This window comes from Arachis ipaensis, chromosome B08 (assembly GCF_000816755.2).
Source record: "Arachis ipaensis cultivar K30076 chromosome B08, Araip1.1, whole genome shotgun sequence".
NCBI classification, from domain to species: Eukaryota; Viridiplantae; Streptophyta; class Magnoliopsida; order Fabales; family Fabaceae; genus Arachis; species Arachis ipaensis.
In genome coordinates this window covers 21,265,831-21,385,243 of record NC_029792.2, presented here as the reverse complement: position 1 = coordinate 21,385,243, position 119,413 = coordinate 21,265,831, and the positions used below count along the sequence as shown (strand labels likewise).

General features: G+C 36.5%; 12 protein-coding genes and 1 long non-coding RNA gene across 19 annotated transcripts; 3 read left to right on the top strand and 10 right to left on the bottom strand.

The window, feature by feature from the left end:
- Positions 2,534-3,303, top strand: LOC107610721 (aquaporin-1-like). Its single transcript, XM_016312728.1, has 3 exons — positions 2,534-2,842; positions 2,920-2,979; positions 3,199-3,303. Exons 1-3 carry the CDS (start codon positions 2,534-2,536, stop codon positions 3,301-3,303), a joined length of 474 nt encoding a protein of 157 aa, XP_016168214.1.
- LOC107613705 (AUGMIN subunit 4-like) lies at positions 12,031-18,724 on the bottom strand. Of its 2 annotated transcripts, XM_016315815.2 has the most exons (12): positions 18,347-18,724; positions 17,992-18,134; positions 16,133-16,474; positions 15,911-16,010; positions 15,742-15,790; positions 15,014-15,107; positions 14,491-14,562; positions 14,347-14,405; positions 13,049-13,117; positions 12,914-12,965; positions 12,603-12,680; positions 12,031-12,381 (listed from the first exon to the last, which is right to left on the bottom strand). In XM_016315815.2, exons 1-12 carry the CDS (start codon positions 18,498-18,500, stop codon positions 12,304-12,306), a joined length of 1,290 nt encoding a protein of 429 aa, XP_016171301.1. In that variant the 5' UTR covers positions 18,501-18,724; the 3' UTR covers positions 12,031-12,303. The 2 variants fall into 2 exon arrangements, with proteins under 2 accessions (XP_016171301.1, XP_020964766.1); XM_021109107.1 differs by lacking the exon at positions 18,347-18,724 and having other exon boundaries at positions 17,992-18,189.
- On the bottom strand, positions 29,708-30,609 carry LOC110265261. Its single transcript, XM_021108174.1, has 2 exons — positions 30,423-30,609; positions 29,708-30,340 (listed from the first exon to the last, which is right to left on the bottom strand). Exons 1-2 carry the CDS (start codon positions 30,607-30,609, stop codon positions 29,871-29,873), a joined length of 657 nt encoding a protein of 218 aa, XP_020963833.1. The 3' UTR covers positions 29,708-29,870.
- On the top strand, positions 36,541-42,261 carry LOC110265426. The gene is made up of 4 exons (XM_021108394.1): positions 36,541-36,886; positions 37,013-37,640; positions 37,740-37,837; positions 42,027-42,261. The coding sequence occupies exons 1-2, from the start codon at positions 36,735-36,737 to the stop codon at positions 37,569-37,571; spliced, it is 711 nt and encodes a 236-aa protein (XP_020964053.1). The 5' UTR covers positions 36,541-36,734; the 3' UTR covers positions 37,572-37,640; positions 37,740-37,837; positions 42,027-42,261.
- On the bottom strand, positions 45,761-47,851 carry LOC107610720 (protein FAR1-RELATED SEQUENCE 5-like). Its single transcript, XM_016312727.1, has 4 exons — positions 47,804-47,851; positions 47,700-47,714; positions 47,519-47,570; positions 45,761-47,133 (listed from the first exon to the last, which is right to left on the bottom strand). Exons 1-4 carry the CDS (start codon positions 47,849-47,851, stop codon positions 45,761-45,763), a joined length of 1,488 nt encoding a protein of 495 aa, XP_016168213.1.
- LOC107612408 lies at positions 51,815-52,762 on the bottom strand. Its single transcript, XM_016314127.2, has 2 exons — positions 52,530-52,762; positions 51,815-52,447 (listed from the first exon to the last, which is right to left on the bottom strand). The coding sequence occupies exons 1-2, from the start codon at positions 52,714-52,716 to the stop codon at positions 51,978-51,980; spliced, it is 657 nt and encodes a 218-aa protein (XP_016169613.2). The 5' UTR covers positions 52,717-52,762; the 3' UTR covers positions 51,815-51,977.
- On the bottom strand, positions 56,619-57,411 carry LOC107610719 (protein FAR1-RELATED SEQUENCE 3-like). Its single transcript, XM_016312726.1, has 2 exons — positions 56,839-57,411; positions 56,619-56,678 (listed from the first exon to the last, which is right to left on the bottom strand). Exons 1-2 carry the CDS (start codon positions 57,409-57,411, stop codon positions 56,619-56,621), a joined length of 633 nt encoding a protein of 210 aa, XP_016168212.1.
- LOC107610718 (protein FAR1-RELATED SEQUENCE 5-like) lies at positions 57,451-58,611 on the bottom strand. Its single transcript, XM_016312725.1, has one exon. The coding sequence runs from the start codon at positions 58,609-58,611 to the stop codon at positions 57,451-57,453; it is 1,161 nt and encodes a 386-aa protein (XP_016168211.1).
- On the bottom strand, positions 63,504-64,472 carry LOC110265425. Its single transcript, XM_021108392.1, has 2 exons — positions 64,165-64,472; positions 63,504-64,082 (listed from the first exon to the last, which is right to left on the bottom strand). The coding sequence occupies exons 1-2, from the start codon at positions 64,349-64,351 to the stop codon at positions 63,649-63,651; spliced, it is 621 nt and encodes a 206-aa protein (XP_020964051.1). The 5' UTR covers positions 64,352-64,472; the 3' UTR covers positions 63,504-63,648.
- On the top strand, positions 68,926-74,866 carry LOC110265807. The gene is made up of 10 exons (XM_021109100.1): positions 68,926-69,331; positions 69,456-70,083; positions 70,183-70,280; positions 71,772-71,856; positions 71,948-72,022; positions 73,014-73,103; positions 73,195-73,329; positions 73,891-74,012; positions 74,159-74,228; positions 74,363-74,866. The coding sequence occupies exons 2-10, from the start codon at positions 69,595-69,597 to the stop codon at positions 74,498-74,500; spliced, it is 1,302 nt and encodes a 433-aa protein (XP_020964759.1). The 5' UTR covers positions 68,926-69,331; positions 69,456-69,594; the 3' UTR covers positions 74,501-74,866.
- LOC107612098 lies at positions 75,393-94,773 on the bottom strand. Of its 5 annotated transcripts, none has more exons than XM_021109105.1 (8): positions 94,454-94,562; positions 92,461-92,703; positions 92,036-92,168; positions 81,404-81,466; positions 81,266-81,325; positions 80,937-80,979; positions 79,983-80,027; positions 75,393-75,673 (listed from the first exon to the last, which is right to left on the bottom strand). In XM_021109105.1, exons 3-8 carry the CDS (start codon positions 92,145-92,147, stop codon positions 75,586-75,588), a joined length of 411 nt encoding a protein of 136 aa, XP_020964764.1. In that variant the 5' UTR covers positions 92,148-92,168; positions 92,461-92,703; positions 94,454-94,562; the 3' UTR covers positions 75,393-75,585. The 5 variants fall into 5 exon arrangements, with proteins under 5 accessions (XP_020964764.1, XP_020964763.1, XP_020964762.1 ...); XM_021109104.1 differs by lacking the exon at positions 75,393-75,673 and adding an exon at positions 79,060-79,474 and having other exon boundaries at positions 92,461-92,660; positions 94,454-94,567; XM_021109103.1 differs by lacking the exon at positions 75,393-75,673 and adding an exon at positions 79,060-79,474 and having other exon boundaries at positions 92,461-92,665; positions 94,454-94,565.
- Positions 75,680-79,002, bottom strand: LOC110265806 (protein FAR1-RELATED SEQUENCE 5-like). 2 transcript variants are annotated; one of them, XM_021109098.1, is made up of 2 exons: positions 78,822-79,002; positions 75,680-78,158 (listed from the first exon to the last, which is right to left on the bottom strand). In XM_021109098.1, the coding sequence occupies exon 2, from the start codon at positions 77,232-77,234 to the stop codon at positions 75,819-75,821; it is 1,416 nt and encodes a 471-aa protein (XP_020964757.1). In that variant the 5' UTR covers positions 77,235-78,158; positions 78,822-79,002; the 3' UTR covers positions 75,680-75,818. Both variants share the same exon structure in this region, with proteins under 2 accessions (XP_020964757.1, XP_020964758.1).
- Positions 109,875-113,121, bottom strand: LOC110265424. Its single transcript, XR_002351573.1, has 3 exons — positions 112,707-113,121; positions 112,610-112,676; positions 109,875-109,978 (listed from the first exon to the last, which is right to left on the bottom strand). It is a non-coding gene; the product is annotated as an uncharacterized LOC110265424 (long non-coding RNA).

Sequence of the window (119,413 nt, the reverse complement as noted above, 5' to 3'; positions counted from 1 at the left end):
TGTGTGAAATTATCTTTTCATTATTTTAAATATTATAATAAATAATTATATGTACATTTTTAGTTTTTATCAATATGTATAAATAGTTTTAATTTAAAATTTTAAATATTTCTAACAAATTTAAGTAAGTCGAGTGATTAGCTTAGTTGTCCGCTTAAGTAAGCGTCGAAAATTTAAATTTCGTCTTGAATGTGTAACAACTCATTGATCAATTGCAAATCCTAAATAGAACTCAAATTAATTCTTAACTTGTTATTTATCCTGGGAATGAAGTTGTTCCGAGAATTACCTGAAACGTTGATTTGAGTCTGAACGTGAGGTCAATACTCCTTATGAGATAGCGTCCGACTTATTCTTGCGACGAGGTGTTTGCCGTCCGAGTTCCTCGTGAAGAGGTGAGGAATGGTACCTGCAAGATGTAACAGCCCAGACCACCCGCTAGTACGATATTGTCCGCTTTGGCACACAAGACCTCACGGTTTTGCCTTTGACGATAGGGATGATAGCCGATGCCCCCCACACTCACTCGTCAAAACGCGTCATGCTAGCGAGAGGTATCCACACCTTTATAAGGCATGCTTCGTTCCCCTCCCCAACCGATGTGGGACCTTACACAAGAGACTTCGATACTTAAGTTAACAAGGGTTTTAGGCAGGATTTTAGTAGAATAGAACGTGTGTATACTTGAAGGGGTGTCAGTGTATTTATAGTAGAGTTTGATGACCACCTTTTTTAAAGTAGTTCCACCTTTAATTGATAGATAACCGTTTCTTTTATCTTTAGGAGTTTGTTGGGATCTATCTTTCAGGAGAGATAGAGATAGTAGGAGAGATTTGGGGAGACAGTTACGTATTTGGATAAGTAACGCGGTTTTTTTTTTGTTGTTGCCCATGGTATCCCCCAAACCCGACAGGTCAAGGACTAATCCGTCGCGGATCTGAGCTTCATTTAAGGGTCTACCGCTGGCCAATAGGTTGTTGCATGCACAATGCGGGATTCGAAACCTCGACACTTGCTTAAGCGGATGAGTGAGCTGACCACTCGACCAACCCAAGTTGGTTAGTAACGCTGGTTTTTGTCGCCATGTCCGACCTCTTTAAAGAGGTTGGGTAAATGGTAGAGGCCATCCTTTTTTGGGTGGGCCTTTTTGTTCTTGTTGAGATTGACTCTATGTTTTGGGTTAGGATATGAACAAAAATAAAAAAAATATCTATACCTAAATTTTATTATATTTTTGTCTCTACTACTAAATATTTTTAGATCTACATATAAAAAATTACCAATATAAAATATATGTTAAAATATTTTTGAAAGAGAGAGAAACAACTAACAATTGGTGGAAGCATATAATTACATCACTTAATAATTGAATTAAACTAATGTAACTAGCCACAGTAGCAAGTAGCTATAGAAGCTAGCTAGCTATATATAAAAGAATAAGGTTCATGAAGATTATTTGAAACCAGATTAGATATAGAGAAAAAATTTATACACTAGCAAAATTTATTATTTTTAGTTAATATTTTTAAATATTATTGAATAATTAGTAATAAAAAATAATAAATAATTTTATTGATGCTATAATATTTCTCTTAGATATAATTATATAGGAAGCTTTTTATCTATTTCAGTGTACTTTTTAGAATATGACTATTTTATTGTTTGTAACCAACCAGATTTAATATAGAAAAATACAAATGATCTAGATTTAAGAAAAGAAAATTTTGTGGACATTCACAAAAAAAATTATATGGTAGGCATGCAACCGTTACATTTTTTGGACAGTTTAATTGATTTGAAAATGTCTTTTTTGTCCAAATTAGCGTCAAGCTAATTTGAGTAGATATATTTAAAATTGTATCATTGGGCAAGTTAGACTGATGATTTTGTTGTAAGATTTCTATTCTTTTATAAAAAATGAGCTTACATATTAAAGTATGAGTATTAAATTTATTGTGCTAAATTTTTAAGAATAATATAGAATTTGACAATAAATTAATTTTATCTAATATTCATTAATTAAAGAAATAAATTTATTAAAATCTTTTTTAATAAATTAATTAATGATAAATCTTAGAAAAAAAAACTAATCTTATCATTTTTGTTAACTAAATTATGATATAAGATAGTAGTATGGATGGTTTCATGAGCAGGACTTATTAAGAATAACTTAGAAATTAACAATAGATAAATAATAAGGGTTGATAGAAAAAATAAATAATGAATTATGTGCATCGTTAACATTATTGGTGAAAAATATTTATTAAAAAAATAAAATATTAAGTCTTTAATTAACATCTTTAAGTGAAAGATATATGAAAGCTTAATTTGGTAAAAGGGTTAAGTACGATTTTGGTCTCTAAGGCATGGGTTAAAAATTTATTTTTTCTCCAGCCTTTTTTTCACTATAAAATGTTTCCAAAGATTTAACTTAGTTTAAAATCGTCATTTTTACTAAAATTTTAATTTTTATTACCAAATTACCCCTAATTAAAAAAATAGGGTTAATCATGCTAGGAGAGGTGGGTTTTTAATGGAAGAAGAGGGAAAAGGGAAGGTGGGAAAGGGGAAGGGAATCCGTCGTCGCTGCTCCTCGATGTCGACGCTAGCAGATCCGGGAGGGTGGACGTCGTGTGCTACTCGCTACTCGCTGTTTCTACTTCTCCTTCTCGCTTGGTCGCCGGTCATTGCTGCTCCTCGCCGGTCGCCGCTGTTTTCAATCAGATTTGCTATCTTCTTGGTCTACTTGACAACCATTCCTATCACTGGAACTAGGATTAACCCAGCTAGGAGTCTTGGTGTTGCCATAATCTTCAACAGAGACCATGCATGGAATGATCAAGTATGTCTTTTTTGTCTTTGGCTTTTTTTTCTCACTCATTTCTTTCTGAATTTCATATGTCCTTTTCTTCATTGTAGTGGATTTTATGGGTTGGACATTTCATTAGAGCTGCTCTTGCTACCGTGTATCACCAAATAGTCATTCGATTTTTCTTCTGTTTATGTTTCTGATTACATTGATTTTGCTTCTGATTACATTTGGCATTTCTTTGTGTTTCTGCTTCTGTTTATGCTTCTGATATCATTGATTTTGTTTTTGATTTTATTATTGTTGCTGCTGGTGTTGTTGTTGTTCTTCTGCTTCTAGTTGTTGTTGTTGTTTCATTATTACTGTTGCTTCTGCTTTATTTCTGGTAGATTTTGGGGAAGGAGGGAAAGGGGAAGGAAATTCGGGTTGATTTTGAAGAAGAAGGGAAAGGGGAATGGTATTTTAATCCGAAGGACGATTTAAAACTAAGTTAAACCTTTTGAACTATTTTGTAGCGAAAAAAAGGTCAGGGACGAAATAAATTTTCAGCCCCTACCTTAGAGACCAAAATCGTACTTAACCCTTGATAAAACTTCTACTTTTTAAAAAGTGTAGCATTTATGTTTGGTAAATCAAATTAAAAATTATTTTTAATAAACACAAGTAACAACAATTACGTTTGGTAAAATAGCTTTTAAAATTTAAAAGTACTATAAAAGACATAAATTTAAACGTTAAATTTGGAAATTAGTTAATATATGAGGTTATATTAAACTTTTAAATTTTAAAAAATACAAGCCAATTTTGAAAAGCTTATTAAGAGGGAGTAATGGAATCCAAGTAGCAGAGTTGAAAGAGAGCAAGAAAATCCAAGTAGTAGAGTTGATGTTAGCTGTGACGATAGACGAGAACCCAGTAACAAAACTGCTGATAATAACAGGGAATTGCACACACACAAAAGCACGTGCAGCAAAAAGGAGTTAGTTAGAACTGACTTGCTAGATCAGTAGAGTTTGTTAGAGGCAGATCAACAAGGTTTGTTAGAAGAAGAGCCAATTAGCTCTTCCAGAAATCTCTATTAAAATCACTTTATATATTACAAACTTAGTATCACTTCAAGTGTAATCATCTAATAATCATTCTGAAAAATCTCAACACACTTTTTAACTCTCTCTTCTCCTTCTTCTCCTTCTTTTACCTGTTTCGTGTTTTTCTTCTCAAGAAATCTGATACCTCACAAAGCTCCATTTTAGTTGCTTTTGAAATTATTTCGATCTTTTAAAAACTGCAAATATAAGCACATACTCTTTTTGATTTACCAAACACAAAATGAAGAATTTTGTGCTTTTAAAAAGTACAAACACTTCTTCAAAAAGCTTTACTAAACCAAACTATAGTCAAATTAAAAAAAAAAAACTAGAATTATAGACTCTCAAATTTTGTAAAGCCATAATAAATTATTTTTTATATATATAAGAAACCATTTAATAAATAAATTTAAAATTAATATTAAATTTATTNNNATAAAAATATCATTTTTGGCTTTCTAGAATAAATTCTCATATATGGGTTAATTAGCCGTTAATTAACCGGGTCTTACAAAAGAAGTCATTATATGTCAGGCAAATATGATTGTCTTTTTAGTTCATCTATACTTATTAAAGAGAAATAATATTAATATTAAATATATTGAATAACCTAAAGAAAAAAAATAAAATAATGCTATACATCTAAGTATTTTTGTTAACTAAGTATAACCAAATTAGTCTAACATAACAAATATCAGTTATAGCTAGTATTATTTCAAATTTTATTGTTTAACTTGGTTAGACTTGGTTCATAAAAAGACTTGGATGTGTAGCATTACTCATAAATGGAGCAGTTGTATTTGGATACACAGCTAGGTGCAACTTAACTCACTACACATTATCATCCTCATGGATTTTAGGTCCATGTGGTTTGTATTTTCATTTATTGTTTTCGTTTTCGGTGTGTTTTCTTGTTTTTCACTTTGTACTTCAAAAAGATCTTGAAAATAAGAAACATAGTTTGTCAAGTTTCCTATTCACTGTTATGAAATCTCCAAATCCCCAATCTAATGAAGATGCTAACATTTAATTTTAAATTGTGAATTTACTCTTGCTAGACATGCATTAAATGAAAATGGAATTGATTAGATCAACATTTTGTCCTACCTCTGTATTATATATGATGTGATATATCATAAATCTTGCATGTTTTTCCGTCCTAAATTCCTGTCATTAATCTGATATTAATGAAATCGTGATTATTAAAAACTTGATTCAACTGTGTGAAAACTGATCTTTTTCAATAGAAAAATACGTTTTTCTAACGAAATAACCGGAGAACATTTGATCACCTTAAAAGTTCTTTCGAAACTTGTGAGCAGGTAATGGACTATCAGTCTCTCCCACACTTCTGCAGAAAAGAAGGTTCCGGATCCTCGAAACACCGCGTAGCAGGAGACACTGAAAATTGCTTCTCCTTCGACAGCAACTTCCACCAACATCTCTACAACTTCATCAAGCAGCAAGCCGTCGTCATGCAAACCATATCACCAATCAGACAGGGATCCTTCTATGTTGACTTACCCGAGCCAGACCCCGAAGTAAATTGTAGCAACATAATGTTATCATATTTGCAAATATTCAATTTAAGTCTTTATAAATTTAATAATGTGTCATTTATCATGTATGAGATAAGATTAAAGTTTATAATTTTAATTTTTTTTCAATTAAAATCAATGTGTCAATTATATAAATCATAACTTCTCAAATTAAAAAATAATATATAAAATAGATACATAATTATTTAATAAATTTGTTATTGGTGAATTTTTATACGTTTAGCTCAAACTACTGCAAGTAATTTTATTTTTAAGCATTTTGTAAACAAAATTCTTTTTTTTTTCAATGAGATTTCACAAACAATATAACTCATAATAAATAAAGAAATAAAATTTTTGCACATGGCTTTCATGTGCAGCAGTGCAAGTTTCTTTAAGGTTCAAGCTACTTATGTTATCTTTTTATCTTTTTACTTTATGATTGAAGGGTTATTTTCGTCTTTTTATAAATAGTTACAAGACAAAAAAAATCAACGTGCAACTTAATCGTACATGGAACATTAAAGTTTTAATAAAGTAAATGAAACACCTTAAAACTTTTCAATCATATTTCCAAAAGAGCAATGTTAGTGAATCAAAAGGGTATTAGTAAAAAATCAGCCAAATATCTTTGGGTGGATTCAAAATCTGTACGAATTAATATATATGGATGTTTCTTCTACTAAGTATCAAAATGTTTCTTTTTCATACTAAATGGATGTTCTTTTATATATTTTTCGAATTTTTTTGTATTACAAATGTGAATGTCTTTATTTCTTTAAGAATTTCATATTTTTTTAAATTTTATAGATATTTAATTATTTTTGTTAAAATATAATTAGATGTTTCTTTTGTTAAGTATTAGGATGTTTTTTTTTTAAATTAAACGAATATTTTTTTTTATAATCCCTCTCATGGCTATCCTCCCTACGATGATGAGAAGCACGGGGCTTGTAGCCATAGTCATCATATGCATAATCATCACGGTCATGTCCTCCAAACCTGGCAGGTCTATCATATCCTCGATCACCATAGTTTTCAATGCTGCCATAACCATCTCGAAACTTATCATATTCTGGGAACGTGTCGATATCGGCTTCCCTGTAGGCATCAATCTGATTATACGGCTCATGATCAACAGAAGATCTTGAGACAATCATGTCCCATATTATACCATAATGAAGCATTTCTATCTATAAAGTATAAAATAATATACATTACATATACAAATTTGTCCAAGATTTTATATTACTGTAGTGATGATAAGCAACAAGCAGTTGCACTCACCGATAATTTGGCTCATAGACCGCACCATAACCCTCAAGAGCCTGTGGATTCAAGAAAATAAGATATGTCAGCAACAAATAATCAATCATGAGAGGAGTGTTAGGCAAATCCAGTCCTTATCCTCACTGCCCCAACAGCTAGCTTTCTTTCATGGAGCTTTCAACTGCTTCGAACGCGTTCTTGCGAGTGACGCCGCGGTTGAGGGCGTCCCGGAGAGTATAGAAGTCGCCGGCGCTCCCAGCAACATTGGTGAGAGAAAGAGGTCTGTGTGTGATTGTTGGAGGTGGGTAGGTTAATGTGAGAGAGAAGAGGAAGGCTTTTATAAGTTTTAATTAGGTTTACTTAATTAATTTTAATTTTTTTAAATTTTGAATTCATAAATTTAAAATTAATTATTAATATAAATTAATGTGATTTTGTTTAGTTTTTGGTTGGTAATCTCTCGGTTTCATATACTTTTTCTATATTTGAAGACCTACTAATAGACCTTGATCATGCTACATAGATTATATGAGAAAGTTGAACAAAAAGAAAAAGGAGGGTTTTGAATAAACAATAAAATGACATTATTGCCCTCACTTCCTTTAATTAATACTTACATTATGCTAGTGATGAGATTAACTTATGGCGGTGATTGCTTTGTGTGCTGTTAAACGCACTCTTGTCCTCTTCCTAAGAATTGGCAAGTGATCTACATTTACAAACAAATTGTCATTAAAAAAAAGTCCAATTAGTGAAAGCAACATAGATTTTTCTCTCATTAATTCTGTATAAGGTTAAGCAAAAGAAAGGGGTTAATACAACTCTGATTGCCTTTCTTAAGCTCTAGTTTTGATGACTCACCAGTCACCCCTTTTGTTCTGTTTAAGTGTATCTTTCCGATATGATAGTGATATGCAATTACAAAGTACAATGCATGGAATTTTAGGGCATTAATTGCATGATATAGAGGATATATATGCAAGAAAGTGAAGCTTCATTTCTCTCCTAACAAAATATAAAGTTAATCAACCAAATCATCACATCCTATTATCCAGAGTCAACAAGATTAGCTGAAAAAGTTTAGGGTTGATATCAACCGTATATAGCGCACAAGTGTTTTTTACTCATATTGGATTTTTTTAATAAATAAAATAAATTATTTATTAACCAATATAATAAAAAGGTACGTGTATTTTTACTATTTTTATCAATGACAACGGGATAAGTAATAAAACTGAAAAAGATAAATATTTAAACTAAGATATATTGGTAAATAACAAATTTTATTTATTTTTTAAAATTTTTTATTATTGTTTTACCGATTTTTAGTAAATCGAAATTGTTTAATATCTAAATTTTGGGAGCAAAATTTACTCTTCTTTACGAGTATCAATTTTCGAAAGTGCATCAAAAATTCTTTAAATCGATTAAAATAACAAAAAAAATCTGAAAATGAAAGCAAATAAATTTGAAAGTGTTATGCACCGATTAACAATATAGCCAACTTGAAGCTTTAGCTCGGGATACCGCTATGCTCGGCCTCGAGGATTCGTCACTTCTTAACCAGCTAGAACGTTGGAGGGAGGACATGCACAAAACACTCGGACGATTAAGTCAGTAGAGTTTTTGAAAATATAAAGGTAAAAACTTAAAAGTGAACTTTTTTCTATTCTTGCTTTTCTGTGCTTTCAATCTCTTAGGGGTGGAAAAAAAACAGGCGATCTGCCAGGAGTCTGTAATCTGGCTTGTATTTAGTCTGATCTGTTATAAAAGAGGCACAAATTTAGGCTCTTTTAAAAGCCTTAATATGTTAATAGACCAAACACAGACTCAATAATTAGTCTTATTGACCTGTCAGGCCTGTTAAAATATAATTAAATATATAAATAATTTTTTATTATTAACAAAATTATGAGATATTTTAAATTTATTATATTTTATTATAAATTAGTATATGTTCCCGTATCTTGCACGGGATAATACATAAAATTATATAAAAAATTTTTATTAAAATTTAAATAAAAAATATCTATAATTATTATTATTATTATAAATATTTTACAACTTAAAAATATTAAAAATAATTAATATTTGTTTTAATCAATTTGGATTGGGTGTGAATGGTCATCTCATTTATCCGTTTAAGCAAGTATTTAGAGTTCGAATCTCGCCTTGTGTGTATAACAATCCATTAGTTAGCGACAGACCCTTAATAAATAGAGCATTAATATGTGGTGGATTAGTCATCGACTTGCCAAGTTAGGAAATCCGTAGAAAAAAATTGTATTTGTCTTTAAAATAGATTAATTTTCCATTAATGACAATATTTATGGACTTTTGTTTTGTTGAAATTTACTTGGGACAGTTTTATTTGTTGGTATCATATTCATTCTTGAAGTCAAAACAATATGATCAGCATTGTTACTTGTTAAAACTTCATATTTTATGAAATGATTTCTAAATTTTCAAATTCATAAACTTATGTCATTACAAAAGTTATTAGATTGATCGATTAATATTTCTTGGTAACATAGTGTACCGAAACACCATCGTTGAATATTAGTTAGTGCAAAGAGAAACCAATAACAACTTTTATTATTCAATATATAATTTATTCTATTAAAAAATAAATTAATATTTTCTAAACTTGTAAATACATTTTTTCTAATTTTTTACACTATTTTATTTGACAATATTTACCATGAAAAAATAACAAATGACCATACTATTTTATAATATATATATATAATGTACAAAATAATTTCTTATCTTGAAATTAATTTTGGTTAGTGAGATAAAATTTAAAATATTTTTTTTATTTTCTTACTCAAATTTAAATTTAAATTTAGAATTGATTAACTCATTTTTTTAATTTCAATAAAAAAATAAATTGGTTCGATACAAAATATTGAGCATTTAATAATTTCAATTATTTAAATTTTAATTACCAAAAATTGAATTAAAAATTAATTTATTAAATGTTAAGATAAAAAATTAAAATTGTTCAATAAATTATATAAATAGTCATGACAGAAAAAAAATTATATATTATATATAATAATCATTGATATATATAGTGTCATGTATATATTAAATTCTCTATTTTAATTATGTGAGTGATTATTGTTATTTTCACTTTTTTGTTATATTAGAAAATAATATTTAAAACTAAAAAAGAGATAGTTAATTTTTTAAAATATTTAGTATAGTATTTGCTATAACAATGACTTAAAATATTAATCTAAGATATATTTGGGCCTAGTAAGACCTCAATGCAAGCAAGATCAACTAAAATCCATTGTTAGGATCCCAAATCCGACTTAGGTTCATTACCTTAAATGCCCAACGTAGATGAAGTCCACGCATCCTCTCTTAAATCGGCTCAGATTGGATCTCGTTGCTAGTTAGATATGGTAATGAGTACTTAGGGAAACGTGAGAAGCCCACTTTCCATCCCTCACTCTTATTTAAAAAAAATGATCCGTTCCTTCTCTGTCATTGCAAGTTCTTGTTTAATTACTCTTTAGGGAACGCAGATCTCCTCGAGTATCTACGAATATTCTTTGAAAATTTTTGAAAAAAATTAACACAAAAATACATAATATAATAATCATAAAATAATCGATTCAATATAATTCAACACAATTTATAACATATTCGTTATGAAAAATAACATTTCAAAAGGAGAAAACATAAAAATATATTTCAACATAATAACATAACATAATTTTTTGGAACGATACTGAGCGACGTAGTGACGGACTTGAGAGGCAGAGAAAGTGAGTTAGAGAGAGAGGATCGAGACTGAGAATGAATCTGAAAGAAAAAGAAAGAATTTGAATTAGAGGCAGAAATTAGGGTTACTAAATTCAAGAAATGAATTTATGTATATATAAATTATGATAAATTAATAATTTTATATTTGCGTATATTTAATATGTTCTATGGGGCAGGTACTTATGTCCATGTCCCCATTAGGGTGACAAACAGAAAAGCCCGCCCTGTCTTGCCAAAAGCCCGCCATCTGGGGGCTGGCCTGCCCCGCCTTGCTTAGTAAGGCGGTCCTGAAAATATCTCAATTGCCTATTTTATTCATAAATTTATTATTTTAATGACTAATAAATTAATCAAATTAATTAATGACTAATAACTTGTATTTAATGCGTTAAAAGAAATAAATCGAGAAACACTCTCAGAAACATGCCACGTCAGCTCCATTATTAAGTGTTAAAAATTCTTATAAATATTAAATATGACATATTACATATAAATATTTTTGTTAAAAAATGATTTTTATTTTAAATAATATTTTTATTTTTGTAAAAAAAAATATCAAGCCTTTTAACAGGTTTTAAACCAGGTCAAGCTGAACAATAGGCTAGACCTAATACTTTATAAAGTGCCTATAGTAGGCTGCAGGTCAGACTCAAGCCAATTAATTACATGACAGGCCAGGCCTGTTAAGAGTAAAGCCTGGCCTGACCTGACCTGTTTCCACCCCTACAATCTCTTGTCCCTTAGTTAGTGGTTGTCCCTTTTTTATAGATGATTGGCACAGTGATGTTGAGTAACGGCCTCGCTAGTTTGCGTTTGTTTTGCTTACGGAGATATCTCCTGATTTTGAATTTATTCCAAGATTGTTGTTTGCAAATAATTCAATTCCGAGATTCTTGGTTGTAGTGGTTAAATCTAAGTTTTACCGGATATAGTCCAGAAAGTAAAATGAATGGAATTGAAATGAATAACATTAAATTTAAATAAAGTATTAATCTGCCTTCGATAAGATCGAAAAACTTTTAAAATCAAATACAAAATATTGAATCTTAGAAGAAAACTGAAAAAATAAATTTGCTGAAAAGATAAATTTGCAGGAAAGATAAATATGACAAGAATTTTAAAGGAAATTTAAAATACATGGAAAGAACCCTACAAAAAAAAAAAAAACTCTTAACAGATTCAGAAATTCGCTAAGAATACGAGTGTACGAGAGTGTTTTCTAATACGAGATTCCAACCCTTATTTCTTCAAATCTTACCTATTTATAACTGTGTAACCAATGTCCAATGACAATATTGTGTATATGTTCATTCTCCTAACAATCATGTTTTTATCTTTCTGAAGTTTTAGTTGCCATCGGCATTATGACATACATGAAGTATATAACATAACTAGCTGGTAAACAACTAAAAGCAGCAAAATGTTTAACGGGCTTCAATTTCGTTGTAACAAAGATTAATCTTTTAAGGTTTTAGCATGTCTAAAGACTTCGGGAAACTGCTAGTAAAAGTACCAGTAAAGAACATTTACAAAAATGTTTTGCAATCTATTTAATTTGAGGTAATGGATTAATATAATCTCAATATTAAAGTACAAAAGTTATGTTTCCCCTTTCTACAAAAATTGAGAATCATTCCTGGGAAATGTTTAAAGCACACAACTTGAAAATTGCACAAAATCTTGAGAAGATGTAAGACATCATTCTAAATCATCGGTGACAAGTAACAATCACTGCAGAGTCATATAACCAAACAATATACACTTTTTACCATTTACAGAAATCAAACCAACCACTGTTAAGAGGCCAAATGAATAAAAACTCCTAACTGGTGGTGTTATCTGGTAAACGTTTCAGATCCATTTCAACTTGGTGGATTGTCCATTGCATATTCTCCAATTTCTGCACACCACCAATCAGACAATTTAAACAAGATCATCGCTAAGGAGTATTGATATGAATTTTAGCTCCTGCTTTCTCAGAGTTTCAATTTTGTTCAACAGATGTATATTTCTCCTACAATTTCTTATTGCTGTCCCAAATTTTGTGAGGTTGATATATATGTATATATATCTAAAAAATGTAAATATAAAATATCATAAATTTTCAGCAAAATAAATCACCTTTACGATGTCATGATACTGCCTTGCAATGTTGTCAAAGTGAGGATCAACACCTTGGTATTCACGCAAGCGAGTTACCTGGTACAATTGCCAGAATACCAACCAACACAAATATGATGAACAACCACAACAATGGAGGAAAAGACAATCCATAAGAGTCATGAACATAATAATACTATATGACTACCATTTAGCTGCAATCACATTCCGAAACCATTTAAAAGGTATAATTAAAATGAGACCACAAGCTAGGTGTTTAATTTCCAAATTTTTCAACCATGGAACTGGAGACATAGGGAGTAGGAACATACTGCTTTATTATATGCAATCGATGCTTCTTCAGTTGCCTCAACAAGATATTTCCTGAGATAAAAAATGGATAAAAGATAGTTGATTAATACTATATCAAGAACTGCTTATGAACTTACAGATGTCATCAGTTGTACCTTATCTTATGAAGCGCGGGTATAGAGTCCTTTGTATAAGTTTCAAGCAGGAGAATATGTTCCAGAACCCTGATATGCAATGGCAAATATATCTTTTATTAAACAAACAACTTTCTACCAATAATAAAAAAAATAAAGTTTAATTTACTCTGGAAAACCTCTCCAGTTCACTTAATTTTCAGTTAGACGGGTATCAATTAAACATTTCTAATCAAGCCCGTATACTGTACAAATGTTTTTCATCAAGTACTTTTAGATTAAAAATAGTCGTATACCTGCACTCTGCGAAATTTTTTACAGTATTGGGTCTTGATGACAATACTTTTTAAACTAGAGGGACCTGGTTCAGAAATGTTTGTAATATAAAAACATGATATAAATATTTATCTATAGGTATTTAATTGAAAAATTTAAGGAAAATAGAGATTTGATTATAAACTTTAAAATACAATAACCTATTTCAAAATTGGCTGAAATTATAAAGACCTTCAAAGTAATTGAACCAAAAAATAATATGGAATACAAGGCAAACCAGCTATTCTGTCAATTGCAATTTATGTCATTTTTAACTTTTGATGTTTCGAAATATCTGTTCATGTACAATATTTAGGTAACATTAATTTTTGAGAAATGTTAGGTGACCATTATTTATTTATTTTGTCTTATATTTGAACCACTAAAAGTGTTAGCTCCTTAGCATTCCCATTATTTTTTTTCATCCATTCATAACTCTTGTTCAACAACATGCACAAATTCTGTTGCGGTTGAACAGCACAGAAGAAGAAGGTTCAAGGCACATTGAGGCACAATGGTGACCGGCACAAAATGCAACCACCTGGTTTGGCTGTGTAGATGACGGCGATCACAGGGTCATCATCCAGGAAAAACACAATGAAAAGAGCCATTCATGGTGGACACTAGTGGAAACACAATGAATAGTTGCAGAACAGCAAGGTGCGGTGATGGGAGCACAGGGTGGACAAGAGGCTACCAGAATAGTCACAGCAGGGGAAGCACCAAAAAGAATGTTGGAGAAGTCATCAAAGAAATAATGTGGTGAATAGCCAATCATGGAATTTTAAAAAGAGACCGAATAAGGAAATTTTACAGATGAAGACTAGGAAAAGCTGAATTTCAAATGACCCCTACCAAGAAAATAGAGTTGCAACTTGTCTTTTTACCAAATGACTCACTTCTGTGATTTTCTATTATCATCTTATCATTTCAAACCAAACCCTCAAAGCAAATTGATATTGGATAATCATGACATCATAAAGGGCGTATTTCAAAAAACAAACCTCAATTTTGCACTCATGGTCTCACATCTTTTACAGAGCCACGTCTTCTGCAGCTCATCCTACAAATACATTGTCACATTGGGAAAAATCAAGATACAGCCTTAACTATCAAATCATGGATTTTATCATATTATAGTCACTCACATGTTTATGCTGATGATCCAACTTCAAATCCTTAACAAGTTTGATAAGCACTCCAAGTATCTGCTCTAAGACCTGATAGAGAATAAGGTTGTTAGAACTGGTATCCAATTAGTACGGTAGAGAAATGAAAGAAAATCCACTGTATAGTGTACAACTCTAAGAAAACTTGAGAATTTCTCCTCCCCCAAAACACGCCTATTCACCAGACATAATCCCTCTCCACCTAATGAACTTCCTTCAATTCAACCCCAACTACTAACTAACTTTCCGCTCAAACTGAGTGATAAATCAATGGGCTCATGTCAGTTGAAACCCACATCCTCCCCTTTTTTCCTACTTGGCCCTAACAATTTTTTTCAATATGTAATCATCATGAGCATTCTGCCAAAAAGCAAATCTTAAACACTCATTCACTCTCCCTCCCTCCCTCTATAATGCGTGTGTGCACACAGATTCAGTAGAGCTATGGAAAATGCATCTGTCTGCAAGAAAGATGGTGGTTGTAATAAATGCATGTGTGTACATTATAATATTCAGCAAATTTCCTATCTGCAGAATATAGATCATCTCGCAGTGCAGCTTCTTCTCTTTCAATCTCCTCAATCAACAGCTTGACCCTGGAAAAAGAAGTGATATGAAGAGCATGAAGTCATAATCATGGATATGTACAGTATGGAACTTACATATACTGAATCATGCAATCAACATATTAATGCTATGTTACTCACTTTATATTAGAAATTTCATTCAAAGCTTGAATGTTTCTGGTTAGCATAAGACATAAGTAATGGCAAATATAGCTGTGATCACCTAGAAACCTAAATGAAACAGAATATTTTTAAAGGGAATAAAAATCCTCTATATTTGTAGTGCTAGAGAAACCAAGACTTGCATAAGATTGATACCTGTTACTCAGACCAACAGAAGTAAAACAAATATTGAGTATTGATAATTTCATTAACACAATACAATCATTACATAAAACGTGATTGATATCTAACTTCGTACAACTTCTTTAACAAGTATCCAGACATGACTTTGCGGGCCATTGTATAATGTCGAGGTCGACTGCCTATAAAAAAACCTAGCATGTCCTAACTCTGATGACATATGATTCAAACAAGGGTTTAGATATACTTGTAGGTCCAATATATAACAAAATTGCTTTATTCCATAAAAATGTTCTTTGGGTAAAAATCAATACAGCTTGCCAACTACTAAAAGAATTAAGGTAATTTCATGAGATCAGACCTTTCTGGAAGCCGAGAACTTGAACTTTGAATTCCTGATGATGAAGAATCTGAGTGAAGAGAAAAGGAAATCAGCTGGCAAAAAAATCACATGCCAAACCACAAAAAAAAAAATTATCAATTAACCTCAAATCCCTATATAAGATCAGTAATATGCTGGTCAAACTTACCATTGTCATCTAAAACAAAGGCATTGGACAATTTATCACATTTCAGTTTCAAGTGGGCCTCTATCTCACGTGAGAGTGACATGTGATATTCTGTCATATCCTAGAAAGTGTGTTTCATATGTCAATAAGGAAAACATAACCAAGTGAATCACATCAAAATATAACCTATCATAGAAAGTCCTTGCTTAGAAGCTGATTTTCATATTTTGCTAAATAGCATACCACAGATAATGGTGTTTGTTGATGTTGAGTTTGCCGCAAATAAGCAGGTGTAATACCAAGAAAACGATTAGGTACACCACCAACTGCAGCTTCCACTGAATCCATAGCAGATACGGAAGAATTAATCCCAGTAACTGAACTGTTTGGAGTAGCATAATTAATCAAAGTTGTGCTTGAGTTGTTCGTGGTGCTGGTGTTGGTACTGTCAAGGGAGCTTCGAGACATTACACTCAATTTTTCAATATCCTCAGTATGGACTTCTCCATCTTTGGAGATAAGAGGTAGCCTCAACCTTTGGGCTGCTTCAGCCACAACCAATTGATGCTCCAAAGTCTCATAAACCTGATACAGATGGATATGTAACTTTTTTGTTAAGTCAATGAAACATATTCTATCATAACATGACAGAAAAATATACAAATGTTTCTATAAGAGCTAAAAAAGTCAAGGTTCAATTTGGTCTCTGAAAATGGGCACTCTTTATTTTAGTACTTTAAATAAATCAATTATTGAATCTCTAACATTCCGCAAGTCATTTCAATCCCTGTTTGGTCAACCATCACAATTTTGTTTGAGTAACAAGTTAACATATCATGTAATGTTGACCAATGGTGTGGCATACACCACATCATCAATCAACACTACATGGAAAGCTATGTGACATGCTGACATGTCCTTTGATGTGACACCTCAGCAAAATATGACTGTTGACTAATCATATACTGGCCAAGGACTAAAATGATCGATGAAATATAACTTCAGTACCAAATAGTTAATTTTGAAATTTCAAAGACTAAAATGAAGCATACTTGTAATGTTAAGGTTCAAAGATATATTCTTAGGACTATTAAAGCCAACTACCAAAGAAGCACATCTTTACCATTGCCAAGCAAATATTAATCCACAAGAAACACATTATTTAAGCTAATTCCTCTGCTAACAATAATGAATAGTATCAATAAGCAGAAGATAGACCCACATCTCATTTACAAAAATTCAAAATATTAGACTCAGGCTTTATTTGCTAAACAAACTGAATCAAGTAAAAGACTACCAAATGAAGCTCCCGAAGAGGTGGTATATCTATTATATCTATTATATATAATGGGGATATGGGAGAGACTTCATGCATGACTTTTCCTAAAATACCCTTCATTTTATATAATCTATAGGAAAGAATTTTTTTGGTTACACAATACCTCTTGATTAGAGTGTAAGCCACTCACCATCTTAACTAATTCCACATTTGTTACTTTTACACACATTTAAAATATAAGTGGGTAGTGTCTATTAATACAATAGTTTATTGTAACTCTACATTCCAATTTCCAACAAAGAACATTGGTAACTTAACTAACGCCTGAAGACACCTTCCACCTCTAATAAATTCAAGAGTGATTTTCAATCTTACATAAATGTGCCATTGCAAATGGGATAAGGGATAAATAGCTACCAGTTGTTCCAAAATCCCCCATCTTCTGTTTAATTATATTGAGAGCTTAGACTTTATAGCACCTATTTCCTCATTTACTTGTGAAAGAACCTCTTAGAATAGAGCTAGGTAATTTCATGAAGAACTCAATAGTATCTTTTGTTATCAATTTCATAATACCTAAATTAAAATCACAGTATCTTAATTATACTGATGTTCAAATATCAACCCCTGTAGCCTATCATTTAAGTTATGATAAGGAAGGAGACAATTCATGTAACAAACGATTCCCATAAGGAACAATTTGGTAGAGTGCAACCGTTCTCTCCGTATACATAATGTAAATATTACAGGACCAAAATTGACAGAGTTACAATTCTAATAGTTGTTTCGAAATTAAACTAGCTTTCCAGGATAATAACTCAACCTGAGGGGAGTTCCTTAACCCAAGCTGAGGATAAAGACCGCCAGTATCTCGAAGTCCACCAAGGCTAGACATTGAAATGGCTTGCTGATACTCTTCCACCATAGCAATGGCCTCAGAATATATTGCCTGAAAGTGTAACCAACACACGGTATCAGAACCACATATCAGTAAACCCCAATGCATCCTCTCATGCTAACTTTTCTCATGATTATGACCATCTCTTGTGGAAAAAGAGACAAGACAACCCTTCCAAGAGTTTGTGGATCACACCATCCAAACATTTAGACCCAAGTCAAAATTGGTTTTAGAAAAAATCTCAATAGCCAGAATTGTTTGCGAAAAATCAAGCACAGGAGCAACATAGCACGAGAGAGAGATACGAGTTGGAGATCGTTGTAAAGGGGCTTGGAGATGAGAGATCCATCAGGAGCCAAGCAATGGCGCTCCAGCTGATCAACGACCTGTGTCACATCAGCAGGGAGGTTCTGGCCGTGGAGCCCCTTCACCATTGATGAGTTCAAAACGGTGACGTTTTGGTGGAATGGTTGGAACTTGGAAGGCGACTGCTCTTGTTCAGATTCAGTCAGTTACTATCACTGTTGTTGAAGAGCTTCTGAATTTGGAGTTCAAACGTGAGATTCAACGGCAATTCAACTTGATCAATTTTTTAAATTTAAAAACTAAAGTATCAATCTTTCAAGTCACTAAAATTCCCTCCTTAGTTGTTGTTTCATAGTTATCAGAACCGAACCGGTAATTGACCCGATCATATGACTGGGTCACTGGGTTACTGGTTTAACCGGTGGGTCACTAATTTACCCGGTTGACCCGGTCATAATTAAATAAAAATATAAAATTATAAAAATAAAAATAAAACAAAAAAATTAAATACATGTTTTCAAAAAAATATATTTATCATTAATCAAATATCAATTCTTAGATAATATTTATGGTGCAAAAATAGATAATAAATTAGTCACTACTATAAAATATTTTTTCAATTTAAATGAACGAGAGAAAATAAAAGATAAAAAAATCAATATTAATATATCAATATATTTATATATTAGGTATTGTTATTTGTTTGGTATCCATGCCAATTCATGTTTAAAAGAATAAAAAAAATTCATTTATGATTATTATATATTTAATTTTTGTCATAAGAATTATAAAGGTGCTTGATGGCGTAGCGGCAGGAGCGAGGGTCTGCATACTCATCACTCCAAGTTTGAATCTTCCATGTCGCGTTTTTTGGAAATTGATGTGGACGGGAGCTCCTACTGTGGTTCAGCGGCGCGCATGTGTACCGTGGACCCGCACGGGTTTGATGCGGTCTGAAGTTCGAATCGGCCGGTTTTCAACAGATTTGACCACCGTTGACCAGTTCAATTACATATTCGGTTCAACTCACTAACCGAACCGACCAGACCACCGGTTTACTGGTTTTTCGGTCAAACCGACCGATCCGGTCCGGTTCTGATAACTATGTGTTGTTTTGTTCCAAAAAGAAAATGAGAAGAAAGAAAATGAAAAAAAAGAGAATGAAAAAAAAAGGAGGAAAAAACAAAGATAATAAGTTTAAAGCATGCTAAATAACATTATATCAATATCCTATAAAATATGAATTAATTATGCTATGTACCGCGTTTAAGCCAAAATTGATCATCAATTAGGTACTATATATAAAAATATATATTTGACATTTCATAATTTTTTTATTATATTACTATAAATAAATTTAATTATTCATCTAATATAAACTAAAATGTTCTATATTATGGTGACTACTATAAATCCTTTTTAGATATCACATTTTTCATATTGTTTTTAATAAGGATGCGAAAACCGAACCGATCATCAAACTAATAAAATAACCGGTTCAATGTCAATGGTCCAACTAAAATCAAACGGAAGTTGAGCGAGTTCAATTCAATATACAATAAAATTATTAAAAATACAATATACAATTTCAAAACTGACCGTATTTTATCATTAAAAATAAAAATTTATTAACTTCTAAGTTCTACTTAAATAATAATCGGCAACCATTCTCAGAACAAACCCTCAGAATTCAAAATAGAAGAGTCAGAGATTCCAAAAACAAACAAAACTAAGCAATGAATCCAAACTCAGCAATCACACCACCAACAACTCCAACACAGAACACAACAAACAAAAAACAGCAACTCACCCCAACCCAAAATACAACAAACAGAAAAGAACAGTAAAATTAACAAAATAAGCAAAACATAAATTAAAACAAACATAGATTTCAGCAGTGATTACTCATAACCATAAATATTATTCGGTTATTCCAGGTTCTAGAATCATTTAAAAACAGAAACTCAAAATCATAAAAATTAACAAAAGAAAGAAAAAAATTGAAAATGCAGAGCTACCGGCACCGACGGAGTAACCAAACTGACGGCGACGGAGACACGAAACAGGCGGCGAGGAAGGAACGAAACTCAACTGCCGGCGAGGGAGGAACGGCAAGACAGAGACGAGGATCGAGCAAACTGACCAGCACGGTGGGAATCAAACTGACCACGCTTCGATCAGCAAGTCCACGACAACGATGTAGAGAAGACGTCCACGAGCTTCGACCTGCAGGTCCAGAGGAGACGACGTCGAGGAGAAGATGATCGACGGCCAAGAGCTTCTCGAGCTGACCCTCAGTCTTTTTAGAGATTTTTCTATTATTTTTAAAAAAATAATTTTTATATTTTATTTTAAAATTTATAAATTTGATGAAATATTTTTTTGAGTAAAGGACATTTTTGTCCTTGACTTTTTTTTTTGCGGACATTTTCGTCCTCAAGCAATGGAAAATACATTAAAGCCCCTGACCCTTGAAAAACGTGGACATTTATGTCATTCCGTTGAATTCATCCGTTTGCACTGGACGGAAAAGGCTGAGCTAGCAGAGGTGGCGCTGAGGTAGCACGTAACGGAGGCCAGGTGGCATGGAGCATTTCGTAACAGGACGTATAAGTCCCTGGAGACAGAGCATTTCGTAACAGGACGTATAAGTCCCTGGAGACGAAAACGACGCCGTTTCGTCTCCTCCCCCATCTGCCATTTTCTTCTTCCTTCGTCCCTTTTCCCTTCCATTCTTCTCCCTCAGCCCCTGCCTCCATCACCGCCGCACAGCCGCGCCTCCGTCAGCCACCATCAACGCCGGCGACCTCCTCCTTCTTCTCTTTTCGCGTCTTCTTCCCTTTCTCACTCCCTTACTCCCATTAGTCTCTCTCTCTCTCTCTCTCTTGCCAGCCTTCACCAAAGGTCAATTTGTCAAAAAAATTCCATGTGTCGAGGGATAACACTGGAGGGTCCAGACAGAGAATATAAAAATAAAGCTGAAGCAAAATATATACCTTCAAAAGTAGTTATAGTTCTCTATCACTATCTAGTTGTTGTGCTTGTGCATTTGTTGCTGCCTTATCAGCTTCTTCCAAAACAAAGTTCTTCAATGAATCAACATCCCTTGAACCTGGCAATTCAAAAAACATGTAAACTTAAAATTCGATCTATTAATGCTCCCTCAAACGTTGGTTAACACATGGGGTGAGAGTGCAATGGGGAATAGATAATACAAGCATCCAGCAAGTAAAACAAATAAATAATTAAGTGGATAAATCAGTTAATAATTGATGGTGAAAAAAGCCATGATGTTTTTCATTGAGTTAAAGAATACCTTTCTTCATTCATGGCTGCTTAGATAATTAGATAAAGCAGTAAAGAATCACACATAAATTATATCCAATAATCCAAGACCATTCAAAAATATTTTCCTCCATTCACGCACTTGTGTCTTGACAGTGTTGATACTTAATTAACTGTCAAATGCAATTCAGAATTTTACAAGAACAAAATATATCAATCATTGAACTCATAAATGTAGAAGCAGAGTGCAGAGTAGACTCAAACATAGCATGAGATTTTAAGAAACATGCGACACTACATTATAAGCATATGCCACAAAGCTCCTTTGATGATCACTGCAATCCACTTCCCCAATCTCTATTTCATCAGTTCCTTCAATTGCTTTTCCCAAATCATCCCACAACGTCCCCAAGTTCTTACTGTAATAATAAGCATCATCATTTTACAGCTTAGAAATCACTCTTTGCTCAACAATATAAAAGCAGTTAAGAGAATGAATGAATCAATTACCAATGCTTGCACCAGGGAACTCAGAACTTGACAAACCACGCAGTGTCCTTCTCCTTGATCTATGAAGGGGAAAAGTCAAAAACATTCCATGTGAATCTCATTGAAATTTTCACTCCCCATCAGAAGAAAAGCAACATCCCAAATGTCAATTTCAACAGTTTTCTCGCAAAACAAACAAAAACAACATGGGAAAAAAAGGGAAAAAGAGTTCACCTTTACAATTATGCAAATTGAGGACCCTCAAGCATATGAAACCATTGGCAATGACGTCGAGGTCGGAATCGGTGACGCCGGGATAGAACGACCGCGAAACGGACTGGGCAAGGTCCAATTCGAGTAAGCATGTGAAACCATCGCCAGGATCAAACGAAGCTCGTCGTCAGTGAGAGTGTCATTTATGCAAAGGTTCGAGGGTCCCGATCCGACACTGTTCATTATTGTTGGTGCGGAGGAAAACCCTAACCCCTCGAGATTTGAGACTAATTTTTGCAGAGAGTCGGCGGCGCTACAGTAGTGGGTCACCGAGAAGGTTGTCGCGGACGAACGGTGGGTGGAAGGAGGGTGAGGAGAGAGAGACTAATGGGAGTAAGGGAGTGAGAAAGGGAAGAGGACGCGAAAAGAAAGGAAGGAGGAAGTCGCCGGCGTTGATGGTGGTTGACGGAGGCGTGGCTGTGCGGCGGTGATGGAGGCAGGGGCTGAGGAAGAAGAATGGAAGGGAAAAGGGACGAAGGAAGAAGAAAAGGGCAGATGGGGGAGGAGACGAAACGACGTCGTTTTCGTCTCGAGGGACTTATACGTCCTGTTACGAAATGCTCCGTCTCCAGGGACTTATACGTCCTGTTACAAAATGTTCCATGCCACCTGGCCTCCGTTATGTGTCACCTCTGCCAGCTCAGCCTTTTCCGTCCAGTGCAAACGGTTGAATTCAATGGAAGGACATAAATGTCCACGTTTTTCAAGGGTCAGGGGCTTTAATGTATTTTTCATTGTTTGAGGACGAAAATGTTCGCGAAAAAAAAAGTCAGGGATGAAAATGTCCTTTACTCTATTTTTTTTTTCAAAGATAGATATTAAGCTTAATAACCCCTGACTTATGGCAGAGAGAAGATGAGACCTTTATCAATTGATGACAACGAGCCTTATCTTAGACAGCGGCTCAAATCGAAGGTAGACAAAAGATCCTTTTCATTGCTGCGCTGTGTTGGAGCATTTGAAAAGCGAGGAATATGTGTGTCTTTGAGAAGCTAATAAGCCCAGCGCCGGAGATAGTGCAAGAAGTCAGCAGTCTAGTGCGTGAACTAAATAGCCATACCTAATGAATGCTAATAATTTCTCTTTATTCTTATTTTACTCTTTCTTAAGCTATTTGTCTTCTAATCACATTTGGTGATGATTTATAACAACAACAACAAAGCCTTGTCCCACTAAGTGGGGTCGACTACATGAATCAAACGACGTCATTGTACTCTGTCATATATCATGTCTACAGAGAGACCGTTTACATGTAGATCTCGTTTGTTTATAGAGAGACCGTTTACATGTAGATCTCGTTTGACCACCTCATGGATGGTCTTCTTAGATTCTCCTCTGCTTTTTGCCCTTTATCCATCTTCCATCTCATCCACCCTCCTAACTGGATGTTCTTCTCACATGTCCAAACCACCTAAGACGCGATTCAACAATCTTTTCTACAATAAATGCTACTCCAACTCTCTCCTTTAATTATTTATAAATATTATTAAATTTATTTATTTTTTAAACAATATTTAATTTGACAAAGGATGATTGATTTTTCTTCTTTGTGATATCTTGAGCACTCATTTATGATGGAAGAAATTACGAAGCTTTTAACGTACTGGGATACCCAGTAAGTAAGAACTTCCACAAAAATATTTTTAACTTAAAGTGGCAGATTGGTTTCTTTCTCATCACATGAGAGTATGTTTCAATTGCTCCATGAAAAAAGTCATAAGCTATTCTATATCCTAAAGTCGTATCATATTGTTTCTTACTATTCATTGTCCATATTCACACATTTTTTTGCGGTCAGGGAAATAGTAATTTGAACAATTTACTATAATAAATAAACTGGCATCTAATTTTATTAGATTATATAAAGTGCAAAACGGATATTAAAATGTATTTTTTTTATAATTTATATAAATCGCGATAGAGGTTCAGTAGTTTACGAATACACGTAATCTACTACGGGCGGATTACATTCGAAACCAAACTGTACATAATCTGCTATAGAGTGTCGCAATTTGTGTGTAAATTGCAAACGTGTATAGACCGCTACGCCCCCTACAATGATTTATGATGATATGCAAAATGGCTAAAAACAGCTACAAGGGTCTTGCGGTTTCTGTGTATATGTGTTTTTTGCTCCCAATTGAACATTTTTTCAACTGCGATTTCTGTGTATATGTGTTTTTTTTTCTTCCAGTTGAACATTTTTTCAACCTGAACCTTTAACTTTAGCATAGTTTTCACCAGAGTTTCAGTGCTTCACCCATGTCTGATCATATTGAATTTTCCTACTTAAACAATAATAAGTTTGGATGTTTCACAAAAAGAGAGAAGGGAATTGCTAAGAATAGGTTTAGATTTTATTTTTTATTTTTATTTTTTAAAAATAATTTTTATTTTCAAAATTATATTTTTATTAAATGTACATTTTTAGTTATTTAATTTTTTATTAAGTTAACAATTTATTTTTATATAATATCAAATATGAAATACATTTGTTGAATTTATAGTCAATTTAATTCTAAAATTTATAGTTCTAAAATTTAGAATTGAACAAGTATATTTGTTAAATTTTTTTATTTAGTACCGAGTACGTACTACCTAAATAAAAAGAGTTATGATGAATAATAGATTAACTTACTAGTCTTATTTTTTAATGGTTGATCTATATAAATGCAATTAATTATTTTAAGATTGTAATTTATTTCATATTTGATATTATATAAAAATAAATTGTTATTAAACTTGAAGGAAAAATCAGGATCATCATTGAGATTCCCTTAATCAAAATGGAGAGAACTTAGCCAATGAAATAAGCCCATAGTTAGAAAAGGTATAGTCTAGAATAAAAATAAATAAATAAACAGAACATCCCAGGATCCCAACCTATGTTGCTCCATACATAAAAAAAAAAAGCAAACCAAAATTTCATCAAATAATTCATACTCCACACTAAAGCATAAACCGCTAGACCCTGTAGCGGTTTATGCACGTTTGCAAATCACACATAAACTGCGACACCCCTACTGCGGATTATGTGATGCTTTGCTTCGAACGCAAACTGCGACACTCCTGTAGCGGATTACGTGCATTCGTAAATTGCGAGACTCCTGTCGCGATTTACATAGTTTATGAAAAAAATACATTTCGGTATCTATTTTGCAAAATATATATATTTTGATAAATTTAGAGGTCAGTTTATTTATTATGGTAAATTGCGCTAGTAATTATTCTGTTCGCGGCCTCATATAGCACTCGTCCTCCTTCATTCTAGTACCTATCTTGATGCAACAAATGGCAAACTCAAAATATACCAAACTTAGGGTTTACAATGGGTGGAACCATGAATGGATAAGCATCTGATAGCCAAGGGTCGTGATAAACTTTTTACCCTTCTTTACTATCTTTCTCCCATCCAAAATTCTCTTCTAAGCCCATGAATGAGACTGACCTGCAATATGCCAACAATGTTTTTCAAGAAGAGCTAGATTCTTAGTTTTTATTTTCTTTTGTCATACAATCACACACACACTTACACTCATGCACATACTCTAACATACTCTACTTAAGAGTTCTCAATCTACTGTCTCCATTAAGACTCGAACCTGGAGATGCAGTTTATGAAGCTTACATATTTGCCATTAACCTCAGACCATAGATTCATAGTTCTTAGATTTTTAATACCAAGACCACCTTGTATTTTTTCCTACTCATTTTGTCTCCTACTTGTCTCAGCTGATCCAAATCATTTTCCTTTCATTTTTTGTTTAACCACACCAAAATTGCATCATTAGTCGATGAAGTTCAGCAAAGAGAATTTGGAAACTTAAAACATAGCCTCACCAATAACTTACCGGACTTATCTACTATATAAAGAGTGTAATTTTCACTTTCAAAACTAAAGTTTTTTTCTGACCTTGATGAAATTAAAAATAATTTTTTTTGACCTTTTATTCGAAGGAAGGCCAATGTATTTGTCCTAGACGCCAACATGTTGGATATTTAGTTCAGCAACCAACTAATTTTATATATGTTATGGAGTATTAGAACTAAAAAACAACTGATTTGTTCAGATTAATTTTTTGGTCATTCATAGACTCATAATCTAATAAAACAACCAACAGATTGATACAATTCTGTTGGAAAGCCTTGCCAAAAAGTATAGAATGAATAACAAAGAAGAGATAGCTAATAGTTGGACACTAATAGTTGATATGAAAACCTTGAATCAATTTGTTCAGCTCTGTCTTAACAGATACCCTTATTTGATTTACATAACCAAATGGTTGTCCTTTCACCATGACAGAAAATAATATAATTGTTACAAGTTTTTTAACTAAACCAATCCATCTCTAAAGGCCAGTTTATCCATAATAAACCACAAACATTGTAACTAAACTTTACTCATATTTAGCTTAATAAACCATCATAAGCTTTACTCATATTTAGCTTAATTGCCATATCATATGAACTTCCATTCTACAATATAGATATGAGTCTCTAGGAAACACAAAGCTTAAGTAGCTTCTAGATCAATTACAATTCTACTGGTTATGCAGGAGATTGAAATCAACTGCATTATATATATATGGGCAACTCTGTGGTGACAATGTATTAGGTGACCAAGAGTGACCAAGAATGACTTTTGGTTGACCTTCCAATAACCTTGAGACACGTGAGTTATTGGAATGAGTTGCTAAACGGGTTGTCAAAGCAAGTTTAAAGTTGAGCACGGTTATTATTTTGGGTTTACCGTTAGGGCATTTAAGTAATTTTAAGATAAAAAAGAATGGGTTGAGATGGACTGCAGAGAAACAATCAGCCAAAAACCGAAAAGGATGGGCCGTTGGGATGTTCACCATTAAATAAAAAACAAAGCTGAATGAAATAAATGGTAGAGAGCAAAACCCGCAGAGTTCGACCCATTCCCAACAGACCCATACTTCCGACTTGGATCCCACCCACTCCAACGTAGACCTTCTTCCTCCAATAGTAACATATAAAAGTTCCACGAACGTTGAAGAAGATGATGTTCTTTGTGGACTCTCTATACACTGTCGTGGAATCCTCGTCAGAACATATTTTGTTGCTGCCTCTGTGTCATAGTTGTCGAAACTGAACTGATCATCGAACCGGTTAGACTTCTAGAATTATTATTTTTAATTATATTCTTTCATTGGATGGCATACTATTATTTTTTAGACCTTGTCTTTGGTGGAGATGGTATTTTTCATACCTCGATGGATCTAGTGGAAAGATGAAAATTCAATAGCTAGGATTGTATCCTTACAACAAGTGTTAGAAATTCTATGTTTAACCCAAAGTTTAATGAATTTGCAGACCGGTTCAGTATAGTTTAGTTGGACCAATTATTTAAAGACTGGTTTTTTTTTTTTACAAAAAATGAATTGTTTTTTACCAATTATATTTTTTTTTGTAACATGGACTTAAAATAATGTAACATAACTCCATACTCTGAAAAAATTGCCTGAATTACTACCTATATCTTAATGATCAAACACTACATATTTTAGTGAAACACATATTCTCATGTACAACTTCAGCTTTCATATTGACATATGATTTTTTTTCCTGCAAAAATTTGAAGAAAATAAAAAGGAGTTTATAGTAAATCCCAAGTGATTTAATTTATCATTTCTAATAGGAACAATAGTACATATTATAAAAAAATTAGAATAATAAACAATACACAAAAATTACAATGATAAATTTTACAATATCAAACAAAAAATATTCTATAATTGTTTTAATATTCTCAATATTTTTTTATTTAGTATTATTTTGGAAGATAACATTTTATTCTCAAAAACCATAGTGTCTTGGTTGAATAGAATCAGTGCATTAGGTAACGGAATTCCTAAAAAGTTATATACCAACACAATCCACAAAATACTACTCTGATTAATAAAAAAAATAATAGCAAAATTGATCAGCTTCCAGCTTCGTCGCGACATCGGATCTGCAGTATTGTGACTAGGTCAATTGAGATGACCTCGAACACCCCAACACATTCGGGCTTGAAGTCAGGGTAGTTCGTGTTCCCATCTTCCTCTGGCTGTAAAATTTCACCGATTTGTTTATGTGAATTGCCTCCCAGCACATCAATTGCAGGTACATTTGATTCCACATCCTTAATCCAACTCATCATCTTGTTATGAACTTCAAGCTAAGGGAGACAATCTTCTTGCTGCTTAGTACCCTTATCGAATCCTCTGTCTCCTCCATATCTCCATTAGATTTCAAGTACTGAAAAACGGCTGCAAAGAATTCCGATAGTGGCCTCCACCTACACCCCCACTTCGTAATGGAACATTCTCAGAGACTTGGACGTTGCGACTAGATCTAGAGAGGTGATGAACAGCGGTGGCGATGGCAATGACGACGGCGAGGCGAGGTCTCTCTCCTCTATGAATCTCTCTGTTTTGCTCTTCTCTTACATCTCCTCAACCAGCAGCACTGAGTCCACGCCAACTTGCCGGGAAAGACGACGCAGCGATGAGACCAAGGGGATCCCCTCCAGCATGACGCGACATTGGTGCTTTCTTGTAATAAAAAATTTTATACTTTTTTTTTCAAATTCCTCTCAACTGTAATTCTGCTTTATTTGTGAACCAATTTATGTATTTTTTATTATTTGAATTTATAACCTGGTTCTTCAGGGTTCAGATTATTCTTTTCCCAACAAAAAAACCTCCTTATTTTCTAATACGTTTGCACAGATATGATTTTTAAAAAAGAATAATATTAAATCATATTTTCTTATCTATGAGAACATTATACTTTAATATATTATAAATTAACACTGCACAATCAATAGAAAATAAAAATATATATATTTCATTTTGTGTTATTATTTCTAATGGTGTAAGATCATACTTTATACTCTAAAATAAAATCTAAAATTTAGAGAATTTAAATCCATTAATATCGCATGCAAACTTTTTTAACCTGCCTTATTTAGACGACAAGCCTGTTTGTCGATTTAAAAATATAAACGCCATGTATGCCAATCCTTCAAAATCTAATTTAATACGTAACATTGTTATTTCACTAACAAAATTAATTATAAAAAAATTTTGGTTTTCGTAAACTTCATTTTATTTCTTTACTTTTTAAATTTAAATTTGTAATTTTTTGCCATTTTATAAAACAATAATACTGGCATGTAGGTACCTTTTATCTTTTTAATTAATATTGAAATGGATATGTAAAAAGATCACAAACTATGATAAATAGTTTCCAATTTAAAGGCAACGTAAAAGTGCAGAATAATGTTCGATCGCGTAGTACACCAAAGTGCAGCATCTAAATTGGTGCCATAGCAAAATAAAAAGCATTGTTCCTAATGGCTTAAGGTTCTCCTATTTCTAAAGGTAACTTGATATCGGTTGTGAAAAAGACGTCGTTGAGGCCTACGAAGACGTAGGGATCGTCTACTCTGAGACAGACTCGAAACTTGATGACATGTACTCAAGGTGATTCAGGCGGCGATAATTCCTGAATGATGAAGCCATGTCGCGATAATGTGCACGGAGTCGTTCAAGCGCGTTGCGGGTCTCGTAGTGGACAAGTTTCTCCTCCTCTAACAAGTCATCGTTGAAGTCATCAACGACCATCGAATGCAACTCCAACACCTTTCTCATCAAGGCCGCTGCAGCATCTTCGCGTGCAAGATGTTCGTCCGTTGAGTATCTACCGACCGCACTGCAAAAGGAATACTCCGAGTCGGTTGGAACGACAACCAGGAATCTGTGAACAGTTCCCCTGATGGTGGATTCGTAGGTTTGCTTGTGGTACACAGGCGGAGGTTCGTGCAGACTAGTACACACTTGCCGGAGTGAGGTTTGGCGGCTCTTGTAAAGAGCCACATGGCTCCAATCACGATCCGGAACGAATTCGACTCCTGCAAAGAAACATGTGGTCAAACACGTATTGCATGTGCGAAATGGGGATGTTCAAGTAGGTGGAGGATGACGGACACGTACCGTGGTCGTGGCGGTTGACGAGGGTCAAGTGGTGAAGGACATCGTTCTGGTTGAATGACCATGGATTAGCACGAATGCTTGAGCCAGATCGTCGCCGCGCTGATCGCACTGCACAAATTAGTGCCCGGATGTGCTTCATAGATGCAACTTCATCAGCGGTGGCGGCAGGGTTGATCGGGTGCGACATGGCTGTCGGGTTGGAGAGACAACGTGAGTTTGAAGGCCCTTATGTGTGTTCTATACGAGGCAGCGTGAAGACAAGAAAATGTCTGGATACAAGTATAAATAGGCAAGAGATCCATCCCCTTCACCACATAAAATGGGCCCCACTTACTATGTTCATTTGCAGAAAGAGTGGAGACCTATTGGCCAGAAAAACCATTATGGAGTTTCGGTAGGTGCATCATAAGAAATGTGAATTAGCTTAGAATACTATGCTTGTGTGTAATTTTTGTTAGCCACGGCCACGGTATACATTTTAAATAGTATAAGTTAACTACAATAAAGAATTATTGAACTACAAATTTTGTACCATGTTTAAAACTCATTACACATGAACATAGGATAGAGTTTAAACTATAATCTAATTAAGCATAACAGAAAAAAAAAATACAATACTTGTTTTGGCTCTGGTACTTCATTTTGGCTCTGTAATACATTACTTGTTTTATCCTTTTTCTGATTTCTTAATTAAAGTCATTAGATGGACAACGCGAACTAGAGTTATGAACAATATTACAGTTAATTCGTCTTAACCTTGTTCAACTTAGTAAGATAAATTATTCATGTGAACCAGCTTTAGGAACAGTTTTGAGTAATAATTAGCGAAACTAAAAATCTATAATATTATTTATTGTTGTCAAAATTTTGAAAAAAAATTATCTTTCTAATAATTTTTTATTAGCAATTAACTCTTTTTTAAACGCTAATTCAAAGCAAAAGTTTTATTAAGAGTAATTTAGTTGTATGTGATTAGAAATAAATTGATTAATTACATACTGTAAAGAATTATTATTATTAACAAATAAAAATAAAATTCAGTCTAAATTAAAAATAAAGTTTGTTTAAAAATAAAATTACAGTATAGACGGTTTATTTTTTTTAAATGACTGTTTCACATATAACATTCATAAATACACTTTCTTTAGTGTTTATTATTTCATCAAATTGCATTGAGTGTCCATCATGAATAATTTTATATTGTATATATAATTTTAATATCTTATATTAATTTTAAATTTATAAGTTTTCTATTCCATGTAAAACAGTGATAACGAGTAGAAATAGTATCATTTATATAAGTATTTAAATTAAAAAATGTCAACTTAAAAGTATAATTTAAAATTTAAAATAAGTTAAATAATATTTATACAGAATTGCATCATGATTCATTTAGTCTTTAATTATTGATGTATATATAATATTTTTAATAAAAATATGAGTGCTAACAGTACAAGAATATCAAAAGAGAAAGTCTAGGGGGCTAGCACTTTTTGTTGAAATCTGGCCAGCACTTAACCATCAAAAGAAAAATGATTAATCCTACACCATTAGATATCATCTCACACCATTAAAAATATTAATGATGGCTAATTGATGGCTAAACATCACAAATTCTGCTGGCCTCCTAGTACTCCTCATATCAAAAATCTCTAAAATAAGGAGTACACAAAATACCAAAAATTTATAATAGTAACAACTCAATAGTATTAAAAACTCTAATTTGAGTTACCTAAGTAGAAAATCAAACTAAATAAATTAAAACTTTAAAAATCAGTTTGAAGCTCAAATATAAATCCAAAATAGAACTTTAACTTCTGTAGTTATTAGTTTAATTGAAAATAAAATAAAACCAAAATTTAAAAAAAATTCTATCAATACATTACAAATTCAAAATTTCTGTACCAAAATTAACTAGGTCTTCTCTTTAAGTTAAAAATTTAATAAAATAGTGATTTTAATTATATCGACCAATGTCCTAATTAATTACTTTTCTGTCTTAAAAAGATTGTACATGAAAAGAATTTAATTAATTTGTGCAATTTAAAAAATAATTATTCGACTAAAAGGAAAGAAACTGCTTGTTAAGAATTTTTTAAAATGTCATTAATATTAGACATATTGTGTTACATTATATCCAGTTATAAAAATTTTATTTTTTGTATGTGATTAGAAATAAATTGATTAATTACATACTGTAAAGAATTATTATTATTAACAAATAAAAATAAAATTCAGTCTAAATTAAAAATAAAGTTTGTTTAAAAATAAAATTACAGTATAGACGGTTTATTTTTTTTAAATGACTGTTTCACATATAACATTCATAAATACACTTTCTTTAGTGTTTATTATTTCATCAAATTGCATTGAGTGTCCATCATGAACAATTTTATATTGTATATATAATTTTAATATCTTATATTAATTTTAAATTTATAAGTTTTCTATTCCATGTAAAACAGTGATAACGAGTAGAAATAGTATCATTTATATAAGTATTTAAATTAAAAAATGTCAACTTAAAAGTATAATTTAAAATTTAAAATAAGTTAAATAATATTTATACAGAATTGCATCATGATTCATTTAGTCTTTAATTATTGATGTATATATAATATTTTTAATAAAAATATGAGTGCTAACAGTACAAGAATATCAAAAGAGAAAGTCTAGGGGGCTAGCACTTTTTGTTGAAATCTGGCCAGCACTTAACCATCAAAAGGAAAATGATTAATCCTACACCATTAGATATCATCTCACACCATTAAAAATATTAATGATGGCTAAACGTCACAAATTCTGCTGGCCTCCTAGTACTCCTCATATCAAAAATCTCTAAAATAAGGAGTACACAAAATACCAAAAATTTATAATTGTAACAACTCAATAGTATTAAAAACTCTAATTTGAGTTATGGATACCTAAGTAGAAAATCAAACTAAATAAATTAAAACTTTAAAAATCAGTTTGAAGCTCAAATATAAATCCAAAATAGAACTTTAACTTCTGTAGTTATTAGTTTAATTGAAAATAAAATAAAACCAAAATTTAAAAAAAATTCTATCAATACATTACAAATTCAAAATTTCTGTACCAAAATTAACTAGGTCTTCTCTTTAAGTTAAAAATTTAATAAAATAGTGATTTTAATTATATCGACCAATGTCCTAATTAAATACTTTTCTGTCTTAAAAAGATTGTACATGAAAAGAATTTAATTAATTTGTGCAATTTAAAAAATAATTATTCGACTAAAAGGAAAGAAACTGCTTGTTAAGAATTTTTTAAAATGTCATTAATATTAGACATATTGTGTTACATTATATCCAGTTATAAAAATTTTATTTTTTTTATTCTTATATTAAAAATAAAACAAATTTATATTGCTAAATTTTAATCTTTAAAATACAAATTATATAGTAATTATTTTATATATTAGACGAACATAAATTAATTATTTACTTAGTCATAAAAAATTTTAAGAGGTGCGAACATGTGAGTATATAGAGCAATGCTAGGGGGCCAGTAACTTTTGTGATTAGTAGCCATCAATGATAATTTAATGGTGTGAGATTTGTGTCAGATTTCATCCAATGGCTCACCTTTCTCTACTGGTTATATGCTGGCCAAAATTCAATAAAATTGCTGACCCCCTAGACTTTTCCATATATTTATGTTGATGAGTGCGTTTTAAAAAAAATGTAATAGTTAATTTATTACTTTTTGAAAATTTGTCCAAATTAAATAATTTTTAATTCTTTTGAATAAAAAATCTTTTAAAAAATTAAATAATATGCAGTGATAAACAGGGAATACATTATACAAAAACTAATTATATCTCAATATAAAAACATCTTCGATGAAAGATTAAATACGCGTCTATATTTAAGTGAATCACTTATAATTATTCAAATATCTATTGTGTAAATAGCTTTCTACATTTGGAGGTTCACAAGAATGCGCGCACCTTAAGACTTAAATATAAAACAACAATTGAGTCTAGTTCTTTGAAAATGCTATCACTACTATGTTTCTGAATATTAATAGATACAACAACGCATCAAACCTTATAATTTCTTACTGACTTTATGTCTAGTTTTTGGATGTAGTCTATATTTTGTAGTTGGTTTAGTAATTATTTAAATATAATTCTTTTCCTTAATTATCATATACAAAAGAAAAATTTTTAAAATCTAGTAGGGGTAAGCATATGTCGGCAACAACTCCAATCTAAAGTAAACGTGAAGGCTAAATGAGTGAATCACACAAAATTTACACGCAAATCGAAGTAGTTTTTAAAAAAAATAACAAAAGTTATGAATAATTTAAATGTAAACAAAAAATGGGTAACAAAAATAAAATATGTCCCTAACAGTGAGTAAAAAATATCTAACTCAGAATGGCATCAAACAAAAGAAGTTGACACTTAATTTTATACTTTGGCAACTAGGAAAAATCAAATACGATGTGGTCAATTGAAAATTACATGCCATAGTCAGATGAAGTACACTGCAATAACCAAGTCGAATAGAAATCGATAAAAAAAATGGTTGAATATGGGAGTGTAGAACAAAGTACACATGAGGTAATGCACGGAATCATAGACCTGTCCACCAATCCCAGGAATCATGCAAGTCAAGAAGAAGGCGCGAGCGCAAACGCTGTTTTAACCGGGTCGGACCATGTCTCTGGTTTAGCAATGCGGGATGTTGGTTAACGAATTCTTCATCTATTCACATCCTTTGGTTAATAACCCACTGCGAATCCCTCAAACCTTCTCTTCACGTTTTCACACCTTTATTGGCTTGTCCATGGAGGGTGACTCCTGTTAAAAAGACCAGCATCATCGCCCAAAGTAAATACACATACTTATTCTCCACAGTGAGTGATTATTTCTCGAGCTAAGGAGGATCTATCTAGGGAATATATTCTTCGCCAGTTGCTGTCCAGTAAAAGGTATTCCCCTGACTCTTCTAATGTTGTCTCTGTCGTCCCTTCAGTGACAATATCACTCAACTTTATATAAAGCATTCACACCGTTGGAGGCAAACGCGGCCATGTGTCGTTTGCAAGAGATTGAGAACTATAATTCGTTAGTTTACATAGCTTGTTATCCACCGTTTTTATCCAACCCAAGGCATCTTTTATCGGTTTACGACAGTGTGAACCATGAGAGTTGTGGGCTATGCGAAAAGAACTACTTTCCTATTGAGACAATTATTTAACTAATTCATGTTGTAAGAATGAAATAGTTTCTCTGCTAGTCCGTTAGCTAACATTAAAAGCAAGCAACGTAGCTCATTTCATTAAAAAGGGCTATCCTTGTGTACTCAATATTCAGGACCCTTCAGCCAGTGTTCTTATTTATTATCCTAGTATATCGGGAAAGCTGCTGTCCTTTTTGCTGCAATAACACCTAATGCTTTTATGATTTGTCAACTTCCAGTGGGGGTATTCATAGCGACTGCAAGTAGACAAATTTTAAGCTGTGAACCACAACAGAGAAACACTGTGCACTTTAACGTTGAACACGGGTCCCAAAATAATTTAACAATGTTACTCCTTATAGATGGTTGCCATTTGTTTTAAACAAAAACATTTTATTAGTCCAGAAATTCAGCACTCGATATGTTATTGCCAATTGTTTTTCCATGATTTTCATTATTACCATGTTATACTCTAAATTATGCTTTCGTTGCTGTGTTCAACTTAGTTACCTTTTCCTAGCTACCTCATTTGTCTCGATGTGGTTGTTTCATGTTTCTTATTTTTTTGGGGTTTCGGGAACCACAAACGGGATGATGACCAAAAACCACTCAGTGCCATTGCATGACTAAGCAATGTAAGCCATTTCAAACTTATTGTTCCTATTATTTTTTGTCCCCATAGTCCAACAAAAAAAGTGTCCAGATATTGGAAAAAAGAAAAAACAATTCGACCCAAAGACCTTTACTTCAAAGGCTCGAACCAACAAAAAAATTTGGTTAAAAAATTCCTAAAAGAAATTTAACCCAGCCCATAAAAGGACATAAAAGAAGAGTGGGTTTAAAAGGCTTTGTGCGCCTTCCATTGGGCAGTACTCAAAACTTTCACCCAATGCAAGAATGAGGTATCATGGTATTCACATCATGTTAACTGAATTAGGGTTCATGCAAATTAGTGGGTGACTTTGATCCCGCACCTAAATATAGTGACCTTTGCCTGACCTCCACTAGCATACGAACCCACGAGTTGGTCACCTAATTAACGGCACCCAACTCCTTCTGCTAGAATGCTGAGGAAAATGGTTGTCTGCAGGTTAACGGTAAAATGGAGAAGGAGATGGAGTTACTTGATGGGCCGGTGGAGGTTTCCTCCGACGATGACGAAATTCAAGAATGGCCTGCATCAAAGCCTTTGAACAGCAGCCCACTCCTCAAAACCATCTTAAGTCATACCCAAACCCCACCGGAGTCGCAGAGGTAATTATGTTCTAGTTCATTTGGTTTTGAGACTTTTTTCGACTATTGGAGCTCATGTTGGAGTTGTGTAAACACAATTTCATTCTCGACCGCAAATTCATTAAACAAACAATTGTCTTTGTGTAGGAAAGAAAACAGCCACGGGGTTCGACAGGTAGGTGACACCTTAAATGTGGCTTCTCAAGTTGTGAAGATCCAACAACAGATAGATGACCTAAAGGCTATAATCGCAAAACAAGGGCAATTCAATGACGATGTGCTCGAAATGCTCCAGCAAGCCATGAGTGGGAAGGACGGTTCACCAATGGTTGGTAGCAACTCCTCGTACATCATTTGGTCTAAGAATAAGGGGACGACTACAACGGAACCCCTGAACAAGCCGGACACCACAGGGCTAAGAACTTACAAACGGTGTAAGACCAGGACCAAGAACAACAGGAATGATGACCCGGATTATGATCCAAAGTTGAATCATATCACCAACTCAGACGATGGATCGTTCAAGTTCAGCCGAGGCAAGGGCAAAAAAAAGGTGTCATTCAAGACTGCTATGCCGAAGTCCGGTCCTAGGGGGAGGCGTAATCTGTTTCCGGCTTCGATGAGTTCACGTGGATGTCACGAACCCAAAATCTCGTATGTCACGAACACGACCGTTAAGATTGCTCGAGCAAGGAACCTTCAATAGAAGTTCATGCTGCATCGAAACCTGGATAGCAGTTTCATGGCGGGAGACATTGGTAAAACAATACCCAAGGTTTGTTCCTTTAACATTGTGGTGGTAATTGAATTTATTCTATTTGATGTCAACTGTTTCTATTTCTGAATGAATTTAAATCCTGCTATCATTTTTCAGGGTATGCCGGTCTCGTTTCAACCTACACTCGACATGGAGATAGAAGGCTTACACTTGGCCATCGCCGCCTACATCTTTAACACAAAACTGGATCAAGAGTGAGTTTTACATATCCACACTTGTATACTGGTGCACGAATTGTGACTCTCTTACAATTTCGCACATATGACCAGCAAGTGCACTGGGTCGTCCAAGTAATACCTTACGTGAGTAAGGGTTGAATCCCACAGAGATTGTTGGTTTGAAGCAATCTATGGTTATCTTGTAAATCTTAGTCAGGAAGTCAATTATGTTTATCAGTTGAATTGCAAATAAACAATAGAGCATGGATTAAGGGTTACTTGTTATGCAGTAATGGAGAATGGACTTGTAGCTTTTTGCCTCTTGAATTGTTTTGGCATCTCACTTTATCCATTGAAGCTCAGAGTGATTGGCATCTATAGGAACTTAGAATTCAGATAATGTTATTGATTCTCTTATTTCAGTGTGATGATTCTTGAACACAGCTTCTTTATGAGTCTTGGCCGTGGCCCTAAGCACTTTGTTTTCCAGTATTACCACCGGATACATAAATGCCACAGACACATAATTGGGTGAACCTTTTCAGATTGTGACTCAGCTTTGCTAAAGTCCCCAATTAGAGGTGTCCAGAGTTCTTAAGCACACTCTTCTTTTTGCTTTGGACCTTGACTTTAACCGCTCAGTCTCAAGTTTTCACTTGACACCTTCACGCCACAAGCACATGGTTAGGGACAGCTTGGTTTAGCCGCTTAGGCCAGGATTTCATTCCTTTAGGCCCTCCTATCCACTGATGCTCAAAGCCTTGGGATCCCTTTTAATTGCCCTTGCCTTTTGGTTTTAAGGGTTATTGGCTTTTTCTGCTTGCTCTCTCTCTTTTTTTTTTTTTGCTGCTTTTTCTTGCTTCAAGAATCATTTTTATGATTTTTCAGATTATCAATAACATGTCTCATATTCATCGTTCTTTCAAGAGCCAACATATTTAACAGTCTTAAACAACAAATTCAAAAGACATATGCACTGTTCAAGCATTCATTCAGAAGACAGAAAGCATTGCCACCACATTTAACCAATTAGAATTTGTTTTATTAAAAACTCGAAATTTTATTACCTCTTATTCAAAAGATCTACTACTTTATTTTTGGGACGCCCTTGGTGTTGGTGGTCCACCTGGCTCTAGGGATACATATGTCCTCTAGAATCTTATCCAGGCCAATGTCTGCTCTCATCATCTTCCTGTTGAAGGAGTCTGGATCATCCTCTAACTGAGGTAGCTTTAATATCTCTCTGATCTTGTCAGGGGTGGTATGAACAATCTTTCCCCTGACCATGGTCCGAAATTCGTAGCAGGCAGTTCCAGATAGTCTTTGCTTGTCAGTCTGCCACATATTAGCATAGAACTCCTGGACCATGTTCCTTCCTACTTTCGTTTCAGGATTAGCTAGGACTTCCCAGTTCCTGATTCGAATTTGCTCCTGGATCTCCGGATATTCGTCTTCTTTCAGATCGAATCTAACTTCCGGGATCACTGATCTCAGACCCATTACTTTAAGATAATGGTCTGAATGTTCTTTAGATAAGAACTTCCCTTGATTCCAAAGTGGTTTTGGAACGCTCTCTTTCTTGCCTCTAGGAGTGTATTGTTTCCCTTTGGGAGCCATGATCTTAGTAGTGATCTCGGATAAACACACCAAACTTAGAGGTTTGCTTGTCCTCAAGCAAAATAAAAGAAAGGAGAGGGATAGAAGGAGATTGAGTAGCACTTGTTGATGAAGGAGGGGGGAGGCCGAACCCAATTTAAAGGGGTGGGGGGTGGTTTTTTTCGAAAAATTGGAAGAGATAAGATAAAAAGATTGAGTTGAAAAAGATAAGATAGAAGATAGAGTTTAATTTTGAAAAGATATGATAGATTTTTGAAAAAGATAACTCTGAATTTTGAAAAAGATAATATGGATATTTGAAAAAGATATGGATTAGTTGAAAAGATTTTTGAGTGAAAAAGATAGATTTGTTTTTAGAAAAGATTTTGAAAAGAGTTGGATTGAATTTGGAAAGATGGATTTTTAGAAATTAAGGATTTTAGAAATCAGGGTTCTTGATATGTTCATGTAAAAATCATGCATTGAAGCATAAAATTTGAAATTAAAATGGAAATACGTGTTGGATTACTGGGGCCTGAGTCTAGAGTTAAACAACAGGACCTTCTGTCCTGGTTCAAAGATTCTAGATGACAGCTTTCTGTCATGCCATTTTTTTGATTTTTCTTTATAAAGCTTGGCATTTTCGAAAGCTGTGAGTCTGAATTCCTCTAGCTCATTTAGCTGGAGCAATCATTTTTCTCCTGCTAATTTGGCATCAAAGTTTAGGAATCTGGTTGCCCAGTAGGCCTTATGTTCCAGTTCCACGGGAAAGTGGCATGCCTTACCATACACGAGTTGGTATGGAGAGGTTCCTATAGGGGTCTTGAATGCTGTTCTGTAAGCCCACAGAGCATCATCCAAGCTCCTTGCCCAATCCTTTCTACGGGTATTTACTGTCCGTTCCAGGATTCTCTTTAATTCTCTGTTCGAGACTTCAGCTTGCCCATTGGTTTGTCTTTCGAAAATTTTAGGAAAGATTATTTTTGAAAACACCAAACTTAAGATTTGGCACAGGATTTAATAGAAAAATTATTTTTTTTTTGAAAAAGGGTAAAGTCCAGAAATATGAATTTTTCCTAAAAACTAATAAAAATAGACTAAAAACTAACTAAAACATACTCTAAACTATATGAAATTATCCCCAAAAAGCGTATAAAATATCCGCTCATCATATACATGATGGCACTAGAAATTGCAATTATATAAATAGGTTCAAATAACATGGAAACTAATCACTTGACTTGGCCACGGGAGATAAAATTGAATCTGTCAAGTATTTTTAAAAAGGTAATATATCCAATTTAATCCCTGTTCTAAACATTTTCCCATCAAAAGTGGTTCTTGTTGGAGGACAAAACACGTATTTAGTAGTTTACTCATTAACTTTGATATGATTAACGAATTCAGGGAGATGCTTGTTTCAAATCCACACTGTGCGATGACACGGAAGGCACTGAGGACATTAGAACCGGGAAAGCAAATAGTGGATGACGTATGTGACACATCCATATCTGCTATCTGGTTTTGGCAGCAAGATCTCTTCTTGATGACATTTTTTTAACGCAGGTGCTGATTCTGCTGGCAAGGATGCTTGCGTTTGACTCGACCAGGCTGCAATGGTATCTTCCAACGGCATTTGTGGTTATTTTCCAAACCCTATAATCTGGTTTACATTGATCAACTGCGATAGGGGATAAACAGGAAAGTAGCGAATGCCCATGATACATGAGATGCGACGGATAATTACACCGCTTGAAAAGTTTGAATAATTTTTTCATTAAGAAGACAATTAAATGTTTCATTTTTTATATATATTACTAAATAATCAGGTCCAATTTCAGTCTTACACAATGATGAAATTGACACTTTATAATATAAATAATTAATTTTTTTACTTGATGTCGTTAATACTAAAGAAGCTAGAACTAACTTCATTAGAAGAAACATGAATAAATATCCGTATATTTGAATGTTACTTTTCATTTTAACTGTTCTCTATCGTTAGTTAATATAGCTAGATTTCCAAATTTAAATTACTCATGGATCTGATTATTCAATAATAATCAACCATGTAATGAAAAATGTACAGAAATATAATTACAAAATAACATGCAAAATAATCGAAGGCCTAAAATATATAAAATTCAATAATAAATCTTTAATTGAGTCGAAAGAATTTAAAGAATGAAGTTAAGTAGGTTTTCTTGGAAATAACAGAGTTAAGAAAGAACAAGTGAAGAGGATTAGAATTTCAGAGAGCATTAAAAAAAACATGACTTTTAATACTTAAATTTAAATTACTGACTTAATTTTTTATTTTAATTTTGGATTATCTTTTTATTCTAATTATTTAGTTATTATTATAATCAACATGATATTGTTATAAAATAGTTAGATATTTTCTCTGTACATTATGGAAACAGAGGTTGATTAAAAAAAATTATATCGGCGTCAAACTTATTTATTGAGTGTGGGCGAATAAATTTTTATCCCATGTACTACATATGCCGCTATAACATTTTAAAGGGGGCACTTGTCCCCCACAATCTCCGAAGTTGATCCGTCCCTGTACACGTGGTTTTTAATTAACCGAAACTCTGACTGGCGATGTAATATTTTTTATTTGTAGCAAATAGCGACTGGGCGAGGACCTATACCTGAAGCAACCATTTCTGCTATACGCAAGGACTTCATGGGCTCGCTGACGAAGTGCTGAAGGTACGTAAACATGATTAAATTTCTGCCTGCTGCCTACATGACCATCGTACATGACTGATTACACACTTTGTCTCTGGTAATTTTGTGGTAGATTTACTGCCCTATGTGGTGCGATAACCATTGGTTTCTCGTTATTATTGACCTCTCACGAAAGCAACTGGTGTATCTTGACTCGCTGCGGTCCCCAACAGCCAGGTCAAAGAGCCGTCACCAGATCCGAAAATTGGTAATGTTCTTATTCCGTAAGGTCTAAATAGCCTAACTGCGTAGTAATGACAATGAACGATTTTTTGAAAAAAGCATATGTCCCCATTTCTATACTGCATGACCTTAACATGTAACTGTAGATCAAGTTGCATTAGTGTCGACAAAACTACTAGCCATGGGGTGTTGAATTAAAGGCCTCCACCTGTCGAATCCTGGTGTCTTCCTTTAATATCCACATCAAATGTACAGCTATTAGTTGAAAAAAATGGGTGACTTATATTGTAGAATACTAACCATTCCAATTTGTTTAAAAAATCCAAAAGTCATGATTAAATCAACTTTGCAGTCTTAATTTACGGTTGGAGTAACTAGATCTTCCTCTACCTAGGTAATAAAATCACATGCAGAAACAGTTCACATGTTGAAATTCAAAATTAAGGTTGCTGTGTTTGCGATAAGTGTATGTTGCAATAGTTTAATTCCGGACCATTTGGTTATAGTTATTTATTTAAAATTCCCAACCTAATTCTTGCATTAAACTAGACATAATTAACACAAATGAACTATTATTGTTACACAGGCAATATTTCTGGATGACCTCTTGGATGACCGTGCTTGGTATGCTAATGCAGATATTGACAAAATAGAATGCAGTGAGTTTGACATAAAGGAGCCTGAAGTTGCCCAACAACTTCCTGAAAGGTGAATTATTTAGATGTAGAACAAAGTAAAATTTATATTTAATGGTTGCAACTATTACGTTACTTCAATTGGTTAAAACAAATTGAAATCTGATTGGGTGACTTGATTTGTCTTGTTATCAAACACGGGGCCAATAACCCGAATAGCAATGATTGTGGCGTATTTGTTGCGCAGTGGATGATTATGTACCACTTGTTCTATGACTACGATATCGAGGTATCATCTGCACTTACCTTACATGCAACTATAATGAATTACCTCACTTCCCAATGAGCTTGTATAAAATATCGTCAAACGTAAAGCTACACTACTGCGTAACCTAACCCACAACGCGCTTGTGATTATTATAGGCATTTCATTTTGTGACTGATTATGGCAGGATGTGCCTTGCAATCGACATGGTTTTAAAGTATCACAATGATAACAGAATGGAAACCGTTGAAGCAGCTCTAAATTACTGGAGGAGTTTCACAATTGCTCCATGGTAGCAATCCGAAAGGCGTACTTTGCCGCTGAATCTGTTTCTTTGGTTTGAGGCATACAAACTTTTGTTCCGTTCAAGGACTTTTTAGTTGTGCTATTTTGTAAGGTCATTTGTGTAACCAATATGTAAGTGAAAACTGATCTATTTGTGCTGCAGCACATGTGATCTTTAACATGTTATGTGGATTTGATTCTACCGGACATATATATTTTGAATGGCGTGTAGGCTTTAATTTACAACATTGTTGGCATAGCCTTTAATAATGGTTAGAGAATACAGATTGAGTGACATACTTTTGTTGGTGTGCCTTCAGAAATGGTTGCCCGATAACTTTGGCGTATACTTGTGTACAATGACTATAACTTTTAGATGAAGTTTCTTACTGTCATTACCAGCACCTTTTATGTTCACAGATTCAACCATTTAAATTGTCAACACAAAGCATTCATGCATGGCAAATTGTTAATAATATAGGTCCACTCACCAACAACGTTGCAATTGATGGAATATATTTTTTCCACTCCCCAACAACGTTGCAGTTAATGGAATATATTTTTTCAAGTGTGACCTAATGCATCTCCTTTTGTTGGTGATTTGATATTGATGAAAAGTTAGATTGCACAAATGCCTAATGTTAAGTAATGATTTCTTTTAGTTACAATTCTAGCCTTATTTTAATGGCCAACAGTTTAGACATGCTCAAAAAAAGAAATTCAAAACTTGGAACTACATAAGTAAGTGAATGACATAAGTTACTGCGTCGCTTAAAAATTCTTCACAGTAACAAAAGATAAGAAAAAAAAAACCTGCCTTAATAATGGCGAAAATCAAAATGAAGGAGCCATGATAGGAATAGAACAAACTACTTGCACTCAACACCAAAAGTAATGCCTCAAAAAGGTCTCATTTATGGGACAACCATCACATAATAACCAATGTTTACATCACATTAACCTACCAAAAAAACCAACTAAATTGACAGCACAACTAGAATCATTTACATTGAACAACCAAGGTACAACTATGTAAATTTTTCCTAACCACCTAAAGACTTCAATCACATGCAGTCATGACCATGAACCTACTTTCGTCGTGACCTCTTTCCGGAAGTATAAACTGGCCTACAGCCGGATCCACCACCCTGCAAACAAATAAATCGCTTGTGCAATCAAATGGTATAGTTCAAAACATTAATGCACTAGAACTATCATGACATAAGTAATAAGTATAGATGTCAAGAATTACCACATCAAGCGCATACGGATCACCAGAATACCAGGAATTAATCAACAAATACATACCTCATCAACAACATCGTCATCCATGGCAGTGCAATTTCTTCTGTCGTGGCCTAATCCGAGGCACCGCCTACAACGCCTCCCGTTATTCGCATTTGTGCTACCCCGAGGTGCACCCTTGGACCTGATAACCTTTGGGTCGAGAATGTGAGTTTCATCCGCTCCTACTTGAACACGACTGCTCCTTTGCCCTATGCCACCTAGAGATTCAAACTCCCTCGACATTCTGGCTACCTCTGTCATGGCAGTGTTGTATGTTTCCATGCATTGCGCGGCTGTAAAATACAGTGACAGGCAGGCACTCCACAATGCACCGTATCTAACACAAAATCCATCCGTGGGATTGACTGAGGCATGCTGACTACTACTATCGGCGACCTTGGCATCTTTGCACCCCCTGCGCAGGACCAATCGGCTCGGCAATTCTTCTTTCTCTAGCTCTTTCAGGACACAAAATATATGGCAGCAAGGTATCCCTAATCTCTCCCACAACTTACAAGAACATTCATACTTATCACAACTTATATCCACGAAAACCGAGTATACATGATGGGGCTTTCGATACTTTCAGAACATGAACTTCTCCATGCCACCGATACTGTCCCTGTGCAACACTAACAATGCCCCAACTCCCTCAATCTGTTTTTGCACCTCATAGAATATTTTCCTCATGTAGAACTTGCTCACAGATCTTTCCAATGCTTCAAGACCCGTTGTCAACACCGGATTTGAGTAAAGAGTCTTGTAATCTGCAATGAACTCGTTATTCCAGTAATCTTTAACTACTCGATCCAGGTTCTCGACCAGCTCAAGTAAGCAATTCCCAGACTTGATAAATTTCTTAAGTGATGAATTAATACCCTCGCACTGAGAAGTGGTTCGTATGCCGGCATAAAACTTCTCACACAAATAAGCATTTTCCCACATCTCTCTCTTTTCGTATGTCTTTGCGACCTAATCGTTGTCCTCTAAACCGAATGACGTGATCATGTCTACCCAATATCTGTCAAATTCTTCCATATCAAAGTGACCATACACAGCAGTCTTAAACGCAGCACAAAAATCTTTGTCTTTAATATTAACAACTGCATTTTGAGCAAGATGCCAGGTGCATAGTCTATGTGTCGCACTAGGGAATTCACATCTAATGGCTTCTCGCATGGATTCATCGCCATCTGTGACAACGACTTTCGGCTCCTTGTGCCTCATTACCTCCAAGAAGCTACTTAACAACCATTTGTAGGACGGAATCTTCTCGTCCTCTAGCAAATCAAACCCAAAAATAATTGTCTGTCTATGATGGTTGGTGCCAGAAAAGATCACAAGAGGTCTGTTATATAAGTTTTTTCTGTACGTTGAGTCAAATGCTAACACATCACCAAAGCATTCATAGTCATGCTGCATGTTACCATATGACCAAAATAGGTGCCCAAGGTGCTTCTCAGCGTAATAAGAGTACTGTACAACTGCCATCGGATCCAACTCAGCCTTGCCCTTCAAATAGCTTATTGCTGCGGCTGTATCTCCCTCGACAATCCTTGATTGCCTAACTCCATCCATATAATTATACAAGTCCTTACTAATGAAGTTAAGATTCCGATATCCACCACACATGTGGGCAAAGAAGCCCATTATTTGAGTTGTTTTGAACCCAGCTTCATGCATGCTATGTATATGCGCTTTGTCCCCTTCTAGGATCTTCCTATGTGGAGCCATGACATTAGTGAACTCCTGGGGCACCAATTCGTGATTATGTTCCTCGACCAATGTTTTCGTCCGCCATTTCCTACAACTTTTGTCCAGAAACACCACAAGCTTGGCATTGCAATTCGTTCTCGTCTCCGGTTTATGAGTCCTTTTTCTATCAACTCGCTCGTAATGCTTCTTTTCACGCAGCCCTTGCCGATTGCAGAGGAAAAACTTCCTAACAATATTCCCCTCCTCGTCTTTAATAGAATCTCCCTTTCGCACTGCAAAGCTAATTCCCTTTGCATACGCGACATAGCTTGCATACGCATCTCCAATCCCATTAAATTCTGCAGATAACAACACGGAAGCAATCACAGGGTCTGGACAACTGAATTGTTTACCCATGACATTCTCGGAGTTTGCAGGATCCTCTGCAGCAGCATGCATATAGCTTCCACCACCATCCCTACCGTCGTATTCACTGTCGGAATGGCCACTATCCCCTTCCTTAGTCAGCGGTTCCTCCAACCCGTTCAAGTCATCCCCATCTCCCGAATTGGTGCTCCAACCATCAGTCCAATGACCTGACAACTCTGACGTGCTGCCATCATCCAAATCTGACTCACTATCAGACTTCCCTGGATTTAAAAAAAAATATCCATCGAGGAACAAAGCATGTCGTACACATTGTCACTTATGGAATTAACTTAAATGGAGAAAATTGCTACTTAAATTAGCATTAAGCGAAGTCCATAGTCGTCAGTCAATAGTTTATCACAGTGTATGGTCTAAATAAATTGGTTGACTCATTAGTTTCTAACATTACAAAGATAATTTCTTAATTTTTGGGTTAAGGTTGACCAGAAGAGAATTGCTAAAAGAATATATCAAATTCAGTTTAACCAAAATCATTTATACTAAACGCACATAGTTTTGTTTTCAAAAGCATAAGTTTGGTCATTTGATTTTACAGCATCGGGACCTCAAGACCATGACAACGGTTAAATATTCTATTAAGTTTACTGTTCTTGGTAAAGTCATAAGGATCTGCTTTTGTTCCAATCACAAGCAGCCCCTAATAAACAATTTTTTTCGGTTGTCGATTACAGGGTTCATCTTGTTCCTAAGCATCATAATAGAGGTATTAACTTACTTTCAGAAATTCAATTTAAGCAACTCTGTGCATTTTTTTGGGAAACAAAACCAGTATATCCAATGCCTAATACAACAAATTAACAACCATCTCAACAAATTCAGCATAATTGCATATTCCTCCGATATAGAACAAAGCTAAAAAATTATACTCACCAATGTAAGAGCGCAGAATAGGAACGAATAGGAGCCAAATTTCACCATTTCCGAAGAGCAACGACACAACCCAGCAGACACAAGGGACACCAGCGAGTCAGAGATCCAGAACCAGCCTCCAGAGTTCAAGGGTTCCACCCTTGAGAGAGATCGAATGGGCACTTCAAAGGAGACAGAGGAGAGGCAACGATGGCGCGAACCCTACCGTTCCACTATTCTTCTGCTCTTCCTTGCTGAATCGCCGACATAGATTCCAATCGCCTCTTTGGGGATGGCATGCAGCCACCTCCCGCAACAGTTTGCACAGCTTCAAGATGAACCCTAACTTCTCTAACTTTCTTGAAGGTCTGCTCATTCATTTCTAAAATTTGGGATATTTTTTAATTTTTCTTTTTGATTTCTATTTCAATTCCCCTTGTTTCAAGTATTTTCAAATTCGAATAAATGACTCTCACAAACTACAATTACTAATCCATTACATTTTTCCTACTTACCGGTGTTTACTCACATTTACCGTGGCTCATTAACCAAACCAATTATTTCTATGGTCAAACTCATTTGTGAGTTAGTCAACATTCATTCCATGTGTCACGCTTCAATTGGCTACATATTTATTAGCCACCTTGTCCACCCAAATACCTTGGCCACCACAAAAGTCACCTATGGGCAACTCTGTGGTGACAATGTATTAGGTGACCAAGAGTGACCAAGAATGACTTTTGGTTGACCTTCCAATAACCTTGAGACACGTGGGTTATTGGAATGAGTTGCTGAACGGGTTGTCAAAGCAAGTTTAAAGTTGAGCACGGTTATTATTTTGGGTTTACTGTTAGGGCATTTAAGTAATTTTAAGATAAAAAAGAATGGGTTAAGATGGACCGCAGAGAAACAATCAGCCAAAAACCGAAAAGAATGGGCCGTTGGGATGTTCACCATTAAATAAAAAACAAAGCTGAATGAAATAAATAGTAGAGAGCAAAAACCTAGATTCAGTTGGAAGAAGTCCGGAAAAAATGAAACTCAATTGTTATTATTATTATTATTATTATTATTATTATTATTATTATTATTATTATTTTGAAATTTATATTCAATTTTATTATTATTGTTATAACTTAACAATTAAAATGTAAAACATAATTTTTTCTCTCGTTAAAATTTAGATGGCATATTGTTTTCAACTTAATAAACTCCTTTGCTCCGTTATCTCGTTTACTTTACGATTTATTATAGATTTATTTACTTAAAATAATTCTTTTGTGTTAGAAAAAAATTATTTGCCAATTATTTTTATCAGATGACATAAAGTCATTTTAAGTAATTTATATTAATCGTGTATCCTTTTGATGATTTGGAGAAAAAAAAAGCATTCACATTGTAGATAATTAAAGTGAAGACTAAATTTTTTAATGCAAGAATTAAAATTATAAAATATAATTATTTATTGTCCTATTTTTTATACATTCTGAAAATAGAAAAACGAAAAAACAATTAAAATTATAAAGAAAATTAGACTTTTATTTTTTTCGAGAAGATAAAATAGTTGAAATACATGAAGCAATCTAATTTATTAGTTTAATGACTGACTTGTCTTTTTTTTAGATTTGGGTTAAGGTTCACAAAAGCAGACCAAACCCGCAGAGTTCGACCCATTCCCAACAGACCCATACTTCCGACTTGGATCCCACCCACTCCAACGTAGACCTTCTTCCTCCAATAGTAACATATAAAAGTTCCACGAACGTTGAAGAAGATGATGTTCTTTGTGGACTCTCTACACGCTGTCGTGGAATCCTCGTCAGAACATATTTCGTTGCTGCCTCTGTGTCATAGTTGTCGAAACTGAACTGATCATCGAACCGGTTAGACTTCTAGAATTATTATTTTTAATTATATTCTTTCATTGGATGGCATACTATTATTTTTTAGACCTTGTCTTTGGTGGAGATGGTATTTTTCATACCTTGATGGATCTAGTGGAAAGATGCAAATTCAATAGCTAGGATTGTATCCTTACAACAAGTGATAGAAATTCTATGTTTGACCCAAAGTTTAATGAATTTGCAGACCGGTTCAGTATAGTTTGGTTGGACCAATTATTTAAAGACTGTTTTTTTTACAAAAAATAAATTGTTTTTTACGAATTATATTTTTTTTGTAACATGGACTTAAAATAATGTAACATAACTCCATACTCTGAAAAAATTTCCTGAATTACTACCCATATCTTAATGATCAAACACTACATATTTCAGTGAAACACATATTCTCCTGTACAACTTCAACTTTCATATTGACATATGATTTTTCTTTCCTGCAAAAATTTGAAGAAAATGAAAAGGAGTTTATAGTAAATCCCAAGTGAGTTAATTTATCATTTCTAATAGGAACAATAATACATATTATAAAAAAATTAGAATAATAAACAATACACAAAAATTACAATGATAAATTTTACAATATCAAACAAAAAATATTCTATAATTGTTTTAATATTTTCAATATTTTTTTATTTAGTATTATTTTGGAAGTTAACATTTTATTCTCAAAAACCATAGTGTCTTGGTTGAATAGAATCAGTGCATTAGGTAACGGAATTCCTAAAAAGTTATATACCAACACAATCCACAAAATACTACTCTGATTAATAAAAAAATAATAGCAAGATTGATCAGCTTCCAGCTTCGTCGCGACATCGGATCTGCAGTATTGTGACTGGGTCAATTGAGATGACCTCGAACACCCCAAGACATTCGGGCTTGAAGTCAGGGTAGTTCGTGTTCCCATCTTCCTCTTGCTGTAAAATTTCACCGATTTGTTTATTTGAATTGCCTCCCAGCACATCAATTGCAGGTACATTTGATTCCACATCCTTAATCCAACTCATCATCTTGTTATGAACTTCAAGCCAAGGGAGACAATCTTCTTGCTGCTTAGTACCCTTATCGAATCCTCTGTCTCCTCCATATCTCCATTAGATTTCAAGTACTAAAAAACGGCTGCAAAGAATTCCGATAGTGGCCTCCACCTACACCCCCACTTCGTAATGGAACATTCTCAGAGACTTGGATGTTGCGACTAGATTTGGAGAGGCGATGAACAGCGGTGGCGACGGCAACGACGACGGCGAGGCGAGGTCTCTCTCCTCTATGAATCTCTCTGTTTTGATCTTCTCTTAGATCTCCTCAACCAGCAGCACTGAGTCCACGCCAACTTGCCGGGGAAGACGACACAGCGATGAGACCAAGGGGATCCCCTCCAGCTTGACGCGGCATTGGTACTTTCTTGTAATAAAAAATTTTATACTTTTTTTTCAAATTCCTCTCAACTGTAATTCTACTTTATTTGTGAACCAATTTATGTATTTTTTATTATTTGAATTTATAACCTGGTTCTTCAGGGTTCAGATTATTCTTTTCCCAACAAAAAAACCTCCTTATTTTCTAATACGTTTGCACAGATATGATTTTTAAAAAAGAATAATATTAAATCATATTTTCTTATCTATGAGAACATTATACTTTAATATATTATAAATTAACACTGCACAATCAATAGAAAATAAAAATATATATATTTCATTTTGTGTTATTATTTCTAATGGTGTAAGATCATACTTTATACTCTAAAATAAAATCTAAAATTTAGAGAATTTAAATCCATTAATATCGCATGCAAACTTTTTTAACCTGCCTTATTTAGACGACAAGCCTGTTTGTCGATTTAAAAATATAAACGCCATGTATGCCAATCCTTCAAAATCTAATTTAATACGTAACATTGTTATTTCACTAACAAAATTAATTATAAAAAAATTTTGGTTTTCGTAAACTTCATTTTATTTCTTTACTTTTTAAATTTAAATTTGTAATTTTTTGCCATTTTATAAAACAATAATACTGGCATGTAGGTACCTTTTATCTTTTTAATTAATATTGAAATGGATATGTAAAAAGATCACAAACTATGATAAATAGTTTCCAATTTAAAGGCAACGTAAAAGTGCAGAATAATGTTCGATCGCGTAGTACACCAAAGTGCAGCATCTAAATTGGTGCCATAGCAAAATAAAAAGCATTGTTCCTAATGGCTTAAGGTTCTCCTATTTCTAAAGGTAACTTGATATCGGTTGTGAAAAAGACGTCGTTGAGGCCTACGAAGACGTAGGGATCGTCTACTCTGAGACAGACTCGAAACTTGATGACATGTACTCAAGGTGATTCAGGCGGCGATAATTCCTGAATGATGAAGCCATGTCGCGATAATGTGCACGGAGTCGTTCAAGCGCGTTGCGGGTCTCGTAGTGGACAAGTTTCTCCTCCTCTAACAAGTCATCGTTGAAGTCATCAACGACCATCGAATGCAACTCCAACACCTTTCTCATCAAGGCCGCTGCAGCATCTTCGCGCGCAAGATGTTCGTCCGTTGAGTATCTACCAGCCGCACTGCAAGAGGAATACTCCGAGTCGGTTGGAATGACAACCAGGAATCTGTGAACAGTTCCCCTGGTGGTGGATTCGTAGGTCTGCTTGTGGTACACAGGCGGAGGTTCGTGTAGACTAGTACACACTTGCCGGAGTGAGGTTTGGCGGCTCTTGTAAAGAGCCACATGGCTCCAATCACGATCCGGAACGAATTCGACTCCTGCAAAGAAACATGTGGTCAAACACGTATTGCATGTGCGAAATGGGTATGTTCTAGTAGGTGGAGGATGACGGACAGGTACCGTGGTCGTGGCGGTCGGCGAGGGTCAACTGGCGAAGGACATCGTTCTGGTTGAATGACCATGGATTAGCACGAATGCTTGAGCCAGATCGTCGCCGCGCTGATTGCGCTGCACGAATTAGTGCCCGGATGTGCTCCATAGATGCAACTTCATCAGCGGTGACGGCAGGGTTGATCGGGTGCGACATGGCTGTCGGGTTGGAGAGACAACGTGAGTTTGAAGGCCCTTATGTGTGTTCTATACGATGCAGTGTGAAGACAAGAAAATGTCTGGATACAAGTATAAATAGGCAAGAGATCCATCCCCTTCACCACATAAAATGGGCCCCACTTACTATGTTTATTTGCAGAAAGAGTGGAGACCTATTGGCCAGAAAAACCATTATGGAGTTTCGGTAGGTGCATCATAAGAAATGTGAATTAGCTTAGAATACTATGCTTGTGTGTAATTTTTGTTAGCCACGGCCACTGTATACATTTTAAATAGTATAAGTTAAATACAATGAAGAATTATTGAACTACAAATTTTGTACCATGTTTAAAACTCATTACACATGAACATAGGATAGAGTTTAAACTATAATCTAATTAAGCATAACAGAAAAAAAATACAATACTTGTTTTGGCTCTGGTACTTCATTTTGGCTCTGTAATACATTACTTGTTTGATCCTTTTTCTGATTTCTTAATTAAAGTCATTAGATGGACAACGCGAACTAGAGTTAGGAACAATATTACAGTTAATTCGTCTTAACCTTGTTCAACTTAGTAAGATAAATTATTCATGTGAACCAGCTTTAGGAACAGTTTTGAGTAATGATTAGCGAAACTAAAAATCTATAATATTATTTATTGTTGTCAAAATTTTGAAAAAAAATTATCTTTCTTATAATTTTTTATTAGCAATTAACTCTTTTTTAAACGCTAATTCAAAGCAAAAGTTTTATTAAGAGTAATTTAGTTGTATGTGATTAGAAATAAATTGATTAATTACATACTGTAAATAATTATTATTATTAACAAATAAAAATAAAATTCAGTCTAAATTAAAAATAAAGTTTGTTTAAAAATAAAATTACAGTATAAACGGTTTATTTTTTTTAAATGACTGTTTCACATATAACATTCATAAATACACTTTCTTTAGTGTTTACTATTTCATCAAATTGCATTGAGTGTCCATCATGAACAAATTTTATTTTTTTTATTCTTATATTAAAAATAAAACAAATTTATATTACTAAATTTTAATCTTTAAAATACAAATTATATAGTAATTATTTTATATATTAGACGAACATAAATTAATTATTTACTTATTCGTAAAAGATTTTAAGAGGTGCAAACTTGTGAGTATATAGAGCAATGCTAGGGGGCCAGCAACTTTTGTGATTAGTAGCCATCAATCTCCGAAGTTGATCCGTCCCTGTACACGTGGTTTTTAATTAACTGAAACTCTGACTGGCGATGTAATATTTTTTATTTGTAGCAAATAGCGACTGGGCGAGGACCTATACCTGAAGCAACCATTTCTGCTATACGCAAGAATTTTATGGGCTACGCTGACGAAGTGCTGAAGGTACTTAAACATGATTAAATTTCTGCCTGCTGCCTACATGACCATCGTACATGACTAATTACACACTTTGTCTCCGGTAATTTTGTGGTAGATTTACTGCCCTATGTGGTATGATAACCATAGGTTTCTCGTTATTGTTGACCTCTCACGAAAGCAACTGGTGTATCTTGACTCGTTGCGGTCCCCAACAGCCAGGTCAAAGAGACGTCGCCAGATCCGAAAATTGGTAATGTTCTTATTCCGTAAGGTCTAAATAGCCTAACTGCGTAGTAATGACAATGAACGATTTTTTGAAAAAAGCGTATGTCCCCATTTCTATACTGCATGACCTTAACATGTAACTGTATATCAAGTTGCATTAGTGTCGACAAAACTACTAGCCATGGGGTGTTGAATTAAAGGCCTCCACCTATCGAATCCTGGTGTCTTCCTTTAATATCCACATCAAATGTACTGCTATGAGTTGAAAAGAATGGGTGACTTATATTGTAGAATACTAACCATTCCAATTTGTTTAAAAAATCCAAAAGTCATGATTAAATCAACTTTGCAGTCTTAATTTACCGTTGGAGTAACTGGATCTTCCTCTACCTTGGTAATAAAATCACATGCAAAAACAGTTCACATGTTGAAATTCAAAATTAAGGTTGCTGTGTTTGCGATAAGTGTATGTTGCGATAGTTTAATTTCGGACCATTTGGTTATAGTTATTTATTTAAAATTCCCAACCTAATTCTTGCATTAAACTAGACATAATTAACACAAATGAACTATTATTGTTACACAGGCAATATTTCTGGATGACCTCTTGGATGACCGTGCTTGGTATGCTAATGCAAATACTGACAAAATAGAATGCAGTGAGTTTGACATAAAGGAGCCTGAAGTTGCCCAACAACTTCTTGAAAGGTGAATTATTTAGACGTAGAACAAAGTAAAATTTATATTTAATGGTTGCAACTATTACGTTACTTCAATTGGTTAAAAAAAAATTGAAATCTGATTGGGTGACTTGATTTGTCTTGTTATCAAACACGGGGCCAATAACCCGAATAGCAATGATTGTGGCGTATTTGTTGCATAGTGGATGATCATGTACCACTTGTTCTATGACTACAATATCGAGGTATCATCTGCACTTACCTTACATGCAACTATAATGAATTACCTCACTTCCCAATGAGCTTGTATGAAATATCGTCAAATGTAAAGCTGCACTACTGCGTATCCTAACCCATAACGCGCTTGTGATTATTATAGGCATTTCAGTTTGAGCCTGATTATAGAAGGATGCGCCTTGCAATCGACATGGTTTTAAAGTATCACAATGATAACAGAATGGAAACCGTTGAAGCAGCTCTAAATTACTGGAGGAGTTTCACAATTGCTCCATGGTAGCAATCTGGAAGGCGTACTTTGCCGCTGAATCTGTTTCTTTGGTTTGAGGCATACAAACTTTTGTTCCGTTCAAGGACTTTTTAGTTGTGCTATTTTGTAAGGTCATTTGTGTAACCAATATGTAAGTGAAAACTGATCTGTTTGTGCTGCAGCACATGTGATATTTAACATGTTATGTGGATTTGATGCTACCGGACATATATATTTTGAATGGCGTGTAGGCTTTAATTTACAACATTGTTGGCATAGCCTTTAGTAATGGTTAGAGAATACAGATTGAGTGGCATACTTTTGTTGGTGTGCCTTCAGAAATGGATGCCCGATAACTTTGGTGTATACTTTTGTACAATGACTATAACTTTTAGATGAAGTTTCTTACTGTCATTAGCAGCACCTTTTATGTTCATAGATTCAACCATTTAAACTGTCAACACAAAGCATTCATGCATGGCAAATTGTTAATAATACAGGTCCACTCACCAACAACGTTGCAATTGATGGAATATATTTTTTCCACTCCCCAACAACGTTGCAGTTAATGGAATATATTTTTTCAAGCGTGACCTGATGCATCTCCTTTTGTTGGTAATTTGATATTGATGAAAAGTTATATCCTTTTATTGGTGATTTGATATTGATGAAAAGTTAGATTGCACAAATGCCTAATGTTAAGTAATGATTTCTTTTAGTTACAATTCTAGCCTTATTTTAATGGCCAACAGTTTAGACATGCTCAAAAAAAGAAATTCAAAACTTGGAACTACATAAGTAAGTGAATGACATAAGTTACTGCGTGGCTTAAAAATTCTTCACAGTAACAAAGGATAAGAAAAAAAACCTGCCTTAATAATAGCTAAAATCAAAATGAAGGAGCCATGACAGGAATAGAACAAACTACTTGCACTCAACACCCAAAGTAATGCCTCAAAAAGGTCTCATTCATGGGACAACCATCACATAATAACCAATGTTTACATCACATTAACCTACCAAAAAAACCAACTAAATTGATAGCACAACTAGAATCATTTATATTGAACAACCAAGGTACAACTATGTAAATTTTTCCTAACCACCTAAAGACTTCAATCACATGCAGTCCTGACCATGAACCTACTTTCGTCGTGACCTCTTTCCGGAAGTATAAACTGGCCTACAACCGGATCCACCATCCTGCAAACAAATAAATCGCTTGTGCAATCAAATGGTATAGTTCAAAACATTAATGCACTAGAACTATCATGACATAAGTAACAAGTATAAATGTCAAGAAGTACCACATCAAGCGAATACGGATCACCAGAATACCAGGAATTAATCAACAAATACATACCTCATCAACAACATCGTCATCCATGGCAGTGCAATTTCTTCTGTCGTGGCCAAATCTGAGGCACCGCCTACAACGCCTCCCATTATTCGCATTTGTGCTCCCCCGAGGTGCACCCTTGGACCTGATAATCTTTGGGTCGAGAATGTGAGTTTCATCCGCTCCTACTTGAACACGACTGCTCCTTTGTCCTATGCCACCTAGAGATTCAAACTCCCTCGACATTCTGGCCACCTCTGTTATGGTAGTGTTGTATGTTTCCGTGCATTGCGCGGCTGTAAAACATAGTGACAGGCAAGCACTCCACAATGCACTGTATCTAACACGAAATCCATCTGTGGGACTGACTGAGGCATGCTGACTACTACTATCGGCGACCTTGGCATCTTTGCACCACCTGCGCAGGACCAATCGGCTCAGCAATTCTTCTTTCTCTAGCTCTTTCAGGACACAAAATATATGGCAGCAAGGTATCTCTAATCTCTCCCACAACTTACAAGAACATTCATACTTATCACAACTTCTATCCACGAAAACCGAGTATACATGATAGGGCTTTTGATACTTTCGGAACATGAACTTCTCCGTGCCACCGATACTGTCCCTGTGCAACACCTACAATGGCCCAACTCCCTCAATCTGTTTTTGCACCTCATAGAATATTTCCCTCGTGTAGAACTTGCTCACAGATCTTTCCAATGCTTCAAGACCCATTGTCAACACCGGATTTGAGTAAAGAGTCTTGTAATCTGCAATGAACTCGTTATTCCGGTAATCTTTAACTACTCGATCCAGGTTCTTGACCAACTCAAGTAAGCAATTCCCAGACTTGATAAATTTCTTAAGTGATGAATTAATACCCTCGCACCGAGAAATGGTTCCAATGCCGGCACAAAACTTCTCACACAAATAAGCATTTGCCCACATCTCTCTCTTTTCGTATGTCTTTGCGACCCAATCGTTGTCCTCTAAACCGAATGACGTGATCATGTCCACCCAATATCTGTCAAACTCTTCCATATCAAAATGACTATACACAGTAGTCTTAAACGCAGCACAAAAATCTTTGTCTTTAATATTAACAACTGCATTTCGAGCAAGATGCCAGGTGCATAGTCTATGTGTTGCACTAGGGAATTCACATCTAATGGCCTCTCGCATGGATTCATCGCCATCTGTGACAACGAATTTCTGCTCCTTTTGCCTCATTACCTCCAAGAAGCTACTTAAGAACCATTTGTAGGGCGGAATCTTCTCGTCCTCTAGCAAACCAAACCCAAAAATAATTGTCTGTCTATGATGGTTGGTGCCAGAAAAGATCACAAGAGGTCTGTTATATAAGTTTTTTCTGTACGTTGAGTCAAATGCTAACACATCACCAAAGCATTCATAGTCATGCTGCATGTTACCATCTGACCAAAATAAGTGCCCAAGGTGCTTCTCAGCGCAATAAGAATACTGCACAACTGCCATCGGATCCAACTCAGCCTTGCCCTTCAAGTAGTTTATTGCTGCGGCTGCATCTCCCTCGACAATCCTTGATTGCCTAACTCCATGCATATAATTATACAAGTCCTTACTAATGAAGTTAAGATTCCGATATCCACCACACATGTGGGCAAAGAAGCCCATTATTTGGGTTGTTTTGAACCCAGCATCATGCATGCTATGTATATGCACTTTGTGCCCTTCTGGGATCTTCCTATGTGGAGCCATGACATTAGTGAACTCTTGGGGTGCCAATTCGTGATTATGTTCCTCGACCAATGTTTTCATCCCCCATTTCCTACAACTTTTGTCCAGAAACACCACAATCTTGGCATTGCAATTCGTTCTCGTCTCCGGTTTATGAGTCCTTTTTCTATCAACTCGCTCGTAATGCTTCTTTTCACGCAGCCCTTGCTGATTACTGTAGAAAAACTTCCCAATAATATTCCCCTCCTCGTCTTTAGTAGAATCTCCCTTTCACACTGCAAAGCCAATTCCCTTTGCATACGCGACATAGCTTGCATACGCATCTCCAATCCCATTAAATTCTGCAGATAACAACACGGAAGCAATCACTGGATCTGGACAGCTGAATTGTTTACCCATGACATTCTCGGAGTTTGCATGATCCTCTGCAGCAGCATGCATATAGCTTCCACCACCATCCCTGCCGTCGTATTCACTGTCGGAATGGCCACTATCCCCTTCCTCAGTCAGCGGTTCCTCCAACTCATTCAAGTCATTCCCCATCTCCCGAATCGGTGCTCCAACCATCAGTCCAATGACCTGACAACTCTGACGTGCTGCCATCATCCAAATCCGACTCACTATCAAACATCCCTGGATTTAAAAAAAATATCCATTGAGGAACAAAGCATGTCGTACACATTGTCGCTTATGGAATTAACTTAAATGGAGAAAATTGCTACTTAAATTAGCATTAAGCGAAGTCCATAGTTGTCAGTCAATAGTTTATCACAGTGTATGGTCTAAATAAATTGGTTGACTCATTGGTTTCTAACATTACAAATATAATTTCTTAATTTTTGGGTTAAGGTTGACCAGAAGAGAATTGCTAAAAGAATATATCAAATTCAGTTTAAAAAAAAATCAATTATACTAAACGCACATAGTTTTGTTTTCAAAAGCATAAGTTTGGTCATTTGATTTTACAGCATCGGGACCTCAAGACCATGACAACGGTTAAATATTCTATTTAAGTTTACTGTTCTTGGTAAAGTCATAAGGATCTGCTTTTGTTCCAATCACAAGCAGCCCCTAATAAACAATTTTTTCGGCGGTCGATTACAGGGTTCATCTTGTTCCTAAGCATCATAATAGAGGTATTAACTTACTTTTAGAAATTCAATTTAAGCAACTCTGTGCATTTTTTTGGGAAACAAAACCATTATATCCAATACCTAACACAACAGATTAACAACCATCTCAACAATTTCAGCATAATTGCATATTCCTCCGATATAGAACAAAGCTCATTCAATTCTAAAATTTGGGATATTTTTTAATTTTTCTTTTTGATTTCTATTTCAATTCTCCCTGTTTCAAGTATTTTGATATTCAAATAAATGACCCTCACAAACTACAATTACTAATCCATTACATTTCCTACTTACCGGTGTTTACTCACATTTACCGTGGCTCATTAACCAAACTAATTATTTCTATGGTCAAACTCATTTGTGAGTTAGTCAACATTCATTCCATGTGTCACGCTTCAATTGGCTACATATTTATTAGCCACCTTATCCACCCAAATACCTTGGCCACCACAGAAGTCACCTATGGACAACTCTGTGGTGACAATGTATTAGGTGGCCAAGAGTGACCAAGAATGACTTTTGGTTGACCTTCCAATAACCTTGAGACACGTGGGTTATTGGAATGAGTTGTTGAACGGGTTGTCAAAACAAGTTTAAAGTTGAGCACGGTTATTATGTTGGGTTTACCGTTAGGGCATTTAAGTAATTTTAAGATAAAAAAGAATGGGTTGAGATGGACCGCAGAGAAACAATCAGCCAAAAATCGAAAAGGATTGGCCGTTGGGATGTTCACCATTAAATAAAAAACAAAGCTGAATGAAATAAATAGTAGAGAGCAAAAACCTAGATTCAGTTGGAAGAAGTCCGGAAAAAATGAAACTCAATTGTTATTGTTATTATTATTATTATTTTGAAATTTATATTCAATTTTATTATTATTGTTATAAATTAACAATTAAAATGTAAAACATAATTTTTTCTCTCGTTAAAATTTAGATGGCATATTGTTTTCAACTTAATAAACTCCTTTGCTCCGTTATCTCATTTAATTTACGATTTATTATAGATTTATTTACTTAAAATAATTCTTTTGTGTTAGAAAAAAATTATTTGCCTATTATTTTTATCAGATGACATAAAGTTATTTTAAGTAATTTATATTAATTGTGTATCCTTTTGATGATTTGGAGAAAAAAAAAAGCATTCACATTGTAGATAATTAAAGTGAAGACTAAATTTTTTAATGCAAGAATTAAAATTATAAAATATAATTATTTATTGTCCTATTTTTTATACATTCTGAAAATAGAAAAACGAAAAAACAATTAAAATTATAAAGAAAATTAGACTTTTATTTTTTTCGAGAAGATAAAATAGTTGAAATACATGAAGCAATCTAATTTATTAGTTTAATGACTGACTTGTCTTTTTTTTAGATTTGGGTTAAGGTTCACAAAAGCAGACCAAACCCGCAGAATTCGACCCATTCCCAATAGACCCATACTTCTGACTTGGATCCCACCCACTCCAACGTAGACCTTCTTCCTCCAATAGTAACATATAAAAGTTCCAAGAACGTTGAAGAAGATGATGTTCTTTGTGGACTCTCTACACGCTGCGTGGAATCCTCGTCAGAACATATTTCGTTGCTGCCTCTGTGTCATAGTTGTCGAAACTGAACTGATCATCGAACCGGTTAGACTTCTAGAATTATTATTTTTAATTATATTCTTTCATTGGATGACATACTATTATTTTTTAGACCTTGTCTTTGGTGGAGATGGTATTTTTCATACCTTGATGGATCTAGTGGAAAGATGCAAATTCAATAGCTAGGATTGTATCCTTACAACAAGTGTTAGAAATTTTATGTTTGATCCAAAGTTTAATGAATTTGCAGACCGGTTCAGTATAGTTTGGTTGGACCAATTATTTAAAGACGGGTTTTTTTTACAAAAAATGAATTGTTTTTTACCGATTATATTTTTTTGTAACATGGACTTAAAATAATGTAACATAACTCCATACTCTGAAAAAATTGCCTGAATTACTACCCATATCTTAATGATCAAACACTACATATTTCAGTGAAACACATATTCTCCTGTACAACTTCAGCTTTCATATTGACATATGATTTTTTTTTCCTGCAAAAATTTGAAGAAAATGAAAAGGAGTTTATAGTAAATCCCAAGTGATTTAATTTATCATTTCTAATAAGAACAATAATACATATTATAAAAACATTAGAATAGTAAACAATACACAAAAATTACAATGATAAATTTTACAATATCAAACAAAAAATATTCTATAATTGTTTTAATATTCTCAATATTTTTTTATTTAGTATTATTTTGGAAGATAACATTTTATTCTCAAAAACCATAGTGTCTTGGTTGAATAGGATCAGTGCATCAGGTAACGGAATTCCTAAAAAGTTATATACCAACACAATCCACAAAATATTACTCTGATTAATAAAAAAATAATAGCAAGATTGATCAGCTTCCAGCCTCGTCGCGACATCGGATCTACAGTATTGTGACTGGGTCAATTGAGATGACCTCGAACACCCCAACACATTCGGGCTTGAAGTCAGGGTAGTTCGTGTTCCCATCTTCTTCTGGCTGTAAAATTTCACCAATTTGTTTATGTGAATCGCCTCCCAGCACATCAATTGCAAGTACATTTGATTCCACATCCTTAATCCAACTCATCATCTTGTTATGAACTTCAAGCTAAGGGAGACAATCTTCTTGCTGCTTAGTACCCTTATCGAATCCTCTGTCTCCTCCATATCTCCATTAGATTTCAAGTACTGAAAAACGGCTGCAAAGAATTCCGATAGTGGCCTCCACCTACACCCCCACTTCGTAATGGAACATTCTCAGAGACTTGGACATTGCGACTAGATCTGGAGAGGCGATGAACAGCGGTGGCGACGGCAACGACGACGGCGAGGCGAGGTCTCTCTCCTCTATGAATCTCTCTGTTTTGCTCTTCTCTTAGATCTCCTCAACTAGTAGCACTGAGTCCATGCCAACTTGTTGGGGAAGACGACGCAGCGATGAGACCAAGGGGATCCCCTCCAGCATGACGTGGCATTGGTGCTTTCTTGTAATAAAAAATTTTATACTTTATTTTCAAATTCCTCTCAAATGTAATTCTGCTTTATTTGTGAACCAATTTATGTATTTTTTATTATTTGAATTTATAACCTGGTTCTTCAGGGTTCAGATTATTCTTTTCCCAGCAAAAAAACCTCCTTATTTTCTAATACGTTTGCACAGATATGATTTTTAATAAAGAATAATATTAAATCATATTTTCTTATCTATGAGAACATTATACTTTAATATATTATAAATTAACACTGCACAATTCAATAGAAAATAAAAGTATATATATTTCATTTTGTGTTATTATTTCTAATGGTGTAAGATCATACTTTATACTCTAAAATAAAATCTAAAATTTAGAGAATTCAAATCCATTAATATCGCATGCAAACTTTTTTAACCTGCCTTATTTAGATGACAAGCCTGTTTGTCGATTTAAAAATATAAACCCCATGTATGCCAATCCTTCAAAATCTAATTTAATACGTAACATTGTTACTTCACTAACAAAATTAATTATAAAAAATATTTTGGTTTTCGTAAACTTCATTTTATTTCTTTACTTTTTAAATTTAAATTTGTAATTTTTAGCCATTTTATAAAACAATAATACTGACATGTAGGTACCTTTTATCTTTTTAATTAATATTGAAATGGATATGTAAAAAGATCACAAACTATGATAAATAGTTTCCAATTTAAAGGCAACGTAAAAGTGCAGAATAATGTTCGATCGCGTAGTACACCAAAGTACAGCATCTAAATTGGTGCCATAGCAAAATAAAAAGCATTGTTCCTAATGGCTTAAGGTTCTCCTATTTCTAAAGGTAACTTGATATTGGTTGTGAAAAAGACGTCGTTGAGGCCTACGAAGACGTAGGGATCGTCTACTCCGAGACAGACTTGGAACTTGATGACATGTACTAAGGGTGATTCAGGCGGCGATACTTCCTGAATGATGAAGCCATGTCGCGATAACGTGCACGGAGTCGTTCAAGCGCGTTGCAGGTCTCGTAGTGGACAAGTTTCTCCTCCTCTAACAAATCGTGGTTGAAGTCATCAACGACCATCGAATGCAACTCCAACACCTTTCTCATCAAGGCCGCTGTAGCATCTTCGCGCGCAAGATGTTCGTCCGTTGAGTATCTACCGGCCGCACTGCAAGAGGAATACTCTGAGTCGGTTGGAACGACAACTAGAAATCTGTGAACAGTTCCCCTGGTGGTGGATTCGTAGGTCTGCTTGTGGTACACAGGTGGAGGTTCGTGCAGACTAGTACACACTGGCCGGAGTGAGGTTTGGCGGCTCTTGTAAAGAGCCACATGGCTCCAATCACGATCCGGAACGAATTCGACTCCTGCAAAGAAACATGTGGTCAAACAAGTATTGCATGTGCGAGATGGGGATGTTCAAGTAGGTGGAGGATGACGGGCACGTACCGTGGTCGTGGCGGTCGGCGAGGGTCAACTGGCGAAGGACATCGTTCAGGTTGAATGACCATGGATTAGCACGAATGCTTGAGCCAGATCGTCGCCGCGCTGATTGCGCTACACAAATTAGTGCCCGGATGTGCTCCATAGATGCAACTTCATCAGCGATGGCGGCAGGGTTGATCGGGTGCGACATGGCTATCGGGTTGGAGAGACAACATGAGTTTGAAGGCCCTTATGTGTGTTCTATACGAGGCAGCGTGAAGACAAGAAAATGTCTGGATACAAGTATAAATAGGCAAGAGATCCATCCCCTTCACCACATAAAATGGGCCCTACTTACTATGTTCATTTGCAGAAAGAGTGGAGACCTATTGGCCAGAAAATCCATTATGGAGTTTCGGTAGGTGCATCATAAGAAATGTGAATTAGCTTAGAATACTATGGTTGTGTGTAATTTTTGTTAGCCACGGCCACTGTATACATTTTAAATAGTATAAGTTAACTACAATAAAGAATTATTGAACTACAAATTTTGTACTATGTTTAAAACTCATTACACATGAACATAGGATAAAGTTTAAACTATAATCTAATTAAGCATAACAGAAAAAAAAATACAATACTTGTTTTGTCTCTGGTACTTCATTTTGGCTCTGTAATACATTACTTGTTTGATCCTTTTTCTGATTTCTTAATTAAAGTCATTAGATGGACAGCGCGAACTAGAGTTAGGAACAATATTACAGTTAATTCGTGTTAACCTTGTTCAACTTAGTAAGATAAATTATTCATGTGAACCAGCTTTAGGAACAGTTTTGAGTAATAATTAGCGAAACTAAAAATCTATAATATTATTTATTGTTGTCAAAATTTTGAAAAAAAATTATCTTTCTAATAATTTTTTATTAGCAATTAACTCTTTTTTAAACGCTAATTCAAAGCAAAAGTTTTATTAAGAGTAATTTAGTTGTATGTGATTAGAAATAAATTGATTAATTACATACTGTAAAGAATTATTATTATTAACAAATAAAAATAAAATTCAGTCTAAATTAAAAATAAAGGTTGTTTAAAAATAAAATTACAGTATAAACGGTTTATTTTTTTTAAATGACTGTTTCACATATAACATTCATAAATACACTTTCTTTAGTGTTTATTATTTCATCAAATTGCATTGAGTGTCCATCATGAACAATTTTATATTGTATATATAATTTTAATATCTTATATTAATTTTAAATTTATAAGTTTTCTATTCCATGTAAAACAGTGATAACGAGTAGAAATAGTATCATTTATATAAGTATTTAAATTAAAAAGTGTCAACTTAAAAGTATAATTTAAAATTTAAAATAAGTTAAATAATATTTATACAGAATTGCATCATGATTCATTTAGTCTTTAATTATTGATGTATACATAATATTTTTAATAAAAATATGAGTGCTAACAGTACAAGAATATCAAAAGAGAAAGTCTAGGGGGCTAGCACTTTTGTTGAAATCTGGCCAGCACTTAACCATCAAAAGGAAAATGATTAATCCTACACCATTAGATATCATCTCACACCATTAAAAATATTAATGATGGCTAATTGATGGCTAAACATCACAAATTTTGCTGGCCTCCTAGTACTCCTCATATCAAAAATCTCTAAAATAAGGAGTACACAAAATACCAAAAATTTATAATAGTAACAACTCAATAGTATTAAAAACTCTAATTTGAGTTATGGATACCTAAGTAGAAAATCAAACTAAATAAATTAAAACTTTAAAAATCAGTTTGAAGCTCAAATATAAATCCAAAATAGAACTTTAACTTCTGTAGTTATTAGTTTAATTGAAAATAAAATAAAACCAAAATTTAAAAAAAAATCTATCAATACATTACGAATTCAAAATTTCTGTACCAAAATTAACTAGGTCTTCTCTTTAAGTTAAAAATTTAATAAAATAGTGACTTTAATTATATCGACCAATATCCTAATTAATTACTTTTTTGTCTTAAAAAGATTGTACATGAAAAGAATTTAATTAATTTGTGCAATTTAAAAAAATAATTATTCGACTAAAAGGAAAGAAACTGCTTGTTAAGAATTTTTTTAAATGTCATTAATATTAAACATATTGTGTTTGATTATATCCAGTTATAAAAATTTTATTTTTTTAATTCTTATATTAAAAATAAAACAAATTTATATTGCTAAATTTTAATCTTTAAAATACAAATTATATAGTAATTATTTTATATATTAGAAGAACATAAATTAATTATTTACTTATTCGTAAAAAATTTTAAGAGGTGCGAACTTGTGAGTATATAGAGCAATGCTAGAGGGCCAACAATTTTGGTGATTTGTAGCCATCAAATAGCCATCAATGATTATGTTGATGAGTGTGTTTTAAAAAAATGTAACAGTTAATTTATTACTTTTTGAAAATTTGTCCAAATTAAATAATTTTTAATTCTTTTGAATAAAAAATCTTTTAAAAAATTAAATAATATGCAGTGATAAACAGGGAATACATTATACAAAAACTAATTATATCTCAATATAAAAACATCTTCGATGAAAGATTAAATACGCGTCTATATTTAAGTGAATCACTTATAATTATTCAAATATCTATTGTGTAAATAGCTTTCTACATTTGGAGGTTCACAAGAATGTGTGCACCTTAAGACTTAAATATAAGACAACAATTGAGTGTAGTTCTTTGAAAATGCTATCACTACTATGTTTCTGAATATTAATGGATACAACAACGCATCAAACCTTATAATTTCTTACTGACTTTATGTCCAGTTTTTGGATGTAGTCTATATTTTGTAGTTGGTTTAGTAATTATTTAAATATAATTCTTTTCCTTAATTATCATATACAAAAGAAAAAATGTTAAAATATGATAGGGGTAAGCATATGTCGGCAACAACTCCAATCTAAAGTAAACGTGAAGACTAAATGAGTGAATCACACAAAATTTACACGCAAATCGAAGCAATTTTTAAAAAAATAACAAAAGTTATGAATAATTTAAATGTAAACAAAAAATGGGTAACAAAAATAAAATGTCCCTAACAGTGAGTAAAAAATATCTAACTCAGAATGGCATCAAACAAAAGAAGTTGACACTTAATTTTATACTTTGGCAACTAGGAAAAATCAAATACGATGTGGTCAATTGAAAATTACATGCCATAGTCAGATGAAGTACACTGCAATAACCGAGTCGAACAGTAATCAATAAAAAAATGGTTAAATATGGGAGTGTAGAACAAAGTACACATGAGGTAATGCACGGAATCATAGACCTGTCCACCAATCCCAGGAATCATGCAAGTCAAGAAGAAGGCGCGAGCGCAAACGCTGTTTTAACCGGGTCGGACCATGTCTCTGGTTTAGGAATGCGGGATGTTGGTTAACGAATTCTTCATCTATTCACATCCTTTGGTTAATAACCCACTGCGAATCACTCAAACCTTCTCTTCACGTTTTCACACCTTTATTGGCTTGTCCATGGAGGGTGACTCCTGTTAAAGAGACCAGCATCGTCGTCCAAAGTAAATACACATACTTATTCTCCACAATGAGTGATTCTTTCTCGGGCTAAGGAGGATCTATCCAGGGAATATATTCTTCGCCAGTTGTTGTCTAGTAAAAGGTATTCCCCTGACTCTTCTAATGTTGTCTCTGTCGTCCCTTCAGTGACAACATCACTCAACTTTATATAAAGCATTCACACCGTTGGAGGCAAACGTTGCCATGTGTCTTTTGCAAGAGATTGAGAACTATAATTCGTTAGTTTACATAGCTTGTTATCCACTGTTTTTATCTAACCCAAGGCATCTTTTATCGGTTTACGACAGTGTGAACCATGAGAGTTGTGGGCTATGCGAAAGGAACTGCTTTCCTATTGAGACAATTATTTAGCTAATTCATGTTGTAAGAATGAAATAGTTTCTCTGCTAGTCCGTTAGCTAACATTAAAAGTAAGCAACGTAGCACATTTCATTAAAAAAGGGCTATCCTTGTGTACTCAATATTCAGGACCCTTCAGCCAGTGTTCTTATTTATTATCCTAGTATATCGGGAAAGCTGCTGTCCTTTTTGTTGCAATAACACCTAATGCTTTTATGATTTGTCAACTTCCAGTGGGGGTATTCATAGCGACTGCAAGTAGACAAATTTTAAGCTGTGAACCACAACAGAGAAACATTGTGCACTTTAACGTTGAACACGGGTCCCCAAATAATTTAACAATATTACTCCTTAGAGATGGTTGCCATTTGTTTTAAACAAAAACATTTTATTAGTCCAGAAATTCAGCACTCGATATGTTATTGCCAATTGTTTTTCCATGATTTTCATTATTACCATGTTATACTCTAAATTATGCTTTCGTTGCTGTGTTCAACTTAGTTACCTTTTCCTAGCTACCTCATTTGTCTCGATGTGGTTGTTTCATGTTTCTTAGCTTTTTGGGTTTCGGGAACCACAAACGGGATGATGACCAAAAACCACCCAGCGCCATTGCATGACTAAGCAATATAAGCCATTTCAAACTTATTGTTCCTATTATTTTTTGTCCCCATAGTCCAACAAAAAAAGTGTCCAGATACTGGAAAAAAGAAAAAACAATTCGACCCAAAGATCTTTACTTCAAAGGCTCGAACCAAAAAAAAAATTTGGTTAAAAAATTCCTAAAAGAAATTTAACCCAGCATATAAAAGGACATAAAAGAAGAGTGGATTTAAAAGGCTTTGTGCGCCTTCCATTGGGCAGTACTCAAAACTTCCACCCAATGCAAGAATGAGGTATCACGGTGTTCACATCATGTTAACTGAATTAGGGTTCATGCAAATCAGTGGGTGACTTTGATCCCGCACCTAAATATAGTGACCTTCGCCTGACCTCCACTAGCACACGAACCCACGAGTTGGTCACCCAATTAACGGCACCCAATTCCTTCTGCTAGAATGCTGAGGAAATTGGTTGTCTGCAGGTTAACGGTAAAATGGAGAAGGAGATGGAGTTACTTGATGGGCCGGTGGAGGTTTCCTCCGACGATGACAAAATTCAAGAATGGCCTGCATCAAAGCCTTTAAACAGCAGCCCACTCCTCAAAACCATCTTAAGTCATACCCAAACCCCACCGGAGTCGCAGAGGTAATTATGTTCTAGTTCATTTGGTTTTGAGACTTTTTTCGACTATTGTAGCTCATGTTGGAGTTGTGTAAACACAATTTCATTCTCGACCGCAAATTCATTAAACAAACAATTGTCTGTGTAGGAAAGAAAACAGCCACGGGGTTTGACAGGTAGGTGACACCTTAAATGTGGCTTCTCAAGTTGTGAAGATCCAACAACAGATAGATGACCTGAAGGCTATAATCGCAAAACAAGGGCAATTCAATGACGATGTGCTTGAAATGCTCCAGCAAGCCATGAGTGGGAAGGACGGTTTACCAATGGTTGGTAGCAACTCCCCGTACATCATTTGGTCTAGGAACAGGGGGACGACTACAACGGAACCCCTGAACAAGCCGGACACCACAGGGCTAAGAACTTACAAACAACGTAAGACCAGGACCAAGAACAATAGGAATGATGACCCGGATTATGATCCAAAGCTGAATCATATCACCAACTCAGACGATGGGTCGTTCAAGTTCAGCCGAGGCAAGGGCAAAAAAAAGGTCTCATTCAAGACTGCTATGCCGAAGTCCAGTCCTAGGGGGAGGCGTAATCTGTTTCCGGCTTCGATGAGTTCACGTGGATGTCACGGACCCAAAAGCTCGTATGTCATGAACACGACCGTTAAGATTGCTCGAGCAAGGAACCTTCAACAGAAGTTCATGCTGCATCGGAACCTGGATAGCAGTTTCATGGCGGGAGACATTGGTAAAACAATACCCAAGGTTTGTTCCTTTAACATTGAGGTGGTAGTTGAATTTATTCTATTTGATGTCAATCGTTTCTGTTTCTGAATGAATTTAAATCCTGCTATCATTTTTCAGGGTATGCCGGTCTCGTTTCAACCTACACTCGACATGGAGATAGAAGGCTTACACTTGGCCATCGCCGCCTACATCTTTAACACAAAACTGGATCAAGAGTGAGTTTTACATATCCACACTTGTATACATGATGGCACTAGAAACTGCAATTATATAAATAGGTTCAAATAACGTGGAAACTAATCACTTGACTTGGCCACGGGAGATAAAATTGAATCTGTCAAGTATTTTTAAAAAGGCAATATATCCAATTTAATCCCTGTTCCAAACATTTTCCCATCAAAAGTGGTTCCTGTTGGAGGACAAAACACGTATTTAGTGCGTGTTTGGATTACAGTTTGCAAACGGGAGTTTGCATAAAATTGATTTTGTAAAATTGATTTTGATGAAAAGTAAGTTTGAATTAACGTGATTTATATTTGGCCATCTTTATATCGAAATTGATTATAGTAAAATAAATGTTGTTTGGATTATACTACTCAAAATCACTTTTAGATGAAAAATTACCAAAAAAGACATCAATTTAAATAATTTTTTTATATAATTTTTGATAATAAATATAGTATATAATAATTACAATTAAAAATTTTATAAAATCAGAATAAAAAATAAAAAAATTAATACAAAACAAAAATAGAGTACATCAAAGAATAAAAAAAAATTGATACAGATAAGAAATAATTAAAATTTCATAAAACCAACAACATATATCATATGAACAAAAAAAATACAATAAAAAGTAAATAAAATTCATATGAATAAAATCAAATAAAAAAATAAAAAAATTTCATAGACAACATAAATACAATACAGTAAAGGATAGAAAAAAAAAGAATTCATATGAACAAAAAATAATAAAAATATCATAAAATTAATAAAATATTTAAAAATTAGAACACAATAAAAAAATCAACAACATTTGTCATATGAATAAAAAAATACAATAAAATAAATAAAAATCACATGAACAAAGCAAACAAAAATAAAAAAATTTTCATAAAAAATATACATATAAAAAATAGTATAGTAAATGATAAAAAAACTCATATAACAACATAACATGAGAAATTAGAATACTACACAAATAATATAAAAATATTTATCCTATAAATATAAAATACAATAAAAAATATAAAAATTAAAATATGAAAGTGAATACTAAAAATAATAAAAAAATTAAAATATTCACTTTGCTAGTGATTGAAACAAATTTGAACCATTTTGATGAAAAAAATTGGAACTAAGAACAAGTAGGAGAAAATATAGAGAACTGTGATGGTAATAGTTACTAGTATCCTTTGTATAGAAGAAAATGAAGGATAGGATTAGTGAAAAAGAAATAAAATTTCCACCTAATTTTCTAAGATAATCAGCCACCGTGAACGTGAAACGCAGAAGCTACAAATTTTAGCTTCTCCTGAACGTACGTTTAAAGGCAGAATCACTTCTGCGTTCAGAAGGATAAAAGTTGCCAAACATAAAAGTGAAACTTTCAAGAGACTCAAACGTGCTTCTTTCCTCCTCAACGCGTTTGCCAAACACACCCTTAGTAGTTTACTCGTTAACTTTGATATGATTAACGAATTCAGGGAGATGCTTGTTTCGAATCCACACTGTGCGATGACACAGAAGGCACTGAGGACATTAGAACCGGGAAAGCAAATAGTGGATGACGTATGTGACACATCCATATCTGTCTAAAGTTTGTGCCTGCTATCTGGTTTTGGCAGCATGATCTCTTCTTGATGACATTTTTTTAACGCAGGTGTTGATTCTGCTGGCAAGGATGCTTGCGTTTGACTCGACCAGGCTGCAGTGGTATCTTCCAACGACATTTGTGGTTATTTTCCGAACCCTATAATCTGGTTTACATTGATCAACTGCAATAGGGGATAAACAGGAAAGTAGCGAATGCCCGTGATACATGAGATGCGACGGATAATTACACCGCTTGAAAAGTTTGAATAATTCTTTCATTAAGAAGACAATTAAATGTTTCATTTTTTTATATATATTACTAAATAATCAGGTCCAATTTCATGTCTTACACGACGATGAAATTGACTCTTTATAATATAAATAATTAATTTTTTTACTTGATGTCGTTAATACTAAAAAAGCTAGAACTAACTTCAATAGAAGAAACATGAATAAATATCCGTATATTTGAATGTTACTTTTCATTTTAACTGTTCTCTATCGTTAGTTAATATAGCTAGATTTCCAAATTTAAATTACTCATGGATCTGATTATTCAATAATAATCAACCATGTAATGACAAAATGTACAGAAATATAATTACAAAATAACATGCAAAATAATCGAAGGCCTAAAATATATAAAATTCAATAATAAATCTTTAATTGAGTCGAAAGAATTTAAAGAATGAAGTTAAGTAGGTTTTCTTGGAAATAACAGAGTTAAGAAAGAACAAGTGAAGAGGATTAGAATTTCAGAGAGCATTAAAAAAAACATGACTTTTAATACTTAAATTTAAATTACTGACTTAATTTTTTATTTTAATTTTGTATTATCTTTTTATTCTGATTATTTAGTTATTATTATAATCAACATGATATTGTTATAAAATAGTTAGATATTTTCTCTGTACATTATGGAAACAGAGGTTGATTAAAAAAAATTATATCGGCGTCAAACTTATTTATTGAGTGTGGGCGAATAAATTTTTATCCCATGTACTACATGTGCCGCTATAACATTTTAAAGGGGGCACTTGTCCCCCACAATCTCCAAAGTTGATCCGTCCCTGTACACGTGGTTTTTAATTAACCGAAACTCTGACTGGCGATGTAATATTTTTTATTTGTAGCAAATAGCGACTGGGCGAGGACCTATACCTGAAGCAACCATTTCTGCTATACGCAAGGACTTCATGGGCTACGCTGACGATGTGCTGAAGGTACGCAAACATGATTAAATTTCTGCCTGCTGCCTACATGACTATCGTACATGACTGATTACACACTTTGTCTCCGGTAATTTTGTGGTAGATTTACTGCCCTATGTGGTGCGATAACCATTGGTTTCTCGTTATTGTTGACCTCTCACAAAAGCAACTGGTGTATCTTGGCTCGCTGCGGTCCCCAACAGCCAGGTCAAAGAGACGTCGCCAGATCCAAAAATTGGTAATGTTCTTATTCCGTAAGGTCTAAATAGCCTAACTGCGTAGTAATGACAATGAACGATTTTTTGAAAAAAGCATATGTCCCCATTTCTATACTGCATGACCTTAACATGTAACTGTAGATCAAGTTGCATTAGTGTCGACAAAACTACTAGCCATGGGGTGTTGAATTAAAGGCCTCCAACTGTCGAATCCTGGTGTCTTCCTTTAATATCCACATCAAATGTACTGCTATGAGTTGAAAAGAATGGGTGACTTATATTGTAGAATACTAACCATTCCAATTTGTTTAAAAAATCCAAAAGTCATGATTAAATCAACTTTGCAGTCTTAATTTACGGTTGGAGTAACTGGATCTTCCTCTACCTAGGTAATAAAATCACATGCAGAAACAGTTCACATGTTGAAATTCAAAATTAAGGTTGCTGTGTTTGCGATAAGTGTATGTTGCGATAGTTTAATCCCGGACCATTTGGTTATAGTTATTTATTTAAAATTCCCAACCTAATTCTTGCATTAAACTAGACATAATTAACACAAATGAACTATTATTGTTACACAGGCAATATTTCTGGATGACCTCTTGGATGACTGTGCTTGGTATGCTAATGCAGATACTGACAAAATAGAATGCAATGAGTTTGACATAAAGGAGCCTGAAGTTGCCCAACAACTTCCTGAAAGGTGAATTATTTAGACGTAGAACAAAGTAAAATTTATATTTAATGGTTGCAACTATTACGTTACTTCAATTGGTTAAAACAAATTGAAATCTGATTGGGTGACTTGATTTGTCTTGTTATCAAACACGGGGCCAATAACCCGAATAGCAATGATTGTGGCGTATTTGTTGCGCAGTGGATGATCATGTACCACTTGTTCTATGACTACGATATCGAGGTATCATCTGCACTTACCTTACATGCAACTATAATGAATTACCTCACTTCCCAATGAGCTTGTATGAAATATCGTCAAATGTAAAGCTGCACTATTGCGTATCCTAACCCACAACGCGCTTGTGATTATTATAGGCATTTCAGTTTGTGACTGATTATAGAAGGATGCGCCTTGCAATCGACATGGTTTTAAAGTATCACAATGATAACAGAATGGAAACCGTTGAAGCAGCTCTAAATTACTGGAGGAGTTTCACAATTGCTCCATGGTAGCAATCCGGAAGGCGTACTTTGCCACTGAATCTGTTTCTTTTGTTTGAGGCATACAAACTTTTGTTCCGTTCAAGGACTTTTTAGTTGTGCTATTTTGTAAGGTCATTTGTGTAACCAATATGTAAGTGAAAACTGATCTGTTTGTGCTACAGCACATGTGATCTTTAACATGTTATGTGGATTTGATGCTACCGGACATATATATTTTGAATGGTGTGTAGGCTTTAATTTACAACATTATTGGCATAGCCTTTAGTAATGGTTAGAGAATACAGATTGAGTGGCATACTTTTGTTGGTGTGCCTTCAGAAATGGTTGCCCGATAACTTTGGTGTATACTTGTGTACAATGACTATAACTTTTAGATGAAGTTTCTTACTGTCATTAGCAGCACCTTTTATGTTCACAGATTCAACCATTTAAACTGTCAGCACAAAGCATTCATGCATGGCAAATTGTTAATAATACAGGTCCACTCACCAACAATGTTGCAATTGATGGAATTTATTTTTTCCACTCCCCAACAACGTTGCAGTTAATGGAATATATTTTTCCAAGCGTGACCTGATGCATCTCATTTTGTTGGTGATTTGATATTGATGAAAAGTTATATCCTTTTATTGGTGATTTGATGTTGATGAAAAGTTAGATTGCACAAATGCCTAATGTTAAGTAATGATTTCTTTTAGTTACAATTCTAGCCTTATTTAAATGGCCAACAGTTTAGACATGCTCAAAAAAAGAAATTCAAAACTTGGAACTACATAAGTAAGTGAATGACATAAGTTACTGCGTGGCTTAAAAATTCTTCACAATAACAAAAGATAAGAAAAAAAACCTGCCTTAATAATGGCTAAAATCAAAATGAAGGAGCTATGACAGGAATAGAACAAACTACTTGCACTCAACACCAAAAGTAATGCCTCAAAAAGGTCTCATTCATGGGACAACCATCACATAATAACCAATGTTTACATCACATTAACCTACCAAAAAAACCAACTAAATTGACAGCACAACTAGAATCATTTACATTGAACAACCAAGGTACAACTATGTAAATTTTTCCTAACCACCTAAAGACTTCAATCACATGCAGTCATGACCATGAACCTACTTTCGTTGTGACCTCTTTCCGGAAGTATAAACTGGCCTACAGCCGGATCCACCACCCTGCAAACAAAAAAATCGCTTGTGCAATCAAATGGTATAGTTCAAAACATTAATGCACTAGAACTATCATGACATAAGTAACAAGTATAAATGTCAAGAATTACCACATCAAGCGCATACGGATCACCAGAATACCAGGAATTAATCAACAAATACATACCTCATCAACAACATCGTCATCCATGGCAGTGCAATTTCTTCTGTCGTGGCCTAATCCGAGGCACCGCCTACAGTGCCTCCCGTTATTCGCATTTGTGCTCCCCCGAGGTGCACCCTTGGACCTGATAACCTTTGGGTCGAGAATGTGAGTTTCATCCGCTCCTACTTGAACACGACTGCTCCTTTGCCCTATGTCACCTAGAGATTCAAACTCCCTCGACATTCTGGCTACCTCTGTCATGGCAGTGTTGTATGTTTCCGTGCATTGCGCGGCTGTAAAACACAGTGACAGGCAGGCACTCCACAATGCACCATATCTAACACGAAATCCATCCGTGGGATTGACTGAGGCATGCTGACTACTACTATCGGCGACCTTGGCATCTTTGCACCACCTGCGCAGGACCAATCGGCTCGGCAATTCTTCTTTCTCTAGCTCTTTCAAGACACAAAATATATGGCAGCAAGGTATCCCTAATCTCTCCCATAACTTACAAGAACATTCATACTTATCACAACTTCTATCCACGAAAACCGAGTCTACATGATGGGGCTTTCGATACTTTCGGAACATGAACTTCTCCGTGCCACCGATACTGTCCCTGTGCAACACTAACAATGGCCCAACTCCCTCAATCTGTTTTTGCACCTCATAGAATATTTCCCTCGTGTAGAACTTGCTCACAGATCTTTCCAATGCTTCAAGACCCGTTGTCAACACCGGATTTGAGTAAAGAGTCTTGTAATCTGCAATGAACTCGTTATTCCGGTAATCTTTAACTACTCGATCCAGGTTCTCAACTAACTCAAGTAAGCAATTCCCAGACTTGATAAATTTCATAAGTGATGAATTAATACCCTCGCACCGAGAAGTGGTTCGTATGCCGGCACAAAACTTCTCACACAAATAAGCATTTGCCCACATCTCTCTCTTTTCGTATGTCTTTGCGACCCAATCGTTGTCCTCTAAACCGAATGATGTGATCATGTCCACCCAATATCTGTCAAACTCTTCCATATCAAAGTGACCATACACAGCAGTCTTAAACGCAGCACAAAAATCTTTGTCTTTAATATTAACAACTGCATTTCGAGCAAGATGCCAGGTGCATAGTCTATGTGTCGCACTAGGGAATTCACCTCTAATGGCCTCTCGCATGGATTCATCGCCATCTGTGACAACGACTTTCGGCTCCTTGTGCCTCATTACCTCCAAGAAGCTACTTAACAACCATTTGTAGGAAGGAATCTTCTCGTCCTCTAGCAAACCGAACCCAAAAATAATTGTCTGTCTATGATGGTTGGTGCCAGAAAAGATCACAAGAGGTCTGTTATATAAGTTTTTTCTGTACGTTGAGTCAAATGCTAACACATCATCAAAGCATTCATAGTCATGCTGCATGTTACCATCTGACTAAAATAGGTGCCCAAGGTGCTTCTCAACGCAATAAGAGTACTGCACAACTGCCATCGGATCCAACTCAGCCTTGCCCTTCAAGTAGCTTATTGCTGCGGCTGCACCTCCCTCGACAATCCTTGATTGCCTAACTCCATCCATATAATTATACAAGTCCTTAATAATGAAGTTAAGATTCCGATATCCACCACACATGTGGGCAAAGAAGCCCATTATTTGAGTTGTTTTGAACCCAGCATCATGCATGCTATGTATATGCGCTTTGTGCCCTTCAGGGATCTTCCTATGTGGAGCCATGACATTAGTGAACTCTTGGGGTGCCAATTCGTGATTATGTTCCTCGACCAATGTTTTCGTCCGCCATTTCCTACAACTTTTTTCTAGAAACATCACAAGCTTGGCATTGCAATTCGTTCTCGTCTCCGGTTTATGAGTCCTTTTTCTATCAACTCGCTCGTAATGCTTCTTTTCACGCAGCCCTTGCCGATTGCAGTAGAAAAACTTCCTAACAATATTCCCCTCCTTGTCTTTAATAGAATCTCCCTTTCGCACTGCAAAGCCAATTCCCTTTGCATACGCGACATAGCTTGCATACGCATCTTCAATCCCATTAAATTCTGCAGATAACAACACGAAAGCAATCACAGGGTCTGGACAACTGAATTGTTTACCCATGACATTCTCGGAGTTTGCATGATCCTCTGCAGCAGCATGCATATAGCTTCCACCACCATCCCTGCCGTCGTATTCACTGTCGGAATGGCCACTATCCCCTTCCTCAGTCAGCGGTTCCTCCAACCCGTTCAAGTCATTCCCCATCTCCCGAATCGGTGCTCCAACCATTAGTCCAATGACCTGACAACTCTGACGTGCTGCCATCATCCAAATCCGACTCACTATCAGACATCCCTGGATTTAAAAAAAATCCATTGAGGAACAAAGCATGTTGTACACGTCGCTTATGGAATTAACTTAAATGGAGAAAATTGCAACTTAAATTAGCATTAAGCGAAGTCCATAGTCGTCAGTCAATAGTTTATCACAGTGTATGGTCTAAATAAATTGGTTGACTCATTGGTTTCTAACATTACAAAGATAATTTCTTAATTTTTGGGTTAAGGTTGACCAGAAGAGAATTGCTAAAAGAATATATCAAATTCAGTTTAACCAAAATCATTTATACTAAACGCACATAGTTTTGTTTTCAAAAGCATAAGTTTGGTTATTTGATTTTACAGCATCGGGACCTCAAGACCATGACAACGGTTAAATATTTTATTAAGTTTACTATTCTTGGTAAAGCCATAAGGATCTGCTTTTGTTCCAATCACAATCAGCCCCTAATAAACAATTTTTTCGGCGGTCGATTACAGGGTTCATCTTGTTCCTAAGCATCATAATAGAGGTATTAACTTACTTTTAAAAATTCAATTTAAGCAACTCTGTGCATTTTTTGGGAAACAAAACCAGTATATCCAATGCCTAACACAACAGATTAACAACCATCTCAACAAATTCAGCATAATTGCATATTCCTCCGATATAGAACAAAGCTAAAAAAATTATACTCACCAATGTAAGAGCACAGAATAGGAACGAACAGGAGCCAAATTTCACCGTTTCCGAAGAGCAACGACGCAACCCAGCAGACACAAGGGACACCAGGCGAGTCAGAGATCCAGAACCAGCCTCCATAGTTCAAGGGTTCCACCCTTGAGAGAGATCGAAGGGGCACTTCAAAGGAGACAGAGGAGAAGAGAGAGAGAGAGAGAGAGAGAGAGAGAGAGAGAGAGAGAGAGAGAGAGAGAGAGAGAGAGATTAAACTTTTTATGAATCCAAATCCTCGATGCTTAGACAGAACTTACAGTCATACAAAGATAAGTTATCTATCCTCTGATAACATACGAGTCTATCAAGTTCAGATATGCCTTTCTCATTGTAACTAACTGCAGCTATGCCTCGAACCTTAACTATATGGTGGATCCAAATCTATCATTTAAAAGATAAATAGCTAAATGAAAAGCAATAGGTCATGATTTCTACAATCGAGGTAAAAAAGGTTGAAAAATGAGAGTTGAATGCGATCCTGAGCTCAAATGAAATGCAGGAGACTTAACCGAAAAGCTGTGATCCAAATGCATGTTTGGTCCTTTGATTTTAGAGCTTCCCACATCATAAATCCATAGTGCACCATTGTTTTGGCTGTACCCTCATGTTGGCTTGTTCTGGTGTTCACATTTGTTGAATTGATGTTTATGAATGACCAAGGAAATACTACAATTTTGTACTTTGTACGGGAAAAATTGTCAAAAAATTTTTGGCAAGAAAATAAACCAAGCATGTAATTTCTAAAAAACATAGCATGAGGCTAACACACAAGAATGTTGATGTCAAAAAGGCTCCTCTTTATTGTAACAAAAACTCAAGTTGGCGGTTGCCAGGTTCCGGGCCTAAAAGTTGCACCAGATCCTGTTGACTCTGAGGACCTAAACAATATATTAAGGAGCAAATAAGAAAGTTCAGAAATTATATATCATAACCCAAAAGCTTGGGAAATGATTACTTTAAGAAATTCAACATGTTTGAATAATTGTATTTATAGCATAGATTTGTATCAATTAGCTGAGTTATGATTTTTATATAGATCTCCAAATGAAAATGTGATTTACAGAATTTTGGCTCATTTTAATGTTAATTGACTTGGAATATCCAGTCATGTTGCTGTGAACTTACTTAGGTTCCACTTTTTCTTTCTCAGTTTTGTTCTCTTGAGTGAACCTGCAAAAAGAGTATGTAATTACTATATGTTGAATGGTTACTTCTAAAGTATTTTATATGAAAAAAAAAAAATAAAAGCATTACTTAATAACAAATACGATATGGAAATTGGAGAAAATAAGCTAGGAAAAGATTGCACCCAAAGGGTGTAATGTATGCAACGTAATCTGATAAAGTCATCCGCAAATTCTACAGCTTAAACCGTGACCTTCAGGTCACACAAAATGAAGAACATCTAAAGAAGAATGAAGTACCTTGTATAGAAGATGAAATTTCTAGAGTACAGCATCAGCGATGCACTCTCTTTTTCTTTTTTTGGTAAACATCAGAGATGCACTCTAGCCGCTAGGACTAGGTATGTATAGTAATTAATTTTACTCCTTAGAGAAGCTAAACCAAAATACAGCCATTGGAACATGGGCTGGACCAGGTTTAGCTAAACCCAAACCCAGACCCAGACCCAGTCCCCGACCCGACCCCATTTCTTGGATGGGTCTTTTCAAGACCTAAACTTCATCCCAGTCCAAAAAAATAGACCCAAAAAGGACCAGGACAAATGGATATAATTTTAGACATTACACATAGTAAAGTAATGGAATATCAAAAGTTAGAGATAAAATTCAATAGATATTATACAATATTTGTACCAAAATAAATTATTACAATGGAAAAATAATATTATATAATATAAAAAAATATTAGTTGAAGTATATAAGGTTAACAATTTATCACTAATTTCACCAAGCCCGAAGCATGACTTGAACCCAGCCTAAAAGCAACACAAGTTGAAAATTCGAAAATAAGAACTCAGCAAAAAACAAGACTGCAGACACAACATGACAAAGCATGTGCATTTTCAATTTCAAATAGATATTTGTCTATTGATCCATCAATTCCAAAAAGACTCACCTCAAGCTACCCCTTGCCCAAGATGATTCTTCAGTCTCACTACCTATAATGCAATTATGTCAAATTGTATTAATGGGAGAGCTGGTTTATTAATACATAGTAATTGTACGAAACCTCAATGCTGGATGGCAAAGCCTAAAAATCAGTAAATCATTTGCAGAGAGTGATAAAAATTTATTGGCTTCTTTTATGGAAAAAAAAAAAATTCATCTATTATTCTGCTTTGAGGTCAGAAAAGTTTAAGTACTTGAGATAAAAAGGTGAGCTTCAAAAAAATAAAAAATAAAAAAGAATCAAATAATTTAAGAAGAAAAGCAATGTATGATGACCTTCTGAGCCAACTGGAATTTGCCGGATAAAACTTTTCAAGTCTGGACCAGCAACTTTTCCTGCATCAAACTTCAATTAATCAATAAATCAAGAAGTAGAAGAAAATTTGGAATATAACAAAATTTTAAGCATCTAACCAGGGCTGACACGTTTGCCTGTACTTCCTTCTTTGGCCCTCCTTTCCTCTTCTCTCTTTAGAACTTAAAGAAAAAGAAACACACAAATAAAAGAAGAAAGTGTTGGGGACTGTAGACCTAGACTTTTACGAAAAAGTTATTGTTTTGTTACACTTATTAGCTAACGTGAAAATATAAGTTACACACACGAACAACATTTTGTCTAACACGTTCACGCCTTGCTTCCAATTCCATCATTTCCTGAGAGGAATAAGAAAGTGTTATCAAGCGCTACTGCAATAGTATAAGTTGTTCTGCCAAAAAGCCTGTTCATAAAAGTTTCACTTCTCAGTAAACAATACAAGCCATTATTTAGTTTAAGATTTTGTTATTCCATTACAAAGTTACAAATAGGAGTAACCAACTCATGGATTAGTTTTGGTTGAAAATATTGATGAACAACTATCTCTTATTTATTCATCCCTTTATAATCCTAACCCCATTTAAACCTCAAACAAAAAACAACCACCCTCACCAAAAAAGTAGAAAGCCTTGGCCAAGAAAAAACCACCGAAAAAAAGAAGACAAATCAAACATATTTCCATTCCTTTAAACAATTTATTAGAACTACATTCATGTTAAAGAATTAGGATATAAACCAAGTGGTTACCATGTAAGAATGATTTTTAATATGACTTTGTTAATTATAAATTTAATGTACACATAATTTGATCGAACAGCTACAATCACATTCTCATATAAAAGTACTGTTTCGTCCCGGCCCAGTTGGCACAATACCCCGACCCGGGCGGTCGGCCTAACAAGGCCGTCGGACCCGAACTGGGAAACCAACCCAGACACCTATTCCCCAGCAGCCAGCCACATGACAGCTGGGACAAGGAAGCTTCCTGGAAGGTGGGTCTGTCCTTGTGGGACCCACTCTACTGACAGGGTATATATGAGGAGGGCCCTACCCCTCCCCCACGGTACGTGACAATCCCTTTACTTTTACTGCCATCTGTATGGTCTCTGACTTGGGCGTCGGAGTCCTTTTTACAGGTGGTTCCCTCTTTCCAGCATAGCTGCTCACGAGGTCGTGAGGTCCCGCTTTCCACTCTCCCATACCATAGTCCGAGAGATCCATCCGTTCACCATCAATGTAGACCAGGCTCCCACCATCACTCACCCTCTTCGTCCATCCGATCCGTTTGATATCTGAGTCACCGAACATTTGGCGCCGTCTGTAGAGACCTGGCGTGAATGAATTTCCTATTAAGTCCTATGGAAGGCAATGATGGAGGCGAGCCACGTAGGGAGGAAGTGGTTCCCTGAACCAGAGGGGTAGCCTCCTTGGCTTCCTCTCGTGAGTGCACAAGATCCCCCCCTCGGTGAGGAGAGCCTCCCTCCCACTCCCGGGAAAGGCGTCCCTTCAGAGGGACGGGGAGCGACTATCCGCAGATAATGTAGGAGTTGCGCCATAGGGTGCAGAACCTGGAACGAGAGCTAGTGGGCAGAGAGAAATCAAAGGGAGAAGCCATGGGGAAAGTAGAGAAGTGCCGAGGAGACGACAAGACCCTATAAGCTACACCCGGCCTCCGACGAAACAAACTGAGGAGGAAAACAGAGAGGATAGCAGAGAGAGACCAAGGAGAAAGCCACGATGCCCTGTGATCATGGGGGCAACCCCTTTCCACCACTCCATTATCGAGGTCCGGCTTCTGAAGCATTTCGATAAGCCAACGGACATGAGATATGACGGCACCCAAGATCCTCAAGAACATCTAATGGCCTTTGAGGCCAGGATAAATCTGGAAGGTGTGGGTGATGAAGTGAGGTGTCGAGCCTTCTCCGTGACCTTAGCAGGGCTGGCAATCCGCTGGTTCAACGCTCTCTCCCAAGGCTTCGTGACAACTTTTGCAGACATAACCCGCGCCTTCTTGGCTCAGTTTACCATGCGTATTGCTAAAGCTAAGCACCCGATCAACTTGTTAGGGGTAACACAGAGAAGCGGGGAACCGACCAGGAAGTACCTGGATAGGTTCAATGATGAATGCTTGGAGATTAACGGCTTAACCGACTCAGTGGCCAGTTTATGCTTGACGAACGGGTTGCTGAACGAGGATTACAAGAAGCACCTTACCACCAAACCCGTGTGCACGATGCAAGAAATCCAAAATGAGGCTAGGGAGTATATCAATGACGAAGAGGTTAGCCAAGTCGTAGCAGCCAACAAGCGGCAGTCCGCCTATAACCCTTGCCATCATCCCGATAACGGGAAAAGGTCGAAGGAGCACTCCAAAGATGGAGGGCCAGCTAAAGGCCTTCAAGCCGTTCCCCCGGGTAGGGAAGTTTACTAACTACACTCCCTTGACAGCCCCGGTCGTCGAGGTGTACCAGCAAATAGCTGACAAAGGCATTCTGTCGAAGCTCCGACAACCTAAAGATAGAACTGGAAGGAACAAAAACATCTACTGCAACTACCACAAAGACTTCGGCCACAAGACCCAATATTGTTTCGATTTGAAGGATGCTTTGGAGCAGGCGATTCAAGAAGGTAAGCTGGCAGAGTTCTCTCACCTCATAAGAGAACCCTGGAGGCGGGATCGTGACCAATCTAGTGACGACAAGAGCCGCGCCGTGAGACCAAGGCAAGAGCCCGAGGAGGATAATGAGCGCGGCCTCACCATTGTGAATGTTGTAGTCGGGAGAGACGTTAGCACCCAGGTTGAAGTCGGCATGTAGGAAAGATGCCAAAGTCTTGGTTGTGTCATCGTCTAGCCCCGCGCCTCCCTCCAGGAGAGTCAATATCATTCGGACCAGAGGACCAATGGTTCGACGACTTGCTGGAGAACCCTTCTATGGTGATCACAGCAAGGGTGGGAACTAGTCTGGTCAGGCGAATCCTCGTAGATACCGGAGCCGATTAAAACATCATGTTCCGTAATGTGTTTGATGCTCTGGGCCTCCGAGACACCGACCTGAGAACCCACCAACACGGTGTGGTTGGCTTAAGCGATAACTTTATCAAGCCTGATGGAATAGTCTCCCTCCCAGCCTCCATAGGAAGAGGTCGAGGGAAGAGGTCGGTAATGGCGGAGTTCGTTGTTCTAAGGGACTCCACGGCCTACAACCTCATCTTGGGAAGGAAAACCATCAACGAGATCGGAGTAGTGATTTGTACCAAACTACTGATGAAATTTGTTGTTAATGATGGGTCGGTCAGATCCATCTGGGGAGATTTGGAAATGGCGGTCGCATGCGACAACGCCAGTCTCTCCCTAAGAAAAAAGTCCAAAGAGGCATCCGGGGTCTTCCTAGCTGATCTAGATGCCAGGATCGGCGACTCGGAAGAAAAGTTCACCTTCGTGAACAGAAACCTCCCTCATGACTTGAAAGAACAACTGGTGGAAATGATTCGAGCAAACGGCGATCTGTTTGCTTGGACACCAGCCGACATGCTGGGAATTGACCTCCAATTCATGCCACACAACCTTGCCGTGAAGGCAGAAGCTAAACCGGTGGCACAGAGAAGGAGGAAAATGTCCCAGGAAAAGGCTGACGAGGTGGCCAGGCAAACAGCCAACTTGCTAGAAGCAGGGTTCATCCGAGAACTGGACTACTCGACCTGGCTGTCGAACATAGTCCTAGTCAATAAAGCCAATGGAAAGTGGAGAATGTGCGTGGACTATTCCGATCTTAACAAGGCATGCCCCAAGGATTCCTTCCCCTCCCTAATATTGATGCTCTTGTAGACGCGGCCGCGGGGTATCGGTTTCTGAGTTTCATGGACGCATATTCTGGCTACAACCAGATACCGATGCACTGGCCAAACGAGGAGAAAACGGCGTTCATAATGCCAGGGGGTACATACTGCTATAAGGTGATGCCTTTCGGGGACCTGTCCAAGGACAACTGGGAAGGGGCCAGGAGGTCGATCCCCCATTGGCTAAAAGGCTAGGAGGCCATTTGCAGGCTGAGTTCGGATGCCGGCGCCTTCTGGAAATTTGTGTTTTCTTGGCACTTTTTGCATCTCCTGACGAATTCTTGGGCGTCAGCCATCATCGTGGGCCAATAGTAACCGGCTCTGACGAGCTCCCGAACCAAAGCCTTCCCCCCTATGTGATGGCCGCAACAACCCTCGTGGACCTCCCTGAGGACGTAGTCTATCTGGTCGGGTCGTAGGCACTTCAATAGGTGTTGACTCAGCCCTCTCTGAAACAGTTGGCCTTGCACTATTGTGTATTTGGCTGCCTCCTTTCTCAATTCCTTTGCCTTCTTGTGGTCGTCAGGGAGTTTGCCACTTCCCAAGAATTCGGTGACGGGGGCGACCCACGACGGATCGACGTCTACACGGGTTGCACAGGGCGATTGTTGGTTCTTTTACCAAGCCTTGAATTAAGGAACGGTTTCTCGTTCCCGGTTTTGTGCTGGCCAGTTTAGATAGGAGGTCGGCGCACGTGTTCCTTTCCCTTGAGACATGCTGTACCACGACTTCTTCAAAGTCCTTGCTCAAGTTCTTAACCTTTTCCAGGTATTTTTGTAGTAAGGGGTCCTTGGCCTGATACATCCCGTTGATCTGGAATGTGACGACCTGAGAGTCACTGTTCACTTCTACCCTTGTCACCCCCACTTCCTTTGACAGTAGCAGGCCGCTGATAAGGGCTTCGTATTCCGCCTGGTTATTGGAGACCAAGAACTCAAACTTGATGGTTTGTTCGTACACTATTCCTAATGGGCTCTCGAGAATTATCCCTCCTCCTCCAGACGTTTGGTTGGAGGCTCCGTCAACGTGGAGCTTCCACCGTGTTCCCGGAGCTTCGTGAGGGTCCCCCGTGAGGCCTGGGCTTTGATCGCATGTCTCGGCTTGTACTGCAAGTCGTACTGGGATAGCTCAATTGCCCAGGTCATCATCCGTCCCGCCAGATCGGGTTTTTGCAAGACTCGACGTATTGCTTGATCCATCCTGACGACAATACGATGACTTTGGAAATACTGACGTAACCTTCTGGATGAGGTTAGCAGCGCATACGCCAACTTCTCCAACTTACTGTATCTCAGCTCCGCTCTTTGGAGTGTTTTGCTAACAAAATACACTGGCTGTTGGGCCCTCCCTTCTTCCCGTATCAAGACGGCCACCAAGGCCTCATCGGTTACGGCTAGGTACAGATACAATGCTTCGAAGTCCTTGGGTTTCCCGAGAACAAGAGGTGCCGACAGTATTCTCTTGAAATGGTGGAAAGCCTCCTCACATGCTGGGTCCATTCAAACGCAATCCCTTTTTTCATCAGGTTGAAGAATGGGAGTGCCTTTGTTGCCGACGCACCGAGAAAACGCAACAGGACAGTAAGCCTTCCGGCTAACCTTTGTATGTCCTAGACACACCCCGGGCTATTCATCTGGAGGATTGCTTCACATTTCTCTGGGTTGGCTTCCACTCCTCTTTGGTTTATCATGAAGCCCAAGAACTCCCCGACTTCCATGGCGAAGGCGCACTTGAGAGGGTTAAGCCTCATGTTGTGCCGCCAAAGAGATGCAAACACGGTCTTTAGATCACTGATGAGGTCTTCGGCCCGGGTGGTCTTCACCAAGATCTCGTCAACGTACACTTCTACCGTCTTGCCGATAAGCTCGCTAAGTACCTTGTTCATCAGCCTTTGATATGTAGCTCCTACGTTTTTCAGTCCGAAAGGCATCACCTTGTAGCAGTATGTACCCCTAGCGTTATAAATGTCGTTTTCTCCTCGTCTGGCCGGTGCATCGGTATCTGGTTGTACCCAGAGTATGCGTCCATGAAACTCAGAAACCGATACCCCGCGGCCGCGTCTACAAGAGCATCAATATTAGGGAGGGCGAAGGAATCCTTGGGGCATGCCTTATTAAGATTGGAATAGTTCACGCACATTCTCCACCTTCCATTGGCTTTCTTAACTAGGACTACGTTTGACAGCCAGGTCGAGTAGTCCAGTTCTCGGATGAACCCTGCTTCTAGCAAGCTGGCCGTTTGCCTGGCCACCTCGTCAGCCCTTTCCTGGGAGATTTACCTCCTTCTTTATAACACTGGTTTAGCTTCTGCCTTCACGGCAAGGTGGTGGGACATAAATTGGGGGTCAATTCCCGGCATGTCGGCTAGTGTCCAAGCGAACAGATCGCCGTTTGCTTGAATCATTTCCACCAGTGGTTCTTTTAAGTCATGAGGGAGATTTCTGTTTACGAATGTGAACTTTTCTTCTAAGTCGCCAACCCTGAACTTCTCGAGATCTCCTTCAGGTTCTGGCCTGGGCTTGTCGTCGACCCTGGCGTCTAGATCAGCTAGGAAGACCCGGGATGCCTCTTTGGACTTTTTTCTTAGGGAGAGACTGGCGTTGTCGCATGCGACCGCCGTTTCCAAATCTCTCCTGATGGATCCGACCGACCCATCATCAGCAACAAATTTCATCATCAGTAGTTTGGTACAAATCACTGCTCCAAACTCGATGGTTTTCCTTCCCAATATGAGGTTGGAGGCCGTGGAGTCCCTTAGAACAATGAACTCCGCCATTACCGACCTCTTCCCTCGACCTCCTCCTATGGAGACTGGTAGAGAGACTATTCTATCAGGTTTGATAAAGTTATCGCCTAAGCCGACCACACCGTGTTGATGGGTTCTCGGGTCGATGTCTCGGAGGCCTAGAGCATCAAACATGTTACGAAACATGATGTTCGAATTAGCTCCGGTGTCTACAAGAATTTGCCTGACCAGACCAGTTCCCACCCTTGCTGTGATCACCATAGGAGGGTTCTCCAGCAAGTCGTCGAACCATTGGTCCTCTGGTCCGAATGATATTGACGGGACTCTCCTGGAGGAAGGCACGGGGCTAGACAATGACACAGTCAAGACTTTGGCATCTTTCCTACATGCTGACTTCAACCTAGGAGCAACGTCTCTCCCGACTACAACGTTCACAATAGTAAGGCCGCACTCATTGTCCTCCTCGGGCTCTTGCCTTGGTCTCACGGCACGGCTCCTGTCGTCACCAGATCGGTCACAATCCCGCCTCCTGGGTTCTCTTATGAGGTGTGAGAACTCTGCCAGCTTACCTTCCCGAATCGCCTGCTCCAAAGCATCTTTCAAATTTAAACAATCTTGGGTCTTATGGCCGAAGCCCTTGTGGTAGTCATAGTAGAGGTTTTTGTTCCCTCCAGTTCTATCCTTGAGTTGTCGGGGCTTCAACAGGATCCCTTTGTCGGCTATTTGCTGGTACACGTCGACGATCGGGGCTGTCAAGGGAGTGTAGTTAGTAAACTTCCCTACCCGGGAGAACGGCTTGAAGGCTTTAGCTGGCCCTCCGTCCTTGGAGTGCTCCTTCGACCTTTCCCAGTTACCGGGATGACGGGAAGGGTTATAGGAAGACTGCCGGTTATAGGCGGACTGCCGGTTGTTGGCTGCCACGACTTGGCTAACCTCTTCGTCATTGATATACTCCCTAGCCACATTTTTTATTTCTTGCATCGTCAACACGGGCTTGGTGGTAAGGTGCTTCCTGAAATCCTCATTCAGCAACTCGTTCGTCAAGCATAAACTGGCCACTGAATTGGTTAGGCCATCAATCTCCAAGCATTCATCATTGAACCTATCTAGGTACTTCCTGGTCGGTTCCCCGCTTCTCTGCGTTACCCCTATCAAGTTGATCGGGTGCTTAGCTTTAGCAATACGCGTGGTAAACTGAGCCAAGAAGGCGCGGGTTATGTCCGCAAAAATTGTCACAGAGCCTTGGGGGAGAGCGTTGAACTAGCGGATTGCCGACCCTGCTAAAGTCATGGGGAAGGCTCGACACCTCACTTCATCACCCACACCTTCCAGATTCATCCTGGCCTCAAAGGCCGTTAGATGTTCTTGAGGATCTTGGGTGCTGTCATATCTCATGTCCGTCGGCTTATCGAAATGCTTCGGAAGCCGGACCTCGAGAATGGAGTGGTGGAAAGGGGTTACCCCATGATCACAGGGCGTCGTGGCGTTCTCCTTGGTCTCTCTCTGCTATCCTCTCGGTTTTCCTTCTCAGTGCGTCTCGCCGGAGGCCGGGGGGTATAGATTATAGGGTCTTGCCGCCTCCTCGGCACCTCTCTACTTTCCCCTTGGCTTTCTGGATCGGACCGGTAGTACGGTGTGCCCCTAGAGCGGTCTCTTCGGAGGCTTCTCCCTCTGGTTTCCCTCCTCCTTTGAAGGGATGAGGAACGATGTTGTCTCGGGGCAGGCTAATAGTGCTCTCTACCCGCTAGCTCCCGTTCCAGGTTCTGCACCCTGTAGCGCAGCTCCTGCATTATCCGCGGATAGTCGCTCCCCGTCCCTCCGAAGGGACGCCTTTCACGGGAGCGGGAGGAAGGCTCTCCTCGCCGAGGGGGGGTCTCGTGTGCTCACGAGAAGAAGCCAAGGAGGCTACCCCACTGGTTCGGGGAACCACTTCCTCCCTACGTGGCTCGCCTCCATCATCTCCTTCCATAGGACCTAATAGGAAATCCATTCACGCCAGGTCCCCACAGACGGCGCTAAATGTTCGGTGACTCGGGTATCAAACGGATCGGATGGACAAAGAGGGTGAGTGACGGTGGGAGCCTGGTCTACGTTGATGGTGAACAGATGGATCTCTCGGGCTACGGTATAGGAGAGTAGAAAACGGGACCTCACGACCTCACAAGCAGTTGTGCTGGAGAGGGGGAGCCACCTGCAAAAAGGACTCCAACGCCCAAGTCAGATACCGTACAGATGGCAGTAAAAGTAAAGGGATTGTCACGTAACGTGGGGGAGGGATAAGGCCCTCCCCATATATACTCTGTCAGTAGGGTGAGTCCCACAAGGGCAGATCCACCTTCCAGGAAGCTTCCTTGTCCCAGCTGTCATGTGGCTGGCTGCTGGGGAATAGGTGTCCGGGTCGATTTCCCGGTTCGGGTCTGACGGCCTTGTTAGGCCGACCGCCCGGGTCGAGGCATTGTGCCAACTGGGCCGGGCCGAATCACAGCTTAATTAAGCTCTTTTTAAAAAAATAGCTTAAACAATAAATACTTATATTAAAAGTAGTTTATAAATAAGTTATTTTGTGTTTGATTTTCTAGTTCTAAAAGTGCTTATTTTAAAAGAAATGTGATAAAAAGTTTTTTTATTATGAGAGAAGTTTTTTTTTTTAACTTCTCTATAAGCACTTAAATAACTTCTTAAAAAACTACAATTTGATTTTGAAAATTGCACCAAACATTAATACTAATACTTTTCATAAATCAAAAGCTAAAAAAAAAAGTAACTTTTGCAGCTTCTCAAACGGCCCTTTGTCCAATAAAAGCGAATATTGCCATACTTCCAAGGTTGTTAGGAGCGGACGCTACCAAAGAAACCACCCTAAAACATATATATAGTTACATTGGTAGCTAAATGGCTATGGCGCTTTCCTTTAACACCTCACTATCTATGGCATCAACTTATCAAGAATAAGTATGGTTTGGACAGGACTGGTTAGGATGCAAATGCTGCTACCCATACTACTCATTCTAGCCCTTGGAAGTTCATTTCTCAAGGTTATACTATTTTTAAACCCTAGCTTTCTTTGAATGTAGGTGATAGTTCTTGTTTTAACTTATCACTTATGGGAAGACCACTGAATAGAAGATACCTCTCTTAAGAGTTTCTACATCTCTATTAACTATCTTCCTTGAATAACTCCCCTATCCAGGCCTTCTACACCAGACGAGGTTCTTTCTTCACATGGGACTTCCAATTCTTCCATAACCTAAATCATAAGGAATCCTCTGAACTTATGATCCTCTTAAGTCTCCTTGATAATTTTTCTTTATATTCCAACCCCGACAAAAGGTCATGGTCTCTTTATTCCCTTGGTAGTTTTAGTTGTAAATCATTCATCTCTAATGCATTCCTAAAATAAAACCTCTTCCCATATTGACAAAACCTATTTGGAAGTCCAAAGCTCCCTCTAAAGTCAAATATTCAATATGGATAGATATGCTTAACAGAATTAACACCAATGGCATGTTTAGGGTTTAGGTTCAAAGGCCACATAGGTTGTCTCCCCTAATGTGTCTTATTTTTTGGAAAACTCAGAATCAAGTTCACATCTGCTTTTGCATTTTCGCATGTGATTTTGTTGAACAATTTGTTTGCCATCTTTGATGAATATTGGGTGGTCCCTGCAACCTTAGATGAATTCCTCTTAACTAGGTTTTTATTGGTTTCAGAAGTATGAAAAGAGGCAAAATCATTGTGGCACTGTGCAATATACGCTACTATTTGGAGTATTTGGTTGGAGCACAATGCACACACCTACAATGACAAATTTTCTAACAAGCAAGTTTTGTGGCATAGATGTTTGGCATCTATTTGGTGTAACTCTTTAAGGAGGACTTTCCGTCCTAGACATATTGAGAGACTGAAACTTATTCTTTATAGATAATTCTTATTGTTTTTTATCTATTACAGAAGACCTCTTATCCTCTAAATTGTATTCTTCTTCTCTCCACCTTAATGAAATTCTTCTTTTACCACAAAATAAATAAATAATAGCACAGTCCATTATCACCCATATAATCTATAAAAATAAATAATAACATCATTCAATATTAAAACCAGAATAATTGCAGCATATGCATAAGGAGAAAGAGAGAAACGCTTACTGATACCATCAACCTCTTCCATTTTGGTGAAGTATTTGTTTCCAGTTTTATCCACTCCCATCATATTTCGATTGCTCAGCAACCCAGAAATCTTTCCCAGAACCCTCCGCATTTTGTTTATTTTTGCCGTTTCCTTTTCAAAGAAAAACAGTCGAAACATGTTACAGAGTTGGATTGGAGATTGCAAACTTCAAAAACTTTACAATATGATACTCCATTACTACCTTCATTCCACAATATTAGACTTTTTAAGGTTATACACTATGATAAATAAAATGATCGAATGTTCTAAATTTCCTAAAAAGAAAATATATACGTGACTAAAATACTAAGTGGAAAGATGAATTCACATATCATATTAAATTCCAGAAAAGAAAATCAATCTAACTGCGGAACTACAATGGAACAGTAGAAAAAGCACTAACCACAGAGGGTGGGGAAGTGGAATCGGTGGTTGAAATCAATGATGAGATGAGCAGGCAGCCACTGTTGTCGCTGGTTATGGGTTGTGGATGTGGAGTGGCTGCCGCTGTTGGCTGGTGTTGTCGCCACTATAGTGTTGAAATCGCCACCGTCGTTGGGATGTTGCTGGCGGGTACAGTTTGAGGAGATGGTGGGTGCAGTGCTGCGCTGCGGTGGGTTAGAACTTAGGCGATTGGTGAGGAAAGCTAAAATGTAATAAAACAATACAAAATTAACAGAAATACCAAGGTTCGAAAAACTGAACCAATCATCGAACAGCTCTAACTATTGGTTCACTGATTTATTGATTCAACCGATTCAACCATGCTTCAATCGGAATAACTATTTTATAATAAAATAATAAATAAAATATAAATAAACACATTAAAACATAATTATAGTCTAATATAAATTTTAAAATAGCATCCAAATTAAAAGTACTACATCAACAACAATATTATAATCTCATAGTTGGAAGCACAAGAACCACGTTCAATCTTCTTGATGCTGTAATTTTTGTTTGGCTAATTTTTTTCTCTAAACGCGAACATGATTCTGAATTTGAACTCTCGTTCACAAGAAGCAACAAATTGTAGCTTTTGTATTTAGCTTTTACGTTCACTTGATAAATTAAAAAATTAATTGACATTTTACCAATTTTGCCATGCAATCTCATTTACAATAAAAGATACAAAAACAATCATCAAAATTCTTGAATTTTTTTTTTCATGGCTATGATTTACAAACAAATATTTTTAATATTATTATTAATACTCTTTATTAAGTTTTAATTTTTTATCAATTTTTTATTTATTTTTCTTGTTAATAGTATGAATATTTTGTTTAGAGTTTTTTTTATGTTCACTTATGTATATTATTGTATTTTTTTAATAGAATTTTTAGTATTTATTGTTCATATAAATTTTTTTAATCATTTTTATTAATACGTACTATTTTATAGAACTTTATTTTTTTATTTGACTTTATATATTTTTTATTATATGTTCTTAAATTAGTATATATTTTATTTATTATTGTTGATTTTTATAATATAAATTTCATTAGAAAGATATAATTAAATACAAAAAGAATACTAAAGAAGAGTACTAACAAATTATAACAAAAAGAATACTAAATTTTAACACATAAATTTAAATTTTTTTCCAAAAGAAATTATAGTCAAAGAGTACTAAAATAATATAATTTTGAATGATATAAATTTATGTCTTTTTTTAGTAATTGTTATCTAAACGTAATTTTGAATGATGTAATCCAAACAATATTCATTTTATTATAATCCATTTTGATACAAAATTACCAAATATAAATCACTTTATCACTAACTCACGCTTTATTAAAATCAAATTTGTAAAATCAATTTTATACAATCAAACTCTAATCCAAACACACACTCAAAAGTTAAATAACAAAAAAACCACACATAAAATGCCAACATCAAAGTTTGTCATCAATCATCAAAATATGCAAAATCTTGCTGCAGATTTGCTTCGTCGAGTTTGGACAAGAAGAATCACCAATCAAGTGATGCCCCCCACCACCACTTTGATAAAAAAAAAATACCAATCACAAACCATTTAATCTCATATGAAGTTTAGTTAACGGCAACCCAATGAACAATTTATCAAATCAAGGACAGGAAAACACAATAAAGACAATTTATCAAATTAACAAGTTATCAAAAGGTCAAGAACAGTAGAACAATCTAACAATCAAAAGACTAAGAACAGCACCAAAAAAATAATTTATCAAATTAACAAGTTAATAAGATCAATTAAAACTGAAAATCAAAATAACAAGAACAATTAAAACTTTAAAATACAGCAAACCACCAACAAAACAAGAACTGGAACAACATATTAATCATTAAAACAACAATCAAATAAAACAACAACTGAATAATTAATACAAAAAAGAACAAGAAGGAAAAGAAATCACCTTAGGCTGGAGCACGTTCTGAAATTCAAACAGTACACGGAGAGGTAGCTGGAGCTTTAACACGTGATGGAGATGGCTGAACAACGGCAGAACGGCTGCGGAACGGAGGCTGAACAGAGGGCTAAGCAGCTTGAACACGCGACGGAGAGGGCTGAACAGAGGGCTAAGCAGCTCGAACTAGAAGACGAGGGCTGGAGAACGGCGGAACATCGGCAGAGCCTCGGTGAGACAGCGGCGGAATCACAGCCAAACAGAGGTAGAAGCTCCGCCAAAAAGGAGGCGGAAGAAAAAGGGCGACGCGTTGCGCCGACGCTGTAGCAGTGCGGATGGCAGCGGTGGCTGGACGTTGAAGAACGGCAACGAGATGGAGGGCTGCTTCGTGCTTCCTCCCAGCTGTGTTCGAGTTCTCTTCTCTACGTTCTTCAATGTGTTCAGACGTCCATGGCGGGGAAGGTGGCGTCGAGCAGCTGCGACGGCGGCAATGACATGGCGGTGGCTTGACGGCGCAAGTCTGGCAGTGATGGAGGAGATGTTGCTGCGGTGCTGCCTGGTTCTGCACTTCTGCTAGTGAGTGAGAGAGCTTAGGGTTACGTTCTCTTTTTCATTTTTTTTTTTGAAGGAACAAAACGGCGTCTTTTCGTCCAAAATACGAAAACCGGCCAAATCCCGATTCAGTTCGGCCTGGTTGAACAACGCTAAATTAGAGTGTGCGGATTAATTAAAAATGATATTTTTTTAATTTATTTATGGTATTTTCAATTTGACGGTCAAAAAATTAATTTATTACTAGTAATTTTAATTTGTGTCCTTAAGAATTAAGACACACGATAATAAACCCAAAATAATATTATCTCTGTTTGTAATTTTCTTTGGTTTTAATTTTTGAACCATCATAATTTGAACTTTTTTTTTAATATTGGACCAAAGGTGGTATTACTCACCAAAATGATCAAACTGGAGAGTTTAACGGTGCTATGGGAGTTGTCAGATGCCGCAAGGAAGACATCGACGCTGTTATGCGGAAAACGTCACTGACGTGTTGATCAAAACGTCGCCGACGTTTTGTTGTGCATGGTCGACACGTGGCAGGTTCCTCTCTCTTTCCACACGTTGATCAAAACGTCAACTCCCTTCTTCCTTCATTCTTTCTTCTTCTGTCCATAGTCTCCATTTCTATTATTCATTCTGTTTGAAGAAGTTGAAAGTTGTCATTTTACTTATCCCACCACAAAGAAAATGGCAGCCAGTCAAAGATAGAGAAAGATTAGTATTTTAAACGTTTTATTAGTAGTTAATTAGGGTTAATCCTATTTTTTTGAACTAAAAGTTCTAAAAACAAATAGTATATAATTTTTTTGAACTAAAAGTTCTAAAAACAAATAGTTTGATTTTATATAATTTATGCGAAAAACAGGCCGCTTTAGAATTTTAGTTTTGTTTTAATTTTAGTGTCCCTGAGATTCATGCAAATACCCATAGTAATCCTTAAGATCCCAATTTTTCTATTGTAGTCCTCCAGATAGAGCTCCGAGCACTCAAAGTGGTCCCTGAGTATATTTCTGGTGATGAGTCATCACCGGAGCGCTGACGTTGACTCGGTTTGCCACGCTGGAGGGCTCCGAAACGGCGTCGTTTTGGTTTGGCGCCCTTGATAACCAAAAACAAAGCTGTTTTGACATTATTTAGCATAAATATCAATTTTCTCGCCAATACAAACTTTACTTGTCTCTTCTTCTTCCACCCTCTAACTCCGTCTTCGTATACTCATCAATGGCGTAACCGTAGGGTTCTAATCCCTGGGTTGAAAAAGTTGAGAGAACAAAAAGCAAGAGATTTTCGTTCTTCCCCTCCATCACCAGAAGCAAGAGGTTCGAACTTTGTGATCGTATTTAAGGTAATCTCCCTCTTTTTTTTTTTACTTTGCATTTTCGATTCAATGTTGGTTGTTGATATGCAAGTTGTTTGTGTGTCTAAAGTTTGGGAGTTTTGGTGTCGTTGTAGTGTCTAGGGTTTGAAGGTTGGCTGGGGTTTGTGGGGTTGCTATATTTAACCGGAATGAAACAGGGATGAAACAGGGATATGGTTCAAAAATGTGTTCTTGAGGTGTTGATGTTATTTTTTTTATAATGTATTAGTAGGCTTTCAAATTCTGCTTGTATTAAGTAAAACTATAAATTTCTTGCAGATGGAGTAGAGGTTGGACATCATGTTTCATCATCGGGGTGACTTCAAAAAGAATGCAGAAGGTGTTATGATTTATTCTCCGGACAACAAGGCCTGTTTAGGTGATCTAGACACTGACACGCTGGATGTATTCTTCATATGGAACTACCATAAGGAGCTTAGGTACAATGACATAACGCATTGCTGGTGGCATGTTCCTGGAAAAGGCTTGGATAATGGGTTGAGAAATATAAACAGCGACAAAGAGATAAGCGAGATGGTGAAATGTGCTAGGACAAATGAGGGAATGATTGATGTATATTTCGAGTATGGAGTGTCAGTTCTGAAGGTGTTAGAGGGAGGTAACACAATTGTGTACTTGGATGAAGATGGTGGAGAGGGGTGTAATGCTAAAGATGTTGATGTCAGTCCCCAACTGATTGAGACTCATGCACTCATAGTTGCTCCCACCTCGAAGGTTGTACTTTCACACTCCAACACCAAAGTTCATACTACATCTGAAGTCACACAGCCACCACCAGTGTCAAGGACTCCTACCCAACCCAAGGTGCCAACAAAAACACTAAACCTCCTAAGACAACTAACCCCCAAGGCAACGAAGCCCAATAGATTACACCAGCCCAGCAAGCCCACCAAGCCCACGATGCCCACCTAGACCATCAAGACCACCAAGCCCACCAAGCCCACCAGATCCAGCCAGTCCACGAAGCCCAAGGATCAAGTATTTTCAGGAGACCCTATACATGGTCTGCTCTCAGAGGATTCAGGAGCAAAGTGTTTAGTAATGAAGTTTCATTTGCTGTGTCTTCTGACTCTTCTGACAGTGAAAAGGATACCCTTTTTAAGCCAGGACTGGATGAGGGTAGTTCCTCTGATTCTGAGGCTACAGGGAATGATCATGAAATTGGTAGTAGGATTAGGAGACACAAGGTACAATCAGATGTAGGATCCAGAAATGTTAATCCAATATGGAAAGGGAAGGAGAAGATATTGGATGAAGATGATGGTTTGGTGCAGGAGGTGAGCGACACTGAAGTTGATCTTGGGTTCGTGGGTTGTGTTGATGAAGTGGAAGATGATGGACTAGACTCAAGTATTGACTCAGATGGTACCAATTCCTGGCACTCAGAGGAGATGAAAATTCCTCCGAACTCAGAAGATGAGCTGGAGGAAGGAAATGATTCTGAGGAGGCATATTCGCTGTTTAGGGAGGGTGCAAGGTTTAGAGAGTTGCATCTTGAGGTTGGCATGAAATTCGGAACGAAATGGGAATTTAGAGAAGCTGTGAAGGAATACACAATCCAGGAGGGTTGAAGTATAAAGCTAGTGAAAAATGACAACATAAGATGCAGGGCGATTTGTAAGGTCAGTGATTGTCCTTGGGTGGCTTATGCATCATGAGACCATGAAGACACATGTTGGCAAATTAAAACCTTCAACGATGACCACACTTGTCCAAGAGAGGACAAAAATAGGGCTGCCAACAGGAATTGGGTATGCAGCAAGCTTGTAAAGAAGGTGAGAAAGTACCTGAATTTTAGACACTACGAGGCTACAACTTACTTCAAGACACGGTTTGATTTAACACTGAATAAGAATTCAATCTTGAGGGCATTAATGGATGCTAGAAGTGTGGTGTATGGTGATGAGAAAGAGCAATATAGGATGGTTCGGGATTATGGTATGACGCTGCTGAATACCAATCCCGGTTCCACTATAGAGATATGTACCAGCCCACAGCCAGACGGTGAAGTTACCTTTGAAAGGATGTATGTATGCTTAAGCGGCTATAAAAACAGGTTCAAGGTTGGTTGCCGTCCTTTGATAGGGCCGGACGGTGCATTCCTTAAGACAATGTTTGGTGGCCAGATATTGTCAGCCGTGGGGTTAGATGCAAATCACCATATCTATGTAATAGCTTGGGCTATTGTCCGAATGGAGAATACAAAGACATGGAGATGGTTTCTTGAGCTACTTCATAAGGACTTGGGTTACTATAAAGATCATGACTGATGCTTCATATCAGATATGTAAAAGGTATAATGTATACACTTCTAATTATTGATGGTTAAATGCTTATATGTTATATGCTCATATGCTCACATGCTTATCTTTTACATGCTTATCTATGTAGTATACATGCTCATATGATTATCTGCATATCTGTTATGGGAAACATTGCTGCTAGAAATGACAAATAGGAATGGGATTAATCAGGGTGTCCTGTAAACCTTTTATATAGTTCAGCTCCTGAATCATTGTCTGATTATATGCATGTATGTTAGGGACTTTTATGGGGATCGATTGTAAAGTTTAAGGACCTTTATGGGATAAGCATAAACGCCAGGGACTAATATGGATCACGAATACAAAGTCAGGGTCATATATGTATACATTTTGTTGAAGCTATATATGTATAATGTTTCCTAAATCTAGCAGGGACTGATATCAGCAGTGAAAGAGGTGATGCCTGATGTGCATCACTGTTTCTGCGTCTGGCATTTATGGAAAAATTTCAACAAGAATTGGAAGGACTTACAGCTACGGGGACTTTTGTGGGAATGTACAAGGACAACAACATACCAAGATGGACAAGATCAAAAGGTTAAATGAGGATGCTTGGGCATAGTTACAGAAGTGGCCGATGGATGCTTGGACCAGAAGCTTATTCAGCCATAAGCCGAAGTTGGATAGCATCTGTAATAACGCATGCGAGGTGTTTAATTCTAAGATCAATGATGCACGAGCCAAACCCATCATAACATTGCTGGAGGAGGTAAGGATGTTTGTTATGCGCACCATAACAAAAAACAAGGTAAAGCTAAAGAATCACACTGGGAAGCTCACACCGGTTATAAAGAGCAGGTTGGAAAAGGTTAGGAAAGAATCCAAGTACTGGAAGCCTATTTGGACTGGGGATAACAGATACAAAAAATTTGAGGTGCACGGACATCCAACTAACCATGTTGTGGACATAGAAAAAAGATTGTGCACCTGCCAATTTTGGATACTGATGGGTAAGTTGATTGTGTAACACAATTGTCTTTATGCATTTTAGTTACTTCAACCATAACTATTATCATGGTTCATGTCATTGTTTGACACCTGCAGGTATTCCGTGTGTACACGCTTGTATTGCCCTCTCTCGTGTGAATAAGCAGCCAGAGGACTTCTGTCACAGATGGCTGACCATGAAATCATACAGGGAAACTTATAACCACCACATTAATCCAATTCTGGGGCAACCAATGTGGGAGCAACCAGAGGACTGTAACAGGCCACATGCTCCTAAAATCAAGACAAAACCTGGAAAACTAAAGATGAAGAGGAGGATGGATGCAGATGAGAAGAGTAGTTTTAGAACTAAGAAGCCTGAAGTTGACCCAAAATTGTCGGGCAACACTGCAGATGGTGTGCACCTAAAAAGACAGCTGGGGACTTTTACATGCAGTTTTTGTGGTGAAAATGGGCATACGAAGAGAGGCTGCAAAAAGAAGAGAGATGCTGATGCTGCCGCTGCTGCCGAGGCGGCTGAGAAGAAGAAAAATGATGAAGGACATCCTGCGCCTGAGCAGCTTGTTCAGCAGCCCCAAGACGATTCTAGCCAAGAAGATTTGGAAAGCAATCCCAGGAGATCGAGATAACTCAGCCTATTGCTTCTGAGTAAGAGGATTCTCAAAAGGTAACTAAAATTTTACATATTCAAACTTTTATTATTTCCATGCATCAATCTTACTTAATGCCCAAGTTTTTCTCCTATAGGATTCTGGACCGAAAAGACCTTCGAAGCTGTCACCAAGAAGACGATCCTCTCTGCCGCCAACCACACTAACAGTAAACTCCTTGCAGGGTGCATCTTCAGCAACAGCTTCAAAGTTTGCCAACTTGATGCAGTTCATCCCAATGCCAGGATTTAAGCCGCCAAGAAAGAAGAACTGAAGACTTTAGATATATCTACTTAGGAGTTTCTGTTTTGTGTAATTAGTCTTTTCCATCTACAATGACTAGATGGTGAATTGTGATCCAAAGGCCTTTTTGATATGCCTTGCTTTTGATTAAACTACAGATAGTAGCATAATGGTTTCTAGGCTGCCTTTTACCTTCATCTTTTGTTGCTTTTTTATAAACAATGGAATTTATCTTATATACTATGCTTTGTGGTTTACCATTCAAGAAGTAATTTTTTTTATTTTTTTGATAAACAATGAAATTTATCTTAACAACAGTTTCATAGTTAACAGCATTTTTCATTCCATCAAGAAAATTTTTTTGCATCTGTTGCTAACAGGGAACCCTAAACCACCAACTCATTCATCAGTTACAATACAGGATCACCAATAACACTATCAGTACAAACACAACTAACATTAACAACTGGGTAATCACTTTTTGCATCTGGACATCCTCCTCCAACCTTCGAAGCCTCCAGTCAAAGTTCATCTTCACTTCATCACCACACGATTCTGACTTCTCAACCTATTCTTCATTCCCAGAATCTGCCCACACAAAAAGCTCGCACCATCTCTTCCCACTTGTCTATAACCAAGAAAGGATCAAAGTTCAGAGAGGAACAACACAAGAACAGTCAGGGGAGGAGAATCATAACAACACAAGTAATTATTCTAACCCACATTATAATTGGGGCAGCCATAAAACGGTTTGTTCATATTCGAATCTGTGCCAGACCATCTGAGAACCGGCCTGCAGCCACAGCCGCACCATTCTGGCGGGGTCGATCTTCTGTTCTTCGTTTGTGTTCTAGTCCAGCTCCAGCTAGATGGGGAACGAACAGAGCTTCCACCTGTAGTGCTACCACCACCCATCATCGACATGAGTAGTAGCCCCAGATGAAAGTGTATGAACAGGAAGAAGTGTATGAAAGAAGAAGAAGAGGATATGAAGAAGACGAAGAGATGAAGTGTCTGAGAATTCAGGGATTTAGGGTTACATATAATAGGAGGGACCAATTTGGGTACAAATTGGAAATTTGCCAGCTCAGCTAGCCGTTGGGAGTCCTCTAGCGTGGCAAACCGAGTCCATGTCAGCGCTCCGGTGATGACTCATCACCAGAAATATATCCAGGGACCATTATGAGTGCTCGGAGCTCTACCTGGAGGACTACAATGGAAAAATCGGGATCTTAAGGATTACATTGGTTATCTGCGTAAATCTCAGGGACGACTATGGGTATTTACTCTAGAGTTTGCGGATTAATTAAAAATAATATTTTTTTTATTTTTAGTATTTACAATTTGACAGACTAAAAATTAATTTGTTATAAATTTAGATTTTATTTAAAGATTTAGATTAGTTAATAAATTGCTGCATATATAAAACAATCAAATTTTAATTTTCGATACTTATTTAAGTGAATTAGTGGCCTAACTACTAAATCAATCGAATTAGCTAAAAATGATAAATTGGTGAAAATTCAAATGAATATATCTTCAAGTGATAATTATTAAATGATTTGATAAATTTAATTAAATTATCATCTAATAATGACTCTCAATTATCAACTTCATACGAAAATTACGATTTAAATTTTCACGAGATAATTTTTTATTAGAAATATAATAAAATTTAGCTAATATGTGTCCTAAAGAATAAAGACACACGATAAAATTACTAATTAAACTTTTTTATAAAAAATACAAAATTTAAATTTTTAATATATTTATTATGTATTGATTAAAATAAATTATTTAAAACTCATTACTACTAGTAATTTGTGTCCTTAAGAATTAAGACACATGTTAGTAAACTCAAAATAATATTATCTCTGTTTGTAATTGTTTTTGGTTTTAATTTTTGAACAATCATAATTTAAACTTTTTTTTTAGTATTGGGCTAAAGGTGTTGTTACCCACCAAAATGACCGAACAGGAGAATTTAACAGTGCTATGGGAGCTGTCAGATGCCGCAAGAAAGACGTCGACGCCATTATGCGAAAAACGTCACCGACGTTTTGTTGTGCATGGTCGACACGTGCCATGTTCCTTTCTCTTCCCACACGTTGATCAAAACGCCAACTCCCTTCTTCATTCATTCTTTCTTCTTCCGTCCATAGTCTCCATTCCTATTATTCATTTGTTTGAAGAAGTTGAAAGTTGCCATTTTACTTATCCCACCACAAAGAAAACGGCAGCCAGTCAAAGATAGAAAAAGGTTAGTATTTTAAACGTTTTATTAGTAGTTAGTTAGGGTTAATCCTATTTTTTTGAACTAAAAGTTCTAAAAACAAACGGTATATAATTTTTTTAAAATAATTTTTTTGGTTAAGTAGATAAATAAATTAATTATTAGTTGATTAGGAGTAGTTAAAAAATATATTTTTTTTTGTTATTTTTTATTTTAATTATTTATTGGAAAACAAAATCATTGTTATTAAATTTTAGTATGTTTAGTAATTTTAGGCATTTTTGCAATATATATTGAAAAATAATAGAAACATATTTAAATCGGATAATTACTAATTCTTAGGATATGTGTTTAGTAAATAGATTAAAAGTTATTATTATTATTGTTTTCAGTAAAAAAGAAAAAGAAAAATATAAGTAATTTCTTTCTATATTATTTTATTGTAGAGTTAAAGACAAAAATGGGAAAGCGTGACATCACACGTACTGACGAGCATATATTAGAATATTTTTGGTATTATAATCCATCCGGTCTATATTGGGTTCTGGAAAATCAATATCTTCAATTTCTTCGATCTCAACATATAATTCGATAAGTGAAGCTCGTGCTCTAGTTTGATGGTAGGTCGAAAACATTCCTTGTATAATAGCTTCATCAGCCACGTGCATTATTTGAAATTGAACGAAACCCCTAAATACTAACACAGGCTGCCTGTATAAAATATTGGTCACTCTCTTCAGGCCTTGCTAACGTACACTCTGACAAAGTACACTCTTAAGTCCTTCATATGTTATTGAAAGAGGAACAACAATAACACATGGATTCTCACACAAAAAATTCACACCCTCATATATATCATACAAAATCTGACTATTGAAATATATTCTTAAACTAACATAAATCTCCATTTTATACTCTTGTTACATTTACCTACAACTTATTTCACTCAACAAATGCAGAACAACTTCAACTGCTAAAGAATTAAGAACAACTTCAAAAGCTAAAGAACTAAGAACAACTTTAATTGCTAAAGAAGAAAGAGCTCTAAACTCTCTGAAAATTTAAAGGCAAATAATTTTGTGTTGTTCACTTTCTACTCTACTCAACGTGTTTCCCGCATAACATTAGCGTACCTTATATAGTTAATTTTATATTTTTTATTCACACGTGTACTAAACGTCACCACCATTTTGACCATTCTCAACGGTAAAATTGGTTTCAGCACAAAATAGCACCGCCGTTTTCAATTTTTAAATTAAAAAAATTTTGCCCTTAGACAAAATGACAGCGCTATTTTCAACTTTGGTCACTTTTTAAATTATTCATTTCTACACAAAACGATAGTGCCAGTTTGGTTTTTTTTATTCAAAAAATTTAAGGATAATACTATGATGCTGAAAGTAATTTTTTTTCAGTACATGCTGAAATGAAGTGGCATGAAAAAACTGTGGATGCGTGGTTTACCTATAGTCACAATTGGGAACAACAACTGATACACAACAGATGGGTGTTGATTCGGGTGGGTTTCGTGAAAAATAGATTAAGTAAAAAATAATAGTTAAGATGAGAGATTAGGGGTAAGTAAACTTGTGAGAAAGACACTTTTATTAATGGCAAATAAGCAATACAAGAACTAATGATGAGAAATAGAGGTGGAGAACAAGTGTTGAGACCTCCACTAATGTCACAAGAGGATGAATGAGCTTTGTTTAAAGTGGACAGGGATGGGCTAAAGGTCGTCGAGTGTTCTGGTGAAACACCCGATTACCAGTTTTTACTGGTGAAGGTGATGGATGAAATGAAGAACAATGAGAGAAATTTTGGGAGAGGAAAAGATGGGTTCTTTAACTTCTCAGCTTCAGAAGTAAAAAAGAAGATAAAAGTTTTTCAGAAAAGAAGCTCTCAAAAGAGGATGAAGGTAAAGGTGAAAAAGTGAAGGTGAAGGTGAAAGTGGAGGTGAAGGTGAAAGTAAAGGATGAAAAAGGGTTGCTTATAGAGGTGGCTTGAGTTCCTTTTTATAGTGTAAAACCATGATGAAGAGGAAATCTATTGTCCAATGGTTTTAGTCTGATATTTAGTTTACTGTTTTTTCCAAAATATCTTTAGGTATTTGTGTCACCTCAAGTCTTGTCAACTGAAAAGGTAGAAAGTTGATTCCTATACGTTAAACTAAAGCTCCTGACATGTGACATTAGTGAAGGGACATCTAGTTTGGTTTTCTTTCAACTAGATGACACCTTTACACTAAAATCCAACTAATCCACTTCCACCAATATAGTTTCCACTGAAGAGAAATTCAACTCCTCAATGTGTTTTTTTGGGGTTCCATCCTTTTAGTCCAATACCTTTAGGAGGAATTTAACTCTTTTTTGACCATATTTGTAGGTCATTATAAAAATTAATTATGTAAAAAAAGGTTTATATTTTTAGTACACAATCAGATGTCAATCATCCGTCAGTTAAAGAAAAATAATTGGTGATGTTTGTAGGATAAATTAATACATAATTGAAAGATTAATTAATTGTCAAAGGAGATAATCTCTTTTTTCCCTTTTTAGTGTCTGGACCAAGAAATACTCTTTTAAACATAAAATTCAAATTGGGCCATGAAATGCTATTATAGTAATAATAAACAATAACAATATAAAATCCAAGAGAATAAGTAATGATAATAATAGTAATAATAATTATAGTCTTATATATATATAAAGACAACTACGATATGGAGACACAGTAGTTTACATTTGATTGTGTACTAAAAATATAAACCTTTTTTGTACATAAATAATTTTAAGAATGACCTACAAATATGGTCAAACAAGAGTCAAGTTCCTCCTAAAAGTATTGGGTGAAAGGATGGAACCCAAAAGAACACCTTGAGGAGTTGAATTTTTCTTTGGTGGGAACTAAATTGGTAGAAGTGGATTGGTTGGATTTGGAGTGTAAAGAGTGTCATCTAGTTGAAAGAAAACCAAACTAGATGTCCCTTCACTAATGTCACATGTCATGAGCTTTAGTTTAACTTGTGAAAATCAACTTCTTCCATTGAACAATTGAAAAGATTTGAAGTGACGGGAATACCTAAAATATTTGGGATAAAAGGAATAAACCAAATATCAGACTATAACCATTGGACAATAGATTTCCTCTTCAAAATAGTTTTACACTATAAAAGGACCTCAAGCCACCTCTTTAAAAGGACCTTTTACCTATTTCTGAAAGGGAAGAAGCTCAAAAACCCATCTTTTTCTTTCCCCAAAATTTCTCTCTTTGTTCTTCATTTCATTCATCACCTTCACGAGTAAAAACTAGCATTCGGGTGTTCCACCAGAACACTCGACGATCATTAACCAACCCATGTCCACTTTAAACAAAACTCATTCATCCTCTTGTGACATTAGTGGAGGTCTCAACACTTGTTCTCCACCTCTATTCCTCATTATTGGTTCTTGTATTGCTTATTTGTCATTAATAGAAGTGCTTTCCTCACAAGTATACTTACCCTAAATCTCTCATCTTAACTATTATTTTTTACTTAATCTATTTTTCACGAAACTCACCCAAATTACCTGGCGACTCCACTGGGGAGGAACACTTCGACGTAATGGCTGAGTCTAGCAATACTCATTTTGGGCAGAATCGACCACCTAGGCGACGTTCAATAACCCCTCGGAATCTCAATCTCAGCTTGGGATCACCTCAAGACGAGAACGGGCATCATATTTTGGCAAAATCATACCCTTAGGGGTACCAACCACTTACCTTTTGTAAATTTGATGGTACCGGAAGTGCCAAAGAACACATCTTTACAAGTTGAAAGCCAACAGCATCAACACCTGGGAGCAATTAGTGATGGAGTTCTGCAACAAGTTCCTAGAAGAGGAACCCCCTATGCACATCATGGACCTGGGAAGAGTGAAACAGAGACAAGGAGAATGATTGGTAGCATTCATCAAGAGATACAGAGATCAAGCTTTACTTTGTATAGACACTCTCTCAGAGCCACAATTGGTGTACGGGTGTATTAGAAATGTGGAAGATGGATCCCAAATTTATCTTTCTATGAGCAACATAAACACTTTCTCTGAGCTCTTAAAGAGAGCATCTGACAGAACCGAGGCAATGAAGCGCAATGGAAGGAGATCTAAAGAAGTTTTTCCTCTGAAGGTGTGTGCCGCTGATGGCAGGGGCAGAAGGAGTCCCTATTCTAGGGGTGCTAAGAGAAACAGTCATCCACCCCCGCTACCTCTCTCCAAAGATCAGGCCATGGTTATCGTAAATGGATGGTTTGAGGATAGAACATTAAACCCCATAACAGATAGAGAGCCACCAATACCTGAAGACTTGAGAGACCCAAAATATTGCATGGTGCACCGAAATAACAGCCATGGGTTGACTGACTGTTATATGGTGAGGACGATGTTTTATAGGCAAGTGAAGGAAGGGAAGATACTCTTAAATGGAGAACAAAACCAAGAAGGTGTAAAAAGCACTCCTTTTCCTCATCATGATGTTGGAATGATAGGCGTTGAAGGAGAGATAATGCTGACAGAGATCGTAGATCAAGCAGAAGAGATGGTCACTATGGAGGAGTCCTTGGATGAAGACACGTTGACAAGAGGTATTTTGAAGTCTTGAGGTTGTAGAATCATGTTCAACCAACTTGGCTTGGAACTCCACATTCAGAAAGAGGTGGCTAGAGCTCCAATAGGAGTAGTTCAGAAGCATGAAAAAAGTTTTGGGGGCGTCAACGCTCCGCTCACAAGATTAGCAAAGGCCCATGCAAACGCCCTGGTGTTTCGGGACCCTGACTCATTCAATGGGGAGTTCTATCATAATAAACCATTGTACGTGGAAGCAGTGGTAAAAGGCAAGAAGGTCAGAAGGGCCTTGGTGGATGTTGGCTCGGGAGTAAATATCATACCCACTCATATATTTATAGAAATGGGAGGTTTTGCTGATCAGATAAGGCCTACTAAAGTAGGGCTCAATGCTTTTAATGGAGTGGGTGTGAAATTTAAAGGATGTGTTAATGCTGTCTTGGAAGTTGGTCCCATAAAGACCAATAATAAGTTTCATGTGGTGGATGGAAGCTCTAGCTACCACATCCTACTGGGACGTCCATGGATTCATTTACATCGGTGCGTTCCTTCAAGTTGGCATCAACGCATAAAGTCTAGCTGGAGAGGGAAGGATATTAGCATCTCAGCCACTGTAACACCCTTTGATGCAGGAGAAGCACATTTAGTGGATGCAAGTTTTTATGAAGAGTTTGCGTTACCAGGGGGTCAACAAAATAAAGCCTGTGTGGGAATGCGCCATCGGAATACCCAGACAAAAAGCAGTATGAAAGAACACCCTGATGGAGGAAGCACCAAAAGAAAACACCAAAAAATAAGCAACAGCAATCGAAGACCTAGGGCTTCATAAGAAAATTCTTCCAGGTGGAGGATATAAGTGGTGTATCCTATAGGAACTCGGGGGTCCAGGGAAGAAAATTACCAGAACTCCCCTGGCCCCGACATCCTAAGTGTACAAGAGAAAGAACATCTTCAAAGCAACATAGGAAATGCCCTTCCCCAACTCCAAGATGAAGCAAAGCAGAAGGAGGAAGAATGGGAAGAGATTAATTTAGGGACTGAAGAACACCCGAGGCCTTTGTTCGTGTGCAAAGCTCTAGGGGAGAAGGAGAAAAGGGATTTGATAGCGCTATTAACAGAGTTCAGAGATGTGTTTGCTTGGAACTATGATGAAATGCCGGGGTTAGACCCAAACCTGGTAACTCACAATTTAGCTGTGAGGAAAGGAACAACTCCTATGCAAGCTCCTAGAAAATTCTCCAATGAAATAGAAGCCCAAGTAACGAAAGAAATCGAAAAATTACTCGCAGCCAAATTTGTCAAACCAATACAACACCCCTCTTGGTTAGCCAACATAGTACCAGTGAAAAAGAAAAATGGGCAGATCCGGTGCTGCGTGGATTTTAAAAATCTAAACAAAGCATGCCCTAAGGATGATTTTCCTCTGCCAGATATTGATAGAATGGTAGATGCTACAGCCGAATTTGAAAGGTTCTCCTTCATGGATGGATTTAGCGGGTACAACCAAATTAGAATGGTTTCGGAAGATGAAGAAAAGACAGCATTTTGAACACCCGTAGATGATTTGGTTGTCAAGTCAACATCCGAGAAGCAACACACAGAACACCTCAGAGCTATGTTCTCTAGATGCAAAAGTATAGACTTAAGATGAACCCCATGAAATGTGCCTTCGGGGTGTCATCTGGAAAGTTCTTGGGATTCAGAGTCCACAAAGGAAGCATTTCAGCTGACGAGGATAAGATTAAAGCTATCCAAGACATGGAACCTCCAAAAGACATCAAGGAACTTCATAAGTTCATAAGCAAGCTGGGGTACATTCGAAGGTTCATACCAGCATTAGGGGAGCTCTTAGGACCCCTAAGACCTTTGTTGAAAGAGAAGAACACCTTTAAGTGGGAACAACGCCACCAAGCTGTAATGGACAAGATCAAGGACGTTTTTACATCCACTCACACCATGACGTCCCCTCAACTTGGTGCACCATTGAAGGTATACTTAGCGGTAGGAGAAGAAGCAGTTAGTGGATTAATTGCACAAGAAGGTGAAGGCAAAGATAAACCCATTGCTTATGTTAGTAGAGCCATGAAAGGGCCAGAACAAAGATACTCCTCACCAGAGAAATATTGTCTCGCTCTGGTGTACATCTCACAAAAATACCGACTGATTGTGTACTAAAAATATAAACCTTTTTTGTACATAATCTATTTTTATAATGACCTACAAACAAGGTCAAAAAAGAGTTAAGTTCCTCCTAAAGGTATTGGGCTAAAAGGATGGAACCCAAAAGAACACATTGAGGAGTTGAATTTCTCTTCAGTGGGAACTATATTGGTGGAAGTGGATTGGTTGGATTTGGAGTGTAAAGGTGTCATCTAGTTGAAAGAAAACCAAACTAGATGTTCCTTCACTAATGTCACATGTCAGGAGCTTTAGTTTAACGTGTGGGAATCAACTTCATATCCTACCTTTTCAGTTGACAAGACTTGAGGTGACACAAATACCTAAAGATATTTTGGAAAAAGCAGTAAACCAAATATCAGACTAAAACCATTGGACAATAGATTTCCTCTTCATCATGGTTTTACACTATAAAAAGGACCTACTATTTTCACCTTCACTTTCACTATTTTTCACTTTCACCTTCACCTTTTTCTAGACCTTTCTTATTCCTAAAGTTGAGAAGCTAAAAAATCCATCTTTTTCTCTACCCAAATTTCCTTTCATTGTTCTTCATTTCATTTACCACCTTTATGAGTAAAAACTGGTGTTCTGGTGTTCCACCAAAACGCTCAACAACCATTAACCAACCCCTGTCCACTTTAAACAAAGCTCATTCATCCTCTTGTGACATTAGTGGAGATCTCAACACTTGTTCTCGACCTCTATTTCTCATCATTAGTTCTCGTATTGCTTATTTGTCATTAATAGAAGTGTTTTTCCTCACAAGTTTACTTACCCCGAATCTCTCATCTTAACTATTATTTTTCACTTAATCTATTTTTCACAAAACTCACCCGAATCATTTGGCGACTCCACTGGGGAGGAACACTTTGACGTGATGGCTAGAGATCAAACGAGTTATAGAACCCCCTCACCACCTCTGTTCGTGAATCTAGAGAATATGGAGGAAGACGAGAACACCCCAGTTACTTGTAGGGAGTTGACGCATATTCTAAAAGTCAAGGGATCGTGAAGCTGAGTTGCAAGAGTTGGAAGGAAAAAGAGAAGTTGTGGGAAGCAAGATGGAAGAATATCACCGGAGACTGGCATTAGCTTATGACAAGCACATTCGGCCCAGGGTGTTCCTAGAGGGAGATCTAGTACTAAAAATCAGTAGACGCAGTAATAAGGAAGATGTCTTTGCCAAAATAGGCTCACAAATGGGAGGGTCCTTACATTGTTTCTGAGGTACACCCTAATGGACACTGCATCATGCTGGACCCGGATCATGGAACAACCATCGGTCCCATCAATTTCAAGTACGTTAAACAGTACTATGCCTAATTTCATTTTTAGAAGCTAGAATTTTAACTCCAAAAGGCTTCTTTATCAAGAGCCAATGTTTATGTTATATTATTCTGCAAGCATTCTGCAATACATGAGAAAACTGCTTTAGCAATCATGCACTCAAAAAATGTGAGTGATGCATCTTAAGAAATTTGCAGTACAAAATAGTTCCAAAAAAGTGAAGTGTTCCACCGTTCAAGCTCCTAAAAAGAGTCGAGCATAAATAGGACAAGAAAGTTATGGGTACCTTCCTTTTTTTTTTTTGGAACTATTTCAAAAAAGTGAAGTGTCCCACCCTCAAAGCTCCTAAAAAGAGTCGAGCATAAATAGGGCAAGAAAGTTATGGGTACCTTCTTTTTTTTTTTTGCCTAAAAAAAAGGGCAGAAAAAAATGGCTACTGCTTTTTTTAAAATCATACACTCCCCCTGCAAAAAAAATTAATTAAAATAAATTATTTTTATTTTTTATATCTATTTATGGTTACAAATGAACATTGCTCATAATTTTAATTCAATTTCTTTTTTATTTGGGATTTCATTGGAAACATATACAAATGAGGATATAACATCTAAAGCTGTAAGGTGAAAGATCTTTATCAAAGAATCTCTATAGCTAATTCCAAAATTAGCAACCCAATATACATGGGGCCTGAGAGGGGTTAAGACAAAAACAAGGAAAGAAGAAAAAGGGTCTTACCAAGTAAGAAGACAGAGTAAAAAGACGGAGCAAAGTTGAATGTGGGAGTGTCCTTTACCCTAAGAAAAATTCCCAATTGTTGAAGAAGACAGAGGATTTGGATGGTGGTGGTGATAGCAGTGATGATCCTGCGCGGTGTAAAAAATGCCCTAGCAGAGATTATGAGGAACACCTCTCTCCTACCCTTCCAGGTGTTCTCTCTCCTTATGTGTCTCTCCAAATTCAGGTACTCAAATTTAAAACGCGTCCAATTAAAAGGGTAAGAGTTTCTCCCCTTCTTATTCCCTTATATATTAAATTATTATATTAAATCAAATTATCCCTCTTTTTTTCATAAAAAAAATATTTCATTTTTTATGAGTACATAATCATATTTAAATTATACAGACATATTTATATTTGAATATCATAATATTTACAAATACATATCTCATTATGACAAAAAATGAATAAAAGAGGGGAGATTTGATTCTTTAGAGTTATGATATGTTAGCCAAAACAAAAATTTTCTTGTTCTGTTGAGTACAAAAAAAGTTTAATGCAGCTTGAGGGAATACTTTGTACCCTCAAAGACTGCATGGGGACTTATGATTGTGTACTAAAAATATAAACCTTTTTTGTACATAATCTATTTTTATAATGACCTACAAATATGGTCAAAAAAGAGTTAAGTTCCTCCTAAAGGTATTGGGCTAAAAGGATGGAACCCAAAAGAACACCTTGAGGAGTTGAATTTCTCTTCAGTGGGAACTATATTGGTGGAAGTGGATTGGTTGGATTTGGAGTGTAAAGGTGTCATCTAATTGAAAGAAAATCAAACTAGATGTCCCTTCACTAATGTCACATGTCAGGAGCTTTAGTTTAACGTGTGGGAATCAACTTCCTATCCTACCTTTTCAGTTGACAAGACTTGAGGTGACACAAATACCTAAAGATATTTTGGAAAAAAGCAGTAAACCAAATATCAGACTAAGACCATTGGACAATAGATTTTCTCTTCATCATGGTTTTACACTATAAAAAAGACCTCAAGCCACCTCTGTAAAGCACTCTCACTTTTCACTTTCACCTTGATCACCTTCTTCTTCACAGACCTTGAATCCTTTTTCATCCTTTACTTTCACCTTCAACCAGACTTTCACCTTCACTTTCACTATTTTTCACTTTCACCTTCACCTTCTTCTAGACCTTTCTGACTTCTGAAGCTAAGAAGCTAAAAAATCCATCTTTTCCTCTACCCAAATTTCCTTTCATTGTTCTTCATTTCATTCACCACCTTTACGAGTAAAAATTGGTGTTCTGGTGTTCCACCAAAACACTCAACAACCATTAACCAACCCCTGTCCACTTTAAACAAAGCTCATTCATCCTCTTGTGACATTAGTGGAGGTCTCAACACTTGTTCTCCACCTCTATTTCTCATCATTAGTTCTCGTATTGCTTATTTGTCATTAATAGAAGTATTTTTTCTCACAAGTTTACTTACCCCGAATCTCTCATCTTAACTATTATTTTTCACTTAATCTATTTTTCACAAAACTCACCGAATCACCGACACTACTTTCAAACACATCAAGTATAAATCGTATAAAAAAATGAATGTCTCAGATTTTTAATCAAAAAGCCAATGTTGACTAGAAGAATGAGTCGTTGGGCACTCCTAATAAGCAAATATGATGTGAAATCGGTAACACTTACCACCATTAGGAGCCAAGCTTTGGCTGACCTCTTGTCGATATGTCTTGAAAAAGCAACGATTGAAGAGTTGCCGGATCAGATTCCAGAAACAATAGAGACTGTTTATGCTTGTAATGAAAAGGAAACATGGACTCTCATGTTTGATGGAACACCTTCAAATCCTCAAGGAGGGGCAGGGGTAATCCTTACAGACTTCCATGGAAGAAATCTGTCCTTCATGTTTCAATTGGATTTCTCTTGCACCAACAATGAGGCAAAGTATGAAGCGCTAATGCTCGGTCTAAAGATGGCTCAAGAAGTTGGTATCAAGAAACTCCATGTCAAAGGAGACTCTAACCTAATAATACAACAGATCCAAGGAGGGTACGACACGAAGGAAAGGAGTCTGGCCTTATGCAGAGAACAAGTGTAGCGCATGATGAAGGTATTTGATAAGATCTCATTTGAGCATGTACCCCGAACAGAAAACAAGCATGCGGATGCTTTAGCAACATCCGGGAGTAGAATCACTATTCAAAATGGACAACATGCTTTAGAACACCGGGTAGCTGAAAGTTCTTCCAAAGAAGAAAGGATGTCCGTGGAAGAAAAAACCAATGATTCGCGAACGCCTATACATGAACAGCTCAGAACGCTCAACATCACCAAAGAAACAAGAGGATTTTGCCTCCTCAATGGGTAAATGTTCAAAAAAAAAAAACAATGATGGACTCCTCATGAAATGTGTAAGAGAAGAGGAAGGGAAAGAAAAAGCAGAACGACTGCATGGAGCCACTTGCGGAGAAGAGGGCCTCGATTTGTACCGAAGGCTCCAGAGGTGGGAATTTATTGGCCGAAAATGAAGTCTCATTGTGATGAATTACAAGCTTCCTACAAGGCTTGTCAAGAAACAAAAGAAAGTACGCAGATATGTAATGTTCACAATTGGCAACAACCTATCATAGAGTACCTTGATGCTGGAGTTTTGCCTTCAGAAAAAATAGAAGCTGAGATATTGAAGAAGAAATCAGAACGATACTTTTTGCAAAAAGGTGAGCTGTTCAAGAAGAGTTTTACCGGGGAGATGCTAAGATGCATTCGAGATAAAGAAAAAGATAAAGTCTTGGAAGAAGTCCATCAAGGAGTATGTGGAAGACACCAAGAAGGAAGGGCATTGTGGTATGACTAATCAGGATTGGCTATTACTGGCCAAAAATGAAGGAAGATACAATCAACTGGGCCAAGAGGTGTCCGCAATGCCAAAAGCATGCAAACTTGATACATGCGCCAAGCGTGCAGAAGAACAGCCTCAAAACACCATACCCATTCCATACATGGGCGGTAGATTTTGAGGGACCGATCAACCCCCCATCAATGGGAAAGAAATGGATTCTAGTTGTAACAGAAAGTTTCACCAAGTGGGTGGAGGCTGTGGCCATCAGGAAAGCAAATGCTGAAGCAGTAGTGAGATTTATCAAAGAAAATATAATATGTAGGTTCGGGCTGCCAAGCATTCTAGTGTCTGACAATGGAACCCACTTTGTTAACCAAAGAGTGTGGGGTGTTCTTGAACAATACCAAATCAAACATCACAAGTCTTTCCCCTACTACCCGCAAGGCAATGGCCAGGCAGAGGCTATGATAAACCACTATTTTATGGTTTATATTGTGTTTATTTATGTGGTTTTATCATGATCTTTACCCACTTATTCATTAAATAAGCATGCATTTATAATTCCTTCCTAAAGTTATTGCATGATTGAAAACTTGCTTCCTAGAGACTTTTAATTATGTATTTTATTTCTCCTTTATTCCATTCGATGCGGTGATCTGTGTGTTAAGTGTTTCAGGCTTTATAGGGCATGAATGAGTTGGAGATTAGAGAGGAAGCTTGCAAAAATGGAAGGAACACAAGGAATTGAGGAGATGACCAGCGAGAAGTGACGCGGCCACATGGATGACGCGACCGCGCGAAAGAAAGGAAATCGCAGTGACGCGGCCGCATGGATGACGCGACTGCGCGGCATGGAATAGCACAAGCGACGCGGCCGCATGGATGACGCGACCGCGTGGCAAAGCAGAAAGCCGAATGACGCGGCCGCATGGATGACGCGACCGCATGACATGCGCGATCTGCATAATCTGCAGAATCGCTGGGGGCGATTTCGGGCCTTATTTTGACCCAGTTTTCGGCCTAGAAAAGCAGACTAGAGCCAGAGAACATGCAGAAACCAACAACAACATTCATTCCGCATAGTTTTAGTTTTGAGATCTAGTTTTTCTCTCCTCTAGGTTTTCTCTCTACACATTCATCGTTTTTAGGATTTGTTATGTTCATTGTTTTTGCATTGGGATATTAAGAAGAGTTATTGCCTCATCAAGACTTCGACATTCTAGTTCGTTTTCTTTACTTGTCACTTACTCTTCCATGTTCCTTAATTTACTTAATTTTACTATTGGATTATTTTAGCATTTATTAATATAAGAATTACTTTTATTTTTAATTAATCTTTTGATCATTATTTATCATGTCTTTCTTTAATTCCCTTTCTTATGTTATGAATTTTACATTTACAATGAGCGAGTAGTTCCCTAACTTGATGGGGAGATGATTGAAAGGAACCCTTGAGTTAGGATGCTCAAGAGAGAGATTGTAATTGGGTTTATTGTTGGATTGCTCTCTATTCACTAATACCAATCCTCCCAAGAGTGGGTTGGAACTTGTGGATAGAACAGCATTCCAACTCGTTTGACTTCCCCTTACTTAGTAAGGGACAACTAAACACAATAACCCTCAATTGTCAATTAATCTTAAGAGTACTCCAACACGAATAGGGCTTCCAGCTAATCAACACGCAGTCAAGGCTTTTATTTAAATTTATATAAATTCTCTAATTTAATTTTCTGTCATTCAACTCAAACCTTTTAGAAAACATCTGATTAATAAAATAGTACACTTTTCTGCAACTCGTTGGGAGATGACCTGGGATTCATACTCCCAGTATTTTGATTTTAATTTCTGTGACACCCTTCTAAATTGATGAGCGGATTTCTGGTTGGTTGAGAACTATACTTGCAACGCATATTTTATAACCATTCTTAACTCGCCAATTTCCGCTCCCATCAATTTTTGGCGCCGTTGCCGGGGAATTGCAATAGAGTGCTAAAGTTATTAATTGGAATTATTTATTTGCATTTTATTTTATTTTGCTACTATGAGCTGCTTGTTTCTTTCGTTAGATGACACGTTCGCTTCCTGATCCAAGCTTGCTAATATTCGATCCTGAGATTGAAAAAACTATTTCACGAATAAGACAAGCTCGGCGTCGGTTAGTCCTCTCTGAGGGCGGATCTGAAACGTCATTTGAGAAAGAAACTAGCCCCCGTTCTACTGATTTGGTTGTTTCACGCGCAGGTAACATGGCAGCAGCCAGGAGAGTTACTATCCAGGAGGCTGGAGCCCCTGGTTTTACAATGCAACCATTTCAAGCGCATCACCCAGTGGTAGCTACAGATTTTGAAATAAAGACCGCATTGCTCAATTTGATGCCCAAGTTTCATGGCTTATCTGCTCAAGAGCCTATCAAGCACCTGAGAGATTTTCAGGCAGCCTGTTCTACTGTCAAGCGTGAGGGTGCAGATGAAACTTCAATTTTGCTGAAAGCTTTCCCATTTTCTCTTGAGGGAAAGGCAAGAGAGTGGTACTACACTCAACCAACAGCAATTGTATCCAATTGGGATACACTGAGAAGAGAATTCTTAGAAAAGTTCTTTCCAGCTGAAGTTACTGATAAACTGAGGAAAGATATTTCCATGATTGTTCAGGATGAATCCGAGACGCTTTATGAATATTGGGAGTGCTTCAATAATCTTCTGGAAGCTTGTCCCCACCATATGATTGATAAGATAGTGTTACTCGGTTATGTCACACAGGGAATGAGGCCCCAAGATAAGACCACATTGGAAAGTGCTAGCAATGGGTCTATGAAAAAGTAGAAGACCATTGATGAGGCATGGCAATTGATCAGCGACTTAGCTGAATCTACTAGGAATCACAGGCAGAAACAAGGCCATGCAAAAGCCGTGGCAGAAGTATCCTCTAGCAGAGAGACTGCCGCTTTAACTCAGAGTATCTGTGAAATGACCAACTTGCTGAAGCAAATGCAATTGAATCAACAACAAGTTCAGCAAGCTCAGCCTTCTCCAGCACAGCAAAACCAACAGTTAGTCCCACAGAGAGTTTGTGGAATCTGCGCTAATTATAGCCATTATACTGATGAATGTCCGCAGCTCCAGCAGGAAGACAACACTGTGGCAGCCACACATAACTTCTATGACCGCCCCAACCAAGGGTACAATCAAGGTGGCAACTACAGCCATGGATGGCAAGACAATTCTAACCAGAATTGGAGGGACAACAACAACAACAGAGGAGGCAGAGATAATCAGGGAAATCAGAGGTGGAATAACAACAACAGGCAGCAGAATCAGAATCAGCCTTACAGAGCACCTCACTTAAGGCAATCCCAAGGACCACAGAATACCCAACAGCAGACCTCTCAATTTACCCATCCTTCTGCATCTGCCAATGATGACTTACTATAATCTATTGATCGGAGACAGCAGACCATGGAAAATAACATTAATGCCACTCTAAATGGTCTGAACGCTACTTTGCAAGCTCTTGTCTCACAGATTGGTTCAATGAATAACTCCAATAATCAACCTTTGAGCTCCAGTGGAATCCCCTCTCAACCATTACCCAATCCCAAGGGTAGTATTAATGCCATCATCCTGAGGTCCGGAACCACACTGCAGGAGAGGAACCAGGAGGAGCCAAACCCACCAGAACACGCCTCAGCTGAAGAGGTAGTGGAAATAGAAGATGTTGAAGAAGAAGAGGACATACAAGACGTGGCTGAAGAAGAAGAAGTGAAACCACAGGAGGAAGCACTAAAAGGCGCAGACACTGCAGAAAACGCCACTCCCATCCCATTTCCACAACTTGCAAGGAAGCCCAGGAAGTAACTGGAACCTGATCCAAAAATGGTAGAGATATTCAAAAAGGTTGAGGTAAATGTTCCCCTTTTTGATGTTATTCAACAGGTACCTAAGTATGCAAAGTTTCTAAAAGATTTATGTATCCATAAAGACAAAATTAATGAATTAGAAACTATTCCTTTAGGAAGTTCCATATCTGCTTTAATGGGGGATTTACCTGAAAAGTGTAGTGATCCAGGTCCTTGTATAGTTAATTGTACTATTGGTGGTGTGATAATTTCTGAATGCATGTGTGATTTAGGAGCATGTGTAAGTATAATACCTTTGTCTATATATGATGTTTTGAGGCTCCCTCCCTTAAAAAGGTCGGCAGCTCGTTTTGTGTTAGCAGATAAAAGCATTATTACAGTAGTTGGAGTTGCTGAAGATGTACTAGTAGGCATTAAGGGACTCACGTTTCCCACTGATTTTTATATCCTGAAAATACCCTAAAATGACTCAGACAAGCCATCATCAATCCTACTCGGAAGACCATTCCTGAAGACCTCAAAGTTTAAATTAGATGCTTTATCAGGAACATACTCTTTTGAAATAGATGGCCGAGTAGTGATCTTCAATCTGAATGGAGTTATGAAGCATCCTCCAGAGGATCACTCTATCCTCAAGTGTGACATTATAGATAAAACCGTGGCTGAAATTCACCAGGAGGAATTTGAAGAGAAGCACACAGGACAAGGTCCAAGTGTGGGGACATTCTCAGAGGATAATGACAGTGCCTTACCACTGTTACCAGCTCCAGACAACCCAGAGCCTGAACATGATCAGAAGTTAGAGTTAAAACCCCTTCCTCCACACCTCAAATATGCTTACCTTGAAGACGGGCAGAAGTTTCCGGTTATCATTGCAAGGGAACTCACTTCTCAACAGGAAGAGCAGCTACTTGGTGTGCTGAGGAGGCATAAGAAGGCAATTGGTTGGAGTTTGGCAGACATAGTAGGCATCAACCCTTAAGTCTATGAGCATAGAATATTTTTAGAAGAGGGAGCAAGACCTGTCCGTCAACCCCAGAGAAGACTGAACCCCACTATCCTAGAGGTTGACAAAAAGGAAGTGACCAGACTACTAGAGGCAGATATCATCTATCCCATCTCAG

Coding starts and splice junctions, on each gene's coding strand:
- LOC110265261 (XM_021108174.1), bottom strand. CDS start 30,609: ATGTCGCACCCGATCAACCCTGCCGCCACCGCTGATGAAGTTGCATCT. Junction 30,341..30,422: donor CGTCAACCGCCACGACCACG/GTACGTGTCCGT, acceptor GTTTCTTTGCAG/GAGTCGAATTCGTTCCGGAT.
- LOC107610720 (XM_016312727.1), bottom strand. CDS start 47,851: ATGGTGAAATTTGGCTCCTATTCGTTCCTATTCTGCGCTCTTACATTG. Junction 47,134..47,518: donor TTATGACTTTACCAAGAACA/GTAAACTTAATA, acceptor TTTTAAATCCAG/GGAAGTCTGATAGTGAGTCA.
- LOC110265806 (XM_021109098.1), bottom strand. CDS start 77,234: ATGCAGCATGACTATGAATGCTTTGATGATGTGTTAGCATTTGACTCA.
- LOC107610719 (XM_016312726.1), bottom strand. CDS start 57,411: ATGTTCCGAAAGTATCAAAAGCCCTATCATGTATACTCGGTTTTCGTG. Junction 56,679..56,838: donor ATGACGATGTTGTTGATGAG/GTATGTATTTGT, acceptor ATTTGTTTGCAG/GATGGTGGATCCGGTTGTAG.
- LOC107612098 (XM_021109104.1), bottom strand. CDS start 92,147: ATGCGGAGGGTTCTGGGAAAGATTTCTGGGTTGCTGAGCAATCGAAAT. Junction 81,467..92,035: donor GGAAGAGGTTGATGGTATCA/GTAAGCGTTTCT, acceptor TTTTTCTTTAAG/TTCTAAAGAGAGAAGAGGAA. Junction 79,475..79,982: donor AAAGAAAAAGTGGAACCTAA/GTAAGTTCACAG, acceptor TGTGAACACCAG/AACAAGCCAACATGAGGGTA.
- LOC107613705 (XM_016315815.2), bottom strand. CDS start 18,500: ATGGTGAAGGGGCTCCACGGCCAGAACCTCCCTGCTGATGTGACACAG. Junction 15,791..15,910: donor CTTTGTTTTAGATGACAATG/GTAAGTTTGACC, acceptor CTCTTCACTCAG/ATTCTTCATCATCAGGAATT. Junction 12,382..12,602: donor AGTATCATGACATCGTAAAG/GTGATTTATTTT, acceptor GGTGGTGTGCAG/AAATTGGAGAATATGCAATG.
- LOC110265426 (XM_021108394.1), top strand. CDS start 36,735: ATGGAGAAGGAGATGGAGTTACTTGATGGGCCGGTGGAGGTTTCCTCC. Junction 36,887..37,012: donor ACCCCACCGGAGTCGCAGAG/GTAATTATGTTC, acceptor GTCTTTGTGTAG/GAAAGAAAACAGCCACGGGG.
- LOC107612408 (XM_016314127.2), bottom strand. CDS start 52,716: ATGTCGCACCCGATCAACCCTGCCGTCACCGCTGATGAAGTTGCATCT. Junction 52,448..52,529: donor CGCCGACCGCCACGACCACG/GTACCTGTCCGT, acceptor GTTTCTTTGCAG/GAGTCGAATTCGTTCCGGAT.
- LOC110265425 (XM_021108392.1), bottom strand. CDS start 64,351: ATGTCGCACCCGATCAACCCTGCCGCCATCGCTGATGAAGTTGCATCT. Junction 64,083..64,164: donor CGCCGACCGCCACGACCACG/GTACGTGCCCGT, acceptor GTTTCTTTGCAG/GAGTCGAATTCGTTCCGGAT.
- LOC107610718 (XM_016312725.1), bottom strand. CDS start 58,611: ATGAAAACATTGGTCGAGGAACATAATCACGAATTGGCACCCCAAGAG.
- LOC107610721 (XM_016312728.1), top strand. CDS start 2,534: ATGGAAGAAGAGGGAAAAGGGAAGGTGGGAAAGGGGAAGGGAATCCGT. Junction 2,843..2,919: donor ACCATGCATGGAATGATCAA/GTATGTCTTTTT, acceptor TCTTCATTGTAG/TGGATTTTATGGGTTGGACA. Junction 2,980..3,198: donor CTACCGTGTATCACCAAATA/GTCATTCGATTT, acceptor TATTTCTGGTAG/ATTTTGGGGAAGGAGGGAAA.
- LOC110265807 (XM_021109100.1), top strand. CDS start 69,595: ATGCTCCAGCAAGCCATGAGTGGGAAGGACGGTTTACCAATGGTTGGT. Junction 73,104..73,194: donor ACGCTGACGATGTGCTGAAG/GTACGCAAACAT, acceptor ATTTTGTGGTAG/ATTTACTGCCCTATGTGGTG. Junction 74,013..74,158: donor GCCCAACAACTTCCTGAAAG/GTGAATTATTTA, acceptor TAACCCGAATAG/CAATGATTGTGGCGTATTTG.